The 144,179-nt window shown below is 40.5% G+C and overlaps 4 protein-coding genes and 2 long non-coding RNA genes across 7 annotated transcripts; 3 read left to right on the top strand and 3 right to left on the bottom strand.

Moving 5' to 3' along the window:
• Positions 1 to 24,849: 24,849 nt before the first annotated feature.
• On the bottom strand, positions 24,850 to 28,108 carry LOC115849170 (thymosin beta-15A). The gene is made up of 3 exons (XM_030850166.2): positions 27,991 to 28,108; positions 26,211 to 26,323; positions 24,850 to 25,285 (listed from the first exon to the last, which is right to left on the bottom strand). The coding sequence occupies exons 2-3, from the start codon at positions 26,308 to 26,310 to the stop codon at positions 25,248 to 25,250; spliced, it is 138 nt and encodes a 45-aa protein (XP_030706026.1). The 5' UTR covers positions 26,311 to 26,323; positions 27,991 to 28,108; the 3' UTR covers positions 24,850 to 25,247.
• A 17,461-nt stretch (positions 28,109 to 45,569) lies between these two features.
• Positions 45,570 to 55,346, bottom strand: SLC25A53 (solute carrier family 25 member 53). Its single transcript, XM_030850164.2, has 2 exons — positions 55,206 to 55,346; positions 45,570 to 48,131 (listed from the first exon to the last, which is right to left on the bottom strand). The coding sequence occupies exon 2, from the start codon at positions 48,098 to 48,100 to the stop codon at positions 47,180 to 47,182; it is 921 nt and encodes a 306-aa protein (XP_030706024.1). The 5' UTR covers positions 48,101 to 48,131; positions 55,206 to 55,346; the 3' UTR covers positions 45,570 to 47,179.
• ZCCHC18 (zinc finger CCHC-type containing 18) lies at positions 55,141 to 58,597 on the top strand. The gene is made up of 3 exons (XM_060292885.1): positions 55,141 to 55,207; positions 55,592 to 55,807; positions 56,010 to 58,597. Exon 3 carries the CDS (start codon positions 56,913 to 56,915, stop codon positions 58,119 to 58,121), a length of 1,209 nt encoding a protein of 402 aa, XP_060148868.1. The 5' UTR covers positions 55,141 to 55,207; positions 55,592 to 55,807; positions 56,010 to 56,912; the 3' UTR covers positions 58,122 to 58,597.
• A 6,203-nt stretch (positions 58,598 to 64,800) lies between these two features.
• Positions 64,801 to 85,040, bottom strand: LOC132594556 (uncharacterized). Its single transcript, XR_009560769.1, has 4 exons — positions 84,882 to 85,040; positions 70,562 to 70,789; positions 66,879 to 66,928; positions 64,801 to 65,104 (listed from the first exon to the last, which is right to left on the bottom strand). It is a non-coding gene; the product is annotated as an uncharacterized lncRNA (long non-coding RNA).
• LOC132594557 (uncharacterized) lies at positions 84,987 to 92,555 on the top strand. The gene is made up of 3 exons (XR_009560770.1): positions 84,987 to 85,259; positions 85,737 to 85,800; positions 85,913 to 92,555. It is a non-coding gene; the product is annotated as an uncharacterized lncRNA (long non-coding RNA).
• A 5,631-nt stretch (positions 92,556 to 98,186) lies between these two features.
• Positions 98,187 to 126,692, top strand: FAM199X (family with sequence similarity 199, X-linked). 2 transcript variants are annotated; one of them, XM_060292524.2, is made up of 6 exons: positions 98,187 to 98,803; positions 106,596 to 106,815; positions 116,689 to 116,838; positions 117,225 to 117,386; positions 118,476 to 118,613; positions 120,026 to 126,692. In XM_060292524.2, exons 1-6 carry the CDS (start codon positions 98,607 to 98,609, stop codon positions 120,194 to 120,196), a joined length of 1,038 nt encoding a protein of 345 aa, XP_060148507.1. In that variant the 5' UTR covers positions 98,187 to 98,606; the 3' UTR covers positions 120,197 to 126,692. The 2 variants fall into 2 exon arrangements, with proteins under 2 accessions (XP_060148507.1, XP_030706020.1); XM_030850160.3 differs by having other exon boundaries at positions 98,190 to 98,803; positions 118,476 to 118,742.
• Positions 126,693 to 144,179: the final 17,487 nt, after the last annotated feature.

Below are 144,179 nucleotides of genomic sequence, written 5' to 3'. Positions count from 1 at the left end.
TCATGTATCTATGGGCCAGCTGAATGCTTCTGCTGTTATGGGTGGTACTTGTCAGGATTTTCGTGTAGCCCTCCTTTCTTTTCTCATCATCCCGGGTACGGTTCATCTCCCATTGCTTCAAATTTAATAGTGTATCGAAAGGACTTTTCTCTGTGTGCTAAAATTGATGTTTGATTGTAAGCAGTGTTTTGTCGATACTCCTATAACCATAATAATAAAAAGGAGAACACTGCGTATGGGAAAATCAGGTGACACATTCCACGTAATTTTCCTCAAGAATTTGAAGAGTGAATGGTTTTTAATCACCTTTTCAAAGTTTCTGACTTTCCACCACTGTGAAGAGGGAAGATATTCTATCATTTCAGTCCTTGTAAGTGCTTAAAAATGTGAATTGTGATTTGTTTTAGACACCAGTGTTTCTTCAGTTATGTTTGGCCTTCGTTTTATACTCTGAAAATAATTTGTAAAATTCCCTGTTGATTAGCATGTGAAAGCATGAGAAGTACGTCACGCACCCAGCGAGACATAGTATGGACAACCTACCGAAATCAGGCCCTGAGAAAAGGGACAGCACCGTCGTGGGAGACAAAACAGAAAATGTGTTTTTAATGTTTTCAGAAACCCACAAACTCAGGAGAAAGAATTGGGCAAGGCAGGATACTAGAGGGAGCGTGACCACTCTGAGGTGTGTGGCTATGCAGGGGGCCAGTGCCTGATCGAGGAGAGCTCTAAAACTCTTTTTTCTCTGGTCCAGTGGAGGAGAACTCTGTCGGGCCATTAGCCCTGAGAAACTGTCCTTGGGGCCATCAGACGAAGGATTTATGATAAATGAGCAACCGGTATGAGAATCTTATTTCTTTGCATTCTTGTATATGATAAGAATCGTAGGAAAATATTTCAAAGAACCAAAAGGATTAGACTCCCAAGGAGACCAGGACAAACTACCACCAAAGGACCTGCAGGTAAATCCCTCTCTGTGGTACCTCCGGATGATCTCACACACCGGAAACAAAATTTTGGATGAGAAGAGCTCTAGGAAAAGCACGAGGACGACTGACACACAGGAAATGTAAGAAAGAGAGGAATACAGGGGTATGATGTTCAAGAGGATAAGACCAAAGAAGTACATGTGTGATTACTGATTTCCAAAGGTGATTAAGGAGAAAGGGCACCCCGTGAGTAAACATGATCTAACAGTGTGGTTTACTGCAATGATAAACTAAGGGAAAGAGCTTTACTGCTTAAACAACTAATGATAAGCGTCAACTCTGAGAAAATAGTATTATAAGGACAAACATAACCCATTCAACCTTTTTCAACGTGACTAGTGTCAGGGAAGTCATTTAAAAGCAGAATCGAGGACCCAAACACAGCAGGGAAATAATGAAAGCAAAATGTCCAAGAAAAACTACGTATCCAAGTGGAAGAACCTGAAGTTACTAATCTGACTGGTTCAGATGGATGGTACTTGGTATTTTTCCCCCAAGAGTGCCTTCTCCTGTTCTTGGAAACGGAAACCTTTTTGACATGCACCGCAGCACCCTGGGGAGGATGCTGGAAGCATCCAATCAGAGCGGCCCAAGCACCACTCTGGATCGGCTCAGCCAATGTAAAGCCAATGAAAAGCAGGGAACTCACGGTAGGCCTATACCAGGCACTGCACCTGTCATGCTACGTCTATTCTCTCATTCAGTCCTAATCACAGCCCTTCTGAAATGGCGTTGTAAATAGTACACCCATTTCAAAGTTGAAGGTCCTGAGGCTCAAGGAGAGAGAAGTCACTGTAGGCTGGGATGGTCAAGTCATCTTCACAGAGAAGGTAGGATTTGAGCCAAGACTGGGAATGTGAATAGGATTAGGAAAGGGAGAGGGTGAGGGGCCGCGGCTTCACGGGAGTGAGGAGGAACAGCTGGCCCACAAAGCGCTGAGTCGGCCATTCCCAAAGCCAGCGAAGTAACGAGGCACTTTCCACCTGCTCCCTAGCAACTTCCCATCACAACTCGGAGCTGCGTTCTCTCTGCCACTTCACTAACGTGAGGCTCTGGAGGGAAAAGTCATCCAGCCTTATCTCGCTGTCAGCCCTAAGCAAACTGATGGGGCCAAGGCAGCCAGGAGAGCGTGTCCATACAGCTGTCTGGCAGCAAGTCTCACCCCCACCCCTCCGGTTGCCTGAGGGCTTGAATCTCAGGCCTGAGAATAAGTATAACCTCCATTCGCTGGGCACTCCATCGGCATTGTCTCACTGAGTCCTCACAACAGTCTTGTAGACCCTATTCAACAGAGGAGGAAACTGAGGTCCAGAGAGGCCAAGTCAGTTACCCAAAGCACCACATCTAGTAAGAGGGACAGCTCGAGTTTCAACCCAGGTCTAATCTGACTCCAAAACCTGTGTCCTTAATCACTCTTGCTGTGGAGCCTGGTGCTACTAGCTCACAGCAGTTCCAGGACCCAAACAGACACCGTCACCATGTTGTGTGCCTTTTCCTTGTTAACGCAGCTTCGCAACTCTATTTGTCTCCAGAAAACAAAGGCACCAGAATTCTGAGGAGAACAAATCAAGAAAAGGTGATGCATTCTCATTTTCCCACTCACCGTTGTGCTCTCCAAATCCCCAAGCCCCAAGAGATGTTCTTACTCTTTCCCCAGGTCTTTTCCCTTAAAGGGTGTCCACACACCCTGATTTTCCCTGTTGTCCCAGCACAATTATTTGTAGTGGGCCTTTTATTCTCAAAAGTGTCTGCATTAATTGGACAAGAAATTACAAGGCCACTGTCCCTATGAAGAGGCGAAGCAGCCTCACACATCATGTCCTTTTGTAACCCTGACACACCTGCCAGGCAGTGATCTGCAGCTCCCCTGAGTGAGTGTGGAGTCTGACCTTGGGGGAGTAGCCAGCCTCTCCATGAGGATGGAATAAGGAATAAACAAATTATAAATGTGCCTTTTGAGGGCTTTCTGAGTACATTCCAGCTTGCTGGTCCTAGAGTGGTCAAGAAACAGGGGTAGAAGACTGCCTGGAATGCAGAAATTGCCCTAGTTGGGGGCCAGTGGGGTTGAGCACAGTGGCCCTCTCAGCACAGCTGTGCAGCAAACATGTGGAGCATAGAGAGTTGAGGACTCAAACAAAAACACGTGAAGGAAGGACTAATTAAGGGGTCAAGCCCACTCTCCTAGCCCACTCTGCTTTGCCTTAAAGCAGAGTCCAGCTAAGCCCTGGGTGTGGGTGGCTACAGGGAAACTGAAGCCCCCAGGACACAATCGGACTTCGGGGCGCCTTGAAGAAGCACATGGCCAAGGGTGCAGAAGTCATGAGAAATCAGAGCTCTGACATGCTGGTGACCGTGCTCGTGAGACCGCATGGGAAAGGACCTATTTCCTTCCCAGAATGCTAACGTGATTTAATAGTGGAAAATTTATTAACGTGATTTAATAATGGAAAATTTATTAATGTGATTTATATGAATAAGCAGAAAGATAAAAGACATGTTAAGCTCAAAAGTTGCTACATTGCTTTGAGTGAATGTTTGATAACTGCTAGATACCTAACATGCTCAGAAACCAAAGAAAGATGGTACTGTGAGAACATGGACCTCAAATGAAAACCCAATACGATGTTTGCTGATGAAATGCTACTGTCATTCCTATTGAGAGTTAGTAAGGTGACAAGATAATTTCCTGACAGCACTATGATTTGGAAGTTTTGATGAACAATAGGCATTGAAATTTTACAACTCTGGATGATACTGCTGTACTAGGTGGCAGAATGAGACTAAAACAAGTAAATGAAGTTATTAGGAAAATAATTTTGACAATAAAGACCCCTAAAAAGGCTGACCTAGAGATATAACTAATAGAAACGACCATTTAGAAGATTGGTGAAATAAAATATGGTTAAGTAAAATCCATGATCTTCCTTGGAAAAAACTGCTCTAGAGACATATATTCATGTAGATTTGATAATGCTTGATAGTGTTTCCTTCACCATAAAAGGGTTTTTAAAAGAGGAAGAATGGCACAGGTCCAAAAACTAGAGCACATCCCACTTTTGTGAGCTACAAGTCTTTTCCCGCCAAGTGAGTGGCTCTGAAAAGGGCCTTTGGTGTGCGATGCTCAGGTGGTCCGGAGGCAGCTCATTTGCTGGTGGTGTATCTGCTGACTGCCTTGGTGGCCTCAGACACGGCGTGCTTGCCCATCTCCCCAGGCAGCAGCAGGTGCATGGACGTCTGGATCTCTCTGGAGCTGAGGGTGGAGCACTTGGTAGAGTGGGCCAGTAGGGAAGCATAGCCTCAAATGCACTTAATGATATCTTTAAAAATAATTCACGATGAACATAACGTTCAATTAAATTCCAAAATTAGTGAGAAAGTGCTTCACAACCTGGTAGACACAGGTGGACATGGGAGTGCAAAGTCTGCTCCTCGTAGACATAGGGGTGCTCCTGGAAATCAAGGGAATAATTGGCCAACCATTGTCTCCAGGTATGAGCAAAACCCTCAGGGCATCAGAAAATGAAAAATGGCAAAATCACAGCCTCCACAGAGAGAATACAAATGGAAATATATTACTCACAAAATTATTTAACATCTACCAAATTTAAAAATTGGTTTTTTTTAACATTAATTATGCTCTGAAAATACCCCACATGCTGAATATATATAATACCTGTTGGTTGAAAAACAAAACAAAACAAAACATTACCCTATTCTTTAAGAAACCAACATAGGGAGAAAAAATGGAATCAGTAAATGGGAAATATTTAAAAATGAAAATCAAATTACTTTCAAGAGTCTAGGTTAATACAATCAAAGGCATACTTAAATGTATTTATGTAGAAATAAATTACAGAAGTTGAACCAAAATGGGACTTTAGAAAAATTGAAGAAATGGGGGTCATGCACAGTGACTAGGCATCTAATCATGTTTCCTCTTGGACATTTAAGGGAGAGCTAATTCTACTGCCAATAAAATGGTTTCAGTCATGAATGAGGAAAAGCTAATTTTTATTATTAGAAAATGTAATGGAATGATACAAGCAGTGAAGAAAGCTTACTATTCCAATTTCTGAAGAGCTCCATTTACAAATGAAGATATAAAAATCTTACTTGAAATATTAGTAATCAACCTCTTGCCATATTTGATGCAAGGGACAAAAGACATGTCCAGCGCAGTCTCTGAATTCATATCATTAAATCACCATGATTAAACACCAGCCAGCAAACAAACCACAGGGAATGAAACGTTCCACTATACTCCATAATCTCTAAAGGCCAAATCTCCCAGGAAGGCTGTTACTGGATTACACTGTGTCACATTGTAACATTTGGCCCAATGGCAAAGAATCATATCCCTTTCCCCTCTCAATCTCAAAGGCTGCATGTGCCGGGAAGACTCCTATTACTTCAGCCCAGGACACCTCCTCACACTTTTGAGTCAATGGCTGTACCTCAGGAGCTGCAGGCTTTTCATTGGCTGAGCCGGTCCAGAGTGGTGCTTGGGCTACTCTGATTGGACACTTCCAGCATCCCCATGATGCCGAGGTGCAAGACATGAAGGTTTCCGTTTTCCAAAAACAGGACAATGTACTCTTGAGGGGGAAAAAAAAAACCAAGTAAGATTAATCTGAACCAGTCAGAAGTGTAACTTCAGTTTCTTCCACCTTGGTTAGTTACTGTTTCTTGAACATTTTGCTTTAATTATTTCCGTGCTGTGTTTGGGTCCTTAATTCTGCTTTTAAATGATTTCCCTGACGCAAGTCATGTTGAAAAAGTTTGAATGGGGTATGTTTGTCCTGCTAATAGTATTTTCTCAGAGTTGATGTTTATCTTTTATTATTTAAGCAGTAAAGCTCTTTCCCTTAGTTTATCATTTCAGTAAACCACAGTTAGATCATGATTGCTCACTAGGTGGCCTTTCTCCTTAATTACCTTCTGAAGTCAATAATCACATGTACTTATTTGCCCTTAGCCTCTTCAACATTAAACCCCATTATTCCTCTTTCTTAGATTTCCTTGAGCTTTACCTAGAGCTCTCTTGTCATCTGAAATTTTGTTCCACGTGTGGAAGATCATCCTGAGGTACCTGCGGGATTTACCTGCAGATACTTTGGTGGTAGTTTTCCTTGGTCTCCTTGAGAGTCAAATTCTTTATCTGAAATATTTTCATAAGATTCATATCATGTTCAAGAATATAAATAAATAATATTCCCATTCCGGTGGCTCATTTAACATAAATCCTTAGTCTGATGGCCCCAAGGACAGTTCTTGGGGGGTACTGGACAATCGAGTTCTATCAATACACTGAACCAAAGGAAAAAAGGCCTTTACAGTCCTCCTCGATCAGGCAATGGCCCCCTTCATAGCCACACAACTCAGAGTGGTTAAGCTCTCTCTAGTTTTCTGCCTTGCCCAGTTCTTAATCCTGAGTTTGTGGGTTTCTGAAAAGAAACACTTTCTGTTTTGTCTTTCCAGGATGGTGCAGTACCTTTTTTCAGGTCCTGAAGAAAAGTTCTCATTTCTGTAGGTTGTCCATATTTTGTCTCACTGTTTAGCTGAGTGACATCCTTTTCAGGTTTTAGCATCCGAATCAATAGGGAAATCTACATTTTTTTTCAAAAGCAAAAAAGGAATACCAAACAAAACTCAACAAACGTTGTTCATCAAATCACAATGCATTTATAGGGACTACGATGAAAGAGTTTCTTCCCCCTTCACCGAGGTGGAAAGTCAGAAACATTTTTAAAATAAATAAAACTATTCACTGTTCAAATAGTTGACGAAAATTACATGAAAGGGTTCACCTTATTTTCTCTTAAGCAGTCACGAGTGTTCTCTTTCTATTTTTAATCTAAGTATCTACAAAACGTTGCTTAAAATGAAACATCAATTTTAACACACAGAGAAAAGTCCTATCTATGCATTGCTAATTTTGAAGTGATGTGATATGAACTCTACCAGGGACGATGAATAAAGAGAGAAGGGCTACACGAAAATCCTGAGAAATACCACCCAGGTCAGCAGAAGCATTCAGCTGACCTGTAGATACATGAGAAACAATAAATAATTGCTGCTTTAATCCACTAAGTATTGAAGTAATTTGTAATGCAGCAATCACTAAATGATACACAATTATGAAAACATTACATTTTTTCCAGATTGCTCAGGGTTTTGAATGCACTTATTCATCAAAATTATCTGTTTAAGTAAGACTTTCCATCAATAATCTATGCTTACATGTGTTGGAAGAATTCAAAAACTGTAACTATAACACCTCGTAAACATCAAACCAGTATTTATAGGAGAAGAGAACCAGTGTTCTCTTAGTATAATGGAAGAGTCAGGAGATATGCCCACCTATAACTCAAAACTCATGTCTTCTGTGGGTTGAATACTCTCTCCCTAAAATTCCTATGTTGATGTGCTAAACCCAAATACCTGATATGTGATTGTATACAGAGATAGGATCTCTACTGGGAAATCAAGTTAAACTGCCTCCATTAGGATGATCCTTAATACAATATGACCTGTATCCATATAAAAGGGGAAGTATGGACACAGAGACTGTCATATAGGGAGAAAACTGTGAACAGAGAGAGGAGTTTCTCTGCCATCTCCACAAGCCAAGGAGAGAGGCCTGGAACAGAGGCTTCCTTCTCAGCAGTCTGAAGGAACCAAACCAGCTGACATCTTGATTTGGACTTCCGGCCTCCAGAAGTGTGAGACATTATGTACGTGTCCTTCAAGTAAAGGGACCTCTGGCATTTTGTATATCAGCACCAGGTAACCACCACCATTAGAAACATACAACCAAACAAGCAAAGAAGCAAAGAGCGGGCAAATAATCAAATCCAATACCGTTTTTTTTTTTTTTTTTTTTTTTTTTTTTTTTTTTAACCAAGGCTGAGCATCCAGGAAAGAACTGACTTCTTCAGCCCAGAAAACCAGCTTGAATTCCGGACCAGTGGCTGTAGCTCACCACTGCTGGTCTCTCATTGGCTGACTCAGAGGCGAGTGGTGCTTGAGCTTCTCTGATTGGACCTCCCATCATCAGAGGCCTATATCACCAAGGTTTTCAAAAATAGTAAAGCATGGAAAAGAATAGACACAGATTACCTGAAGAAGTTAGAGTAGACCCTTCAGTTCCAAGATTAAATATTTTCCGGGTAGATTAGAATCTGGGATAGATTTTTTTCCCTTGAACTTTTTGGTTTACTTATTCGTTTGCTGTGTTTGGATCCACACTTCAAATGAATTCCATAACATGGGTAGTGGAGAAAAGAGTTTGAATGGGATATTTTTGCCCTAGCAATACTATTTTCCACGCGTTGATGGTTCTAATTTGTGGATTAAACATTACACTCTTTTCCTCAGGCTGTCTTTACAGTAAACCACACACACAATTAGATCGCAATTACTCACTAGGTACCCTTCTTTCTGCAAGAACCCACGGAAGTGTGTAATCACAATCTCTCACTCCCCCTTCCCATCTTCAACAACGAAAATCACAAAATTCCCTTTATCTTCTTATCTTTCTAAATTTCGTATGTGTTGTTCACCCTTGCATGCCCAGCCTTCACTCTCCAGACCTATTATGCATATTAGGTAAACATATTACCTATTATATAATATGTATCAATAATGATCCTATTTCATTTCTGGTTTCACAAGTGCAAAACACCCAAAGCACAATAGCAGTGTCCTGGTCTATTAGAGCTCTTATACTTTTTACAGAGACCATAGCCTTGAGACCAGCATGCAAAAATAACCTTGGTAATGAATCTCTGTTTCATATGGAGAGAAACTGGCATTTTGAAGCAGGAACCATTAGCATGATAGACATTAAGTGATTTTCTGAGGTCAACTCTTTTCAAAGTGGTCCACGCTTGTTTCTCAGAAAAGGCACTTGGCTCTACCAAGAGTTTGGAGTTCTGAAATTTTTTTCCCAGTGTATACAACAATTACTACTTCTTACACAGAGGAAGGTATGTACCTGATTTCATGGTAGATTTTAATGCCAAGTTGTGCAGCAAGCGCTCCTTTTTTTCCAAACCCTTTTAAGTTTCATCTTTCCCGAATAATAGTAAGTAATGAACTTCATGAGGGGGCTTATTGGCCAAAATCCTAATTCTACTGATCTCAAAGAGAGCGCTGGAGGTAATATTGGCCCCTTTCATACTTGCAATTTTCTGTGAACTCTCTCTTCTGTCTTGTCCTGTCCCCCAGTTTGCTCTTCAGCAAGTGGTGCTGTGTCCAAGGTAGAATACTTTGTTTTTTGTCTCTCCACAGAATGAGCCCAGAAATTTTTGAACTTTGCAACTTATATAGCTTTGTCTCATTGTTTTCCTGAGAGAGACATCCTTTACTACCTTGTACATCCCAGTCAAAAGGATTATTTACAACTTATTTTACATGTTCAAATGAAACACTTCACAATCATGAGGAAGTACTGTGCTTTAAAGCAAATCTGAATATATTGCACAAGACCGAACTCCCACAAAACATCCTCTCTCTGCAGTCGTAGGAAGCTAGAAATCTGTTTTAAACAAGAAATAGAAAATCAGCAACTTCTTTGAAATTTGGCAATACACTTATACAAAAATTACACAAATAAAAATCTTCATGGGACATGAAGAAAACACAATGGAAAAGAATAGAAATGAACCTTAACATTCAAACCACTTGAGGTAAAAGGAGACATATTAGGTTTTCTATTGCTGATAAACCTCCTCTAAACTGATGCCAGGGGCTGAAGAAATGACTTCCTCTCGATTTTAGTCCTTAAATCCCCATGATTAAATATAAGTAAGGAATCAAAAAAAAAAAAAAAAAGCAAAGTTCCACAGTTCCTTTCCCCTTAATTTCCAGTTTGATTATCATACAAAGGCTATTATCTGTTCAGCCCTGGTCACTGGACAACATTTGGGGCCAATGGCTGTAGCTCACAGGCTGCCAGACCCCAGTGGAGACCGGAGCATGAGCTGCTCTCACTGGACATTCTCCAAAGGATGAAAAATTGCAGGTCATGAAAGTTTTCCTTTTAAAGATGGAAAGAGTCTCTGCTAGGGAAGAACTGATTAGATGCATCTGTGGGAATTCTTTAAATAGTTTCAAAAACCAGGTAATCAGAAAAGTGAAATGTTTGTGAACATTTTGTTTTGCCACTTCTGTAAGCTATCATCAGTCCCCATTTATATATTTAGATGTGTAATTAAACTGGGATATGTTGAAAATGTGTAATAGGAGTAGTTGATGTATATAACTGCTCCTCCACGTTTTCTATTGCATGTCACACATAACATACTTGTGAAAAATTCCATCATACGCTCACGGGAGGATGAGAATAAACTGGGAGATGACATTCATAGGAAAATGAGTTTGGCCTCACAAACCTCTATAAAGCCCGACATAGAGAAAGCACTAAAACTGGGCTCAAGAAAAGGTTGGAATATTGTAGTTTACCTAGCTTTTCTCTCTTTGTGTGGCTGAGAGTGACATCCTTCACAGGTTGGTACATCCTACTCCAGGGGTACTGAGAATTTCCTTTTAATTTTTCCATGTTTTCTCAAAGTGTAGGCGAGTTACACTATTCTATCAGTTCAGGTTCATAACACGTGATTCAAAAGTTTTACATATTATACTCTTTTTGAAGCGATTATTAAAGAACTGCTATATTTCCCTCTGCTGTACAGCATATCCTTGTGGCTTCTTTTCAAATGCCAAATGAATACTTTTAAATATGTGAAATATTAATCTCTAATGAAAACCATAGTAAATTACAAAGGACTGCAATCATGGAGTGCCTTCTCTCTCTCCAGCGATGTGGGAAGGCAGAAATACAGGTTTTGAAAAAAGGAATAAGGAAAGTCAACAAATCCTTTGAAATTCAGGAACATATTTATAGAAAAAGAAAAGAAAAAAAACCTCAATGCACCAAGAAGAAAAGACAATGGATATTAACTTCAATAAATATTATTAGAAGCATTAACATTCAAATTACTTGAGGTAGAGGAAGGAGTCATCTTAGTTATCTTAATTGCTGAACACCCTCCTCTTATTTTCATGCAGGGAGATAGAGACATGTCCCACTACCAGATCTGGATGACTGTACTTAGATCACCATGGTTAACAGCAGCTAGCTGAAGGGAAAAACAACAAGTGAACTATCATACCTCTTTCCAACTTGATCTCCGGGCTGAGTGTCACGGGAAGGCTGTTATTTGTTCAGCTCTGGACGCCCCACCGCACTCTGGGCCAACTGCTTTGGCTCAAGGGCTGCCAGTCCCTCGTGGGCTGCTGCTCTGGAGATGCTGGTTACAGCTGCTGCCAGTGGATGATCCCTTCATCCATGCACAACTGCAGTTCAGTCAAGATTTTTGGACGAAAAGTGAAAAGGTAAAGACTGCAAAAAGTAAAGCTAAAAAAAAAAAAGGATTCCGAGAAATCTGAAGTAGGTACAAAGAAATTTCACAAGTTATTGTCACAAGCTTGACTCTAGAAATTTAGTTTTCTCTCAGTTTACACTGCTTTGGGGTCCTCTTTTATGTATTTAACTGAATTAGGATTTGAGATACGTTGAAGGAGGAAAAATGGGTAGGTGTGTTTTTTATATCTGTTACTGCATTTTATCGGCTACTTTATGCCACAGAAGAATCTCTGGATGATACTGCTATACACAGGTGGAAAAAATGGCAATATCACAGTCCTCACACCGAGAACACAAATGAAAAATGGTTACTCATAAAATGATAAAAAATTAATCGTTGACAAATTTATAATTCTTTTATTTTAACATTATTTGGTTTCCTGAAATACCTTGCATGGAGGATAAATATAAGAGAGGCTGGTTGGAAAAAAAAAAAAAACACTCAGCAATGTCCCTATTCTTTAAGAAACCACCAGAGGAGAGAAAAGGAATCAATAAATGGGAAATACTTAACCATTAAGATCAAATTAATTTCAAGAGCCTAAGAGAATACAATCAAAGGCATATTTAAATGTATTCATGGGGAAATAAGTTACAGAAATTGAACCAAAAAGGGACTTTAGAAGAACTGAAGAAATGTGGGTCATCTGTGTGGTTTCAGTCCCAAATGACTAGGCTTCCAATAGTGCCTCCCCTTGGACTTTTAAGGGACAGATAACCCTACCGCTAAGAAAATGGTTTCAATCATGAAGGGGAAAAAGACAATTTTTATTACTAGAAAATGGAATGATACACCAGTGAAAATAGCTTACTACTCCAAATTTCGGAAGAGTGCTTTTTACAGATGAGTGTATAAAAAACCTTCCTTGAAATACTCGTAATCAACTTCCTGCCATATTGTTGTTTTGTTTGTTTTTTTCTTTTTAAATTTGGGCCCGCTGCCGGCCAAGCTTCTGCTGCCTCAGGTTGCTGCCCGCCTCATCTAAGACACTGTAGGGTATCCAGTGGGAATGCGGCTTGAAAGTCACGTCTCCAGGGAGCCGGGCGGCAGCTGTGGCTCCGGAGGCCGGGGCCCGGGGGGTTGGGGCTGGGGGTGGGGGCGGGGGCGCGGGGGCCCTGCTCAGCTCCCGGGCCGCCCAGGGCCGCATCCTCCCAGGAGGTGGCGCTGGGCCCCGCTGAGGCCCGCGCTACACGCCGGGGCCCCGGCCACGGGCTCGGCGAGCAACTGCCTGCGCGGCGCGGTGGGCGAAGCGCCCGAGTGCGCGGGGTCGCCGCGGGCCGGCGCGCGCGCGCGTGCGCGGAGGCGGGAGAGGCCGTGCGCCGAGGCGGGAGAGGCCGTCCGCACCACCTGGCGCCGCCTGAGGGCCCTCTTGCCATATTTTGATTCATGGGACAAAAGACATGTCCGGTACAGTCTCTGAATTCATATCATTAAATCACCGTGATTAACAACCAGCCGGCAAAGTAAACCGGGGTGAATGAAACGTTCCAGTATACTCCATCATCTCTAAAGGCCGAATCTCCCAAGAAGGCTCTTCTCGGTTTACACTGTGTCACAGTCTAATATTCTGGCCCAATGGCAAGGAATCACATCTCTTTCTCCCCTCAATCTCAAAAGCTGCACGTGCCCGGAACACTCTTTTTTGCTTCAAGCCCAGGACAACTCTTCACACTTGGAGTCCATGGCTAGGCCTCAGGAGCTGCAGGCTTTTCATTGGCTGAGCCGATGCAGAGTGGTGCTTGGGCCGCTCTGACTGGATGCTTCCAGCATCCTCCCCAGAGTGCTGCGGTGCATGTCAAAAAGGTTTCCGTTTCCAAGAACAGGAGAAGGCACTCTTGGGGGAAAAATACCAAGTACCATCCATCTGAACCAGTCAGATTAGTAACTTCAGGTTCTTCCACTTGGATACGTAGTTTTTCTTGGACATTTTGCTTTCATTATTTCCCTGCTGTGTTTGGGTCCTCGATTCTGCTTTTAAATGACTTCCCTGACACTAGTCACGTTGAAAAAGGTTGAATGGGTTATGTTTGTCCTTATAATACTATTTTCTCAGAGTTGACGCTTATCATTAGTTGTTTAAGCAGTAAAGCTCTTTCCCTTAGTTTATCATTGCAGTAAACCACACTGTTAGATCATGTTTACTCACGGGGTGCCCTTTCTCCTTAATCACCTTTGGAAATCAGTAATCACACATGTACTTCTTTGGTCTTATCCTCTTGAACATCATACCCCTGTATTCCTCTCTTTCTTACATTTCCTGTGTGTCAGTCGTCCTCGTGCTTTTCCTAGAGCTCTTCTCATCCAAAATTTTGTTTCCGGTGTGTGAGATCATCCGGAGGTACCACAGAGAGGGATTTACCTGCAGGTCCTTTGGTGGTAGTTTGTCCTGGTCTCCTTGGGAGTCTAATCCTTTTGGTTCTTTGAAATATTTTCCTACGATTCTTATCATATACAAGAATGCAAAGAAATAAGATTCTCATACCGGTTGCTCATTTATCATAAATCCTTCGTCTGATGGCCCCAAGGACAGTTTCTCAGGGCTAATGGCCCGACAGAGTTCTCCTCCACTGGACCAGAGAAAAAAGAGTTTTAGAGCTCTCCTCGATCAGGCACTGGCCCCCTGCATAGCCACACACCTCAGAGTGGTCACGCTCCCTCTAGTATCCTGCCTTGCCCAATTCTTTCTCCTGAGTTTGTGGGTTTCTGAAAACATTAAAAACACATTTTCTGTTTTGTCTCCCACGACGGTGCTGTCCCTTTTCTCAGGGCCTGATTTCGGTAGGTTGTCCATACTATGTCTCGCTGGGTGCGTGACGTACTTCTCATGCTTTCACATGCTAATCAACAGGGAATTTTACAAATTATTTTCAGAGTATAAAACGAAGGCCAAACATAACTGAAGAAACACTGGTGTCTAAAACAAATCACAATTCACATTTTTAAGCACTTACAAGGACTGAAATGATAGAATATCTTCCCTCTTCACAGTGGTGGAAAGTCAGAAACTTTGAAAAGGTGATTAAAAACCATTCACTCTTCAAATTCTTGAGGAAAATTACGTGGAATGTGTCACCTGATTTTCCCATACGCAGTGTTCTCCTTTTTATTATTATGGTTATAGGAGTATCGACAAAACACTGCTTACAATCAAACATCAATTTTAGCACACAGAGAAAAGTCCTTTCGATACACTATTAAATTTGAAGCAATGGGAGATGAACCGTACCCGGGATGATGAGAAAAGAAAGGAGAAAGCCCTCTGGTCTGAGTGAGTGAGGCCTCTGGAAGATCTGGCAGGACCAATGAGACTCATAAACCCCTAAAGAGCTCATAAACCCCTAAAGCACTCACCTGTAGAAGACCCACCTCTACCGGACCCAGGCAAAGCCTCACTGAGCACAGTCCCACCTGCCTGATTTGCTCAGGCCCAGGGCCAGTGGTTTGGGCACTGTGTTTTGCCGAGGACCACCAGCCTTCTAGCCTGTGACGTCATTATCATGGGTTCCCAAGCCATTGTCAAGCCATAGGGGCTTTGGAATCTGCTGAATTAAATGTCAAATCCCCTCTGCTCTCCCCATCGCCATACCTGGGGCAAGCACATAGCACAGTTTATCCCCACAAGTAATCATACATTGCAGGCTTGATATTCTCGTGATTTTCACCAAGGACATACTGGAGTGAAATGCCCCACCTTGACTCCAAGGGAATTCAAACCTTTCTGGGTTAACAATCCTCTTCAAAGGAGGTTTGTTTAACCTGTGCTTATTCTACAATTCACCTTGAGAATGGACATTGGGTGGGTTCTCCACAGCTGATTTTTGGAATCTTGGAGCCACCATGGAATTCCCTAGGACAATTTCCCTGGGGTTCAGCTTGGCTCATCACCCCCCCTCTCTTTTTTTCCTGTCCAAGTGGCACTGTATCCCCTTAACTAAGCTTGGGGACCCACTGAATTCAAATACCTAGAGGTTTTTGTCAAGCAGGACTCCCTCTACAAAGTCCAAGGAACGGTACAGGCACTCCTACTCTGGGTTCTACTTCTGTCCATCCTCCCACCCACCCATTCAGAGCTATTCACTGCACACTTAATCTAGCGTACAAATCAAACTCAGATCTGATTCTAAGCTAGGCCGCTTACTTAGTTGTGGGAGCTTGGGTGGTAGTTAACCCAACCTCTCTGAGCCTCACACTTCTTGACAGGGAGAATTACACTTACCTGTCCAAGAGGAAAATATAAGGGCAAAGGGTAAGTACTAGACATATGTGTATAACATATGCAGCCGAGTGCCTGCCACATAGAATCATATAGTGCTCAATTTAAAAAAAAATGTTTACTATGGCGATTTCTATAGAGCTGGCTACTGAAAGGTGAGGAGGGATAAAATGTGGCCCCCAAACTCTGTGACATTACAATTGAATGGAGAGCTAGCACAAGCATACTCCTGAAGGGTTGGCAGTAGAAGGCTGCATCTGATCCCAAGCATGATGCATGCATCATGGCGTTTCAGAGAATAGGAAGAGGAAGAGGCAGGGAACTCACGGTAGGCCTATACCAGGCACTGCACCTGTCATGCTACGTCTATTCTCTCATTCAGTCCTAATCACAGCCCTTCTGAAATGGCGTTGTAAATAGTACACCCATTTCAAAGTTGAAGGTCCTGAGGCTCAAGGAGAGAGAAGTCACTGTAGGCTGGGATGGTCAAGTCATCTTCACAGAGAAGGTAGGATTTGAGCCAAGACTGGGAATGTGAATAGGATTAGGAAAGGGAGAGGGTGAGGGGCCGCGGCTTCACGGGAGTGAGGAGGAACAGCTGGCCCACAAAGCGCTGAGTCGGCCATTCCCAAAGCCAGCGAAGTAACGAGGCACTTTCCACCTGCTCCCTAGCAACTTCCCATCACAACTCGGAGCTGCGTTCTCTCTGCCACTTCACTAACGTGAGGCTCTGGAGGGAAAAGTCATCCAGCCTTATCTCGCTGTCAGCCCTAAGCAAACTGATGGGGCCAAGGCAGCCAGGAGAGCGTGTCCATACAGCTGTCTGGCAGCAAGTCTCAACCCCACCCCTCCGGTTGCCTGAGGGCTTGAATCTCAGGCCTGAGAATAAGTATAACCTCCATTCGCTGGGCACTCCATCGGCATTGTCTCACTGAGTCCTCACAACAGTCTTGTAGACCCTATTCAACAGAGGAGGAAACTGAGGTCCAGAGAGGCCAAGTCAGTTACCCAAAGCACCACATCTAGTAAGAGGGACAGCTCGAGTTTCAACCCAGGTCTAATCTGACTCCAAAACCTGTGTCCTTAATCACTCTTGCTGTGGAGCCTGGTGCTACTAGCTCACAGCAGTTCCAGGACCCAAACAGACACCGTCACCATGTTGTGTGCCTTTTCCTTGTTAACGCAGCTTCGCAACTCTATTTGTCTCCAGAAAACAAAGGCACCAGAATTCTGAGGAGAACAAATCAAGAAAAGGTGATGCATTCTCATTTTCCCACTCACCGTTGTGCTCTCCAAATCCCCAAGCCCCAAGAGATGTTCTTACTCTTTCCCCAGGTCTTTTCCCTTAAAGGGTGTCCACACACCCTGATTTTCCCTGTTGTTCCAGCACATATATACAATGGAATATATATATAAAGAAACGAAATTGAGTTATTTGTAGTGAGGTTGACGGACCTAGAGCCTGTCATACAGAGAGAAGTAAGTCAGAAAGAGAAAGACAAATACCATATGCTAACACATATATATGGAATTTAAGAAAAAAATGTTGTGAAGAACCTAGGGGTAAGACAGGAATAAAGACACACACCTACTGGAGAACGGACTTGAGGATATGGGGAGGGGGAAGGGTGAGCTGTGACGAACCGAGAGAGAGGCATGGACATATATACAGTAACAAACGCAAGGTAGATAGCTAGTGGGAAGCAGCGGCATGGCACAGGGATATCAGCTCGGTGCTTTGTGACCGCCTGGAGGGGTGGGATAGGGAGGGTGGGAGGGAGGGAGACGCAAGAGGGAAGAGATATGGGAACATATGTATATGTATAACTGATTCACTTTGTTATAAAGCAGAAACTAATACACCATTGTAAAGCAATTATACTCCAATAAAGATGTAAAAAAAGAGAGACAAAGGAGAATTTTCAACCAATTTAACAATAGAATTAGAAAACTTATCACAGTTAACCAAAAATTGAGTTTTAAAGCAAATCATAATAAATTTCCAAGGTTGACATGACAGAACATGTTCTTTCTCCACAGAAATTAGAGACTACAAATCAATTAAAAATAAAAGTAACAGGAAAATCACCAACTACTTCTGAATTAAATAATAACTCACAGAAACACAAACAAAAAGCCATTGGGCTAAGAGGAAAATTCAATGGAAATTAGATTATATTAACAATATAATTAATATTGGAACACTGCAAGGACACGGAGAAAGTCATCTTAGTTCTTTTACTGCTCACCATCTTTCTCTTAACTTAATGCAAAGGTCAAGAGAGATGTTCCTCTTCCAGCTCTGGATTCATATTACTAAATAACCATGTTTGAAAAGAAGTTTCAAGGAAGCACACCCAGGTTCATCCCAGCTCACCTCCCCACACACTTTGGGACAATGCTTGTGGCTCATGGGCTGTAGGACCTTATTGGCTGCTCCAGTAGACACTGGTGCTTAAGCTACTCTCATTGAACACTGCTGTCATCCTATGATACATAATTGTGGGTCATAAAGTTTTGTCTTTTAAATGTCATAAGAAGTAGAATGTAAAAATTTAGAATTGGATAAGTCTGAACATATAGAAATAGTAACTTCAGAATTCAGGGATATGGAGAAGTAAATTGGGTCAAGAAATTTTAATTGAGATATTTGTGTACTATTTTTGGTTCCTCATTTATGTATATTAAATAATTCTGAATATGGGGTATGTTGAAAGAAGTTTGATTGTAGTACCTTTGATTTTTCTTATCAGTTTCTTCACTTTACCTTTAAAAACTTCTGGATTATTGTACCCTATCTCTTAGGGAGTTAAGGAATGAAAGAGGTAAATAAAATGTTTACAAAAATAATAATGACCTTAGAGATTACCAGAAAGGCTGGAACAGGAATTGTTTTTTGAACTTTCAAATTCAGTTATTTCCACAATGTGTTTCCATTTTTGCTTATGTTTTACAGTGTATTCTGTGATACAGATAATGTTGAAAAAAGTTTGAATGAGGTATGGTTGTCCTATTAATACTATTTTCTTAGGGTTGGAACTTATAGTTTGTTATTTAAGCAGTAAAGTCCTTGCTCTAATTTGTATTTTCAGTAGCCAGCACCATTAGATCATGATTGCCCTTTAGGCATCCATCTTCCTCAATCACCCTCTGAAGTGAATAACTGCATATGCTCATTTCTCCTCCAGGTCTTCAACATCAAACCCCATTTTCCCTCTCTCCTTCCTAGATGTCATGTATGTCACTCACCCTTGCACTTCTGCCTTCACAACCTATATGCTGCAGTTGTAACATTGGTTTACTAATGCCTGTGTTTGATTATTGGATTTACTAAATGTAACACACACCTAGCACAATAAAAACATCCTAGTTTCCTCACAGGAATTCACACATAATTGTATATGATCAGTGTGCAAGAAAAGTTCTGAAAAACATTTGTATATCATATGGGCAGACACTGGGATATTGAAGAAGCAACAATGAACACAATAGAAATTATGTAATTTTATAAAATATTGTTTTTATTATGGGTCCACAGTTCTGTTTTGAAACTGTGATGGTTCTGCAGTGAGTTTTTCACTTCCAAAACTATGTTCTGGTTGTATAAGACCATCTCGAGGTCCCATCCAGAGAAATTTAACTGCGGTTGATTTGGTGGAAGTTTTTCCTGGTATCCTTGGGAACCATATCCTTTTTTCACATTCTTTCTTAAGATTTTTCTAATATTCCACAAAAATAATAAATTATAATACTGATAAGGGGATTCATTTATCCTAAATCTGTACTCCAATGATCCTGAGGAGATCTGGAATGGGTGGTTGCAGGCCTGGGAGTCCCAGATCTAATGTCCACTTGCTGGTGGGAGGGGCCATGTTCCAGAGGTGTCCTGAACCTGATGTTAGCCCATTGGTGGGTGGGACCAAATTCCAGGGCCACTGGCTGAGCAGCCCAAGGTGTCCTGAGCTGGTGTCTAGGGACAGGACCCTTGGGGTCCTGGGGCAGGTGCCAGCCTGCTTTGGTGTGGGATGGGTCCTGATATGGCAGGATGAAGGGCTGTGATGGTCCTGGGGCTGGTGTCTCCTCACTGGTGGGTGGTGGCTAGTGCCAGCCTGGTAGGCAGAGCTGGGTCCTGGGGTGTCTGGCTGCAGGGCCCAGGGGTCCCAGAGCTTGTGTCTTGGCCTACTTGTGGGCAGGGGTGAGGCCCAGGGATTCCCAGGACTAGTGTAGGTTCACTGGTGTGTGGAGCCGGGTCCTGGGAATGTGGGCTGCATGGCCCTGAGGGTCCTGGAGTTGGTGTTTCAGCTTACTGGTAGGCTGGACTGGGGTCTAGAGTATCATGGGATGGTGCCTACCCATTGATGGATGAGGTTGGTGCTGGGGCTAGTTCCAGCCCAGTGAAGCTGGGCCAGGTCCTGGGGTGGACTGGACTGTGTTCCAGGGTAGGTGTGGGCTTCAGGGGTCTCAAGGCAGCAGGCCTGCTGGTGGATAGGGCTGTGTCTCTGCCTGGGCTTTTGCTTGGCCTGAGATGTCACAGTACTGGTGCTGATAGGCTGCTGGTCAGAGCTGGGTTCCAGCACTAACAGTCTAGAAGGAGGATTCCAAAATAGCACTTGCCAGTACCAGTGTCATGTGGTAGAACCAGCTCCCCCAAATGGCTGCCGCCTCTGTTTATATCCCCATGGTGAGCTCCAGTTGCCTTCTGCCTCTCCAGGAGGCTCTCCAAGATCAGCAGATTGGTCTAACACAGGCTCCTTTCAAATTACTGCTTCTGCCCTAGATCCCCAAGCTTGTTAGATTTTGTGTGTGCCTTTTAAGAGTGAAGTCTCTATTTCCCACAGCCCTCTGGCTCTCCTGAAAGTAAGCTTCACTGGCCTTCAAAGCCAAGCGTTCTGGGGGCTCATCTTCCTGGTGCAGGACCCCCAGTCTGGGGAGCCTAATGTGGGGCTTGGATCACTTATTCCTTGAGGAGAACCTCTGCAATTGCAATTATCCTCCCATTAGTAGGTTGCCCACCTTGAAGGTATGGGTCTTGACCATGTCTCCACCTCCTTAACCGTGTACCAAGTTTAAAATTATTTTCTTCACAATACTTAGATTCTAAAAGTATTCCAAAGGCTAAAATTGGTGAAGATCTATTGGGTGAAAAATATATACTCACCTAATTCTCTAAGAAACCTCCTTAGGGAGAGAAAATATATCAATAAAGTGGGAAATATTTTAAAATTAAAAGCACAATGCTTTCAAGAATCTTTGATAATACATGCAAAGTTATTTATACATGTATGAATGTAAAATAGTATAGAAATTGAACCAAATTATAGAAATTGATCCAAACAAGGATTTAAGGATAAACAAGAACTGAAGAGATGGAGATCATCAATGAGCCAAATGGCCAAGCTTCCAGGGGTGTATATGGTCAGACTTTCAAGGAGGAGTTAATTCTGATGCTAATTAAATAGTTCGAGATTATGAATGAAAAGACTATTTTATTTCAACAAATACAATATGATGATAAAACTTATTGAAGAAAGCATGCTAAACAAATTTCTGAGCAGTCTCATTTATATATGAGGATACAAAAGTCCTACTTGAAATATTATCAAATAAATCTGGTTTCACATTACAAAAAAGACTAATAAGGGAAATAGCGTTACTGCTGTAAATAAGAAATTACAAACAAACAAACAAGCAAAATGGTTATGAAGAACCTAGGGGCAGGACAGGAATAAAGACGCAGATGTAGAGCATTTGAGGACACGGGGAGGGGGAAGGGTAAGCTGGGACGAAGTGAGAGAGTGGCATGGACTAATATACACTACCAAATGTAAAATAGATAGCTAGTGGGAAGCAGCCGCATAGCACAGGGAGATCAGCTCGGTGCTTTGTGATCACCTAGAGGGGTGGGATAGGGAGGGTGGGAAGGAGATGCAAGAGGGAGAAGATATGGGGATATATGTACACATATAGCTGATTCACTTTGTTATACAGCAGAAACTAACACACCATTATAAAGCAATTATACTCCAATAAAGATGTTAAGGAAAAAAAAAAGAAATTACAAGCACCAAATCAGGGGATCATCATTCATAAAACAGAATATGCCATACAAACTTTTTTCAGCATGACCCTTATTGTGGAATTTATTAAAATAAATAATACATAATATTAGAGTCCAGAATTTTAAAAGTTCATGTAAAGGTACCTTTTTCAAGCTTCCTAGGAACTGAAAGTAACTAGGATAACTCATTCAGATTTATCTGATTCTATTATTTTCTGGTCTATACTTTTGCTTTTTAAAATGCAAAGCTTCATGACCTGCAAATATGCTTCACTAGATGATGAGAACATCTAGTCAGAGCAACCCAAGCTCCACCCTTCACTGGCTCAGCCAATGAAGGACCTGAAGACCCTCAGCCACAGCCGTTGGCTCAAAGTAGGAGCAGGTGACCTGAGTTGAGCAAATAAGTGCCTTCCTGGGTGTTTTCTTGGAGACTGAGGAGAATATTGGTGTGGTATTTTTTTTGACTGTGGTTTGCTCAGGGCCCTAAATCTCAATCCCTGCTAATGGCTATTGGAGAAAAAGTATTTCTCGGGTTAGACAGGCTAGAAAAGTAACCCCACATATATTTAAGAAATGCTGAGTAAAACTACTCTAGGTGAGCAATTGTTTTCCCTATCTCATGTATGTATGAGTACTCACTTACCAGCTACTGTCTTTCACCTGCCACCATGTACGTCTCATATGTTCCCACTAAGTTTAATACTTAACACTGCTCAGGATGGAATCAATATGTCAATGAATAGGATGATTACCAGATGCAACTGAACAGTGGGAGTTATTATCCAACCCCAGCTCACCTGACAACATTCATTCTTTCCTTTAGGCCCACTAAAATCCAATCTTGTGGTGGATTACTGTACAAATACAGAGGTTGCTGAATCTATCATGGATGTATAGTATCTTTCTCAAGTTTGCAAATGGCAATGTTGAAAGGAGAGCAAATGTGTGGGATGACAGAATCAGGATACAAAGATATCTGATCATGAGCAAATTTGAGCGTGTCAGCAACCAGGATGTTTCCTCATCATGTAATTTGGATCCAAAGGATCCGGGAGGTATCATCAGGAGAAGACAGGGGCATAGAGGCAGGCACACAACTGCTGATTTCAACTATAGGAGCAGGGATTAACTATGTGGTGTGGGACTCTAGTACAGTCCTAGGACTATTGGATAGAAATTACATGGAGGCAGGTTTGGGCACAGTGTAAGCAGCCTGTTGCAGCAAGGGGCTGAGTAACTCTATTGGATAATTATTTCAGGCAAGAGGTAAGGTATTGGTGACCAACATGGTTACTTCCAACTCTCAAATCCTCTGGCTACTCTAAGCCCTGTGATGGTGTCACCTCACTGACATTTGAGCAGAGGTGACCCCCCACCCCCGGTTTTGCTTAGGGAAGTTTATGCTATTGCAGAGACCATAGTTTTCACCTCCTTTAAACCCAGTGATTATTCAAGAATGTCAGCTCTTAGAAGGGAGTGGTAAGATAATACTTGAGATTGCAAATAGGTATGGACAGCATAATCCCTTTTAGTCAGAAAATATATGAATATTAATAGACCACAATCAGGATGGTTATACACTCAAAGGTTAACGTGTAATTGGTGGGATTACAGGTGATTGGTTTTTATAAATTTCAAGTGAAAAATGTATTGTTTTAAGGCAGTGATCTGTACTCGTCTATTTATATGTATTCCTTATTATATTAGCCAGCTAGGCTTGCCATAACAAAATACTGTAGACCAGGTGGATTAAACAACAGAAATTAATTTTCTCACAGTTCTGGAGGATAGAAGTCCCAAAATCAAGATCCAGCAGGGTCATTTTCTGGTGAAAACTCTCTTCCTGGCTTGCAAGTAGACACCTTCTTGTTGGGTCCTCACATGTTGGGGAGAGTGATGTGGTGTCTCTTCCTCTTCTTTTATGGCCACAGTACTATCAGATTATGGCCCCACCCTTATGGTCTCAATTAACCTTAATTACCTAAATACACTATCTCCAGATCCAGTCACATTTGGGGTTAGGGCTTCAGCATATGAAATTTTTTGAAGGGGAGACAATTCAGTCCAGAGCACTTATGCTCACCACAAACACCAAAAATACTTGGTTCATAAGACAGTGAATTCTGTTCAGAACAAGAATGAAACCAGAGGTTCAGTACTGTAGGTCATTAGAGGTTATCAGACGTCTGAGTTTATGCTCGATAGAAGATGTGATGTGCTTAGCACAGTATGGGTTAGCAAGTGTCTCTTGCCCCCTTCCCCATTCAACCCCAACCTTGGGTGACCCCTAACTTTAGTTGAAAAGCACTTTCCAAAAAGCAAGAAGAGTCCAGCTAAAATTCCAGCCCTTATACACCTTAGAAGATTAAATCAGACCCTGTGTTTTAATTTCCTCATTTCTAAGATAACGTAGTTAGTCCACGTGACTTCTTCTCCCAAGTTTCTCTATCTCTATGATTCCAACTCTAAGGAAAAAGCACTTAGCATCCCTGTTGGGAGGCAGACATACTGAATAATATCCTGCAAACTGAGAAGGAACTTTGAGACGGAAAAATGAAGCGAGCAGCTCCATAAAGTGCAATTATGAAGTTTCCTGTGGGTAACTTACATACAGGCATGGTAGATAGGGCAGACAGATAATCCAGAGGCATTCACAGCTGCACTGCACTGCCAAAAAGTGTACAGGGGAATTTAAAGGGGCCAAAACTAAAGTAGAATCTGACTACCAAGAGAGAAGCACGTCTGCACCAACTAGAATAGGAGTTTTTTCCTCTCCCCAGGGGCCTCATGACCATTAACCATCTATGTCAGCAAAAGGCACTCTTCCAGGTTTCATATCAGATGAAGGCAAGGGTAAAAGTTGATAGGGAACTCATCTGGCTTGGACTCACTCCTTGTAAATTAGGCTAAAGCTCAGTCACGTGGAAAGAGGAGGAGTTAGGACTGTGTGGACTAAGATGGAGCTGACAAAATGGAGTCAGTATGGTTCAGCCACACAATCCCCAAAGGCCCTCCTCTGTCCAGATGAGACAGAGGAGGGCCTTTCCCATGTGCCAAATCTGCTGAAGCAGCTTTCCTGCACCCATTTTTTTGGCTGAAAAGTACCCTTGTGCACTTTCATTCCTTAGAAGACCGCCAGGAATGAACCACAGGAGCCTATTATAAACATACTGATTATATTTATTATTTTATTGCTCCATTACAAATGAAAATAAACTGTGAGAAGATGCAAAAGCATGCAACTTCATGAAGATTATAAAGCAATAGAGGGAACCATTGTAGAAAGTTAAAAGTGGCTTATCCGGTAGGGGGTGCAAAGACTACAAGCACAAAGGTCATCAACGGTTAGATTATTGACAGCATCTGCCAACTGGAATTTATGCACCAATAGAAGTTTTAAAATGAATGTCAGGGAATGTAGGCTACCCCTGACCTCTTAGCCAGGGATTATGGGTGAGAAGACATCAGAAGATGCCTAAAATCTCTACAAAGTTTTACCAAAAACAAGACACTCAAGCAATGTCGAAATTTGCTCTTGCAAGGAGATCCCCATTTTACGATGTTTGACCACACTCTTTCTCCTGCTGGATAGCTGGGGAAAAAATAAACACAAAGAAATCATTAAGAGGGTATTTACCTAAGATTAAGTTCAGTTTCTTCCAAAAGAATTCCTTGCCAAGTAATTGGAGGCTGCCATACCTTCTTTAAGTTTAGAATGCCAAGGCACTACCCACAAATCCTTAGTCAGGTATGTGTGTGTGCAAATTAATGAGCTGAACGTTTGTTAGACTCAACTGTGTGTTTCTTTTTCCCCATTTGAGAGGTAGATTTATGCCGTTGCCATTTTTACCATGGATCACTCTGAGACTGGGGGGCATGTGAAGCACTTTCTTCAGATTTATCTATCACTATACAATTAGGAAGTTATGCCATTTCAGACAATTTTGACTAACTTTGGAACTTTCAAATAATGCTACATGACAAAACGTTTCCCTTGGCTTGGGGTTTCTCCTGCAGGCTGTAAGCGGGGAGGGCAAAATTGATCCCTTGAACCCTGGGAGACTTGAGTATACCCTATAACTAAACTGATTAGCTCACCTCATCTTGTCATCAGGTAGAGAAGGCCAAAACCACAGTTTGCATGGCTCATTAGGGATGAGATCAAAGACCCAAATAGCTAGATGCAAAAAAATGCCAAATAACAAAAATCGGACAAAACTAAGATGTTTCTAATGCTATGTCCAATATTCCAAGATTGGTTTCAATGTGGGTTTTAGTATTTTTCCACCAAAAACCAGCTTTTTAAAATTCCCCCATTACTACTGGGGCCTATTTTGTGAGAACTACTTATATAAGCAAAGTAAAAAAGGCAATTATTTGATATTTTTTAATGTTATACATTAAATAATTCATACTCTGGTTATTGCTTCCTTTGTGGTAAAATTTACTAGAAGAGTTTATTTACTGAACCTATTAGTTTTCACCATTGTTTGTCTCAGAAAGTCCCCATGACTTACTTTCCTTTGAGGGAAGAGTGTTTTTTTCTTTAGTGTTAGTTTTCTTCAGTTTTGACTTGTCAAACTTCTCCACTTCAGACAAGTCTGGCTTATCACTCATCTTGACTAAAAGACTAAAAAAAAAAAAAAACCATAAAAAAAACTTATCTGGTAGAACTATTATCACACTAAGGAGTAACAGCCAAAATTCTCACATTTAATATCAATGTGTATTTTACCTGCTGATTTTCAACAGGAAAACAGCAACAGATCTTAGAAAAGTCATATTTTTATTAGAATACTTTTATTACCCCACATCATTACCCCATTTTTTTTTTTTTTTTTTGCGGTATGCGGGCCTCTCACTGTTGTGGCCTCTCCCGTTGCGGAGCACAGGCTCCAGACACGCAGGCTCAGCGGCCATGGCTCACGGGCCCAGCCACTCCGCGGCATGTGGGATCCTCCCGGACTGGGGCACGAACCCGTGTCCCCTGCATCGGCAGGCGGACTCTCAACCACTGCGCCACCAGGGAAGCCCATTACCCCATTTTTGATAGACAGCAAATGCCATTGGATCAGGATGCACTAGAAACCAAGATGTTCTAGAAACCGGGAGCCAATATGTCTGACTTTTAAAATCACAGCAAAAGTAAAATGGAGGTGATAGAAACACATGAGCAGATAGGGATAGAAGAAAAAATAAGGACTGGGTTTAACCAGCTAATGAATTTGTAAGGAGACAGCACTATTTGAGCACGTTCACTTTGTATTCAATTACTATGAGAGGGCGGCATTTTTCTTGGGGATTAGGGAGCAGCACACAAAAAGGGGTAGCACAAATTGGACTAGTTTCTTTCCATTTTATCTGCCCAAAGACAGTAGATTAAGGGGCTACAATAAGAGGAGGGATTAAATCCAGTCATAACTAATTACATGTCTCACAATAACTCCTTATGGCACTAGTTTGTAAACGCTGTAAGACGGCACAGCTAATTATGATCAAACCAAGAACTTCAGCAGAATGGGATAAACTAGAGCTCATTTCTATTTCACCATATTTTCCCCTCAAGAGGAGAGGGTAGTAGATGAGGCTAGGAGATGAGGTGCCATGTGATCATTCCGGGTTTGTCCAGAAGAGACAATAGGAGACCCCTGAGCCCGGAAAGCAGAGCTCTCCTGCGCGTGCCTGGCCCCACCCTGGTGGGGTAAGACACGTCTAGTGCCCAAACTAGCACTGAGAGGCCCCCAAGCAGCCAGACGTCCCCAGAATGCCTCCCTTCCATCGAGGTCACCCTAAGACCTTCCTTTGACAAGCGATCAGCCGCCAATCTCCAGAGGGGGGAAACAGGGACTTCAGATACTAATGACAGGGCTGGGTGCATAGACCAGTTTGTTAGCAGCAATCTGCTTACATTTCAAAATAAATATCATCATCGTCGGGAGCCCAGTCCAACCTAACAGCCACGGGAGGGGAGAGAGCGAAGGGCCAGCCCCAGAGAGCCCATTCCGAGCCCCACATTCCTCATCCCCTCAGCCTCGGACTTGCAGCCACAGCGGACTGGCCGCTCTGGGGGCTCCCCCCTCGGACCTTCCAGGGACAGACCCAGGGAGGATTCCGCAGCGCGCGCAGAAGGCGGCGCTGCGAAAACAAAGGCGCGGACTCGCCAGGAGGCGCAGATACTAATCGCCCATCCCAACCCCCGCCCCTCCAATACCAGCAGGCCCAAGACGCCAGCCCCGCGGCCGCCACGCCCTCCTGTCCCCACAGTCCTCTGGCTCTGGCGGGGCCGCACGTCCTCACCCGAAGGCTTGAAGACCAGCGAAAGGTAGACCGCTGAACTGAGACCGCTTGGTACACAGGACGAGGTTAGCCTTCCCATGCGGAACCCCGCAGTTATAAGCTGCGTGACAGACTCCGCCCCCAGACCCCTCCCCAGTCCTCTCCGATTGACCAAGGGATCCTAGACCCGCCTCCTCGCCCCTCCCACCTATTTAGACTTGCTGACCTCAGTCTACTGTCTCCTCTCCACTCAGGACCTCACCCTCGCAACTGGGTGTTGATAACGTCATGCCAGATCCGCCTATCCAGACCCCATCCAAGCCCACTGATTGCCCAAGGGATCAGTGGCTGGCCTACCTGCCCTGCTTCTCCCACTACTTTCATCCTGAGAGTCCACTTCCCTTCCTCCCAAGTATACTCACTCCTCCACAATAATAGGGGCCTCTACAATAAGCAGACATATTTTACCCAGTTAGCTTTGAACGTCCAAAACTCCGAGATCCAAGCTGAAGGAGCCATAATCAGGTACTCTTGGCTTTTTATATTCAAAGGACCCTAAGTATGCGGTGACAACGAGTGATGCTCAATGTCTGTTCTGATCCTTGGCCGGGTGTTGGAGGAGGGGTGCTCATGGAAAGGGTGGGTAGTTCAGGATCATTCACTCCCACAACGGGGCATTTCTGTGACAGTGCTACGCTCCTATGTAAAAGTCACATTTTCTAATTTTTCAGCCACTGAACATGGTAGCAGTGTAATCAGAGGAGAATCTGCTGAGGCTATTCATCTATATATCTCTAATCCCGAGCACCTTGCTTGGTCTACAGTAGACACTTAGATAAATACCCGTCTTTAGATTGAAGTAATAAATCCAGGATAGAGCAGAATTTTTGGACAGCAGCACCACCCAGTGTCTATGTTGGGAGACAAAAAGGAGACTCCAGTAGTTACTTGAAAGAACTAAATATTCAAGGTCATTTTCTGGATACTCACCCAGAACCTTAGAGCATTAAGGTAAAATGGAGATAGGGCTATGTCTTTAGCTTGCACGCCATATTTTCCATAAGGCTCATGTATGGTGGTAGAGATCTGCATAGATCAGCAATTACTCTCTCCTCAAGCATTTCTTAGGCCTTCCCCACTTCTCTCCATTTTCTTTTCTATGCTCTTGTAGCACGATGTGCTAACTTGAGAGTTTTGTATGTTCATTGGAGGAACTGTTAATACAGAAAGGCACACTCATTCAACAAATAACATTCACTGAGTAGCTACAACGTCCCAGGCATTAAATATAACAAACACCAGTGTTTCCACCACTCAGATTTGGATGCTGTTATATTTAGGTATATTTACTTTGTCTTTTTTTAAGGAATAAAAACATTACAGAAAAATTGAGGTTTCCTTGACCTTCACCCCATTTCCATTCCCCTCCCACTTCCCCAGGGTTACTCCTATCCTGAATATGATATGTAGTTTCTAGCCCATTTTTCTTTCACTACAGATTTATGTGATCTGTTTCCAGGAGCAACATGGACCATTCTGTGGACCAGTGCTCCAGGTGTAAGACTGAATTTCCATATCTCTTGGGGTTGACAGCAAGCCTCAGACACTCACCTCCCCACACCTAGCTGAAACTTCAAAGTCTATCTTGAATCTATCTGCCTCAAATCCATCAGAACTCATCTCATCAATGTCCAACCCCACTTGTGTCAGTCACCACAAGAACCCCCATATCCCCGTGATACCCCTCAACTCCCACATTCTAACTTCCATAAGGCTGTGACCACATTCTCTCTTTAGCTCACTTCTCACACCCCTTCCTTACTCCTAAAACACAATGCAACCTCAATAATTCCTCCATATCGCCACCCTCTTCTCTGAATGTGCCTTTCATTGTCTTGCCCTAACAGAAACCAGGCTCTTCCCTGAGGACTCTGTGTCCCCTGAAGCCCACTCAAGAAAAGTAGATGATTTTTCTCTCCCATCACCATTGTACCACAGAGCCTGAAGCTCTGGTAAATGTCTTCCTTGCTTCTCACTGCTGCCTTTAGAGCATTCCTCTCCCACATCCCTGAAAACCTCCAGCTTTTGACAGCTGTGTCACCAACTAGACTTCATTGTCATCATCTACCAAACCTCAGTGCTCCTCTCCCTTATTTCTCAAAGATTTTAGCTCCTGGAAATGTGTCATTCCCAACGGTAGTAGTCCTGTCTTAATTCCTGGTGAGCTCAAGAATGATCATTCTGATACACTGGCTCCTTCATTTCTCCTTCACGACATCGACCTTGACCCCAACTCAGCTACTCATTTGCATGGCCATACCCTAGGCCTTGTCACAGCAATTACAGCAATCCCTGCATAATCTCAATTTCAAACATCCCTCTTTATGACCATCACCTCTTTTTCCAACTCATTCCCTTTGGTACCCAGACCCCACTATCATTTTTTTTTTTTTTTTTTGCGGTACGCGGGCCTCTCACTGTTGTGGCCTCTCCCGTTGCGGAGCACAGGCTCCGGACGCGCAGGCTCAGCGGCCATGGCTCATGGGCCCAGCCGCTCTGCGGCATGTGGAATCTTCCCGGACCGGGGCACGAACCCGTGTCCCCTGCATTGGCAGGCGGACTCTCAACCACTGCACCACCAGGGAAGCCCAGACCCCACTATCCTTTAACCTCACAAAAATCTCCAGTCCATTGGTTTTGCCAGATTTCACCATCTCTCGGTCCCTTATTGTTTTCTCTCCCCTCCTTCCCTAGCTCAAATGTCATGCTCAGTCTTTATAATCACTCATTGGCATATACCCTCCAGTCTCCTGCCCCTCTCTCACTTTGTTTGCTTCCCTGGCAAAATCATAACTCTAGCTAAGTCCAAATACACCTCAAGGAGCCTGAACTCACACAGCTAAACCTGGCTAGAGGAAAATACACAACCACAAACTTTTGAACTTTCCCCGAGCTATCAATATGTGGTATGATACTCTCTTGTGATGCTGGGCAGCAGCAGAGAGCTGCAGCTCCCAGTCAGCCCCATGATTATGGGGTAAACAACTCATACTGATATACTTCCAATCATTCTGTACCCATTCAACCATTCTGTTTTTCACTTTCAGTACAATGTTCAGTAAATTACATGAGATATTCAACATTTTATTATAAAAGAGGTTTTGTGTTAGATGATTTTGCCCAAATGTAGGCTAATCAATGTAAGTGTTCTGAGCACGTTTCAGGCAGGTTAGGCTAAGCTATGATGTTGGGTAGGTTAGTTGTATTTAATGCATTTTTGACTTATGATATTTTCAATTTACAATGGGTTTATCCAGATGTAGCTCCATCATAAGTTGAGGAAGGTCTTTAGATCTCTTTCTCTCACACCAGTTCAACAATATCACTACCATCTCTCACCCCTTTATCACCACCATCAATGTTGCGCTCTCTACTAGGTTGTTTCTGTCAGGATACCATCATGCTGTTATTTCTTATCTTCACGTAAATACATTCTCATCATTATATATGGAATATATATATATATATATATATTCTCTTAACTCCACTTTTGCAACTGCTAGCAACCTATTTCTTTGCTGCCCTTTGAGGCACATTTTTCTTTACAGATGTATGTAATGTACACCTCCACATGCAATATTTGAACATGAATATTTGAAGGCATCGTTTGAACCAGTTCTTGGTCTAAGACCACATTCCCCTAGGCTTTCTACCTACATCAATCTGGTGTCAAGAGGGAGCCCCAGACAACTTTCCTTCCATAGCCCCCTACCCTCTCTCCCTGCTCTCCACCTCACTCACTCTGCCACAACCATGGTCTCTCTGCTGTTCCTCAAAAAAGTCACAGTCACTCTTGCCTAGGGCTTTTTCAATGTCCATTCCATCTGTCAGGAACATTCTTCCCTCAGATATCCACTTGGACTACTCCTTCACCCCTTTGTGATAGTTGTCTCTATTCAGTGTTTCCAATTTTTCTCCTCCTTCCTATTCTCATTTGAACACATTCCAATCAGGGGTCCACCTCCACCACTCCACTGAAATTGCCATCCTCAAGGTCACGACTAGTTTCTACATTGATCAATCCAATGGTCAATTCTTAATCCTTACTGGACCTATCAGCAGCACTGGCACAGCTGATGAGCCCCTCCTCCTCAGTTCACTGTCTTCAGTTGGCTTCCAGGACCCCACATTCTCCTGGTTTCCTCTGACCTCACTGGCTGCTTCTTCTCAGTGACCTTTACTGGTTCCTCTTCTCCTCCCAGACCTCTTAAAATGGGAGTGCCCCCAGGCTTGGTCCCTGTTCTTCTCATTTCTATCTACACTCCCTTGGTGATCTCTTCCAGTCCTATGCTGTAAAACACTTTCTATACTGATAACTCTTAAATTCAAGTCTGCAGACCAGATCTGTATTGCTGCCTACTCAGCACCTCCACTCAGATGTCTAATAGACATCTCAAACTCAAAATGTCCCAGATTAAATTCCTAATCATTTCCCCCCAAACCTGCTCCTCCTACAGCCAGCCCCATCTCAATTGATGGCAATTATATCAGTCCATATGCTCAGGCCAAAAGTCTTGACATTATCTTCAATTCCTCCCTTTCTCTTCCACTGTACATCCAACCCATCAGGAAATCATTTTGGTTCTAATTCAGAGTGTACCCAAAATCCAATCATTTCTCACCATCACCATTGCTACATATAAGGTCTAATACACCATCTTCTCTCATCTGAATAACTAAAATAGCCTTCTAAGAGATCTCTCTGTTTTCATTCTTGATCCTCTATGGTTTATTCCCTACACAAAAAAATTAAGTGATCATTTTTAAATATAAATGAAATCCTTGTACTTCTCTGCTCAAAATCCTGAAAAGATAGCCAGTTCCATTCAGAGTGAGAACCAAAGTCCCTACAAAAGCCCTACATTTTCTGCCTCTCCATTATATCTCTAACCTCCCCATCTGCTCTCTTCCTTACTCACTCTGTCCCATCTGTGGCCTCCTTACAGTTCCACTGAAAAGCCAAGCTCACTGTTGCCATAGGGCTTTTGGAGTGCTCTTTTCCAAGTTATCCATTTATTTAAATTCTCTCACCTCCTTCAAGGCTCAAATCTCACCATTTCAATGAAGACTATCTGAACTATCCTATTTAATACTGCAACCTGCCCATCCCTATTCTGTCTTACCCTGCTCTGCTTTCATCATTCTCTAACACACTATACAACTTATTTACTTGCTATGCTTATTGCTTTATTTCAGTCTTCCTGCATTGAAATGTAAAGTCCACGAGGGCAAGATCTCTGTTTTGTTCACTGATTCTAAGTACCTAGAATTGTGCACAAAATGAAGATTTGTTAAGTGAATTGTTTTCTCATGATTTTTGCTTCATGGTAAATTATATCACACTGTGTGTAATCATCTACAACTTGATTTTTTCACCCATTATGCTTTCTAGATTTATCCATGTTCATGCATGTTCATGTTCATATGTACATCCTTTTTAACTGGTATATAATATTCCATTGTATGAATAATTTCCTTATGCGTTTCCATTCTTGTGGACATTTAGGTTGCTTCCTTTTTTTCTATTACAAACAGTGCTTCAATTAATATTCTTGTTATAGCCTCCTATTACTCTATAAATGTGTTTCCTAGAAGTGGAATTGCTAAATGACAGAGTATGTTCATCTTCAACCTCACTGGACATTGGCAAATAGCTTGTCATAGTAATTGCACCAATTTACACACATATCAGCTATAGAAGAGTCCCCATTTCCCCCACATTCTTGCAGATAAGTATTTTAAAATTTCTTTTTACCAATCTAAGAGATGAAGATGAGCATCTCCCTAGTGTTTGAATCTGCCTTTCCCAGATTATTTCATGACATGAGCACTTTTTATAGGTTTTCTGGCCAAACTCATTTCTTCTTCTGTGAATTACCTTTTGATAACTTTTACCCATTTTTCTTTTGTTTGTCCTCTTAATATTGCTTCTTATGGATGCTTTATATATTCTATATTCTAATTATTTGTCTGTAACATGTTTTGCAAAATTTTTTCTGCAATCCTATTTTGTTGGTTTGGTTCACAAACCATTCCTATTTGGTTTACAACAAGTGTAACTGGAATAAACCTGTTTAAGGAAAGAACAACTTTTGGTGAGCATGCAACTCTACTGGTGGGAAAGTATCCTATTAGGCAGGTGTTGAAAAGGTTTTACTTAAGTATAAAATACATACAGAAAAGTGGACATATCTTAAGTGTGCATCTTGATGAATGTTCACAAAATGAAGACACCCATATAACCAACCCGCAGATCAAGACCATCCTTTATCCATCAATTATCCATCCTTTCTCCACTCTTTTGCAGTGCCACATCCTTCATAAATCAATTTCCTGTATATGCCATTTCCAATTTTGTAATCGATTGTCAAGTTCCACAAAAATAGGCCTGTTAATATTTTGATTGGAACGTTATTGGACTTATGGATTAATTTGAGATGAATTGCTAACTTATTGACATGAAGTCTTCCCATGCATAAATGCAGTATTGTTGGGAGACCCAATCCACCATGGGCCCTGAGCATCCCTGAGTTTTATTGCTGAGTATGCCAAAAATGCAAGTCCCTGAAGACTGTTTATCTGAGCCATTTCTCAGGGTCATGTTTGCAATAAAGGATGAAGAAGTATCTCCCCACAGACAAAGAGCAGGCTTGCTTCTACTTTCCATAAAATCAGTGGAGCTTCCAAACTCATTGTTCCTCTCCTGTAATGCAATCCACTATGTGTGCAGCCATCTATCATGAGTCCTTTACATCATCCTTGTGGGACTTGGGGGAGCATTAGGAACAGATGCAAACCAACATGAAGCTCTGGTTACTGCTTTTGTTGTCAATAATAAAGTTCTTTGTCTCTCACCCAAGAGTCTCATGTCTTATGCCAGAATCCATGAAACTAGGGCAGGCTAATGTCTTAACTTGTATATAGGCAAAATCCCAGACCCTGTGCAGGTCTTGACAAGTATATTTCTTCACTTTCAGATATATTTTAAATGTCCTTTAGTACAATTTTATACGTTTATGCGTAATGGCTTGTTCATATTTGTTAGCTATCTTTTTAGCTGCCTTATAGATTTGGGGGCTACTGTGAATGGGTTATTTTTTCTACTGAATCTTCTAATTGGTTGTTGAATTCTACATCCTTTTTAAACATCACTAGTGTAGCTATTCATATGGAATAATGTATTTTTCCCTCAACAGACTGTTGGCTTCTCTTGAGAGCAGAAACCATGTCTTATTCATGTCTGTATTTTTCCAATGAAATATTTAGTTAAGTTAACATTTATTGAACATCTACTATGTATCAGTTGCTAAATAAGGAGTGAGAGGCATTTAACCATCAATAAAACAGGGTACCTGCTCTCAAGGAGTTTATAAAATGTGAAGAAGACCAATACATCCACAGACTATTACCATTAAGAAAGTTATATTATGCATGATAGCAGAGATATAAACAAAGTACTATGGAAGTAGGGGCAATTCAATGTGATTTGGAGGATTATAGAAGTTCTCGTACCATATGGTGTATTTGAGTTGGGCCTCACAAGGTAATCAGCATCTGGACTGGTACAGATGGAAAGCAGAGGAAGGGAGATGACTTCTCATACCATGCCTGGCATTCAAAGTCATCCACAATTTAGCCCCAAGCTATTTTTCTGAACCCAGATGTTTAGTCTTCGAGGAGATAGGAACTAGCCTCTTATCTGTTAGCCCTTTCCCAAATTCATAATATTTGAGTTCCACCTGTTGCTTTACATTGTAACACACTGATTAAAAGCAGAAGATTTAGAATCAGATAAATTTGGATTCTGGCCCAGGCTCTATAACTTACTGACTATGAGATCTTGGGCAAATGAAAACTAGTAATGGTGCTTATCTCACAGGATTGTGTGATAGATTAGATAATTCTTGTAAAGCTTTGGTATAGTTCCTGGTACAGAGTATGCACTCAGTATACATTAACTGTTATGAATGGTAAATCTATTTTATCCATCCCTCTGGTATTAATTCTCAAGTCAATCAAAACACACTTATTGGGCTTCCCTGGTGGCGCAGTGGTTGAGAGTCCGCCTGCCGATGCAGGGGACACAGGTTCGTGCCTGGTCCGGGAAGATCCCACATGCCGCGGAGCGGCTGGGCCCGCGAGCCATGGCCACTGAGCCTGCGCGTCCAGAGCCTGTGCTCCGCAATGGGAGAGGCCACAACAGTGAGAGGCCCACATACAGAAAAAAAAAAAAAACACACACACTTATTGTATATCCACAATGTGTAATAGATTGTATTAGATATCATGGAGAACACAAAGATGAATAAGACCCTTCCTCTGCCTTCAGTGACCCGTCAAGTAAAGGATATAAAATGTGTACACAAATAATCATTAGGCAAGGCAAATTAAAAGACCTGGATTTTCTCTCTGGCCCTCCATAGCATGAGGAAGTTGGAACATGATCACCAAGATTACTTCCAAGTCTAACATGATTGTATGACTTCTATGACTGTAAGTGCTACATCAAGGTTACTAAGTACCAGGGGAAAGTGGAAAAGAGGTTAAACCTGATTCTACCTGGGAGAGTCGGGGATGCCTGCAGAGAGGAAATGACATTTGAATTGTGTTATAATACACGGGTATCATTTGGTGAGGGAAGAAATGGGAGGAATGGAATTCTGTGAAGAGAGAAAAATAAGAACAAAGGGAAGTGTAGGGCACACTCAGGGAATACCCAGTAGTCTTGTATGGTTGGAACATTGGGATTCATAATGTTTAAGTAGGGAAAAATATAGTGGAAGCAGTAAACTGGTGTCAGATCATGGAGAACCTTGAATGTCATGTTAAACCATTTGGATTTTATCTATAAGCTGTTCACATTGGAAGCTGTTAAAAAAGAGTTGTGGCAATTGTTCAGGTGTAAAATAAAAAGGGGCTGAACAAGGGCTGCGGGTCTAATAATAGAAAAGAAAGGACAGAAATCTTTCAGCATTTTCTTTTTTTTTTTGGCCGCACTCCGCGGCTTGTGGGATTTTAGTTCCCGGACCAGGGATCAAACCTGGGCTCTCAGCAGTGAGAGAACAGAATCATAACTACTGGACTGCCAGGGAATTCTCTCAGCTTTTTTCATATACTACTTTGTGTGTATTATTGAATAATTTTTAATCAAACATTTCTTCAGGGCAGGAACCATTCATTCAATCTAGAAATATTTATTGAGTACCCACTATATGCAAGCCACTCTTCTGGGCACTGGAAATACAGTGGTGAATGAAAGAGTCAAGGTTCCTATATGTTAAGACTCTTTCTGTTGAAAGTATCAAAAAATGATGATACCACTGGAAGTGAGAAGACTAGGTTCAGGTGGGTAGGGGAAAATAGAAAGTTCAATCTTTGACATATTAACTTTGGGATGCCTACAAAATATCTCAGTGGAAATGTCAAGTAAGCAGTTGGATATAGATACCTTGAGCTTTTTCTGTGCTCCATCCCACAGTTTTCTCCATTAACATAGTAATTTGTTTAAGGTGAAATGTTTACTTTTTGAAAACTTGATGAATGATTGGCATCTTTATAGATAATACTATATTATATTAATCAATATATATTATATTACAATGACTATGTCAATATGAGGGAGCAACACATATAAACTGATTTATTAACACAAGATATATATTCTTGCTTAAAACAAAACAGAAGAGCATTACCTATAAGAAACATATTAAAATCCCATTCCTGAGAATCCTCTTTACTGTTAGCAATTTTTTTTAATTCAGCAATTAGTAAAAATCCAACAAAAGATATGTTAGACACTATGAAAAATACTATGAAACTTTGAGAAACATTAAAATTAGAGTCTTAACCATTATTTTTGCTTACATTAAAACTCAACAGTTACTCAAATTAAAACAGTTTGCTCAAATTAAAATCTCAACAATAATTTTTGTAGAAAATAAAATCTCAGCAACTATTTTGGTAGATATTGATAAGAACAGTTAAGAAACTCTTGAAGAACAAAAATGAGGTGCGAAGACTTTCCCTATCAGATAGCAAGACTCATTACAACGTTACAGTAATTAAGGCAATGCCATATTGGCACAAGATTAGACAAATAGATAAGTGGAACAGAACAGAGAGGCCACAAATATTCTGAAGAATATATGAACACTTGATATTTGACAGACTTGGCATTATGAATGAGTGGGGAAAGGAGAGATTTTTCAACAAATGATATGGGGCAATTGGGTATTTGTAAGGAAAAATAATGAAATTGGACGTCAATTCTCACACTCCATACAAAAATTAATTTAAAGTATATTAAAGTCCTAAGTGTAAAAGGCAAAATTAGAGAAATTTCAAATGTTAATAAAGGAGAATATTCTCATGATGTTGGGATAGGGAAGGATTTCTTTGAAAAGACACAAAAAGCACTATGGATAAAGAAAAAAAGATTGATAACTTTGAATATAGTATAATTAAGGACTTCTGTTTGTTGAAAGAAACCATCAGGAAAATGACCAAAAAATAAGAGACAAAGTGGGAAAAGATATATGCAACACATATAAAGGACAAAGAAATAAAGTTAGAATATATAAATAACACCTACAAATTAATTTTTAAATGGCACACTACCCAATAGAAAAAAATTGGCAGATGTATTGAATAAATGCTTCAAAAAATAATAAATCCTAACGTCTGATAGGCTTATGAAAAGATGCTCAAGAGAAGAAAAAGAAATAAAAGGAATCCAAATCGGAAAAGAAAAAGCAAAACTGTCACTGTTTGCAGATGACATGACACTATATAGAGAGAATCCTAAAGATGCCACCAGAAAACTACTAGAGCTATTCAATGAATTTCGTAAAGTACCAGGATACAAAATTAACGCACAGAAATCTCTTGCATTCCTATTTCTAACAACAAAAAATCTGAAAGAGAAATTAAGGATACAATCCCATTTACCATTGCAACAAAAAGAATAAAATACCTAGGAATAAACCTACCTAAGGAGACAAAAGACCTGTATACAGAAAACTATAACACACTGATGAAAGAAATTAAAGATGATACACACAGATGGAGAGATGTACCATCTTCTTGGATTAGAAGTATCAACAACGTGAAAATGACTGTACTACGTAAAGCAATGTACCGATTAAATGCAATCCCTATCAAACTGCCAATGGCACTTTTCACAGAACTAGAACAAAAAAATTCACAATTTGTATGGAAACACAAAAGACCCCAAATAGCCAAAGCAGTCTTGAGAAAGAAAAACGGAGCTGGAGGAATCAGGCTCTCTGACGTCAGACTACACTACAAAGCTACAGTAATCAAGACAGTATGGTACTGGCACAAAAACAGAAATATAGATCAATGAAACAGGAGAGAAAGCCCAGAGGTAAACCCACACACATAGGGTCACCTTATCTTTGATAAAGGAGGCAAGAATATACAATGGAGAACAGACAGCCTGTTCAACAAATGGTGCTGGGAAAACTGGACAGCTACATGTAAAAGAATGAAATTAGAACACTTCCTAACACCATACACACAAATAAACTTAAAATGGAGTAAAGACCTAAATGTAAGGCAAGACACTATAAAACTCTTAGAGGAAAACATAGGCAGAACACTCTATGATATACATCACAGCAAGATCCTTTTTGACCCACCTCCTAGAGAAATGGAAGTAAAAACAAAAATAAACAAATGGGACCTAATGAAACTTAAAAGGTTTTGCACAGCAAAAGAAACCATAAACAAGATGAAAAGACAACTGTCAGAATGGGAGAAAATATTTGCAAATGAAGCACCTGACAAAGGATTAATCTCCAAAATATACAAGCAGCTCATGCACCTCAGTATCAATAAAACAAACAACCCAATCAAAAATGGGCAGAACACCTAAATAGACATTTCTCCAAAGAAGATATACAGATTGCCAACAAACACAGGAAAGAATGCTCAACATCACTAATCGTTAGAGAAATGCAAATCAAAACTACAATGAGATATCATCTCACACCAGTCAGAATGGCCATCATCAAAAAAATCTACAAACAATAAATGTTGGAGAGGGTGTGGAGAAAAGGGAACCCTCTTGCACTGTTGGTGAGAATGTAAATTGATACAGCCACTATGGAGAACAGTATGGAGTTTCCTTAAAAAACTAAAATTAGAACTACCATACAACCCAGCAATCCCACTACTGGGCATATACCCTGAGAAAACCATAATTTAAAAAGGGTCATGTACCACAATGTTCATTGCAGCTCTATTTACAATAGTCAGGACATGGAAGCAACTTAAGTGTCCATTGACAGATGAATGGATGAAGAAGATGAGGCACATATATATAATGGAATATTACTCAGCCATAAAAAGAAACAAAACGGAGTTATTTTTAGTGAGGTGGATGGACCTAGAGACTGTCATACAGAGTGAAGTAAGTCAGAAAGAGAAAAACAAATACCGTATGCTAACACATATATATGGAATCTTAAAAAAAAAACAGGTTATGAAGAACCTAGGGGCAGGACAGGAATAAAGATGCAGACATAAAAAATGGACTTGAGGACACGGGGAGGGGGAAGTGTAATCTGGGACGAAGTGAGAGAGTGGCATGTACTTATATATACTACCAAATGTAAAATAGATAGCTAGTGAGAAGCAGCCGCATAGCACAGGGAGATCAGCTTGGTGCTTTGTGACCACCTAGAGGGGTGGGATAGGGAGGGTGGGAGGAAGACGCAAAAGGGAGGAGATATGGGGATATATGTATATGTATAGCTGATTCATCTTGTTATAAAGCAGAAACTAACACGATTGTAAAGCAATTATACTCCAATAAAAATCTTAAAAAAAAAAAAAAGGAATCATGTACCACAATGTTCATTGCAGCACTGTTTACAATAGCCAGGACATGGAAGCAACCTAGGTGTCCATAGATAGATGAATGGATAAAGAAGATGTGGCACATCTATACAACGGAATATTATTCAGTCATAAAAAGAAACAAAATTGAGTTATTTGTAGTGAGGTGGATGGACCTAGTGTCTGTCATACAGAGTTAAGTAAGTCAGAAAGAGAAAAACAAATACTGTATGCTAACACATATATATGGAATCTAAAAAAAAATGGTTTTGAAGAACATACAGGCAGGACAGGAATAAAGACACAGATGTGGAGAATGGACTTGAGGACACACGGAGGGGGAAGGGTAAGCTGAGATGAAGTGAGAGAGTGGCATTGACATATATACACTACCAAATGTAAAATAGATAGCTAGTTGGAAGCAGCCGCATAGCACAGGGAGATCAGCTCAGTGCTTTGTGACCACCTAGAGGGGTGGGATAGGGAGGGTGGGAGGGAGATGCAAGAGGGAGGGGATAATGGGGATATATGTATATATATAGCTGATTCACTTTGTTATACAGCAGAAACTAACACAACATTGTAAAGCAGTTATACGCCAATAAAAATGTTAAAAAAAAGAACAAGAAAAATCATTAAAATCAAATGAGAGGCCATTTTACACCCACCAGGTTGGCAAAAATTTTAAAGTCTGATAATAACAAATGTTGCCAGCAGGTGGAGCAATGGGAACTGCTAGTAGGTGTAAATTGGTACACAGCATTAGGAAAAGTTAGTCATTAGGAAAATTTAGGCATTATCCAGTAACATTGAAAGTCCCCATACCCTATAAACCAACAATTCCACTCTTAGGTAAATATCGTAGAGATGTCTGTAGTTATATACACTACTAAGAATATTCATGGTAGCACTGTTTTGTAACAGTCAAAAACTGGAAACAAGCAGGATGTCCCTAAAAGTTTTCATGGATAAATTGTGGTATATTCACACAATAGTACATACAAAAATAAAAGTGAAATAACCAAACAACAGTGAGATACCACTATACACATACTTGAATGGCCAAAATTCATAACACTGACAGCATCAAATGCTGGCAAGGATGTGGAGCAGCAGGAATGCTCATTCATTGCTGATGGGAATGCAAAATGGTATAGCCACTTTGGAAGGCAGTTTGGCAGTTTCTTACAAAACTATACCATATGCTTACTATACAATCCAGCAATTGTGCTCCTTAACATTTATCCAGAGGAGTTTAAAACTTACGGCCACATAAAAACCTGCACACGGATGTTTATAACAGCTTTATTCATAACTGCCAAAGCTTAGAAGCAATCCAGATGTCCTTCGGTAGGTGAATGGATAAATAAACTGATAAATCCTGATGATGGAATTATTATTCAGTGCTAAAATGAAATGAGCCACAAAAAGCCATGGAGCAACCTTAAATGCACATTACTAAGTGAAGGAAGCCCATCTGAAAAGGCTACATACTGTATGATTCCAACTATATGACATTCTGGAAAAGGCAAACCTATGGAGATAGTAAAAGGTCAGTGGTTGCCAGAGGTTGGGCGGGGGTCAGAATAGGCAGAGCACAGAGGATTGGGGGGTGCAATGAAACTACTTTGTATGATACTATAATGGTGGATACCTGTCATTATACATTTGTCCAAACCCATACAATATACAGCCCTAAGAGTGAACCCTAAGGTAAACTGGACTTTGGGTGATAATGATGTATCAATATAGATTTGTCAGTTGTAACAAATGTACCACTCTGGTGTGGGAGGGTGATAATTGGTGAGGCTATGTACCTGTGGCAGCAGGGCGTATATGGGAATTCTCCCATACCTTCCTCTCAAATTTGCTGTGAACCTAAAACTTCTCTTTAAAAAATCTTTTTAAAGTAAATTTATCACAGTTTAGAAAAATGAAATAACTACAACTACCTGCAACAATATGGATGAATCTCACAAATAATATGAAAGAAGTAGTCACAATTCCAAGTATATAAAGTATATAGAGTTCAAATATCTGTAAAATAAAACTGTGCTGTTTAGGGATGCTTATACGGAATGTTAGGGAACCGTTGACTGAAACTGCCGTCCCTGGCCAGGCAGGATAATAACTGCTTGCATGAGTTATCTCACAACAGGAGGTCCTGATAAGGAACATAGAACTGACAAGCTACAGCCAGCCAGAAGAATTCAGGAGGGGCCAAAAGGAAGGAGGAAATGCCAGCCCATAATATGTTCTGCCAACCTCCCAGAAACCTTCACGGTGGAATCCATCTTGGCTGAGAGATGCACACGCCACCAGGAAGGACCCTGAGTCAGACTAAATATGGGCACAGACAAGATGACTGGCCAGAGACAACCCGGAAACTAACCCCACCACCATAAACCCTGAGACTGCGAGCCATGTGGCAGAGCAGTTCTCCTGTGTTTCCTTACCCTGCTGCCCAGGTGCTCCTCCCCAGTAAAGTCTTTTGCTTTGTCAGTATATGTGTCTCCTCGGACAATTCATTTCTGAGTGTTAGACAAGAGCCCACTCTCAGGCCCTTGAAGGTGTCCCCCTTCTGGTAACAAGAAGATAAATCTATAAAGAAAAGTAACGAAATGATATCATAATAGTCAGGATAGGAGTTATCTCTAGGATGGGTGGAGGAAGGTCATCAGTGAGGGGCCTGGAATGCAGGAGGACTAGGGGTGGGGGTTATCAAGATGTTGCATTTCTTGTCTTGGATGGTCATTACATGGGCAATAGCTTTATAAATGTTCTTTTAACTGGCAGTTCTCTTCTGAATGCTTCTCTTTTCCTAATGAAATAGAAAGTAAGGTCATGAACTGGGACTGAGGATGGGAGAGGAGGTGTTGAAGATTTGAGGAAAAGGAAGTTGGTATGAAAGAAACAGAGAAGTTGGAGAGTAAACAGAATAGGGAAATACAGTATTTTTTACCTTATTCTTTTAGGAAAACTTTTCACTTTTTTCCTGAGTTATCATGTTTTTTATCTCCTATACAACATTATTTTATTAACTTTAATATACTACACTATATGCAGTTATCCCAAACACATTGTTAAATTATAATGCTGTTTAATGTTTAAAACTAAATGTTAAAAGCAAAATTAAATCTTCATAAACCATATACTTATGATAATAGTTTTAATACATTAGTTACTCATTATTTCACCTTGAGCGTTAGGAAGCTGATGTAGTTTATATTTAGACAAAAATACACAGAGCTCAGACAGGGATTTTTATTCTTTTTCTTTCAACTTTCTGTACCAAGTAGCTTTAGTGTCAACTTCTATATTTTATAAGTTTTAAACAGACGTAGGTTTTTATTACCTCTTTATTTTATTGATCTCAAGTCCAAACGCCATTTTTTAAATGTCAGAAAATATAATATTAACACCACAAAACTAAATATTGATATTTAAAATTACTAGAAAACCATTACACTCTTAAATTTTACTTAGAAGATTTAAATGGGGAAAGTTGATTGGTCTATATAATTTTAGAATTTTACCTAGGTTTTTATATGAATCAATCTGTAAAAATAAACTATTTCAATTATAACATGATTTAGTTGTAAATTCATGTTTATAATTGCATAGCTTCAAGTATTAACACACATAATGTAAAGTATTTAAAAAGGCAAATATAGTAAATTTAAACAATCATCACTAATGTAGCTTTAAAATATGCCATGAGTTTTCATTTTCTAATATTCTGTAATAACTGTGCCAGTGTCATAGAGATAAAGCTCTTAGTCTTTTTAAAAGAATTTGAATCTACAAATACTGAATCTAGAAATATTAAAAATTACAACTCAGATAGTTCAGGAAAAACTACCATGTGTGTGTAGACAGAGAATGAGTTCTCAAATAATAAAGCAAATGGTTTATGGGTATTCTTTAAACTCTACTTATGCTGGCAACTTTTCTAGAAGTTCAAAATTATTTCTAAATAAGAATTTTAAATGAAGAACTGACACATGGACTGACACAGTGACATAAGTGGAAATGGACAGTGTACTTGGAAATAAATGCATCTCTTGAATAAGAAAAGTGGGGGAGTACGAGAGTTTATCCCCTTCTTTTCAGCTTAAAAACCAAAGCCATTAGCTAAGTAATGATTTTTGTAAATACTTTTTTTCATTCTGAAAGCTAGCCTTTAAATAGAAATAGCTGCTCTTCTACTTTTCCTTCCCTTGTACAAACTCTGTGTTCCCCATACTTGAATCTGCAAGCAGAGTACTGTCCCACCCCATCTAAGTCTGCACAGGGATCAGACATGGGAACTCATCTGCAGCGATTCTGGACCAGCCATTTTCTGTTGACCTTGCTGGCAAATGCTTTCTGATCTCATATTGCTTATAGCTGTGTCTTTAATTTCTTTGATATTCAGTGAGGAATCCTCACAGCTAGGATCTACAGTCAGATCATTATAAATGGCAATTTTGGTTTGGTAAGGAGGTGCAAGTGGAGATCATTACATGATATCATCTATAAGGGAAAAACTGCAACATATGTCATCTTGGAAATCCTCAAAATTCCAGAGTTAAAATGAATCGGACCATTAGGCAATGTCTCTGTGAAATTTCAGATCCTACAGTGCTGTCAACAACAAACATGTCACCAATAACACAAACTCATCAAATGTCCCAGTTGAAAGTCATCTTTAATTACTGTTGTTACTATTATCATCTGCAGCAGCATCATTATCATTAGCACAAAACTAAATCCACTAATAAAGCAAAAACCACACCCCAAAGGCAGGTCTTAATGACAGTGAATCAATAACATTATCTCCATGTACAAGGGACAGCACCCTGAGGATAAAGACCATATCACAGCTTGATAATCAATTCAATAATTCAGCCAACATTATTGAGCACCTAAGCACAATGGGAGATTTAAAAATGTGTACAAGAATCCCTGCTTTCAAGGAGTTTTACAGTCTAGTAGGAGGTATTGAAGAACATCAAGAACACAGCCCACATGAAATCAGTGACATAATGGAATCAGTGCCACATATGAATATTGGAGAGGGGCATCACACGAGACTAATGTCACATTCAGTTAGGGGCAATCACATTCAGTTAGGGATAATCAGAAAAGGCTCCTTAGAGAAGGTGGCATCTGAGCTGGGCTTTGAGAAACCAGAAGGATTTTGGCAGACTGGCATGTGGAGAATGGGTATTGCAGGTGGAGAAAATAGTGTGGGCCAAAGCATGGCCATGGGAAAGCTAGTGGCATGTTTGGGGAGGGAACAATAGTCCAGTTTGGCTAGGATATAGGATCTATGTAAGTGGGAATGGTGTGATAAAATGCTACAAGTTTTATGAGGACCATATTTTGAATGGCTCTGAATGACAGGCTATAATTTCAGATCTTTAACTTATGTCACAGTAACTATATTTATCCACAGCAATAAAATATGCAATTATTTATGAAGAGATATAGTCATTCCAGTTCCAGATTTCTTAGGGAACCTCAAGTGGTTTCTAGGCAATGTTATTGCCTTGCTATCAAAAATGTCCCAGCATTTAACACCAATCAACCTATAGTAGAATTATCTATTCTGCATGCAACTAAACCTATTCCCTCAAAGTCTATTCTTCCCATCCATCCAGGGACCACACTTCTTCCCACTGCCCTCAGTTCTTGTGGCACATGATCAGTTGAGGCAAGTCTAACTCAGGATTTCCAGCCATAACTGCTACCCTGAAACTAGTACCCATAGCCTTGAGAAGTGAGAGTGGTGGTGGCAGGAGTAGTGAACAATGTCATGAAAATGTAGCCATCTGAGAAAGTCTATGGAATCCCCATCCTAAGAGTCAAGCTTAGTTCTCTGAAATTGGAATTCCTGGTCCTCCACTCAGTTTGGTCCAGAGGACAACTGGAGGGGTCCCAGAACTCACAGTGCCTAATTAAGGTCACCTTTTAGAGTTTCCTCTTATTCATATCTTTTAGAGTCAGTGAATTCCTTAAAGGAATGACATTTCATGTGGATTACCAGTTACTTAAAGGCTTCCTGGGTCTGAGCCTGTTGAAGCTGTGGATAGACCGGGGTGAATTTCTTTTGCTAACCAAGGAACACTGTTGGCTTTGTCTTTGCCCAATAGGCTGGTAGTTGGGAACTTCTCGAGTGCAATGACAGTTGAAAGATGCTAAAGAATAGTTGTATTAGGTGACCAAGCTAAAGAAGTAAGCTATTTAAACCAACCCAGGAAAGCTTAGAATAACAAGTTGCCATGGCCACACTGCCTGCAGCTAGTCAGTCTTTCAGCTCTTTCCTGGAACGATACCTCCTCTGGAGGAAGTCATGGATAGCAGTAGTGATGCCCCATGTCACGCTGGACCTTAGGATGACCAGGGAACCTCCACGGTAGATCAGGAACACCTTTCGGCCCCGAGTGTCCCACACGTCCTGGGCAGAGGCCCACAGGCTTGGCATGCTCTGCCAGCCAATATGGGACTGCATATTGGCAACTAGCACAATCAGAGGATACAGAACTAGGCAGGTGATTGTTCCATTGACACTCCCAGACACCAAGGCAGGAACCCAATGGGGCAGGCCTTGCTCTGCCAAGCTATCCTGAATGGGATCCTTGAAGGAGAAATACAGAGCACTCCCCAGGCTGTTCCTGAGAAGGACAGGCCAGAAACCGCGATAGTAACCCAGCGACAGCCGCCCCCAAAGCCCATAAGAGTGGAATTCCTTGAGAATGCTGAAGGTGCTGGGAAAGCGAGCTTGCTTGCGACCATCCTGGAGCACATTTTGCACCCTTTCAAAGGGGCTGAGTGCCACAGCCTCCACTACACCAGACATGAGCCCTGCAGCCCACCGGTGTCCCAGGGAGTGTGGCCCAACAGGGGAGAGACAATACAGCAGGCTATCATAAGTCCCAAACAGCAGAGTCCCTTGCAACGTCTTGGAGAGAAGAGGCGGGTAGATTCCCCGGTAGAAATATTGAGGGCCTTCATGCCAAAGCTGCCGCACAGCCTCTGACACCGCCACAGCATGGATCTGTTGCCGGAACACAACCTTATAGATAGGAAAGGTCAGAAAAGTAGACATAAAGTTGGAAACGGCCCCAAGGGCGTAGGCCTGGGAGTGCCAGCTTCTCTTTCCCGGAGACTCTGTTCGTGTCCAGTGCTGAAGCTCCTTCCCAGGAGAGTGGTTCTGTTCCCCCATGCTGAAGATAACTGGGTGCAGAGGGAAGAGACTGGCAAGAGTGGAAAAAAAAGAGGTTAGACTGACCAATGAAATCTGTTAGTGAGCATTTTCACTGCTTAGTTAGAAACAGAGTTCCAAGAAACTCAGCTCTAAGGGAACAAGCAACTTGGGGGGCCAGTTTCTGAGAAACAAGGGCATTCTTAAGAAAGAATTCATCCACTTTAAATTAAAACAAAGGCAGTGAGTTTTGCTGAACAGAGACACCTCTACAGTGTTTTTCTGATCCAGCAAATACTCTCATATTCAAAGAAGGTTGAAGGTTGAAGAAAATAAAATTGGGAAAGGAGGGCTCCGAAACGTTACTGCATTCACCACATGAAATCTTGCATTTGATAAACTGTTAAAATAATAAGTTGCTATTCTCTTTCCAAAAAGTGGCACTATCTTGTAGAGACAGAAAGGCATTCAAAAGTTGTAGTCCAGTACTTTCTCTAAAAGTTGGTAGTAAATTGAGGGAGCGGGGAATCTCCTTGCCTCTCTTTCTGCAGATTCCTGACAATGTGGTAGCTGTTTCATGGCAACACCCCGCCCCCCTCTCCCAGTTGAGGAACAGACAGATTAGCTGTTCCTGGAAGTTTAGCATGAAAAGGCTCCGTATCTGACAGTTTCCAAGCTTAACCTTGTAGATCTGTAGCTATATAACAGTGCAGGGGTTCTCAGCGTACATGCTACTGACATTTGGGGCGAGATAATTCTTTGTCGTAGGTGCCTGCCCTGTGCATCGTGCAATGTTTATCAGCATCCTGGTCTCTACTCACTGGATGCCAGTAGCACAAGTTGTGACCTGCCCAGCTCTGACAGACAAAAATATCTGAAAACATTGCCATATGTCCCCGGTGGGTAGGGAGGAGGTAAAATTGCCCCTGGTTCAGAACCACTAGACTAGATGGAAGAGGCCATTCAAGGATTCCAGAATACTGCTCCTACCCTAGAATGGTCTGGGAGCAGATGGAGTTGTATGAAAGGTAACTGGGGAGCCAGGATCCATGAAGGAAATTTGGGATAAAGAAGAAATGAATGTTCAGTGCAGGTCTGAGAACCTGAGGGAGTTTGTCAGGAAGGAACTAGGGGTGAGAGGACAGGGTGTGATGTACGGGGGATGGTGTGTGGAGGAGAGGAACAGGAAGCTGTGTGGGTAGGGGAGGCGGGGAGTGGGGGACAGGCATGATGGTCGGGCAGGGGACTCACATCTAGATCGACAGGAAGCCTGGTAGGAACTGCAGACCCAGAAGTTTCACACAGAACCCTGGGCTGTGTGGTCCCAAGAGGAGAGGGGTGTTGAGGCTCTAATTACGCTAGCCTGTTCAATAGAAACAAAGGGGGGGTCCCCCAGGCTGAGGCACTGAGGGAGGGCTAGGAGCCACGCACTGCAAGAAGCCCACTGCAGGCTTCCCTGGGCTGCCGCACTCAGAACCTGCCTTGAAGCGCTTCTCCTTCCAGAATCGCCCCCCTTAAGCTCCTCCCTGGTTCTTCCTCCTGCTCTGTCCATGACTCCACAACTGACCTTACAATCCACCTCAGCCACAGTCTCTCTAGGTGGAGGGGGTGGAGCACAGTCTCCTGTGCTCTGCCTCCACCCCTCCCCCACCCCCAGCAGTTCAGATGTGCCTTAAGCCTCAGCTCCTTAACCCTCATGGCCAGAAGGAGGCTGGGAGAGTTCCTCTGCCTTGGACCCTTTAGCTGAGAACTGGCCAGGAGCAAAGGCTCAAGAGGCCCACTCCTTGCACCCCTCTGGGGCACTTCTGGGCCCCTGGCAGCCACCTCCATCTCTCTGGAGCCAAACGGGACCCCTCCCGCCTGCCTGGGCAGGAGGTAGCTCCAGTCAGGCCCTCAAAGCCACAGGGGCGCCTGATATTACCCAGCATTCCTACCAAGGATTTCTTCCCCAAGTTTTACCTGCACCTACGTAAGGTCAGGCGGTGAGGGAAACGTTTGTCCCCTCTTCTATCTCAGAGTGCAGTAATGTTCCACTTCCTCCCCACATTTTCCTGAGTAACCTGTAAATATGTGTTGATTGACTGTATAGGGAGCGCTGACTTAGCAGAAAGAAAACTGGGCTAGAATTTGGCAGACCAGAATTCTCAGTGCCAGTTCTCTTATCAACTTCTTGTGTGACCTTTAGAAATATATTGACATCTTGGAGTGTAATGCATCTTGGAGTGTAAAATCAGCAGACAGGGAGGAATGCTCTCTAGGCATCCTCGTACTGTGCATGTGGCAGGCGGCTGATGTGGGGGAAATCAGGCCAGTATTTGATAGAGGAATTGTGCTTTTTCCATCACTGGTTCCTTCTGCCATTTTTGCCAGTCATTTTCAGGGATTAAAGCTGAACAATAATTTAGAAACAATTTACCTTAAATATCTGTCATCATTTTATAAATCTAATTCTTCCTGTTTTATGGGGGAGGGGGAGTCTACTCCCATGTGTTTTTCCGTTAAAATGCCAGCCTTCGGGGGCAGACAGACCTGAGCCTGAATTCTCCCTCCACCACTTGCTTAGTTGTGTGACCTTAGGCAAGACACTTCCTCAGTCTCAGTTTCTTCAGCTACAAACTAAGGACAACAGACCTCCCTCAGAAGGTTGTTGCAAAGATCAACAAAATAAAATGAGATAAAGTGGTTGACCATCCATGGCATGGTGGCCTCAGTAAACAATATTTTTTTTACAAAAGATGCTTCCCGACCTCATCGTCTGTGAGGATGCTGCAGACACTCCTGCAGGATACTCAGAACAAGATGAAGTGGTATCTTGTGTTCACATGAGAGGCAAGGAAGACCTTTCTTCTGTGAATGCAAAGGTGTTATATAAACCATCCAGGACAGCCTGGTCCCTTAAACAAGAATTTCTAAATAGAGGCCACAGAATGAGTCTGGAGTCAGCCTATAGCAGTTACCCCCTGGACCCCATAATGTGTCTCCTATGTTTACAGCCTAGTAAAGTGAGCCAAGGGGATTCTAGACTCCCCTGGCCAGTCTAGCCCAGATGCACAGCTTGCATGACTGCGCCAAGATCCAGCCCTACATTTCTCTGTTCATTCCGGCATCCTTCAGCCATTCCTTTGGCCAGCTCACAAACACATATTGATCATCTACGAAATCACTGTAGGTAAGTCACTGTGGAGCCAGAGGTGAACAGGACTTGGTACCTGCCCTCGAGGGCTTGGGAATCTAGTGGGGGAGACAGGTCAACCATGAGCTAAACTATACTGGGAGGTAAAATAAAGCGTACACTAATCAAGGTCAGAGCAAAACGTAAGAGCAATTTATTTCACCTAGGATAGGAAGCAGCCGAAAATTTCTCTGAGGAGGGGCAGCTGACTTGATCCTTAACCAGTGAGCAGGCACTTGTTAGGTGGAGGAGTGACAGCAGGAGTTCTAGGCTGAGGAAGAGGCCTAAGGCACAGATGCCTAAAACATGAGTGGTACCTGGCTCTGGATACAGGCTGTGGGAAGAAGAGAGATCTGTGGGTGACAGAGACAAGCTGATGTAAAATGAGGGCCTTGTTTTCCCCACTGCAGTGCATTATAGCATAAGGATACAGCCTCTGGAGTCAGACAGCCCCGGGTTTGAATTTCTCTGTGCCACTTCCTAGCTTTATGACCCTTGCCAAATCTCTTCCACTCTCTGAGCCTCAGTATCCTTATCTGTAAAATGACTGTCATGAAGGTTTCATGTTATGAAGTATATAAAATGCTTAGTGCATTACCCGGTATACAAGTTGGTCCATAAATTATATTAGTAGCTTGATTTTTAAAAATGAGATCCCAGGGTTTCCCTGGTGGCACAGTGGTTGAGAGTCCGCCTGCCAATGCAGGGGACAAGGGTTCGTGCCCCAGTCCGGGAAGATCCCACATGCCGCGGAGCGGCTGGGCCCGTGAGCCATGGCCGCTGAGCCTGCGCGTCCGGAGCCTCCGCAACGGGAGAGGCCACAACAGTGAGAGGTCCGCGTACCGCAAAAAAAAAAAAAAAAAATGAGATCCCAGTAATATAAGTAAGATTACAACAACATTGTTTTAAAGGCTGAAATCAGTCTAATGCACTGGGTCATCTGCAGAGTACATTCTGAATTGTTTGTTTGAAATGAACCTATCTGTGAAACTGAAACAGAATTACGGACATAGAGAACAGATTGGTGGTTGTCAAGGGGGTGGGGATTGGGAGAGGGATGGCGTGGGAGGTTGGGGTGAGCAGATGTGAGCTTTTATATATAGAATGGATACACAACAAGGTGCTACTGTACAGCACAGAGAACTATATTCAATATCCTATGATAAACCATCATGGAAAAGAATATATAAAAAAGAATGCATATATATGTATAACTGAATTACTTTGCTGTACAGCAGAAATTAACACACCATGGTAAATCAACTATACTTCAATTAAAAAATATTGATAAAAAATAAAATGAAGGAAGATTTTTTTTTTCATTTCTTGTTTGTAAGACAACAGAGAAGCGTCCTTCATGGGCTTTGCAAAATGGGATAACAATGCCTGTCTCAACAGTGTTGCTGAGAAACTTAAATAAGATAACAGATGGAAAGTTCCTGGCACAGAGGAGCCAGGCAGCCAAGGGCAGCTATTGTTGCTTCAACTAATAGCTTTACCTCTCTAACCTTCAGGCTTTTTAGGTTTCTTTGTCGAAATTGGAAAATGTGGTCTCATTAGAGCCATGAATTAGAACACACTCCCACACACGAGGCCAGAGATCAGGGATGCCCTATATCTAATAGGAGCTAGCTTAGCAAATCCTCCTCCCAGTCTTGCAGGAAGAGACCCTCACTTTGTTCTAATGGCCCAATCCAGGCACCTGTACACAATCTGTTTCCTTCCACTATTTTTTGTCAGAGCTATAAGATCTATTCTTTGTCCTGTTTGATCCCACACCCACCAGGTCCAACTGCAGATCACCTACTTTGGCGATGAAGCCAATTTAAACACAGAACAAGAATCTGCAAGAGACCCAGGGTCAGATGTCATGATATTGGGGAGCAGAAGCAAGCGTCTGAAGGAAACCCTAGAGCTGCTGCTAGCATCACCCCTGATTGTGTGAAGCGAGTCTTCTCTTTACTTCCTACACCCTCCACCCTCCAACTCCCCACACTCTTCCATCCACGAACAAGCCCACAGTCCTCAGATGGAAGGTGCTTCATCTCCAAATGTTCATTGTTTACTCCAAGGAACTCTAGGTATTGAGGTAGTCAATAAGAAAGCAGAAAGGAGAAGGTGAAGTATGCAGGTTGAAGACAACCCAACAGCAGTCGAAGGGTATCAGATTGTTCACTTGCTTCAATGCATCAGGAGTCAAGAACAAGCCCTGAAAGGGGCCTCCTAACCACAATCTACCTAAGGGAAGTAAGACCTGCTCTTCAAGAACCAGAAATCATGGAAAATGGTACAGATTTCTCTGCCACTGATTTCACAGCCCATTCACTCTGGACAGCCCTGCATGCCGTTTCCATGGAGTTGCTCCTTCTCTGGGGCCAGTGATGCCAAATCCAGCAAAGGAGAGGTCCTCTCAAGAGCTCACAGAAGGGCAACCTAGCAACGTGTCCTCAAGCCAAGAAATGAAAGAGCTATTATCAGCGGCAGAGAGCTGTAGTTCGGGGGTTAGGTCAAATTGTGTTTCATTTCTCACACTTCTTCCTCAAGTACAAGTTGAGAGAGAAAATGTTAGGAAGAAAGATTGTAGGGGAGTGGTCCTTAACCATTTCTGGGCCACAGACTCATTTGAAAATCTACAAAGCTAAGACTCAGAAGAATATACAGAGTCTAACTTCTACTCTTTGCAAACAATTTCAGGAAGGACCCTAGATAGGAAACTCTGCTCTGGAGTTACATTTCACGACAGATATGGTATAGACAGATACATTGGCCACAGCCCCATTTACTTATTACCACCAGCATAACGTGGTGTCTCCAGCAGTTGTTCACAAACCTCTCTACACCTCAGAATTAACTACAGCACTGGTTAAAAATATAAATCATCCTCCCCAGCCCTAGTCCTAGTAAATCCGAATCCCCCAGAGGTAGAGCTTAGGAATCTACATTTCTAACAAGCTTTTCAAAATGATTCTGAGGCAGCCAGCCTTGTACCCATACTTTGGTTAACAGCATGGATTCTGGTGTCAGGGAGACGGGATACAAGCTTTGGCTTCACCTTGTAATTTCAGGCAAGTCATTTCACCTCTCTGAGTCTTATCTCCTTTGGGGGTCATAAGATGTAAAAATAACTGTTTACTTAAAGAAAAAGCAGGCAGCTTGTTGTAGTGTAAAAATGAGAAAGAAAAGTGCTTCAGTTTCCTCTTCTGTACAATAGGTACCATAAAAGTTCCCTACCTCTTCCCCACTGCCCTCTTCCCACTGCCTCCCCAAGCCCTCTCTCAGCACTACCAGCACACCAAGACTGCTGTTGAGCTGGTTTAAGACCACCCGCTTAAAAATGCCCCCAAGGCAGCTAAGCGGGGCAAATCGTTGGCATCTGGAGAACAGACTTGGGTGTAAAACCGGATGCTGATACTTACTTGCTGTATGATGTCGGGCAAGACGCCTAACCTTTCTATGACTGTTTCCTCATCTGCAAAATGGAGATGATAGTCCTTGCTCACCAGTTCTATATAGTAGTTCCAAGTGGGCCTTCCCATCTCCACTTTGGCTTTGGCTTTTCTCAACTAACCCTCAATCTGAGAGTAGAGAGGAGTGTTTACAAGGGGCAGCCTTTGAAATCAGTCAAGTCGACTTGGGTGTGAGCTCGTAGCTCTGCATTTCCTAACCATAGTGACTGGATGTTTAAGTCCCCTCTCTGTTAAATGGGCATACTGCTACTCCTTCACAAGGCTGCTGAGACGAATAAATGAGATGTCCGTGCAAGCGCGTTTGCACGCAGAAAGCGCTCAGTAAATGATTTTCATCCCTTCCCCCTATACAAAGGTGAGGAACTCTTATTGTTCACTTGATTTCTGTCCCACCTCGTGTTGAAGGCATCCGGTCTCAAAGCGCGGAGGACCACAGAGGTGTAAGGGGAGAAGGAGAAAGGAAACGAGGGGGAAGCAGCAAACTCACGGGTAAAATGCAAATCGGCCCAGTCCGAGAGTCCGAGCTGGACTTGACACCGCACCGGCTCCCGCGCCTGTGTGCCGCAGCCCCAGCCGGCCGTCTCCCCCCCTTTTGCTAGCAATGGCCTCGGGCAGGAGGCTGCGCGGGGAGGCCGCCCCCTCGCCCCGTTGATTGGCCGCGCCGCCCGACTCATCTTGCTCTTTTGTCTCAATGGGCAGAGGCTAAAAGAAGCGGCGGCTGCTGGGAGGGCTCAGCGGGTGGGCGGGGGCGGCCGCTGCTGCCTTGGGAACCGCGCTGCCTCGACTCGACTACCCTTAGCTGGGCGAAGCGGCTCCGTCTGGCGGCTCCGGGTCGCTTAGCTGCTTAGGAGGCGTCATCTTTTTCCCCTGCAGGGCCACGGTGACCGGCAGGCGGCATCCACAGCTGTCCACGCCGGAGCATGGGCTGTCCACCAGCCCAACACAGGTAAAGAAAAGGGGCGCGATTGCCAGGCCCGGAGAGAGGAGAGTAAAGCCCCATCAGGACTGGGCGGCTCCCCGTTTGTGGAATCGGGGACTGCGAGGCAGGGGAAGGAGCACTGCCGCGGCCCCGCTGCGCTGAGGAAGGAGGTGGGTTCCACTGGATGCTGCCGAATGGGTAGGATTTGCCGGGATTGGCGGGAGGGCGTTTTCAGGGGGTAGTAATGGGGCGGGAAGGGTGGGGGGAATCGCAAGCTGTCTGCCTTGAACCCTCTTTGCATCTCCTGGTCCCTTCCTGGTGAAGGATATGTGGGTGTGTGTGTCCAACTCCCATTCCCTTTCTCCGTGGCAGGCCATCAAAGCCGAATCCGAACTTGAATTCTGTGCGGCTGATTGCGGAGCTGGTAGGCCAACGATTTCCCGGAATGGGGTGTGGGGAAGTCGCTTTGGCTTGTATTCACAAGGTGGGAGAGGGAATTTTCCGTCTGGCTACAGCGGAGGAGGGGTCGAGGGAGCAGGATGAGGGGTGAGACTGCTTCTTCCCTTCCCTTCCCTGCCCTCCGTGATGGTCCTGAGGACTGGGATCTGCAACCTCATATGGACAGAGGTAGACCTACCTCGGAATCGAGCTTTCTCACGGAGGCACCTGTTGCAGAGACTGAACGTGAAATGAAGGCGCGCACTTGTTTCTGAGCTCATATAAGAATCTTGATAAATAACAGGGCAAACTTTGAGAAGGGAATGTGGTTGAGACGTGAGACCATGAATTTAATGGAGATCTTACTTGCTACCACAAATCTGTGAGACTTAGACCATTGCACTCTATTTTGAGAGCCCAATATCGGCTCCACAAACTGACTATTTCACCTAGAATTCTAAGCAACAGTTGCTCTCCCACCTGGAGGCCTGGCAGGAGGGGATGGTTGTAGCTCTGAAAAGCACTCTGCTAGCACGGGGACACCCATTAGCTCCTGAAGGTTGTAATTGCCGGTTTCCTGCAGGATATTTTCCAGGCAGTGGACAAATGGAAAATGTACCTCAGGGCGTTCAGGAAGGTAAAGAAAGCGACCGCAGACTGCTTTCCTGCAGTCTACTACCTTACTGACCTTTCCCACCCCCTTTTCTTTACAGTTCCTACTGAGATAGAAGGAAGGCAGAGCCCAGAAACTTTGCTTTGGGGATTTCTCCTGCAGATTAGGCTTTTCTAAAAAGCCTGAGCATTTTGTTATATTCAGATAGACGATCATCGTCCATCATGGCTAGCATCATTGCACGTGTGGGTAATAGCCGGCGGCAGAACACACCCTTGCCACCTTGGGCCCATTCCATATTGAAGTCCCTAGGGAGGAGTCTTGGTCCTTTAAGGGTCAATATGGCAGAAAGAAACATGAAGTTGTTCTCGGGGAGGGTGGTGCCAGCCCAAGGGGAAGAAACCTTTGAAAACTGGCTGATCCAAGTCAATGGGGCCCTGCCAGATTGGAATATGTCTGAGGAGGAAAAACTCAAGCGCTTGATGAAAACCCTTAGGGGCCCCACGCGGGAGGTCATGCGTTTGCTGCAGGCGGCCAACCCCAACCTAAGTGTGGCAGATTTCTTGCGCACCATGAAATTGGTGTTTGGGGATTCTGAAAGCAGTGTCACTGCCCATGGTAAATTTTTTAACACTTTGCAGGCACAAGGGGAGAAAACCTGCCTTTATGTGATCCATTTAGAGATGCAGCTCCAGAATGCTATTCAGGCAGGGATCATAGCTGAGAAAGATACAAACCAGACTCGCCTGCATCAGCTCCTTTTAGGGGCTGAGTTGAATGGGGACCTGCGCTTCAGGCTGAAGCATCTTCTCAGGATGTATGCAAATGATCTGGAGCGGCTTCCCAATTTCCTGGAGTTAATCAAGATGATAAGGGAGGAAGAGGATTGGGATGACACTTTTATGAAACGGAAGCGGCCCAAAAGATCTGAGCTAATCATGGAGAGGGCAGCAAGCCCTGTGGCACTTCAGGGCTCCCAGCCAATAGCCATCAGCACTGCTGATTGCGACGTGATAGAGGTAGATGATACCCTCAATGACTCAGATGAGTATGTGATCCTGGTGGAGTCTCAGAACCCTCCACTTACATCCATAGGTGCCCCTCCCCTCAGAGTCAGGGCCAGACTTCAGACTCAAATACTGGTCATCAATTCCCTAAACAGTTCTCAGGCTCAATCTCCTTCTACCAGTGGTGGTTCTGCATATAAGAATGATGGTCCTGGAGATATACGTAGAGGCAGGAAGAGAAAATATACAGTCCGCTGTTCATACTGTGGTGAAGAGGGCCACTCAAAGGAAACCTGTGACAATGAGAGCAACAAGGTCCAGCTGTTTGAGAATGTGATCATCACCCTGCAGGATCTGACACATACAGAGGAGAAGAAGTCGAAAGAGGTCCCTGGTGAACACAGTGACCTCTCTGAGCCACAATAAGGAGCTAGATCCTGCCCTAAGTGAACCCTTAACTGTATTCAGAGACTGGTGATGGGGAAAACAGGGGAGGGGGTGGGGGAGGATTCTAGGTGCATGAATTAATCCACAAAGTGACTTTCATTGGGGAAGAAGAGGTTGTGAATACCAGCAAAATGGAGAGGACAGCCTGACCTCTGTCCCTGCTCCCCCCTCCATCTGCCTAAGGATCTATTCTGTGTGTGTGTCTATTTCCTTGATGACTTTATTCTTTTTGTGAAAGGAGTATAAGTCATTGTTAAACCTTCAAAAAATGAATGAAAATACAAAACTAAAGTAAAAATTACCTGAAACTCTCCATCCTTGTATAACCATTGTCAGTCCTTGGATAAATGTCCTTCTCGATATTTCCCTATTCCTGTGTACCAAGATAGATAATAGATAAAAGTGATCAAATGTAAGTGCTTTTCTATTCTGTGTATTTTTTCACCAAACTATGTTGTGGATTTTTATGTCAATTAATATATATAATCATCAAGTTTACTGTCTCTATGTGTGATATTACTTTTAGGAACATAGAAGGAAAATAATAAGAAAACTACATATAGAAACTATAAATGGGGGAAGCTCATACTGTGAAGTGGTGGTTTATCAACCTCATTTCAAGATGAGGAAAAGAGAAGCTGAAAGGAGCTATCTCGCAAAGAGTCCCTTATCACAACTGACCTTTCCCCTATATCACAGAGTCAAATTTGCACCCACTAGTTAATAATGCCCCAATGCTTTCTTAGCTAATGCATCTTGAGAAATCTGATGACAGGACAGGGGTGGGAGCAAAAATGAGAAATGGGTATTTCAGGGGCTCCATTCCTGTTCACTTTGGAAAGGGGTGGCTCTCCCTTCCCTGTGCAGATTCCCTAGATTGCTGCTACTACTGCTTCTGGACACCACCTGGTAGCAACAAGACTGTCCTTTGGGTTGACACTACCCTCTGGCTCCTCTCCAATTACAGAGAAAGCAGCTACTTATGAGAGTTCAGTACCAGGAGGCTTGGCACGGCCCAAGCCTTACCCTAGCTACATGCTAGGGGACACCAGAAGCCCAAGGACTCCCAGCTAACCTCCCTCTGACCTAAGAAATGGGAATCACCAGGGAAAGATGAAAAGCAATCTGGATGCCAGGGCATGTGAAAACAGGGGAATTAGAAAGCCAGAAAGCCCACATAGCCTTTCAGAACTGAGGGCATTAATAGGGGAGACACCTTCCTGGACACCTGATCCTGCCCCATCTCATGGCTTCAGATTGGAGATGATTTTTAAAAATGACTGAAATGACCTCAGTCCTTGAGGGTCCCATGTTCTTTGTAGATATATCATTAGTTCCTATCCTTGTGAACAGGACAAGTTGGTAGGGGGATGATTTCATTTAAGTCAGGGTGTGGAGTGAAATGAATGCAGACCTGAGGGAGTTTGTTAGGAAGGAACTAGGGGTGAGAGGACAGGGTGTGCTGTGCGGGGGATGGTGTGTGGAAGGGAGGAACAGGAAGCTGTGTGGGTAGGGGAGGCGGGGAGAGGGGGACAGGGCATGATGGTTGGGACTCACATCTAGATCGACAGGAAGCCTGGTAGGAACTGCAGACCCAGAAGTTTCACACAGAACCCTGGGCTGTGTGGTCCCAAGAGGAGAGGGGTGTTGAGGCTCTAATTACACTAGCCTGTTCAATAGAAACAAAGGGGGGGTCCCCCAGGCTGAGGCACTGAGGGAGGGCTAGGAGCCACGCACTGCAAGAAGCCCACTGCAGGCTTCCCTGGGCTGCCGCACTCAGAACCTGCCTTGAAGCACTTCTCCTTCCAGAATTGCCCCCCTTAAGCTCCTCCCTGGTTCTTCCTCCTGCTCTGTCCATGACTCCACAACTGACCTTACAATCCACCTCAGCCACAGTCTCTCTAGGTGGAGCACAGTCTCCTGTGCTCTGCCTCCACCCCTCCCCCACCCCCAGCAGTCCAGGTGTGCCTTAAGCCTCAGCTCCTTAACCCTCATGGCCAGAAGGAGGCTGGGAGAGTTCCTCTGCCTTGGACCCTTTAGCTGAGAACTGGCCAGGAGCAAAGGCTCAAGAGGCCCACTCCTTGCATCCCTCTGGGGCACTTCTGGGCGCCTGGCAGCCACCTCCATCTCTCTGGAGCCAAAGGGGACCCCTCCCGCCTGCCTGGGCAGGAAGTAGCTCCAGTCAGGCCCCCAAAGCCACAGGGGCGCCCAACATTCTCTGACTCTTGCAGGTTTGTAGCCTCCTTTGTAACCTTCTCTAAATCTACCCTTGGAGGGAATCTGCCCACTCATTTATCCTAGATTAAAATATTACTCTTTCCACTCACCTTTTCTCAATTTTACCCTATAAACACTTGTTGAATGATTTACCCAAATAAAGTTTATGCTGTCTTAATTTCTTTCTGGGACCAGGTAGAGTAAAAAGAAAAATAAATAAATGCTACACTTACCAGGGCCTTCCTTTTCACTGGAGTTAGCTCGGGGGTTCAGTATAGACCACTGCTTTGAAATCCTCTAATTCATTCCTTTTTCTTCCCGCCCCAGTCCTTCTCTATGTCATATAAACTTGAAGTTGTCTAAATTTTTATTTCACAAAATGATGCATACCCGATATTTTATTTCACTTTGTGTGACATTGGCTTTTCCTTATTTGGGAAGTATGTATTTTCCCTATTTGGAAGAGATGGGAGACCTGGGCATTCAGATCAGTCTGAGGGCTATAGCCAAAAGAAAGCTTTTAAATAATTTTGTGTCTGATAGCCTTCATTTAAGATTATGGGTTTTCTCCCTTCCTTTTTCCCTTCTGTCTCATTAGACGCTAAGAGATGAAATGAGTCTTTTGTCAGGAGAAACTAGCCATTGAATGACCTTCTTTTGCATTATCTCCCTCCTTCTAGATACTATCTTTCCTTGGTTTCCATGACACCTGTCTCACAGCTCCCCCCCAAGATCTTTTTTTTTTTTTTTTTTTTTGTGGTACGCGGGCCTCTCACTGTTGTGGCCTCTCCCGTTGTGGAGCACAGGCTTTGGACGCGCAGGCTCAGCGGGCATGGCTCACGGGCCCAGCCGCTCTGCGGCATGTGGGATCCTCCCGGACCGCGACACGAACCCGTGCCCCCTGCATCTGCAGGCGGACTCGCAACCACTGCGCCACCAGGGAAGCCCTGAACAGTTTTATGTCTTGACTGTGGTGGTTGTTACACAAATCTATACATGGGGTAAAACTGTATAGAGCTACATGCAGTCATGAAAATGAATGCGTGTAAAAAGTGATGACAACTGAATATGGTCTGTAGTCCAGTTAACAATACTGTACCAATATCAATTTCCTGGACTTGATATTTTATGGTAATTACATAAGATACTGTCATTGGGGGAAGCTTGGTGACAGGCACTTGAGCCTCTCAGCACTGCTTCTGCAACTTCCTGTGAGGCCATAATTATTTGAAAACAAAAAGGGACACTTCGCTGGTGGTCCAGTGGTTAAGACTCCAGGCTTCCAATGCAGGGGGCGTGGGTTCAATCCTTGGTCAGGGAACTAAGATCCCACATGCCTCGTGGCCAGGAAATAATAATAATAAATAAAAGTATATAAAATGTAGCATTAAAATGTTTTTAAAAAATAAATAAAAACAAAAAGGTTTCTTTAAAAAGCTACTGTGGGATTTCCAGAGTTTCAAAAAGTAGCCTTGGTGACTTTAATTACTAGAATCATTCTGTGCTAGTTCCTTTTCATGCATAGCTGGAGTAGTTTAAAAATTCCTTTTCCTTTTGGCAAGTTTTGCAAACATGTGCTCAAAGGAAGTGCACTAGTGCTTCTTTTTAAAATTCTGACAGCTTTTTTATAATACAGTTTAAAATAAAATTACATGCACATGGTAAAAAAAGATCCTACTAAAAAAAAAAAGATCACTACTATGTTTTTAGACCCTAAAGACTTTTGCTTATATAGGTTATAGATCTACCAATGTTTACTATATTCAAAATCAAAACTGAAAATATCTAAAAACATTTAGTAATTCATTAAATAATAATAAACCCACATGTTAACATAAACAACATATTTTATTAAAATAACTATTTTCCAAAACAAAAACTAATTTAGAAATATTTTATATTTTTGAAAATCCCTGTAATGTCTGCCATAATACAAGACAGCTAGACTCTCGTATTTGCTTCATCATTGTGTTATGATTGTGGTTATTTTGGTTGATGTGTATGAAGAAAATCCAACCTTATGGAGATATGTAGTGGGAAAAAGGAGGATTTCCCAGAACTTTGAATGCGTCTCAGGTGTCAGGTGTCTTCAGGGTCCCTAGACCACATCACACTTGGAGAACCACTGTGCTGGAGATACATACTGAAATATTTACAAAGGAAATGTTAGGATGTCTGAAATTTGCATTAAAATACTCCAACACACACACATACACATATACACGTCAATTCTTGTTATACATGGTAGTCATGTTTAATAAAATTACCTTGAGCAGTGAACTAGCAAATGCTGAGTCACTGCTCCTAGCAGACAGGGTAAGTTTCCTGCAAGCCCCTGGTCACATTCTCATCAACCAATCAACATATAACCTTGTTTCACTTGTGTTTCTGTTTAAAGACACCTTATTTTATATTTCTTAAAATAGTTATATGCACTGTTTTTTAAAAAAATTTATTTATTTATTTATTTATTTATTTATCACTGCATTGGATCTTCATTGCTGCACGTGGGCTTTCTCTAGTTGCGACAAGTGGGGGCTACTCTTCATTGCAGTGCACGGTCTTCTCATTGCAGTGGCTTCTCTTGTGGTGGAGCACGGGCTCTAGGCACATGGGCTTTGGTAGTTGTGGCACACGGGCTCAGTATTTGTGGCTCACAGGCTCTAGAGCACAGGCTCAGTAGTTGGGGCACAGGAGCTTAGCTGCTCCACAGCATGTGGGATCTTCCCGGACCAGGTCTCGAGCCCGTGTACCCTGCATTGGCAGGTGGGTTCCTAACCACTGTGTCACCAGGGAAGTCCCTGCACTGTTTCTTTATAATACCAAGAAGGGTCTAACATTTTCCTGACCCAGGTAACATGACCTTAAATTTCTTTGGCTCTCATCCTCACAAAAATGTCGTTTACTATGCTTTGTAAAGTTTGGCTGTCATCTTATGAACCTACAAATTTAGCTGCTTTTCCATCTTTGCCATAGCTTCATCGCACACAAATGGTATTTTAGTGATTTCTGGAGTGGCGTCACATATAGGTCAGCAAATTTCCTCTTCCCTTTTCTGGATGTACCGTATTGTTAAATCAATAAATTGAACTCACAGTCAACATCACTAACTCATGCCTGAATGAAGCTTATCCAATGCATGCATTTTCTCTGTAAGGTACATCACAGCCTTCTTGCTGTGTCAGCTTCTGAACTCTGTTCACTCCCTTATATTCATTGAGGGTTATGGCATCCCAATTAATTTCTTCTTTTCCACCCCTAAGTTTTTCCATTACCTAAAGTAATTTCAAGTTCCATGTTTTTACTCATCCAACACCCTGGCCTGTCACTCCCTTGATCATCTTGTCTCCAATGACCTTCTTTCATGGTCATACCCTGAACTTTGTGATCACCTAGAATTCTTTAAACAGTGAACTTTAGTTTACTCCTGTCTCTCCAGCTCATTCTCTCTCTTATCCCCACTGCACTAACTCTTCAACCTTATCAAGACTTCCTTGATCCATCCATTTCCTCCCAGCATGGCTTCCCATTTCCTTGTTTTTTACTCTATATCTCACAATCAATCGCTTCTACCTCTCTGACCAATATTCTCATCAAATCTTGCCCCCCAAGATATCAGCTCTGAATCCACACAAGGATTGTCTTTTCTATCTTATGCCATGTATTCTAAGAACTGATAATGAAAATATCATGGGTATAATGATCAGTACACTCTCATTTTGGTGGTTTTTCAATCCAATACCACCTGGAAATCCTCCCACAAAACTTCAGTCAGTTCCTGCTCTCACTTCTCACAATAGCTCTTCCAAATCTTCATCACTATCCTCAAGCCCAATACCTATTCCTGCTCCCAACAGTCTCAGTACACAGAATAAACTCTTTGTTAACAGGAAAAATAGAACTAAGGATATGAATTCTAGTCACTTCCTGGTCTAGGTAAAGTGAGTAAGCAAAAGAAAGTACCACAGTCAACCAATTCTTGCGAGATCCATTACTGTCCAACCAACCTTCATATACTCTCTTATGTCCAGTACATGGGAAAGCCTGAGATTTTTAAAGATCCAGAGGAGGGAATACATCTCCTGTTTTAGAGATTGAAGTGCCCCACTACCCTTATGTCTAACATCAGCTCCTCTATTGGAGTTTTGGATCTCATCCCTTCCTTTCTCAGAAATCTCATGCCTCAGTCATCACCTCTCTCTTCTGTATCTTCAACCTTCTCTGTCTCCTAGCTCCTGCCCCATTAGCTGTAAACATTCTCAAGTCCCTACTATCTTTGAAAAAATCCTACCACAATCTTATGAGACCTTCCAGCTGCCATCTGATCTTTCCCTTTCCAAGCTTATTGGAAGTATAACATGCATTTACAATCTCTATTACTTCAATGCCCAACGTTCCAGTTATACATTGCTGTGTAATAAACCACCCGCAAACTTGGGACTGAAAACAATAATCATTTTATTATTGCAATGAATGGGTGGGTGAGAAATTTGGGCAAGGCTTACTGGACAGATTTTCTGCCCCACGTGGCATCTACTGGAGCCACTCAGTGGCATCCAGCTGGTGGCTAGGTTGACCTGGTGGAGCCAAGATGGTTCTGGTTTCCTTCATGCTTGGCGTCTTGGTGGGGATTTCTGGAACCCTGGGTGCAGCTGGACTTCTCTCTCTCTCTCCATGTCGTCTCACAATTTTTCCATGTGGTCTCTCTAGTAGGGTGATCAGACTTCTTAAATGATTGCTCGGAGCTCCAAAAGACCAAGGCAAAAGTTACAAGGCTTCTTATGACCTACTCTCATAAGTCAAGCACCATCACTTCCCTGCATTCTATCAGTTAAACTTATTTAGAGACTTTACCAGATTCAAGACTAGGGGACTATACAGGAGTATGATTACTGGAAGGAATGGTTAACAGAAAACACATGTTAAAGTCTACCACACCCGTGCATTCCTCAAACTGCAATCTGGCAACACTCCTTGCCACTCCACCGAAATTGCAATTTCTGAGGTAAAGACCTCTTAGTTGTTAAATCCAATGCCTGTTTTTCAGTACTTGCTTTTTCTGCTGAACTGGACCCTACTGACCACTAACTCCTTCATGAAATTCTCCTCCCCTGACTTTTGTATACCACCTTTCCTTGTTTGTCTTTAATTTTTCTGTTTCTCAGTTTCCTAAAGTGACTCATTTCTTATGCTCTCCCCTTAACTACTGGGCTTCGTTATCAGTTCTCTTCTCACCCTGTACATGCTATTTGATTACATTATCTAGACCTATGGCCTCATCTATCACTTATCCACTGGAGATTCTCCATCATATATCTCCATCCCAGATCTCTCTCCAATCCTCAGACTCAGATGTACTCTGACTGGATGTCCCACAGGTACCTCAAACATGGCCAAAGCTGAATTCATCTTCCCCCTTAAACTTGCTCTCTTTCTTACATCCTCTATTTTGTATTGACCATCCTTCCAGATGCCCAAGGCAGAAATCTGGAAGTCATCCTTAACTCTACCCTCTAATTCCACCTCATATACTTTGTCACCGATCCCCAACTATTCAACCTGCTAAAAAGTTTTGCAATTTATCCACTCTTCTCCATCCCAGATACTAGATCTGGCAGAGGACTGGGTAGGGGCCTTGGCCTCTCATTCTGATCTATGAATTATATAGAAGTTACATTTATTACAATAAACTCAGATAATTTTTTTAAAGATGAGGTGACTAAGAGATATCAGGACAGGGGATATTTAAAAAGTGAATCTCCTTATGGAAACAGGCACTCAGGTTTGTGGCAGCAGGACCCTGCCTGTCCAGAGTGAACACATTTTAGCTCATGGGAAAGACCAGGTGGGGGCTTATCAAGCTTCTCATACCTCCAAACCTGTCATCCTGAAACTTCATCACATTTAGCTTATCTGGTTACAAAATTGCCTTTTTCAAGTCACATCATTGAGAGCTAAAATCTGGTTATAATCTGGGTATAATTTCTTATTACCTGACTAGAAGAGTCTTGCTACATTGGCCACAGGTTATACAATAACCTGTGACCAGGCAGGTTCTGGCTTCCAGTAAATGACCGAGTAGCTTCTATCAAGCCGCCTTTCCTTCAGATATAACAATATACTCTGGACAAAATATTTAAAAACAACTACCTGAAAGTACTGACAAACAACCTGAAGCATGCAGAAACTGGAAAAGAAACTACAGTTAAAGGATAGGATTAGAACTAGGTGAGATTCCCAATTTTTAAGGCTTTTAGCCACAGAGCAGGCCCCAATCAGTCACCGGATAGGTGGTAAAACTGAGTCTTTACCGGAAGACAGAATTCAGGATTTCAGCAGCTGGAGCCTATGGAGGCAAAATACTGGAATGGAGAGATCTTGACAGGTGGAGCCCTAAATTCTGTGTATAAACTCTGGCCAACTCTCTGGCCAACCTCTGAACCATGCACGCACAGGGCAGTCTCCAAATAGCTCAGATAAAACTAAAAGAACTAAATAGAAATTTCAGCTGGTACTTACTGCAGGGGAAATTGAGTATGGAGTTTGAGTTCTGTCAAGTTGACCACCTGCTAAAACAAAAAAATCAATACTCTTCAGAGGGACACAATGGAATCCAGATTCTCTACAACATGTCCTCTGACAAATCCAAATGACTGGGCATATCGGAAACAGAAAAATGTGACCCATACCGAAGAAAAAAGGTAATCAATGAAGAATAGCCCCCAAGATGACGTAGATGTTGGAATTAACAGAGAGGAGTTTTTAAGCAGCTATTATACCTATGTCCAAGGATACAGAGGAAAACATGCTCAAAATGAACAGCAACCTGTTGCATTCCATCCAGGTAGAGATGATCAATATGTAGATATGGGCAACTGATTCAAGGTGTAGAAGAGACATGGCAAGACTGGCCAGGAGCTACAGTACCCACTGACATCCCCTTAGTTCAGATTCTCATTGTTTCTCATGTAGACTATTAAAACAGTCTCATAAATTATCTTTCTGCTTCTGGTTACTATTTACTATGACCCCCCCCCCACAAACCCTAAGCACATCTACATTGATTCCAGAATTAACTTTTAGAATACAGCTTTAATCAGGACTTTATTGGTTGCAAGTGACAGAAACACAACTTTGACTTGAACACAAGAAGGAATTTATTGGAAGTCTCACATAATCATACAAAGGACAAGGATGTGGATGGGCCTCAAGGACAAGACCAGAGACTTGAACACTAATAGGAATTTACAGCTTATCCTGCATGCTGACTGCATTTTCTCAGACAAGCTTCCTCCCTGGAGTTGTAAAAGGGCCACCAATAGGTCCTGGCCACACATCTCCAAGCTGTGCCACAAAAGTGGGACACAATACTTTCCCCCATTTAAGTTGGTTTAAAAAAAATTGAAGCGAAGGATTCTGATTGTTCTGATCTAGATCACATGCCCATATGCCAACCAATCAAATCAACTGAGACTGGGGAGATGATAGGGTACTTGGAATGGAAACACCAACTAGAACTCCATGGCTGGACAGGAGAGGAGCAGCACTCCCCCTGAAAAAATAGGGTTTTGTTTCCAAGGGAAGGGAAAGACCTGGGTAAACAAACAAAAATAATAAAGGTCCAACAGGTTTCCTGTACTCTCTACCTCAACTCCTGGTAACCCCATCCTCCTTGCAATCACCCATGGCAGAGTTCTGGAACTTCTCTTATAGCAGAGACTACCAGTTGTCCCAAGTATCTGTTCTTTCCTTCTCTCTACCCAGCATTTTGCTGCTTAGAACATGAACGTGATGACTAAAGCTCTATCTTGTACCATGGGGACAAGTGTCACACTGTGGAGATGACAGGCCATTAAGCCTTCTAGGGTTTAATGAATTTCTTTCTTTAATGAAAGAGAAATGAATTTCTATCCTGTTTAATCCACTGTTATTTTGGATGTCTGATAGCTCACAGCTGAACCTAATCCTAACACCCTCACTCCCCACATCTAATCAAGGCAAAACAATCTAGAAGTTAAGAGTGGCATTCAGAGAAACAGGTTAGAGTGGGTTAGAACCAACCACCTGGACTTAAATCTAGGCTCTGTGGTTTACCCGCTCCATGATCCTCCACAAGTTGCTTTATCTCTCTGTATCTCAGTTTCCTCAGGCATAAAATGAGGTCAATAATGTTATCTACCCCATAGATTGGTTGTGAGAATTACGTGAGATAATTCACATAAGCACTGAGAGTAGCGCCTGGCACATAATAAAAGCTCAGTGAGTGTTAGCTACCGTTTTCAATGCCTGCCAATTTTACCTACTAAAAGTCCTGGAAGACAGTCCATACCTCCACTGCCTAAGTGCCACTTTATTCCACTCCAAGGAGCCCTGCCTCCAGTCCTATTCCTCCACAGCATCCTCCACACTGCCTCAGCCTGATTTTTCTAGAGCACCCCGATCTGACCAGGTCACTCCTTTTTGAAACCTCTTGATGACTCCCCATTAGCTACAGAATGAAGTCTTAACTCCACAGCTGGGTGACCAAGGCCTTTTTGGATGAGGGACCAACTGGCCTTTCTAGGCTCACCACCTGCCACTCTTCCACCACCGACCACACCCTGGCTGTAGCACTGAGCTATCCTCTACCACTACTTCCTTACCTGCCTCAAGAGTGTCAACCACTCCCTCTCCCTCTCTCCTGAACTCTTTCCTCTCTTGGCTTCTGTGGCACCACACTGTCCTGATTTTTTTCCAGTCTCCCCAGCTGTTCCTTTTTCATCTCTCTCATGGGCTTCTCATTTTCCACTCCCTTGGTAAGTGTCAGGGTTCCCTCCTTAGTCCACTCCCTGTTTCACTGCATGTCCTCTCCCGAGTGATGACATCTACCGTCAGGCTTTCAAGCTCCACCTACACGCTGTGATCCCCTGATCTTCACTCCTGACCGCCGACCTGGGCTCTGGTCTCACACATCCTCCTGATCACATGGACACAACCTTAGCATGTCCAAAGTGGAGCTCATCTTCCACCCCAAACTCGCTTCTCCTCTTTGCACTGAATCTACTGGTGGCACCACCATTACCCAAGCCAGAAACGTTCATTCTCTACATCTAAGAAATTACCAAATACTGCCAAATTCACATCCTCAGTAACTCTCTAGTCTGTCTTCTCCTCTCCATACTCACCGCCATTGCTTTAGTCTGGCACTCCTCCTCTGTAGCATGAACTCAGCAATAGCCCCTTCTCTGCCTCCAATCCAAATGATGACGTGTGTCACCTACCTACAGTGATAACCTTATCATGTCACTGCCCTGCCTGAAACTCTTCACTGGTTCCCACTGCCCAGTCAGACAAAATTATTCCTTTCCCCATAGTTGTTAAATATCTACTATGTACCAGGGACTACGTTAAGTATTGGGTTGGCCAAAAAGTTCATTCGGGTTTTTCCGTAAGATGTTACAGATTACAATGTTGACTATGAACTGGCCCCTGCCTTCTAAGGAATTTGCCACCTATCTGGGAAGACAGATACACAACCACATACTAATAACATAGTGTATTAAGTCTTGTGATAGATATATTCACAGAGCATTACAGGAGCATAAGACTGAGTTCCTTGAAGCAGAGACTTGGGTCTTCCTAATCTTTGTATCCCCAACATCTGGTACCAGGTCTGATTCAATAGAGAATTGTTTTTGAATACTGAACTGATGATCCTCTCTGATCCTCAGTTTCCCTCTATGTAAAATGGCTCACAGCTCATATATCAAATGAATTAAATCTATGAACTTTGATTGAATCCAGATTTGAATGAAACAAATACAGTTTTAAAAATGAGACAACTAGGTAAATTTGAATACTTGGTATATATTTGATAATGTTAGGATATTATTGCTTGGGTTTTTTTAAAGTGTTATAATGATACTGTGGTGTGTTTAAAAGTCCTTACCTTTTAGAGGAATGTAAGAAAGTATTTAAAAACGAAATTATGCAGTGAAAAATTATCTGGGATTTGCCTGAAAATAATCCAGTGGTGTTGGATGGGGGGGTATAGCTGAAACAAGCCTGGCCACGCCTATGTTAATAATTGCTGAAGCAAGATGATGGACAAAATAAATTACAAAATTAATCTCTCAGGGTTCTGTGGCAATTCAACAACATAATTATATTAAGTTTCTGATACAGTGCCTGCTGTCTCAAAAAATGTTAGTTTTGCTTCTCACCTCACTCTTTTAATTCCATCCAGGGCATAGCAGGAGAAACAAGTTGGTGGTGTGGGAGTTAGAAGCCCAACATGCAAAGAACTGGAAATATACTCAGCATGGTTTCTCTCCTCTGCCTGGTAAAGACAGAGCGGCTTGAGCGCCAGATGACTCCCAAGCAGCCTTGGGTAGGAATAGCAGTGCTCCAAAACCAGCAGAACAAAGGGGAAGAAATCATGGCTTGAATTTCTGTGGAGAGGAGAGAAAAACAGCGTCAGACATAAACATGAACTCTTGGCTGGAAAGGGCTCCTCTTTTCCTCTTCTACCTGAATCCCTGTGCAGTACTGCCACCTGGTGACTCTCTAGCATCACTTTACCTAGTTCCTGGATGCTGTTGGCTCTCATAGATCTGACTGCACTGAAAATTCTAGAAGGGAACAGCCCCTCTCAACCAAATGTTCCCTGAATTGCTCAAAGTTGAGCATAACATATCATATCCCTCATGTCCTGCAAAGTGCCTTGTACTCAAGCTCTGTTATAGTACCTCTCACTACATTAGGATTGTTTACCAGTGAACATGCATTCACCTAACAAAATTACTAGGCATGGGAGATACAGAGTGAACAGTTGAATTCTGTTTAATTGAGCATATAAACAGAGTTAAACATGTAAACAGAAAATTAAAATAATCACCTTCCCACCCACTATAAAATTAGTTACATTTAACATTTGTTGAACATTTACTATATGCCAGGAACTTGTCTAAGTCCTTTATGTACACATGTATTAACTCATTTAACTCTTACAGTAATTCTATGAGACAGATATTATCCTGCAGAGGCACAGAAAGGTTAGGCAAATTGCCCAAGGTCACAGAGCTAGGAAATGTTAGGGCTCAGATTCAAGCCTGACCTGGGTCCAGAGCCCCTGCTCTAGTTAAAAAAAACTACCACTGTGCCTCCACCCTCCCCAGTGCCTGTTTGATGAGTGAATAAATAAAAATCTTGGACCTCTGAAACCCAAAGAGAGAAAAGCTCAGGTAGTAGAATCTACTCCCAGGAGGTTAAGCTGATCAAGGACTTGATTCCATCCCTCTGAATCTCACCTAGGCCCTGGGGGTTCTCTCTGTGGGATTCCTGCCTCTATTGCAGTGCCCTGTTTAACGTTCTGTCTCTCAAACATAAAACAAAAAACACTCCATACAATTCTTCCTAACATATGGAAACATGCTGGCATTTTCAATAATATGTTACCAAATTCTAAAGGTGAACTGAACAGAAATAAACAAAGCAATTGCAGGAAGCATTTAAAAACAATTTCAATTCTGACCATACCGACATGGTTTCCAGCTTTGTACATTTGGTATCTGGATTCGTGGCTGGACTCAGATTAAAAATCTGGCTGCCTTAGGGATATAATGTACAACATGATAAATACATTTAACACTGCTGTATGTTATATATGAAAGTTGTCAAAGAGAGTAAATCCTAAGCCTTCTCATCACAAAGAAAACTGCTTTTTTCCTATTTCTTTAATTCTGTACCTATATGAGATGACAGATGTTCACTAAACTTATTGTGATAATCACTTCATGATATACGTATATCAAATCATTATACTGTGTACCTTAAACTTATACAGCAGTATATGTCAATTATACCTCAAAACTGGAAGAAAAAATTATATGGATGTCTTTTGGTGAGCACTTACTCTGTGCAAGGCATTGTATTTTGCACTATTGATGCATTATCCCATTTAATCTTCTCACCAAACCTGTGAGGCAGGAAAAAGGGGGACCCTATTTCACAGATAAATAGGGTCAGAGAGGTTAAATTGCCCAGGATCATACAGCTAATAAGCATATAAGCAGAAAGTCTGGGATTTGAACTTAAGCAGTCTGACATCAGAACCTGAATTCTTGACCATTATGATATACTGCCTCCCCCATTTTTTTGATCATTGCCTAGTCTCTGGCTTTCTCCCAGGGATAAGCCTGGGATATATTCTTACAGTGGCTCAGTGAGGGGAATTAATTACAGATATCTCAATTGGTTGCATTAAATTTAACTGCTTTCCTACTCACCACACATTTTCTTCAACTAACCAACATGCACCCATTCTTGCAGGATCAGATCAAACCCGTGCCTCCTTCAGGAAGCCTTCCCTGATCTCTCCAGCCCACTACTCATTGGTTCATTCAGTAAGTGTTTGTTTCCCCCTTTTTAATATTATTCTCTCCCAAATTCCTTCTCAAGGAAAGGTCCAAGTCCAATAAACTTTCTGGGGAATGTGGTGAACAGTAAAGGGGAATTGGTGGCCCATCTCTGCAGAAGTTTGGCTCAAACATATCTCCAGGTTTTCAGATGCCTATGAGCACAGAAAGAAACAACCTAGTTGGGGAAAAAACAACATTATCTCACTGGCTGCCCATAGTTTTCACCCACTGTCCTACTCATGGTCGTAGCCCAGCCTCAGTCCAGGACAGTCTTTTAGAGTCCTGAAGACACAGGAAGAGGCCATCTTCAGCATTTTCATTGTTAGTCCAAATCCTGCCCACTGCTAAGAAGTTCTGACCCAAATATCCATACAAGATTGTTATTTTAGATGGAGATCTGATTGTACCCTAAACAGAATAAAAATCTGTGAGGAAGAGCTTTCAGAATGGCACAGTAGGAACCTCTGAAGATCCATTCTTGCAAAACAGCAATGAGAACACTGGCAAAAAGTGTTAAAATCAACTTTTTCAGAACTATGGACATGATTCAAAAGTTTGCAGACAATCTGAGGAGCATTTATTCAAGAAAACTACTTAGTCTTGCTAAGAACACTGATCTTTGGGGCCTTTTAACTTGCCCTATTTCAACCCCCTCTCTCCTGTTCAGTGGTAGCCTTGAAAACCAGCAGCCTCACACCCATGGTAAAAGGCCATGAAAGCCAGCTGCCTAACAGTCACTGGTGGGGGCAGAACAGCCTGGAGCTCCTCAAAAACTCCCATCCTCAGAGCACTATGACTATTTGATCTGTCAGCTCCCTGAAAAAGCCTCTTTCCCATGGCTTGTAGTTATTTGACATGACTCAGCAGGGCGTGAGAGAGTGGGAAAAGCCCTATTTACAGGGCATTTGCCAAACATTATCAGTGGCAATTGTTTAACATCACAGCTGCCTAGGCCATGATACCTGTTGGGAAAAACGAAAGACTGACCATAAAACTTAAAAGGAAGATCTGGAGAATGAGATGTCCAAAAAGGTCTTTGAAAAGCTACAATACATTCCTGAGGATCTAAAAGTACACACACATTAAGGGCTGTGCACATGCCCAGGAAAGACATTAGAAGGCTCCCATGTCTCACCTCTGGCTAACCTTGAGAGTCTGTGAAAACAGGAAGTGAAGGCTAAGGCATAATTGTGAACCGCTTACCAGAGCACTGACGGTGTACCACAATACACGCAGAGCCTTTCTGCAAAAAGTGGGAGGGTTACTGGTTCAAGACACTTTAGAAAACCTCTGACCAATTATTAGCTGACAACTAAGCCACAGTGATATAACCGGGCAAGACTTCAGTGGCTACACACAACAGGAAATACAGACTTTACAGAATTAGTCCAAGAAAGACACTAAACAAAGAGCAACAACAAAAAACAGCAACAACAACAAACCCTTGCAGTGTGAATGTGATTTCCAGAGTTGCCACAGTATTCAAAATGTCCACTTTTTTTTTTTTTTTTTGCAGTACGCGGGCCTCTCACTGTTGTGGCCTTTCCCATTGCGGAGCACAGGCTCCGGACGCGCAGGCTCAGCAGCCATGGCTCACGGGCCTAGCCGCTCCGCGGCATCTGGGATCTTCCTGGACCGGGGCATGAACCCGTGTCCCCTGCATCAGCAGGCGGACTCTCAACCACTGCGCCACCAGGGAAGCCCCCAAAATGTGCACTTTTAAACAAAAAAATATGAGACACACGAAAGAAAGAAAGAAAGAAAAGAAAGAAAAAGAAAGAAAGAGAGAGAGAGAGAGAGAGAGAAAGGGAGGGAGGGAGGGAGGGAGGAAGGAAGGCCCAAATACAGGAAAAAAATCAGTCAATAGAAACTCCCTGAGGAAGCTGAGACATTAGACTTACTAGACAAATGCTTCATATAACCTATTATAAGTATGTTGAAAGAACTAATTAAATCAAACCATGTACAGAGACTTAAAGTATGATAAGGATGTTTCACCATACAGAGAATATCAATAAAGAGACAGAAATTATTAAAAAGAGCCAAACAGAAATTCTGGAGGTGAAAAGTACAATAAATAAAATATTCACTGGAGGGGCTCAACAGCAGACTTGAGCTGGCAGAAAAAGGAATCATCAAAATTGAGGACAAGTCAATTGAGATTGGCCAGACTGAGGAACAGGAAGAAAAAAGAATGAAGAAAAATGCACAGAGCTTCAGAGACCTTTGAGCATACCAACACACATATAATGAGCCCCAGAAGGAGAGGAAAAAGAGAAAGGGACAGAAAGTATTTTTGAAGAAAATATGCTTGAAATTCTCCAAATTTGATGAAAAACATTAATCTATACATCCGTGAAGCTCAACAAATTCCAAGATAAACTCAAATGAATTCACACCTAGACACATCATAAGACCAGAAACAAGACAAGGATTTCCATTCTTGCCACTTCTATTCCACATTGTGCTGGAGGTTCTAGCCAGGGCAATGAAGGGAGAAAAAGATATAAAAAGCATCCATGTTGGAAAGAAGTATTTGTAGGTGGCATGATCTTTTACATATAAAATCCAAAGGATTCACAAAAATACTATTATAATTAATAAAATCAGCAAGGTTGCAGGTCAACATACAAAAATCCAATACATTTATATACAGTAGCGATGAACACTCCAAACAGGAAATTAATAAAACAATTCCGTTTATAATAGCATAAAAATTACTTAGGAACTAATTTAACAAAAGAAGTGCAAGACTTGTATACTGAAAACTACAAAACAATTTTTAAATAAATACAAACAATCCCGTGCCCATGGATCAGAAGACTTAATATTGTTAATATGGCAATACTCCATAAATTGTTCTACAGATTCAATGCAATCCCTATCAAACTCCTTGCTGTCTTGCAGAAATGGATGAGATGATCCTAAAATCACATGAAAATTCAAAGGGTCCAAACAGCCAAAACAATCTTGAAAAAAAAAAGGAAGAAGTAAGTAATAGGACTCAGAATTCATGCTTTCAAAAATTACCCCAAAGCTATAGTAATTAAGACTGGTACTGGCGGAGGATTAACATACAGATCAGTGGAATAGAATTGAGAGTCCAGAAATAAACTCAGACCTTTATTTTCAACAAGGGTGCCAAGATCATTCAATAAGAAAGAATAGTCTTTTCAACAGATGGTGCTGGAACAACTAGGTATTAACAGGCAAAAGAATGAAGTTGGACTCCTACTTCACGTTATATGCAAAAAGTAACTCAAAATTGATCAAAGACCTAAATGTAAGAGACTAAAATATAAAACTAGAGGAAAACATAGGTGTCAATCTTCCCAATCTTAGATTAGGCAGTTGTGTCTTAGACATGATTCCAAAAGCACAAGCGATGGCTTGTAACTGAGATTTGTTTTTAGTAAAAGATTAAAACAACCAAAATAAAACTCCTGAAAACACTCTCTTAGATATAGCTCCTTAATTCTTTGGGTCTGTTCAGCATGTTTGGCTTCTCTAACACCTATTTATTACATATGTGGGGTGCCACTAACGTCTCCCCTTAGGCTTCTGATGGTACATACATACAAGGGTCTGTTTTAATAATTTTAATAATAATAATAATGACAGATATAACACTTAACATTTAAACAGCACTTACTGTTTAAACATGGATGAATCTAGACATTATCATACTAAGTGAAGTCAGAGAAAGACAAATATCATATATCACTTATATGTGGAATCTAAAAAAAAATGATACAAATGAACTTATTTACAAAACAGAAACAGGGAATTCCCTGGTGGTCCAGTGGTTAGGACTCTGTGCTTCCACTGCAGGGGGCACAGGTTCGATTCCTGGTTGGGGAACTAAGATCCTGCATGCCGCGCTGCACAGCCAAAACCAAACAAACAAACAACCCAAAACAAAACAGAAACAGACTCACAGACTTCGAAAACAAACTTATAGTTACCAAAGGGGAAAGGTGGGGGAGGGATATATTAGGAGTTTGGGATTAACATATACACACTACTATATATAAAGTACATAATCAACAAGGACCTACTGTATAGCACAGGGAGCTCTACTCAATATACTGTAATAACCTATATGGGAAAAGAACCTGAAAAAGAATGGATATATGTATATGTATAACTGAATCACTTTTCTGTATACCTGAAACTAACACAACATTGTAAATCAACTATACTCTAATACAAAAAAATAATAAAATAAACAGCACTTACTGTTTGCCAGGCACCATCCTAAGTGCTTCACCTATATTAACTCTACAAATCCCCCTAACAACTCTCTATTTTACAGATAAGAAAACTACAACACAGAGAGGTTTAATACCTTGCCCAGAGTCATCAAAGCCTATGGGGTGTGGAGCCCAAACTGCAACACAGGCAATCTTCCTCCGGAGTCTGTGCTCTTCATCTGGGCAAGCTCCCTTAACTCCTCAGATGGAGAGTTTTTTATAAACCATGTGGCTTAGGACTAGACTGAGGCCAAAGTGCATTTCCTACTCCCACTGCCCCAGATTTTAAATCTTACAAACTGTACCTTCAGGTACCACAGATAAGGAGATACTTTTCCTATATAAATTTAGTCAAAATCACTTTGGCCCTGGGTGTGGGAATCAGGAAGAAGAAAGATTGGAGTAGAGCTAAGGAAAAGATACCTTTTTCAGAACCGAATAAGCAAAGGCAAGGAAACAAAAGATCACTATGCCAAAGGAGGAAGAATTCAGATTGGGAAGGGAAAGCATATGGGATTTTCCTTAGTGAGATTTGAGGTAGGAGTTATCGGGATGATGACCACAGGCCAGTAAGTACAGGGGCTAAAATGTATATGGTTTTATCCATCCTATTTCCTGTTTTTCAGCCACACCTATGGCCTCCATCACCTGGGGTCAGCTCTACTGAGAGAGCAGGACCTCTTGGGCAACCATAGACTCCAGCCACATTGTCCCACTGTGATGCCCCCAGCAAGGCCAATAAAAGGCAGCCATTAGTAATGAGCTCTGCTTTTTTTTTGCTTTTAAAGAAATACTAACTTTCCCAAGGTTTTTACATAAAATGACATTTTGTGCCCAGTGCATCATATTTTTCTTTTATCAGAACATTAATGCAAGAGTTCAGTGGGAGCTGTCTCAGATTCCTCAGAATTGCTACCAGGGAAAGATAAGTGGTGCAAGAGAGCAGTGGAAAAATACAAGCGCAGGAAAAGCTGGGGTTTTCTGGCTTTGTGTTTCTCCTTTCATGCATCAAAGCAATGCATGAGATAAGAACTTGTGATAAGTAAAAAATACCCATGCCCCCTAAGGTCATTGTTATCATCCTTGTACATGAATGCTTATTTACCCCAATTGCTTATTATTTCAGTAAATATTTACTGAGTGCCTACTATGTGCCAGGCACTGCTCTAGGCACTGGGGAATGCATTAGTGAATGAAACAGATACCAAAGGTTTGCGCTCATGAAGCATACTACTTCCTCCTGCTTTTCCTCTCCCCCGCTTCCTCTTCTTCTCCTTCATCTAGTGGAAAACATCAAGCTGTGAATTAGGAGACCCGGGTTCTGGCCCTAGCTCTGCCACTGATTGGATATATGATGTTCATTAGCATCTCCAGGCTCAGGTGTCCTCTCTGCAGATCCTAAAGATGAACAAAACATCCCTCTTGGAGCTGTGAGGAACCCCCAAATCAATCTAATATAGATTCTGTTTTCCAGGGGCTCACAGACTGGTAGGAGGGCCAGACACATGCCCAGATAACTATAATGCAAACTGAAGGTGGCAGAAAAGAGAAACAAGGAAAGGTTATGAAGAGGAGAACATGAGATCTAGGTTTCCAAACAAGTGGCGCTCACTGACTTTGGGCCTTGAGTGTGTGAACAGACAGGAATACTTTTCGAGGAAGAATGTAGAGGGAATAAGAAGAACCAGCAGTAGGAGAGGGGTGATCAAGGTTCAAATAGGGGAGTTCAGTGTGGCTGGAACACATTGAAAGAGCCAAACACCAAATTCACAGGAATTTTTACAAGGAAACAAGAGACTGAGACATTCTGTACTTGGCCAATAACCATGAGGTCAGTTGGTGGTTGTACTCAACATTTATAACCAATACCTTTTGAGTGCTCACCGATTACACAATTCCAATAATAGTACTAGGACTTCTATTCTAACTTACAGATTGAATGTCTTACCCAGCAAGAGCTATTCGTGTGTGTAAAATATAGACACATATGGAGGCTTTAAAAGTGAACCATATTCTGCCAGATTAAAATAATAAAACTTCTATACATGTCATTGGAAATAACACTGTGATTTTCTCCAACCTCGTACAATGATATAGAGGAGAGTATCGTCCCTCACCCTCTGGTTATTAAATACTGTTAATTAGGGTCACTACTTGTTTCCTTATGGAAAAAAAACCCCACATACTTCTGTTAATCAAGATGTTCAATTAAAGAAATAACTAAATAGTTCCAGATCTTATTTTAAAAGGAGGTGCAATTATCTACAGAAGTTTCATTTAGTGTACTGGATAACTTCCCTTTCCATTCTTCCCTCTTCTGTCCACTCTGGAATCAAAGAGCTCAGCAGCAGCAGGAGCAACAGCAAAGCGAAATGCTTTGTCCCTAGCCTGTTTTCCCTCTTACAATTACTTGCCTTCCTTGCTCCTTTCACTCCATTTCTTCTGTGTTAACCAACATTTCTACCTCTGTTTGGGTTACTATTGCTTTGTGCTAAACCAATCCAAAACTCAGTGGTGCAAAACAATCATTTTATTTTGTTCTCGGAATCTGTTCAGGAACTCAGTATACAGCAGGGATGTCTTGCTTCTACTCCGTGATGTCTGGAGCCTCAGCTGGGAAGACTCAACAGCTGGGGGCCTTAATCATCTAGATGTGTCTTCATTAACAGGTCTCCTGGTTGATGTTTGCTATCAGCTGGGACTGCTGACCAGAGGACCTGTAGGTGGCCTCACCATGAACTTGGGCTTTCTCAAAGCATGGCAGTCTCAGGGTAGTCAGACTTCTTACATGGCAGCTCAGGACTCTAAAGGTCAATGTCCCTGCAGATAAGGCACAAGCCACACTGCCTCTTACGGCCTAGCCTCAGAAGTCACAGAGTCTCATTTCTCCCTATTCTATTGATTTAGACAATCAAAGTCTGCCTAGATTCAAAGCAGAGGGGATGTCAACCCGACTTCTCAATGGAAGGGTGGCAAGGTCACATTATAGAAGAGAGCATGGGATGAGAGGTACTGTTATGGCCATCTTTGAAAAATATAATCTGCTATATTCTCCCATCCACTTACCTTGCTTAAGTATACTCTTATGATTTTTTTAAAGGGAAACAATCTCAGGAGACTGCTATTTCTCACTGAGGCTCCTAAGTTCTGTTAGAGGGTAACCAGATGCTTTAATCCACACCCAGCCCTCAGTCTTTCCTGTTCAACACATCTAACCATTTCTCTGCTACATATGGCTCCTGGCAGAAAGGGAATTTGGTCTCCTACAGGCTGCTGGACCTGGCACTGATCACTCTGAGGAGAAAAGCAGCCACTGACATATGGGAGCTGTCCTGGCCCTCACAGCGAGGCCTTGTTGTTCTCCTGATGAGCGTAACCAATTTCACAGACCATCAACATCAGACAAGGCCACTCTGTGACAAAAGCAAGACTACTGCATAGTCATGTCTGAAAAGAGACAAAACATGAACTTTGACCAAACCACAAAATAAGCAGACGTCCTCCTATTCTGGCTAATAGCTGCTACTTTACAAATTGGCCTCCTTCTAGTCTATCCTCCTAGATAAGATTCATTAAGATACCCAGTCATGGGGCTTCCCTAGTGGCGCAGTGGTTGAGAGACCGCCTGCCGATGCAGGGGACACGGGTTCGTGCCCCAGTCCGGGAAGATCCCACATGCTGCGGAGCGGCTGGGCCCGTGAGCCATGGCCACTGGGCCTGTGCGTCCGGAGCCTGTGCTCCACAACGGGCGAGGCCACAACAGCGAGAGGTCTGCGTACCGCAAAAAAAAAAAAAAAAAAAAGATACCCAATCATGGAATTACCCCTATGTACAGTCTGTTACTTCCTAACAGAATCCAATCCAGAGCAAAGCCTCGCTTCTTTAAATCCTCCCCCAAATCACCTAACACAAGTCCAAATCCTATAATAAGTCCTTTCTAACACCCTCTGAGACGTTTCATCAGTTCCCCGTGGTGTGCATTCTCCCTCAACTCACTAACTAATCAACCCAACTTGTTAAACCAGAGATATGTTCCTGGTGGACTTTGGCTGCAGGGCACTGGAACTCCTCTAAGGACCTTGAAATTAGAAAACACATTTCTGGCAAGGCCATTTCTGATCTCCTGAACTCCAGCTTTCAGTAAGACTTTGGATTTGGCTCTTTTACATGCAGTTTTGGAAGACAATTATATGAATTCCTTGGATCTCCAGAGGCTATTAAAATGCTTCCATAGTTTTAAAAAATACATATTTATACGAGATTAGGTTATCAGGGTTTCTTCATCGCCTTATCAAGTGCAGAAAAGTTATGATAAATAGCGGCAATAGCTACCCTGTCCCCAACAGATCACAGGACCTAAGGGGAACCTGGCTGCAGGCACATGGGTGTTTAGGCCTCTATTGTGGGAAAAGCAATAAGTTATACACCCAGCAACTGGCTCATCAGTTGCAGATTCCAGATTCTAGAATATACTTCTGCCTCTTCTTCCTCCTAGTGAGTTCTTCACTTTTATCTAATCTTATTTTGCAAAGAAACGTGATATTAATTATGATAATTACCCTTCTCCCCTCTACTTTATAGTTCTCACTCACTTGATGTAAGAACTCTCATCCTCAGAAGAACCATTCCAAACAAAACAATGACATCCATAGCCTTGTGGTTAAGTGCCAGACCTAAAACCCCACTCCACTCCAAGTGAGAGATACACACTGATTTAAAGTTGTTTAGGGAATCAGCTGTAACAAGCAAGAAGTCTGAATCTGCTGAAACAGATTCAGGACTGCAAACAATCCTGTCTGAATCTGAATTCTGGAGTAATCATGTGTTTGCTGCTCTGACACAGATGGCCCCAAATTCTCTTCAGCATCCATCTGTCTGCTCACAGGGTCCATAAGCTATTGAGTGTTCAAGCAACAAAATTAAATCATTCCTACTTAGGAATCACTTAGGACACAGTGATACATAGTTCAAAATCATAGGTTTATTTTATTCCTTTTTATCTCCTCATATTTCATAGAAAATTATACTGTCTGTAAGACTAAGTGCGAATTAGGCAGAGATGAGGACTGGTGAGGAGGGGAGGAGTCAGTGCACAAGTATAACTGAAAGGCTCACCAACCATAAGTGAAATTTAATTGATATTCAAGAGTCGTGTGTGTGACTGCCGACAAGGTTCAGAACACGCTACCCCAAAATATGGCACCGTAGCACACTGAATATTTTAAAGCTGAAGGAATTTGAGTAAATGGCAGAAACAAGGACACTTGACCTCTTGCCCCTCTTCTCCCCTGAGACAGGTCATAAAACCCTCATGTGAGAGGTTCCCTCCCTATATCCAGAGGAAAGGAGAATCTTTATCTCCAAAAATACAAAGGGATGTAGAGAAAAATCCTAACAAACAGGACTTGTTAAGTCTCCCCCAGTTTACTACACTTCCCTCATACTCCTTAATTTGTCATATTTCTCCATGACTTCCCAATCTTCGTCAAACCTAGCATAAAATACTCAGCTCTGTTTCTCTGGGTCTTCATTTCCCTATGCCGGCTCCTGTGTCATGGAAAACTTACATTAAATACATTTGTATGCTTCTCTCTTGTTAATCTGTCTTTGTCAGTTTAATTTTCAGACCCAGCCAGGGACCCTAAAAGAGCCAAGGAAAACTTTTTCTTCCCCTACAGTGTCCTGCTGACTCCCTTGCAATGTGGATATGACAGACCCTTAGATTTCTGAAACATCCAGGGTACTGGTCATCCTAGCATCTTGCTGGCCCCTGAAAAGGCTCACAATAGACCAAGGCCAGTTTATTTGGACTTTTTTGTGTGTTTTATGTGGGTCTGCATGTTTGGTTTTGGGGCTTGGTTTGGTTTTGTAACTGGCCTGTGGGGAAATTTGGGATCCAACACTGACAGGTCTAGAATGAGTGACATTTCTAAAAATCTGTCCTGGCCTTTTTCAGGCTCATGGGAGGGTATGGAGGGTAGGCAGAACTGAGGACTGCCACCCTCCAGTAGGCTGTTTAGGTCAGTCCCTCAAGGAAGGTTTCAAGTTAATCTCTGGCACAGTAAGAATTCTGGTCCCTTCTGTGCTTTACAGTGAATAAACTGATTATTTCTTCTGAAGAGGAAGGGGTTTCACTGAGGGTGGAAAAATAAATAAAACTACTTATCACACCATCTCAATTCTGGCTGCTTATACAAATCTTTGTGTTGAGTAGATTGTCCCAACTGTCTTTTCATGTTTTAACTTCAAACATAATTTATTACCAGACGTTAGAACACCTCATTTGGGGGGGGGGTGATGACACAAGCAGGGGTGTGAGTTCTGTAAATAACTAGCTACTTGAATATAACTCAGAAAGGGATCTGAAAAGGAAATAACTACTTTGTTTTTTAAACAATTTAAGGAACTCTGAACCCCATGAGTGAAGAAAAAGCTGATGCAAACCTTACTTTGTTTAGTTCAGGAAGATTCATCTTTGCTCTTCCATTCAAAACATACAAATGAACAACAAAAACACATCCGTTTTATTTCATATCTACCATGACTTATTTCAGACTTGTCTAACCTTTAGAACTGTGCCCAGTCTTCCCTAGAGATGTCCTTTCTGGTTTACTAATCTCAGTTCTGTTGAGACCAGTACTTCTCCAAGTGTGGTCCTGGAACCAGCAGTATCAGCATCTCCTGGGAACTTGCTAGAAATGTAAATTTGGGGGCCTACCCCAGACCCACTGAATCAGCAACTCTGTGGTGGAATCCAGTAATCTGTGTTTTAACAAGCCTCCCAGCTGATTCTGATGCACAGGAAAGTTTGAGAACCATTGACTTGGACTGTCTGCTATACTGTTTTTTCTCTGGTAAACAAAGCAGCAGGTTTGATGATTCAAACTTTTAAAAAGATTGCTTAGGATTCCAGGTAAATTCACAATTCCCTGCTATGAACTGAGTATGCTAGAAAACCAAAGAGCTGGCACAGAAGTGTTTCATATGGTTAAGGCAGAGAGCCCTTGAGTTCTGCACTCTGGTCCTACCCAGAGCTTGCAGGCTATGCGTGCAAGGGGAGGCCTTGATCTCAAGTTAAGAGTGACTCTCCAGCAGGGGTCCTGGAAGTGCCACTGTGATGGACAAATGCTCTCACCAGGAATAAACGAGTTTGGGCCTTAAGTGCTACTCAGTCCTCCAGGTAGCTGCACCTGAGCTAAACAGGGAGGGAACACGCTTGGAGAAATTGCACATAGTTTTTCCCTGCTTATTTTATCTTTAAAATGTATGTCAAATCACCACATCAAAGATCATCCCAGATGGCAACCTCAGGAGAGTCTGTGGCACCCAGTAGGTTATCAAAACACTTGGGGTATCTCTATCTCCTTGTATTGTAATTGCCTGTCTCCAAATGCATATAGTAACTGACAGGCTGTAAGTGTCGAGGATAAAGGCTAATTCCTTTCCTCATACAGAACTTCTAGTACAGTACCCAGCACAGAGCAAGTACTTGGTAATTTGTTAAAGGGAATCAAGCCATCAAAAGTAGAATCTGAAACCAGGAGCCCAATAAAATCACTCCAAAGTCATCCCATATAGGTACGATTCATATGTGCTGGTGTCCCGCCAACAACACGTTTTCACCCTGCTGATTTTACCCTCCATTCGTCTATCCGCCACCTCTCCCATCCCAAAAGATTCACACAACTCATCACCTACGTAACATATTTACACGCCCCCTTCCGACACCCACGCCCTCAATTTTCGCCGCCGGGTCCGTCACTCTGTCAGTTCCCCCGTCTCCTCACCCCCTCTCACTTCCGTTCCCCTGTCCCAGCGCGGCTGGAGGCAGGACATGCCTACGCCTTCAGCCCAAAACAAGTGCTACAAACCTCCGCCTCGTCCGCCCTCCCGGTGGCGGCCGACGGCCCATGCCTTCCGGCCTCTGAGAGCAGCTGCGCCGGCAGTGGCCAGACCCAGCCTGCCGATGGCCCTTACTTAGGGTCGGTCATAATAGAAACGCGCACTGGATATTTCCCAGGCGCCCTGGGGCGACGTATAACGGAGCTCCCAAAATCCTCTTCGCCTCCGCTCGGTCCACCCCCAAACTCCGGTATTAACCCCTTCACGTCTATGTTCATTGGCCCATCGACGCCCCTGGCACGCAGATTGCTTCGTGGAGATTTCGGACATTTAATTGGTAAAATACATAAAAGACCGGGCCTGTCCCTTAGTTATAGTTATCTATTGAAGATTTTCTCAACTTGCTTGTAAGTTGACTTGTAAACTTACTAACTCATTTTTAAATAGGAGCTTAACTTGTTGACGACATGAACGGTTTATAATGATGCGTTTAAGCTTCCGGACCTACCGAAACTCTCAATTTCCTGTTTCTAACTGTTCACCTTGAACCTGTGCCTTTTCTACCCTCCATTCCCCATCTCTTTTTGGTTCTTGACTGATTATTTAACTGCATACCTCAATGGTTAAGGGAACAGGCTTTGTAAACCTGACTTTCTGGGTTTGAATCTCCATTCTACCACTATGCAACCGTGGAATCTTGGGCAAGGGATTTAAGCACGCTATTCCTTGGCTTCCTCATCTGTAGAATGGTTATGATAGTAGGTTGTAGTGAGAATTTTAAAAGTCACATGCAAGCAGCACCTAAAACATTGCCTAGCACAGAGTTAAGCGGTATATTGAAATAGAAATTATAATTATTGACGCTAATGGATATGTCTTCTCAGCTAAGACCTCGCTGATAAATAATAAACAGCAATCATGGTTAACGTTTGAGCGTCTGTGGACCAGGTACTATGTTAAGTGCTTTACACCCATTTTTGTTGTTGTTGTTTAATCCTCATGATCATTGGCGGTAGTTGTAAGTACTGTCCTTCTCTCTCCTCTTTGTTTTTCTAAGCAGCTAAGAAAATTCAGGCCAGGAGCTTCCCTGGTGACGCAGTGGTTAAGAATCCACCTGCCAATGCAGGGGACACGGTTTCGAGCCCTGGTCCGGGAAGATCCCACATAACGCGGAATAACTAAGCCCGTGCGCCACAACTACAGAGCCTGCGTGCCACACCTACTGAGCCCGTGTGCCACAACTACTGAAGCCCGTGCACCTAGAGCCCGTGCTCCACAACAAGAGAAGCCACTGCAATGAGAAGCCAGTGCACTGCAATGAAGAGTAGCCCCTGCTTGCTGCAGCTAAAGAAAGCCCACGTGCAGCAACAAGGACTCAACACAGCCAAAAATTAATTAATTTTTTAAAAAGGAACATAAGGGTTCATATATCTTAAAAAAAAAGAGAGAGAGAAAATTCAGGCCAGTGAGATAGCAGATAACTCAATAACTTGCCCAAGGTCACAGAGCTAATAACAAATAGAGCCGAGACTTAAACTCAGAGATGTCTTGGCCCTTCTCAAATATCACTGAGAAAATGGCCATAAATTCTTTTGGAGTGTTCTTCTTTTCCCTAAGAGTTGCCTCAATATCCATGCAGGTCAGGAAGGCTAGGTTCTCTTCAGAGACAGAAGGGACAGCAGGCGATAAAGCAAGGATCTCTCCTTTGAAGGCTGACAGCAAAGATGACTAAAATAGCAAGTCAGAGTGAGCTCAATTATTGTGCCCTATTGTGCCCCACAGGCCCCATTACTGCCCAAGGCCACCGGAGATAAAATGTGCAGGATCCGCAACTCACCCCATCAGTCTCTAAAACTTGGGTATTATAAAAGATTTTGCTTGTTTTAAGACATCACCAAGAGACTCTTTAATATACTATTCTGACTCCAGATAAAGTGGTAGTAATTTCCACATTAGCAGCAGGTAGAATAAGGTATTTCTACCTCAGCCCAAGAGCACAGGGAAATCTCCTCTTTCCCAGATAAAAGCAAAAAAGGAATACCCTCCTTTCCCTCAGAGCCTACAGTACCCAGGGTCTTGTTACTCTTTCTCCACATTTTTCAGGAGAAATACTGGTGATGATAAAGGGACTGGTGAAGGAGAAGAAGGTAAGTCCCTAAATTTGCTGAAGGTAAACCAAGTACTGCTTTGTCCCCACTCCTGTACCACTTTTGTAGCTCCCTGACCTTCTTTACTCCTTTATGGCACTTCAGAACACATTACCCTGCACACCCAGGAAAGCCTCTGGGCTTGAATTGCAGAAGAATCAACTTGCCTTTCTCTCTTCACAACACCCAACGATAGCACACGTGTCTGGGCTTGGTTTTCTACTTAAAGTGGGTCAACTGTACTCCAATAAATTTTTTTTAAGTGGCTAAGTTTAAAAAGAAAAAGGAGAGATAGCATGAGAAAGCTTTTAACTTAATTTCCTCCATTATTTATAGTGTCAAACTATTAGAAAATGTCAGCATAAGGGTAAGGCTGAGAGAAGTCCAGTTCCAGAGGCCTGGTGCAAAGCAAAAGTGTTGACAGAGGGAAAACAAACAGACAAGGGTGTCTCTAGGGCCAGTAGAAATAAACAAAGCAGAGAGGTTGGGTGCAGATCTCAGACACAAACAAGAGACCCTACCCTTACAGCTCCTTTCACCCTAAACCACATATCCCCATTCCAGAGACTTCATCTGCTTTAAATTCTCCCAACCAACTCTGTTCTTTCACTGCTGGGCATCTTGCCCTGATCACAGAAGCCACCACCAGCTGCTATTGCTTAGCAAAGAGAGTAGGTAAGGGGAGAGGATATTCCTAAATCGAATGTTAGAAAGGGAGATGTGTTCCCATCATCTCATCCCAGTTTTTCTCATAACATAATTTTAGAAAGTGTCATACATAGTTTGTGTTCAAGTTCTGCAGTACTTTCTGTGATTTTTTTCAGTTACATGTTTCTTAAGGGCTGATCTGGGGTCCTGATACACATATGACAGTGTTTCTATAGTGTACACACACTGCTGGTGCCCAGTTCAGGCCCCCTTTGCAAGGCAGATGGACGCACCCCCAGAAGCTGTGGGTGTTAGCAGCTAACTACACCCGCTTCCTTTTCTGGATAATTGTACTCTGCAGAATAAGAGCTTCAGTACTCTACAAGACTCCTACTCCCCACACACCCCTGCATCCTGCAGTCAATGACTGATGATGAGAGTACATAATGCCAGACTTTGCCTCAAGGTAGACCAATTTTGTGGTGCAAAATCTATCCCAGCACTCCTTGTGGGGTCAGGTTGAAGCTGGTTTCCAGCTGGCTTAAGTTTTTTCTCCCTGCTGTATCCTGCTTCCTTCACTCCCCTGCACTTGAGAGCACTCCCCTGATAAATCACATGAAGAACCCCCCTCCCCGCACCTCAGTCTCAGGCTTTGCTTCAGGCAACCCTCCCTAAGACTTTTTTTTTTTTTTAACTGAAATATAGTTGATTCACAATGTTGTGTTAGTTTGGTATACAGCAAAGTGATTCAGATATATATAGATGTATATTCATTTTCATATTATTTTCCATTATGGCTTATTACAGGATATTGAATATAGTTCCCTGTGCTATACAGTAGGACCTTGTTGTTTATCCGTTTTATATCTAATAGTTTGTATCTGCTAATCCCAAATTCCTAATTTATCCCTCCCCCACCCCCTGTCCCTTTGGTAACCGTAAGTTTGTTTTCTGTGTCTTTGAGTCTCTCTCTGTTTTGTAAGTTCATTTGTATCATTTTTTTAGATTCCACATACAGCTCATATCATATATTTGTCTTTCTCTGTCTGACTTACTTCACTTAGTATGATAATCTCTAGTTCCATCCATGTTGCTGCAAATGGCATTATTTCATTCTTTTTTATGGCTGAGTAGTATTCCATTGTGTATATATACACCACATCTTTATCCATTCATCTGTCAATGGACATTTAGGTTGCTTGCATGTCTTGGCTATTGTTAAGTAGTGCTGCTGTGAACATTGGGGTGCATGTATCTTTTCATATTAGAGTTTTCTCTGCATATGTGCCCAGGAGTGGGATTGCTGGATCATATGGCAACTCTATTTTTAGTTTTTTGAGCAACCTCTATATATACTATTTTCCATAGTGGCTGTACCAATTTACATTCCTACCAACAGTGTAGGAGGGTTTCCTTTCCTAAGACTTTATTTTATCTCATGTTTATCAGAGGACTAAGCAGGCAAGGCCCTCTGTAGGCCCCCCATTGTAGGCAGAACAGTCGTAACCATCTCTGGGGAAGCCAGGGGTGAGTTAAGGTGCAACTAGATAGGGACCCTCAAATTAAACTTGGATACATGACCTAACAAATGAAAATGAGGCTCAGCCTATTCATAACATCTCTTGTCTTGCTGACATTAACAGACTACATTCACTGAAATTAGAAATAAAAGTAAATTCTTTAATGCTTCATTGTAGTTCTTTTTCAATACAGAATCTGAAAAAAATCTTATAATTGTTAGAAAAAGCTATGTGACACTCCTTAAAAATTTGGTTAGATTGTAATTATTTTGTGATAGATATTATTGCTCTAATAACACGCATCTTAAATTTATCAGTTGTTGGTTGTTTCATTTCTGTTAACTGTAAACCGTTACTGAAGATGGCCAAAGAACAAGCCCAAGGTTGGATACCCGATAAGGATGCTCTTATTAATCTAGAAGTGTTAAAAAAAAACAGGCCAGATTACCAGTTTGCAAATAATAAAAATATATCCTAATTTAATAATTCTGCTATGACTCAGAAGACATATTGGGGTCATTATTATAAACCTTGATCATAATATTGTAGAAGTATATAGGTATTGGTTGAGTAGGGTTCAGGTTGAAAAAGCGTTTAGGTTGAAAATGACCAGATTTTTAAAATTACATTTGCAGACATACAAAGTCCTTAACTTCTGGCATCACATTCAGTTTTTTTCCTCCAACACATAAATCCTATTATATATCCTTTGTAAAGCCACCCATACCAAAACAGTTAACTAAATATCACTCTTCTGGCTTAAAATAAAAGAGCCAAGGCAATTCTTTTCACTGGGATTATCCTCTCAATTAACTTCCATCTAAATTAAGACCTAAACATATCTGAAAACTTATTTCTGTATATTTGAATATATTCCTTTTAGTGTGACCTCTCATCATTAATTCCCTTTTTTATTTATTATTTTTATTTATTTACATGTATTTATTTGTATGTTATGTTATTATTTATTTCAATTCCTTTTTATTTGTTATTTAGCGAAATATATTGATTGTATCCTCCCTTGAAAAAAGTCAGGTTATGGAGAGTCTTTTAAGTGGTTGTTTTTGATTTGGTAACTGAAATAAGCATTTCCTATTTCATAAGAATAAAATATCATTATTAAAAAATTTATACTAATCTGAGAAATATTGGTTGTTTCTGAAAAGCCCTTTCTACATTAGTCAAATAAATCTCAATGTTTATAGGTCTTATGTATTATTTTAGTTCTGTACAAGATTTTCAGTATAGCATAGGAAAGAATACTATTTTAACTTGCATAACACAGGTATACTGAAGAGGAGAGATGACTTTCCTAACTTGTAATAATGGTTAAATGAAGTCTTGGTAAGAGCAATTGAAGAATGGAGAATTACTCATTAAAAATTTTAAAGTGCTAAAACATTGGAATGGATAGAATTATACAGGGGAATAATATATCTTATTTCCTTTTCAGAAATAATAAGAAAATTATATGAGGGCAGATATGTACATTTTATTACAATAGTACCCTCTGTTGGTATTTCTCAAACATTTTCTGGCCACCAACCCTTAAGGGTTTCCATGATTGTATATGATTAATATCACATCATCCATTTCTAATAAAAAACATTTGCTAAGTCCTTCATCTTTCAACATTCACCAGTTTCACCACAAAAATTATATGAAATTTCAGTGTCACTGTTTGATCCAAAATGCCCATCTTTCCTGGCCTAGTTGACAGATACTCATATTCTAAAATCCCAGGCCAAGTGTCACTCCCTCTGTGAAGACCTTCCCAGTCTCCTTTTTCCTATGCAGAATTCATCCTTTCCTTAAATGTGCACTCATAGGTCTTTATACATACCTCTTTTAAACCTTACATCTTACTATATTATAATTATATGTTGTATCAATTAGCAATTGTGTTTGCCTGTCATTAAGAAACCCATTATTTTTCTATCACATAAAAGAAATCTGAAGGTAGGCAGTTCAATATTGTTACAGCAGCTCCTTTGATCTTTTTGCTGTGTTTTCCAAGCTCAAGCTCTGCCTTCCTAACTCAAAGTTTCCTCAGTGTAACAATATGGTTGCTGTAGTTCCAGCCATCACACCCGTGTCCTAGGCAAGAATGAGTAAAAAGGTAATGCCTCCCAGCTTAGCAACTTCATAAGCATCATCACTCCTCCTCCCCTACCCCAGTGCATGTATGTGCACACACACATACACATGGACAAAATTATGAAGCTTTCTAGGAAGCCCCACCCAACAACTTCCACCTATGTACCATTGACCTATATTTAGTCACATGGGCACCCCTATCTGAATGGAAGGCTGAGAAATTACATTATTTCCCATTTGGGTACATAGCCACCCCCCAACAAAACCACATTTTATCACTTAGAAAGAATGGGGAGAAAGGTATGTGATAGACAACTAGCAATCTCTGTCACATTTTTTTCACTTTTTAAAAAATCATATATGTTTCCTTACCTAGATTGTAAAATCTTGGATGGTTTAGAGTATGTCATATTTATTTTGTATTTCCAGGGCCTAGCATAGTGCAAGACACTGTTCACTGTTTATTTCCTTCACCTACAATATGAAGGGTTATTCTATGTAATCTGCCTAGATAAAAAAGATTTCATGTTTTACCAGAATAATTTTCCGTGCTTTGTATTGACTTTATCATGTCCTTGATTATTTAAGAAAACAAAGTTTCCTCACTTATGAAAGAGCTAATGTTCTTGATAGTCATATTACTTCTGTTTATTTTTAAGTGCTTTATTGTTCCTTTCACATGAATAGCTAAATATTGTTTCTTTTCACCAACTCTCCTATTTTAAGTATCCAAATCTCCTGACTTTTGATTCTGTTTCCTTCCTAAGATTGACTCCTAAATGTAAAATGAAATAAAATAACTTTCAGGATATATTTTCTACCAGGCCCCTGGACAATCAAAAACTTGTTCTTTCACCTTAGAAAAAGATGCTAGAAACTATTATGTTTATTCAATATTACTATTGATGAGATGCATGGGAAGAGTTTTCTAATCAGAAGAGATGCTCAGCCTTCTCCAGGTTAAATTTGTATGGGCAAAATGTTATTAACATAAAAATTTCAAAATTGTATGCTAAATGGGAAGCACCTAGAGATTTCTCAAGGCCCTTGGTCTCCATGATGTTTCTATTTGTCAGAGTCCTGGTGATTCTTTGCCTGAGAATATTAGGCAATAGCAGTATAGCATGATCAGTTATAATTTCAGTTACTATTTTAAACTGCTTCTTGGCCACAACCTTCTTATTAATTTGAATCTAGCATCTTCAAGGCCAGTGGTTTTTAAATGAGGATGTGCATCAGACTAACCTGTGGATTTCCATTAAAATAAAGTTTTTTTGGTAACTACTCCAGATTTACTGAATCTCTTTAGTTGGTATTCTTGATATCCTGTCAATATATATTCTTCCTGTATGTTTGGTATGTTCATGGTATAGAATGTACATTATATCTCTATTATTACTTTTCTTACAGTTTTTTCCTCTAAAAAAACTATGTTCATCTCTTTTTGTAAATCATATGTAACATTTACTGTCTGATGAAAATAAGCTCAATCATTATCCTTATAGATATTTTGTCTAAAACTTTGGGAATTGGCTTTATTATTGGGATTGTCTCTTATATCATACATTTTGGCCCATTGGTTTGTCTTCTAGGAAAAAGGATAAGCAGATAATTTAATTCAAGAAAGAAAAAAAGGGAGGGGGACTCTGACTAGAGAACTGAAGCCCTAACTACTTTTGGGGAATTCTGGATTTCTTTTTCCTCTCCTCAGACCTCTTAATTTCATGCTTTATAAGAGGCCCAGAAAGTAGAGGAAATCTTACATGCTGTGGTTCAGGGAATATCAAGCGATTTAGACAATGCCACTGCAGTGGGCTGAATGGTAACCCCCTGAAACATATTTCCACTTCCTAATCCATGAAATCTTTGAATATTACAATATATGGTAAGCAAAAAAAAAATGATAAATTTAAGGATTTTGAGAGGAGACCTCGTCCTAGATTATCCAGGTGGGCCCTACATCCAAAGACAAGTGTCATTATAAAAGTGAGGCAGAGGAAGATTTGACAGACACACAAAGAAGGCAGTGTGATGAAGGCAGATGTTGAAGAAATGAAGCTACAAGCGCATTAATGCCAGGGCAGCTACAAGAAGCTGAAAGAAGCAGGGAACCACTTCTCCCCTAGGGCCTCCAGAGTGAGTGTGGTCCTGCCAGATTTCAGATTTCTAGCCTTCACAACTGTGCAAGAATAAATTTCTGTTGTTTTAAGCCACCAAGTTTGTGGCAATTTGTTATAACAGCTTTAAGAAACTAATACAGCCACTAAGATGATAGAACTTCTTGCCTCAGAAGTTCATAAAATTGAGCAGGCCATGGTTCAGAATTGAACTGTCTTAGATATGATTGGCTTCTTGAGGGAGAATGTGAGCTACTTTAACAGTAGAATGTTGTGCTTACATCCCTGCAGACTTCTTTGAGATCTGTGATACTACTAAAAATCCAGGAAGTAAACCAAGAAATCAGAATTTGGGTAATCTGGAGAATGACCTCATAGCTGGTTCAGCAGACTCTTCAGATCAGGGATGGGATATATTCCCTTGGTTTAATATAGGCACTCTTGGCTCCTGACTGAGAAGTGTACCACAAACTCTGATCATAATCAAACATACAAAATCTGATCATAATCCTTCTTTTAGTATTTAGTATTGTTTGTTTTGCAGTTTCAGATTGATGATCTCCGTCACAGATGTTGTTCCATCAAACAATTGAGCAAATGATTATATAGCAGAAAGAGCAGAAAAACCTGATACAGAGATATAAACCACTGTGGGAAACTTGGAGACTGGAACAGCCATAGACAGAAACTTGACATATGATTGTGACACCTCAAGCAACAGTGAAAATCCAGAATGATCACACCTTAGACATTAATGATGTATTTAAGGAAAAACTGAGAGCCCAAACTAGCCCCACACTCAGCCTGGACTCAGAATCAAAACTATGCTTTACTGTCTATATTAATATAACTTTGCTGTTCCTCTGTCTTCATGAGCATCTCTTTATTTTCAGGACTGTCCTGCCCAGGCAAATGGTTTGATTGCTCATCCCAAGAACTTCCCCAGGATACAAGGTTAATATACAAAAGTGTCACTTTCCTGTATACCAGCAATGAACAAGTGGAATTTGAAATTAAAAACACAGTACTGGGGCTTCCCTGGTGGCGCGGTGGTTGGGAGTCCGCCTGCCGATGCAGGGGACACGGGTTCGTGCCCCGGTCCGGGAGGATCCCACATGCCACGGAGCGGCTGGGCCCGTGGGCCATGGCCGCTGGGCCTGCGCGTCCAGAGCCTGTGCTCCGCAGCAGGAGAGGCCACGGCAGTGAGAGGTCCGTGTACCGCAAAAAAAAACCCAAAACAAAAACAAAAACAAACCCCCCCCACAGTACTATTTACATTAGCACCCCCAAAATGAAATACTTAGGTGTAAATCTAACAAGATATATATAATATCTATATAAGGAAAACTAAAATTCTAATGAAAGAAATCAAACATGAACTAAATAAATGGAGAGATGTTTCACATTCATGGACAGGAAGACTCAATATTGTCAAGATGTCAGTTCTTTCCAAATTGATCTATAGATTCAATGCAATCCCAATCAAAATCCCAACAAATTATTTTGTGGATATCGACAAACTGATTCTAAAGTTTATATGGAAAAGCAAAAGACCCAGAATAGCCAACGCAATGTTGAAGAAGAACAAAGTCAGAGAACTGACACTACCTGACCTGAAAACCTACTATAAAAGCTACAGTAATCAAAACAGTGTGGTATTGGCAAAAGACTAGACAAATAGATCAGTGGAACAGCACAAAGAGTCCCAGTTTAGACCCACATAAAATAATCTTTAACAAAGGTGTAAAGGCAGTACAATGGAGAAAAGATACCCTTTTCAGCAAATAGTGCTGGAACAACTGGACATCCACATGCAAAAAAATTAGTCTAGACACAGACTGTATACCCTTCATAAGAATTTCCCAAAAGACTCACCAATTCTTCACTGGAAAGCATCAACAAAGTTTGCACCCTAAGTTTCTCTGAATTTCTTACCTCAATTCTTGCCTCGCTGCTTCCACCACTCTTGGACTGTTGTATCATGATTCTGAATCCTAATTGAGTCTCCACACTGAAATCTCTACTTTAAACCAAACTTCCAATTTTAATGAATTCTATCCTTACCTCTTCCCTCTGAGACACTGCCAAATCTTTGTGGAATAGATGTGCTCCCTTGCTGTGATAAATAATATCCTCAAGCTTTGTTTTTCAGGTTGTGTTGGTGATATTTGGGGAGCTGATTTTATATATATATATATATATAAAATATATTATTATTTAATATATATAGATGTAGACATAGATGTAAGTACATACTCATACGTTGCATCCATCAATCACATGAAAAAATTATAAGGGTTAGATCATAGATCATTGGGTCAAGTTCAATATTTTTCTATCCAATAGTAACTACAGCGATAAAGATTGGTTGGCAATTCTCAATCCTGTTCAGTCTCTCACAACTCTCTTGCAGTTCATCAACTATCTGGGTACTAAGTTATGCATCTGAGGAAGGTAGATCACTCCAGAGTTTCCTTCCAGGCCCAGACCCTCAAAGAAGGTAGGGAACTAATACATACATATTAGAATTATTCCATTCCATTATAATGGAAGGGAGGGACGAATTGGGTAAATGCATTCAGACTAGGTACACCCAAGGGACAAACCAAACAAATTGAAGTGGGGCAAGAAGGGAGGATGCACAACAGTTATCAACTCCTAGTGGCTAAGAGCATAGTAAAGATGTATTAGTACGTAATTACCACGTATTTAAGTAAACATTACACACAGTGCACATACTCTATGTACTGTCATTATATCACTGTTTCTCAGCTGAAAATTATATTCAAGGGAACTCTTAAAAGAAAAACATTCTCTCAGACCCAATCATTTATGTAAATTCTTTTTATACTACTATTTCTTAAATATAAACAAACAAAACTAAATATGAACTCTGCTGTTCATAAAGCTATTATACAAATTCAACACCAAAGTAAATTTACAAACTATGCACAAATAAAAAATAATGTTCATTTAATGTGATACATGATGTTTGCTGAGACAAAACTGCCCTTAGAAACCTGAACATACTACTGACTGGCCAGTGTGTGCTCTTGACCTTCAGCATGCTTGTATGTCTTGTGAGGACTCTCCTTTCCCATCACTTTCCTCTCGCAAACTACTGGAAAATCTTCATTTGTACAGTAAGCCATGAAGTAGGAGGTTCACCTCACTTATTTTCTCACTAGCTTATGACAAAGTAGTATTACCTTGTGCCAACTTGATTTTAAAAACAGACCCAAATACATGTCCAAATTATGTGGCAGCTGTTATCATTCAGTCATCCAGGTACTCCAGAATATGCTTGAAACTGGATGTAAAAGTAAGACATACTTGTAGAAAAACTCAGACTGTCATTGGATTCCAGTTTGAAAAACACTGTCCTATTAAAGTATGTGTACAAAATATATGTTTAAATTAGGCTATTTTGTTAGCTTCTTATTAAGACTTTCTGGTGCTATTACCTGAGTACCTACATTATAATGCAGCACTTGACTCTTGCTTCATTTGGACAATCAAGTCTCTTGTTTGTGGAGACTAAGCTATGGGCCATTCTATCTCACTAGTCCCAGGCCCCTGAGAATGGGTGCATTGGGACCGCAGTTCAAACCATCATCACTCTCACTTCTACAATCTCTAAATTAAGTTAAAGAAGACACACATACTCAACAGTTGGGTAAACAAATAACTGAAGCAAGACGTAAATTTTAAGGAGTGGTTGAGGAGTTGTTTTCATTATAAGTTGCATTGGTAGGACAAGGCACCGAGTTTAAGACTGTTTGGGGCTCGGGTGAAAACTCCCCACTTCTCCAACCCCCTTTCTCCTTCCCTTCCTCCTGCATTCTTTCACTGTTCCTCTTCTTTCCACCTACTTTAGTTCTATGCTTCCCTCAAAGTTCATTGTGATGTTTTCCCGTGAAGCTAAATATATTTTTATTGAGAGATTATGTCCTTATCATTTTATATTAAAATGTTCTTCCTTTTATGAAATAGCAGTAGGTAGTTTTAAAAATTGTCTTTGTTTGGCAAAATAAGTAATTGGCAATGTTGTGTTTTCCTCTGACTATTTTTAAAAATTTTACACGTCCAAGATCTGGAACCACTGTCTAGAAAACAGAGAAAAGGGAAACAGGTAGGAAGAAAGAAAAGCATGTAAGTTGATTTAAGTTGAACAAGTTTAGCGCCATAATATATCTTCTACGGGAGCATTGGCAGAAATACCTAAGTCTCATTTGGGAGTCAGGGAAGGCTTCACAGAGGAGGTAACGTTTGAGCTGGGCTTCAAGGATTAGCAGTGGAGAAACGGCAGGGCATTCCAAGCAGAATGCATAATGCGTGCAAGAGCACAGAGCACAAAAGAACACTACGTGTCCAGCAACTCTAAGTAGCCTGGTGGCTGTTGCGCAGTTCTGGGGTTAGGTGATCAAGGGTGAAGCAGGGACTATTTCTTCCTACTTGGCCCACTTCCCCTGCAGGTCATTGCACAGTGTTGGGCACACACACTTCAGGAGCTCAATAATTACTTGTTGAATTGGGACAGGGTGATCGAGTGTGCTGGGAACCAGAGCCTCCGGATTCTTTCTCACGCACCGCAGTGTGACCTTGGCCAAGTCCCTTTTCTCAGGACTGCGGCTTGCTGCTTAGTAATCAGCCGAGGGTCAGAAAGCGGAGGAGGAGGTTGGCCTGAAGCGCCTGGCCTTTCCGGCGTCTGGAATCCCTGATTCGACGCGTGAAGGGCAGGGCGGGGCGGGGCGGAGCCGGAGGCGCGGGCTGCGGCGGGCGGAGATTCAGTTCCTCCTCCGCGCCAGCAGGGGGCAAAGGGAGCGGCTTCCCGCCGCCTTTCCCCTCCCTGCGGGTGTCGGGCAGACTGCTGCAGTTGCGAGCGGCGAGCGCAGTGGGCGGGCCGGGTGGCGGCGGCGGCGGCGGCGCTGCACTGACTGGGTTGGGCCGGGCAGCAGCGGCAGCGGCAGCGGCAGCGACGGCTGAGGTGGTTGCAGAGGCCACTGAGGCGCTGAGTGGCCGGCAGGCGCCTGTACCTTCGAGCAGCCCCTTCGTGCCGCCCGGCAGTCCCCGGGCAGCGGTGGGCCGCGGTGCGCAGCCTGCCAGGGAGCTGCGGCGGGCACACCCCGGCGGCGGCGACAGCGGACAGGTTAGAGTGGGGGCAGGGACGGTCGCGGGAGCAGCTGGGGGCCGGAGAGGGAGCCCGAGCCAGGCCATCTCCAACCATGTCCGACGAAGCGTCAGCCACCACTTCGTACGAGAAGTTTCTAACCCCTGAGGAGCCCTTCCCGCTTCTGGGACCCCCTCGCGGGGTGGGCACCTGCCCGAGCGAGGAGCCGGGCTGCCTGGACATCAGCGACTTCGGCTGCCAGCTCTCGTCTTGCCATCGCACGGATCCGCTCCACCGCTTCCACACCAACAGGTACAAACCTCCGCTGAGGGCAGGGGCAGACTGCCCACACCCCTGCTTCCAGCCGGAGAACGCCGGGTTCCCCCCATTCTGGCCCTCCGCCTCGGGTCTGCGTTTCCAGTCGCCCCCTCCCCCACCTTCCTCCGCCCAGCGCTCATTCCCGGGCTCCTTCCCTCTTCCCCTCCCCATTTCACCCCTGTCCTCCGATTTTCCTTTTGGCCGGCATTTTACTCTCTCTCTTTTCCCCCATTCATCTTCTGACCCAGCGACTCCTCCCTTCCCCCTCCCGCCCCATCTGTACCCTGCGAATCCCAAACCCCAACCCTTGATTCTTAGATGCTTCTCTGTTTTCATTCACTCTCAAAAGTTTAACCCCTTCCATTTCCGGTACAATCCAATCCTCCATAGAGAGGATTTCGGATGGATCAAAATCAAAAGTCGATCTTTTTGAAAGGTGGCACTTTAAAAGCTAGAATCTTCCTTTTCCCAATTTTTAACCTGTCTCATAGCCCTATTTTCACCCCCCAACCCCCCATTTTTTAGTGAAGCTCTAGGAAACCAGGCGATTCTTTTTTTTTTTTTCTTTGCTCTATGAACTCTTTGCCCTAGCGCTTTAGGCCCTGCCAAAATGTATAAGCTTAAATCTGGAAGATTCCTTCCTGAAGCACATCCTTTGGTTTGCTCCCCCAGTGGAAGGATGCAGCGAAGCTTAGGATGGGCTTGCTTATACAAATTTATTCAGAGAGTGCATCCCCTAACTGGATTTATTGGAAGGTAGAATGTTCTGGAGAATTCTCTCATGCAGGCATTTGTGTTATATCAAATGTGGGGGATTTGAAGATGTTTTACACATACCCCAACCTATAACATAGGTGCATATTATATGTATATGTGTGTATACACACACACACACACACACACACACACACACAGAGGCCTGGGGGGGGTGGAGAACAAGGGAGGAGGGAGAGAGAGAGGGATTCAGCTATGGAAAATACTGGAGTTGAATTAAGGAGTCTAGTTCTGATTTCTGGTCCACTTTACAATATGAACACGAACAAATCCTTCCACATTTTAATGACTTTTGCATGCTCCCCCCCAACCCCTTAAATCAATCTACAGAGTTACTAACCTTCTACCAAGTACAAGGAATATATAAAATATGATTCTTACCTAAAAGAAAGTTATAGTCTGGAAACAAGGTGTTACGATTAAATAATCATACAGAACATCGCTATAACACGTGTGAAAAGAAAACGGTAGTAAACTTGTTACAACTGTTCCAGGTCCTCATTGCAAAAATGAGGAAACTGAGGCCCAGAGAGAAAAGACTGTGCCCAAGTTAATAAAACCGAGTCAGGCAAAGCCAGGATTACTCCTTCGGAGCCAGTGATGAAACTTGGAACAGAACTAATGGCTCTAGTGTTATAAATGGTTGTTATGGTTTCTTAGACTAACTCACAGAAACCCATGATGTGACTATAGCATGAATGTAACATATTTATGAAATCAAGTGTGCTTAGAATTGTTTGCATTGGAAAATAAGGTAAAAGAATACTTATGCACATATTTGATGTTTTAAGTTTTGCAGCACTGGAATAAATCATATACACAGGAAAGTTAAATGATCTCAGAATTAGCCTGCTCTGATCATGAGGGCAAGGGAGTGGGGACAGAGGCTGAGGGTAAGTGCTGCCAAAATGTGTGGGGGTGATGGGGAGTGAAGCATGGTGAATAATACATTTCTTACAGCTTGTTCTGTTCTTTCTCCTCCTCCCAATTTTATCCTTGTGTTTTTCTACCCCTTGTCTTACAGACCTTGGTAGGGTCAACGTTGTTTTCCAGCATGAGGTGGTGAAGATAGAGGGGGAGGTTCTTGTTCAGCCCCAGTTTTCCCAAGTCAGGCATTTTTTCTAGTTACTGCCTGCTTTTCTAAACCCCCCTCTCCTACCCTACTTTTCACAAGGCTTGGAATGGTAGCAGGTCTAGTGTATCTTGCTCTGTACCCTCCTCAGCGGAGATAAGGGGAAGCAGAATTAGCAATTCTTACAGCAGGTGATGTTTCTGCCCTGAGCTACCTTGCTTTTTAAATCTTTTCTCCTTCTGGAACGTTCTGCCTTCTTACCCGCTCCTCAGGATGGCGTTTGAGAGGACCATATGCTTCCAGTCATTTCTTTTCAGGGAGAAGAAAACAGCTAAATCATGTATGTGGGCAAAGTTTAGTTTAGGGAGTTCTTTTTTTTGGAGTTGTATGGGTCACAGCACATTCACCAATTCAAGCAACAATCCAAAACAGAAATCAGTTCTGAATAGTTGAGTTCTGATATCGTGCCTTGGGTTTAATCATTATAAAACAAGTTTCATTGAAAATAGAAAGCTTGTCAATGGGTAGGTACTTGATTTACCTTTATTTTGCTTCTTCCTTGTTACCTGATAACAAAACTATGGAGATTGTTTAAATAATGCTGTTGATAAGGGCCTTATGATGATGATGATTTTGTGTCTGCTCATTTACTGGACTCTGGGGTATCTATGCAGTCGTCGTTAATCAAGAGAGTCAAGGCACTATTACTTATGATTCCTAAGTTTGAATGTTCGTTGCGTTTAGAGTCACCTGTGACTTAGATTGGTGTGTCACTGGTCTAGGTTCAGTGGAAAATAAATTACATGAACATAGCCAGCTTCCTGAGAATTCACTTTTCTAGGAGTATCTTTTAGGATTTTATGACCAAGTTGGGTTTGTCTAGAATTGGGGGGGAATAAAATAAACGTCAGTAAGCCAAAAAAACTTAAAACTTATTTCATTTTTAATTGAAATATCAATATGGAATATATATATAGTTTTAAGGCTTTTTTTTAGTTTGGGGGACAGGATTTTTCTGGTGTAATTGTGGGTTTTCTCTTAGCATTTGTCCACGGTAACTTCCACTGTCATCAAAAAAGGATATCATTTAGCAAATTGAAAAAAATATAATGATATTGGTAGGTCCTATAATTAAGTTGCGAGATGAAGGAGGTTAGTATGAACTAATCAGTGTGTTATTCTCTTCCTCTTTCAGGAGTGCATCAGTACTTTGACATTGAACAATTGTGAAAAGCATGTGGGAGGACAGTGCCTCACTTTTGTATACCCTATTGGCAGGATACAAAATGAACTACGTATTGTATAAAGCAGTTACTCAGTTCTGTGATTTCAGAGCCCCATTTTCAATCACCATTAACTAGAAAAAGCCCAAGACTACCGTGTGCCTTTTGTTCTACCCACAGTTTTCCTGTCTTGTTAGAGAATTAGAGGTGCAGAAGAGTTGTGAGTACAGGTGGGAGAATCACGTTTCATGAAGTGAGATATATTACAGAGGCAGGAGGAATTTGGTTTGGGGGCTTGTTGTGACAAATTGAGAATGGGGATCAGGCTTTGGAGAACTATTTAGGCTAGAAATGTCGATTTCTAGAACAGAGATTCCAGTAGTGTGATAGGAGTGGAACTGTGGGGTTACAGAGGCTGAGAGAATAGAAGACACTTTTCAATAAATTCAGCAGGGAAAGGAAGGAGAGATGTGGTAATTTGAAAAAAAAAAGTGAAGGTTTCTTCATTTGTTTTTTGCCTTGCTTATTTATTTATTTTCCGAGAACAGATGTTTTAGCTCCTTAGAAGCAGCCCACAGGAAAGAGAGAAATTGAAAATACAAGATCAGGTGGGATGACAGGAGATGGATGGGATTAACTCAGAAGGCCAAATGGAAAAATTAGCCTTAGAAATGACATGGAATTTTGTTTACTTCCCAGACTGTAGAGGGGGTAGGAGGGATGGGTAAGGATCCCAAGACAATGGAGGTCGCTGGGAGGAGAGTTGGAAATTTGAATGAGTAAGTAGGGGGGTTGTGTCATCTGCTCTAACTTGGGACCTTGATGGCCTGTTGGGCTCCAGAGGAGTAGCAGAAGTCAGGGTGGCTGTATGGGGATTCTGGCAGGGAGTCAGTGATGAATACAAAGAGGACTGTTAACTGAGAATAAATGGCATGGATTTGGAATGGCTTTCATCAACTTGACAGTAGGACTGTATTCCACAGTGCTCATTGCCTGGATTCTTATCCTGAGAGGTAATAGGTCTACCTGAGAGAGAAAGGGCTGCAGAAGAATGTATGTGGTGCACATGCTTTTCTTAATTTTAGAAAAATACCACTGAAAGCCCTTCATCTGTGTATTCTTGCTGAAAAGCCTTGCAGATAAATGTTCTTGGCTTTTTATTTTTAATTAAAATTTGGGCAGCAAGCCTAGTTATTGAGTTAAACCCCATTTCATGGATTCTTTTCAACATTTCTTTTAAAATATGGAGAAAGTCTCCTTTGTGAATAATTGCATGGTTATAGCTAGGATCTTAGTGTTAGGTAGTTTTCTCTTAGTGGAATAAGATGTAAGGGCTTTGTAAATTTGAAGAGTTCAGTGCTGAGCACATGTACACAGTGCTCTTCCATTACACATTTGAAACCAACAGAACAGTCTAAAAGCATCTCTTAAATTTCTATTATAAAAGTTCATTATAGAAAATTGTCGGCATATACGAAACTATAAAGACCACTTATGATCCTTTTCACTAAAGATAACAGCTGTCAACATTTTGATGTTGTTAACCGTTTTTGTTTTTGTTTTTTGGCTGTGCCACATCGCTAGCAGGATCTTAGTTCCCTGACCAGGGATTAAACCCCCCCCCAGAGTGGAAGCACCGAGTCCTAACCACTGGACCGCCAGGGAATTCCCTGTTGTTACTTTTAATGTTATTTCTTTGTACATACATAATTTTAAAAATCAGGATCTGGCTATATATATAATTTGTGACTAGGTTATTTGCAGTTACATTTTATTTTCTTTTTCAATAAATAGCCTGAAAATATGATTTTTAATGATTTTTAAAACACCATTATTCAGATATAGAGATATCATTTAATTATTCCCAGTGTTTTGGGGGCATTTGTTTTTCCTTTTTTTGCTATTGTAATATTGTTTGGACATGTTTGTATATACATCTTTTTTCCAAAATTCTATTTGGGGAAAGGAATAGATTCTTAGCAAGGCAATTACTGAGTCCAAAGGAATGAACCTTTTTAAAGCTCTTTGTATATACACTACCAAATTGCTTTTCAGAAAGATTATGCCAGTGCCAATTTAACATTCCCACCAGCAGTGGATGAAAGTACTTCCTACTTGGTTTTTATCTACCTTGTCTTAAAATAATATTTGCATATTAGAAGATAATAGAATTTTTAAAAAACTCAAAGTACTAGTTTTCTATTTTGTAAATGATTGTTTCAAGTATGAGACCAATTTCCTTGCCACTGTTAATTAAAAAAAAAAAAAGAAAAGAACAAGGAGCTAAGGCTTCTAAGAATACCCAGAACCTTGCAATATCTGTTATAAAGTTATAGATCTGGAAAACTGAGGAACATCCTGATTTTGCCCTAAGGTAAGAGCACAAAACCAAGCAAATTCCTGACTCCCTTGTCAGTGATGTAATGATTAGGTTATTAAATATGGCTTAGTTTTTAAAAAAGAGTCATTATTACTCATGAAGGGAAACACATTTCTACTAAGTTTTCGAAGCTAAAAAGAAATTCTTATTAAAAACAATTATCTAACAGCTTTTCCTAGTACACATGACACAGTGCTTTGGCACATTGAAGATGCTGACTAAATGTTTGTTGAGTGTGTGAAAGGACAGAACTTTCACTGTAATTGTCATTCACAGCTTTCTATTGCCTTATTGCATGACTGAGGCAATTTGGTTAATTCTACCAGGTTTGTTGATTTTTAAAAAATGAGGATACTGCTTACCTAGCAATCACGTGATGAAACTAGGTAATGTTACAAGGTATTCTAGGATTCTTAGGTGAGTTTTAGGTTTTTGCCTATTTATAAAAGTTTGTTGACTTCTGCTTTTATATTACTGAACTATAATAGTTTAGAGTGTGTGTGTGTTTCAGTACTTTAAAATACTTTACCTTTAGTACAAAGGAAAAGGTGCCATAAAATTGTCAGGATGCCCAAATTTTGTAAATCAAGAACTTTGGAATTAAGATTAGCTATATAAAATAAGAGGGGAAGTTTAAAAAATGAACACACGATTCAGGAAAAAACTGGATTTAATGAAAGGTGAGAAACAACCTAATGATAGGTAATAACAAGCTTTTATTCAGGAAGTCATTATTTTAGTACCTTATTAGTATCAGATATACTAAATCATGTCTTAAGGGTTAATTTCCCTAGGCTACTGCCAAAGCAATGAAGATTATCTCATTAATAATATAAAGCTAGTGGAAATTTATAAGAGAAAACAGATTTGTAGATTTCAAGATAAAAAAATTTAAAAAAAATATAACCCTGCAACAAATAATACAGACAAAATGTTAATATCCTTAACATATAAAGAACTCTAACAAAATCAACAAGGAAAATATTAACACCTAGTAAAATGCTGTAGCAAAATAGCTAATAATTATTTTTAATTTTGCTCTTGCCAGTAATCAAAGAAATAAAAATTGATATAAAAATGTTTTTCTCCTAACAGCTAGGTAAAATTTTTAAAAATGAAAATTTCGGTGGTGTTAAGGTTGTGGTGAAATGAGCACTTTTATGGACTGCTTTGGGGAGGGCAAATTAGTGCAGCCTTTTCGGAAAAGGCACTTGGCTAAGTATACTGTCACCCTTAGAAGTGTTCATATTCTTTGACTCAGTAATTTCCTTTCAAATAATCTATGTTGAGAGATTATATATATTTATATAAATAATTATAAACAAAACGGTTTCATCTCAGTATTATTTGTAATACCAAAAAAAGAATTGGAAACAGCCTGAGTACCTATTATTGAAGGAATAATGTTAAATAAATTATGATACATTGAATCAGTGGAATATTATATAGGCATTAAAATGTTTTCAAGTAATATAGTTGGGTAAATGTTCAGTATATAATGTTAAGTGAATAAAAGTAGGATACTAATATCTATCTACACACACGCACACACACACAATGCTGATTCTGTAAAAATGTACATATTCTTGTAGAAAAAAGTGCCAAAACATTATGGATCATTTATTGTTAGTTAGTGGAATTATTGGTCATTTTAGTCTTATTCATCACTCCTTTCTTGTTCCAGCATCTTTGCAATGATCCTGTATATCATTGATATGTAAAAGTTATTTAAATATAAGAAACACTTTGAGCTTCTACCTGTGTACTTTGTTGGTGCTTTTCTCTGCCCTGCACTGGCTACTCTCTTCCTTTAATAATAATAGCTGCCATGTATTGAGCACATTTTATGTCTGCTGAGTGCTCTGTATGCATTCTCATATAATGTAAATAGTAACCGCGTTTTAAAGATGATGACCCAGACTTGGGGAGGATTTGTTTCGCTTCAGATCAAACAGCAGGCAAGTGACAGAGCAAGAATTTGAACTCAGTCCGGCTCCAGTCAGACCGATAGGAAAGTAGAGAATGGTGTATTGAACCCCATATACCCATCATGCAGCTTCAACAATTACATATGGCAGTGTGCTTTATCTATACCCCGACTCATTCCTCAACCCCTTCCTTATAATTTTGAGACAAATATCAGACATATTCATTCATAAATATTTTAGTATGTATCTTTAAAAGATAAGAGCTCTTTTGAAAATAATCACAATATCATTATCGTATCTAAAAATATGCTCATATTCCTCATAAATGTAATAATCGTATCCTATTTGTATCTTAAAATTGTGTGGGTTCTGTAGTTTCTGTTGTGATTTCTTTTGTGTTGTTTTTAAGGTGGAACTTAACTTCCTGTGGAACAAGTGTGGCCAGCTCAGAATGCAGTGAGGAGCTGTTTTCATCAGTTTCTGTTGGAGATCAGGATGATTGCTATTCCCTATTAGATGATCAGGACTTCACGTCTTTTGATTTATTCCCTGAGGGGAGTGTCTGCAGTGATGTCTCTTCTTCTATTAGCACATACTGGGATTGGTCAGATAGCGAATTTGAATGGCAGGTAGGATTTTTTTTCTTATATTGCCATCATTACTCCATAAGTAGAAGTATGAATTTCTGTTTTGGTATTTTCATCTCTACCTCAAAGTAAATTTCTCCAATGTTTATTCAGTCCTGGAGATTCTCTGACAGCATTAAGAATTAGAAGAAATATGTATCCTTTATTTTTGCTAACGTACCTTTTAGGCGTCTCACGCTACAGATACCTTTTGTACATTTTCATGTAATTTAATTGTATAATGTTCCTATTATTATATATCATTAGTACCTTTGTGTGCATTAATCCAAGCAAATTTTCTCTTTACTGATAAATGGCCTTCATGTCCTTATAGGCACAATACCTTTACATCAAGGTCACGTTATATATCTAAGATCACAAACCACTGCATAATACATAATTTTTCATTGTTATTAGGAATATAATTTCTCATTTTGTATTCTCTTCATATGTAGAGTTGTTTTTCACCTAACAATGTTTTTTCTTCTGTGGCACATATACCACATAAAATGGCTTTGTGGCAAATTGCACTCATCATAAGGCAGCATTTCCAAACAGTCTTTCAGAAAATGTAGATCATGTTATGGCAACATCCGTTTTCTGATTGTAAAACACAATAACGTTTGAAGAAGCGTTCCTTGCATACAGCAACTGTTATATTCAACAAATACTTGAATATCTACTATGTTTGAAAGCCATCTAAATACTTGAAGTTGTTTTCCAAAGGATGAATCAAACATTTTATTTCAAAAAATTTTTTTTTTATTTTTTATTTATTTATTTATTTGCGGTACGCGGGCCTCTCACTGTTGTGGCCTCTCCACAACAGTTGCGGAGCACAGGCTCAGCGGCTATGGCTCATGGGCCCAGCCGCTCCTCGGCACGTGGGATCTTCCCGGACCGGGGCACAAACGCGTGTCCCCTGCATCGGCAGGCGGACTCTCAACCACTGCGCCACCAGGGAAGCCCTATTTCAAACAATTTTTATTAAAATATCAAATAATACCAAATAGCATAAAATTAAAAATAAGTCTCCAAGTCCCACTCTTCTGTGGTTACCACTGATAAGAGCTTGTGCAGATACAAGTGTGCTTGCACAGCGTTAAAAACACACAGAGGGACTTCCCTGGTGGTCCAGAGGTTAAGACTCTGCGCTTCCACTGCAGGGGCCACAGGTTCGATCCCTGTTCGGGGAAATAAGATCCCGCATACTGCTTGGTGAGGGCACCCCCCCACCAAAAAAAAAAAAAAAAGACACACAAAAATGGGATCACACTTCAGCCACTGTTTGGCCCTCTGCTTTTTTCAACTACCTGTACTATGTCTCATTCTTTTTGATAACTGCATCATAATTTAATCAGTTCCCTAATGATGAATGTTTAGGTTGGTTTCAGTTTTTTCTTGTTATAAACAATGCTATACTGAAAATTAAGAGGTTTTTAAAGAGGAAAATATAATCCACAGCCCCTCTGTTTTTAAATTTTATTTTATTTCAAATGCTTCTATTTCATATACAGTTGTAAATATGATTTGGATAAAAATTTTTAAAAATTAAGATAAAATATACCATTTTAATAATTCTAACATGTATAATTCAGAGATTTTTAATATATTCACAGTGTTGTGCAGCCATCACCACTATCTAATTCCAGGACATTTCTATCACTCCAAAAGAAACCAATGCCTGTTAGTAGATAGTCCCAATTTCCCCCTGCCCCCATCACCTGGCAACCACTAATCTACTTTCTCTATGAATTTACCTATCTGGATATTTAATATAAATGTACTCATATAATATGTGGACTTTTGTGTCTGGGGTCTTTCACTTAGCATAATGTTTTCAAGGTTCATCCATGTTATAGCATATAGTATTTCATTCCTGTCTTAAGTCAGCTCGAGCTGCTGTAACAAATACCATAGACTGGGTGGCTTAAACAACAAACACTTATTTCTCACAGTTCTGGAGCCTGAAAGTCCAAGATCAGAATGCCGTCATGGACAGGTTCTGGTGAGCACCCTTTTCCTGGTTTGCAGATGATTGCCTTTTGCTGTATCCTCACATAGACGTGGAAGAGAGAGATAGCTCTGGTCTCTTGGTCCTCTTATAAGGTCACCAATCCCATCACACAGGCTCCACCCTCATGACCTCGTATAAACCTAATTACCTCCCAAAGCCCCACCTCCAAATATCATCATGTTGGGGATTAGGACTTCAAGATATGGATTTGGGGGGTGACAAACATTTAGTCCATAACAGTTCCTTTTTATGGCTGAATATTCCATTTTATGGATACATAACATTTTGTTTATTCATTCATCAACTGATGGATTGTTTCCACTTTGGGGCTGTTATAAATAATACTGCTATGATCATTCAGGTACAAGTTTTTATATGGATGTATATTTTTAATTCTCTTGGATATACACTGGAAGTTGCTGGGTCATGTGATAACTTTATGTTTAACTTTTTGGGGAACTGCCAAAATGTTTTCCAAAGTGGCTGTACCGTTGTACATTTTCACTAGCAATACATGAAAGTTCCAGTTTCTCCACATCCTTTCTAACACTTGGTATCGTCTGTCTTTTTTATTATAGTCATCCTACTGTGTGTAAAGTGGTATCTCATTGTGGTTTTGATTTGCATTTCCCTAATGGCTAATGATGAAGAGCATCTTTTCATGTCTTATTGGCCATTCGTATATCTTCTTCAGGGAAAATGTCTATTCAGATCCTTGGCCCATTTTTAAATTGCATTGTCTTTTATTGTTGAATTGTAAGAATACTTTATATGTGATGGCTACTAGGCTCTTATATACATGATTTGAAAAAATATTTCCCATTCTGTAGGTTGTCTTTTCATTTGATATAGTGTCCTTTAATACACAAAAGTTTAAATTTTATAGAAGTCTAATTTATTTTTTCTTAGAGTTCTGTTCTTCTGATGTCATATTTTAAAAACCATTGCTTATTCCAAGGTCATGCAGATTTTTCATCTTTTTCCTTCTTAGAATTTTAGAGCTTTAGTTCCTACATTTAGATCTTTGATCCTTTTGAGTTACTTTTTATATATGGCATAAGGTAGGACTTCCAAGTTCATTCTTTTGCATGTAGATATCCAGTTGTCTCAGCACCAGTTGTTGAAAAGACTAATTTTTTCCTTATCTAATGGTCTTGGTACCCTTGTGGAAATGAATTGGTCATAGATGTTTATAGGTTTAGTTCTGGACTCTCGATTCTATTCCATTGATACATATATCTATCCTTATGCCAGGATATCCTTATCCTTATGTTTTGATTACTCTAGCTTTGTAATAAGGTTTGAAATCAAGAAGTGTGAGTTCTCCCACTTTGTTCTTCTTTATCAAAGTTTAGGATCAGGTTGTCCATTTCTGCAAAAAGGGAAGTTGGAATTTTGATAGGGATTTCATTGAACCTGTAGATCAATTTGGGGAATGTTACTGTCTTAACAGTATTATTAAATATTTCAGTCCATGAACATGGGCTGGAATGTATTTAAGCCTTCTTTAATTTCTTTCAATGATGTTTTATAGTTTTCTGTGTTTAAGTTTTATAGTTCCTTGGTTCAGTTTATTCCTAAACATTTTATTCTTTTGATACAGTTGTAAATGAAATTGTTTTCTTAATTTCATTGTTTGGATTATTCATTGCTAGTGTATAGGAATACAGTTGAGTTTCGTATATTGATTTTGTACCTGCAACTTTGCTGTACTTATGTATTAGTTTTAATAGTTCTCTTTTTCTGTGTGGATTCTCTAGGGTTTTCTATATTTAAATCATGTCATCTGTGAATAGAGATGGTTTTCCTTCTTCATTTCCAATCTGGATAGTTTTTTTTTTTTCTTGCTTAATTGCCCTGGCTAGATCTCCAGTACAGTGTTGAATAGAAGTGGCAAAAGCAGGCATCCTTGTTTTTTTTCCTGATCTTAGGGGAGAAGCTTTCAGTCTTTCACCTTTGAGTATGTTAGCTGTAGGTTTTTCACAAATGTCCTTTATTACCATATTGAAGCATTTCCCTTTTATTCCTAGTTTGTTCAGTGTTTTTATCTGAAAGGGTGTTAGATTTTTTGGTTTGTTTTTTGTTTTGTTTTGTTTTTGTTTTGCTGTACGCGGGCCTCTCACTGCTGTGGCCTCTCCCATTGTGGAGCACAGGCTCCGGATGCGCAGGCTCAGCGGCCATGGCTCACGGGCCCAGCCGCTCCGCGGCATGTGGGATCCTCCCAGACCGGGGCACGAACCCACGTCCCCTGCACTGGCAGGACTGTCAACCACTGCACCACCAGGGAGGCCCCTACATTGATTTTTGTATGATGACTCACCCTTGCATTCCTAGAAGTAATCCTAATTGGTCATGGTATATAATCCTTTTAATTTGCTGCTGGATTTGGTTTGCTAGTATTTTGTTGAGGACTTCTGCATCGGTTTTCATAAAGGTTATTGGTCTGTAGTTTTCCTTTCTTGTGATGTCTTTGTATCACTTTGGCCTCATAGAATGAGTTGGGCAGTGTTCCCTTCTGGATAAGATACTATAATAAAATTCTCATTTAACATATAAACTTCTTCATGATCTGCAAATTATTCACTTAATGACTACATAATAGTCCTGGTACTCTAGTATGTCAGAACTTATGAAACCATTCCACTATTTACCTCTGTTTCAGTTTTTTTTTCTATTATAGATAACACAGCAGTGAGCATCTTTGTGTGGGTACTTTTTTTATTTTTCAGTGCCTCGTTTTTAAAAAAATTTATTGAAGTATAGTTGATTTACAATGTTGTATTAATGTCTTATGTACAGCAAAGTGACTTGGTTATACATATATATATATATATATATTCTTTTTCATCTTCTTTTCCATTATGGTTTATTACAGGATATTGAATATAGTTCCCTGTGCTATACAGTAGGACCTTGTTGTTTATCCATCCTATATATAATAGTTTGCATCTGCTAATCCCAAGCTCCCATTCCTTCCCTTCCCTACTTCCCAGTGCCTCATTTTTTTAAAGTGCACACTTTGTATTGAAAATAAGACCACAAGGATTCTTAACACAGTATAAGCAAATGGAGTTCTGATAATTCTGATAAATATTTTTTCTGCTTATTTCATGTGACTTAATTTAGAGTTATCATCCATAATGTTGCAAAATGGCAGGCGCTTTTTAATTTTAATTGCTGACTTCTTCACTCATTTTATGAGTAGAGTGGAAAACTATCCCCGACCACTCACTGTTAATGCACATGACTGACAACACTGAAACAAAAATAAGGCCTGCCTTAGTAATGTGTTTTCCACTTCTGAAATTGGAGTGTAGGTACTCTGTTACCATGGATATTTGCTGTTTAAATATGCTGAAAGGTTTAAAATGCTCTCTTGTCTTTGTGGGATCTCATAATCATGAACAGTAAATTACCCCAGCAGATAATTACAAATTATGTATTAGGATTAATGTAGGCTAAAAATCATTGACTGTAGTTTAAAAATTCGTATTACCTCTGTTGTGATTAAAATCTGCATCTGTTTAAATCTTTCTTTTAGACAGATGTTTCAGTTACTACTAAAGTAAATATAAATGATTCATAGATTCTCTGGGAAGAGAAATGCTAACTGCTTGGCAAGGCAGGATTTTAACCTTAGAATGAAGTAGCATTTTAGCATTTGAAGTAGCACGAAAACATCTTGCCTTGTTGATAGTTTTCTTTGCTTGCAGTCCTTTTACTATTAAAGATATATTTGACTAGTCTTAGAACTTGAGAAATTATTTTATTGTTGAGCAGGAAAGCATAGAAAATTTAAAGAGTGAGTAATTCAGCTGTCATGCTTGAAACCTAGAGGTACAGTTTGAAATTGCACATCAGCTGTTAAAGAAATGAGCTTACTCATAAAATTTTGCTGCATACTGCAGAAAATATGGCAGAGGTTTGATTTAATTCTCCTTACTTGTCACAATTACTGATTCTAATATAGATATACCAAATATTGTTGTCCATGAAAAATACGAGATGAGAATTATTAAGCATTTTTATCCTGAAATATATTATCAGTTATAAAATGGAAAATTGCTGGTCTAATAAATACACAGGAGCACATACAGTTAATTCTCCTGTATATCTGCAGCTCTAATCCCCTATCTCCAATTGACTACTTGACATTTCCAGTTGAATGACCTTATTATTTAATGCTAGCCCATTATCTGATGCTGAGTCCTTGATCAGTGATGCAACTTCCAATTACAGTGTTTCCATGTGGGGAAAAAAAAGACTCTGCTTTGTGACATGTCTTACAGTGTATTGTAAAATGATTATTGTCATTTCAAAGGACACTTGTACTTGCTTTTCTCATTATCACTGCAAACTCTCCATATCCCAAATTGCATTCTTCTCTCATTCCAAACTACCTGCAGGGCAGGACAGCCTGACATAGTCGAAAGCACTGGACTTGTGTCCTTCTTTGGATGGTGCCACTAACCGTATGACCCTCCCTGGATATCATTTTTCCCTTATTTGTACAATGCGGTGTAGGACTAGAAGATCCATATAACATTACTTCAGGTCTCTTGCCATAAAAAATGAGGTCTTTAAGGGTTGTATGTTAACCAGGGTGGGTTGTATGACCATGAAATGTTGCCAGTTTTCTTCTGGTCTCACATATGGCCATTTGACTATTATCCTTATCCATTCAGTTATCAAATAGTCTTATAAATTGTATTTCATTTGAAAATTTCCCTGTCTGCTCCCATTTTTCTTTCCATTTTTGCTTATCTTAGTCCAGGCCCAGATCACAAGAGCTTCCTAATTCCAGTCTTTCCTCTATTTTGTCCCCATACTGCTTTTTAACTCATCTTCCCTCAAGACAAATTTCATCATTACTACTTCTACTTAGAAATGGTATTGGTCTACTTCTTCATATCATATAACAGCTCTAGTTCGTTTGTTAAACTTTCAAATCCCTAGCACTGATTTTCTGTTTTAATTATATTGGTCTCCTTAACCTCATCCTGTGTTTTTTTCTTCCACCTATGGTTTTATTAACTTATTCTCCTTACCTGAATACCTTTTCCTTTTCCCCATGCTGTCATTCCAAGAGACTACCTTGTGAAATTTAACCCAGCCACTTTAGCAACATGAGATATTCTCTGAGGGTTTATGCTCCTTTTTAAAAAGGGTTTAAAACCATGGCAAGGTATAGAAAAAGGGGCATACTGCGATTTATTGAGTATCACCCATGTGCCAGACATGTTACCTTTTGTAAATCTCTCAACAGTCCTTTGAGATGGATGACAGTAACCATAACTTACTGAAGACCCTGAAGCTCAAAGAAGGGAACTAACCTACACAAGATCACATGACTAGTGAGCAGTGGGGCTGGGATTTGATTTGAACTCTGTTTGGGGTCTTTTAACCTCTCCCCAGAAAAAAATGGCCAAAGAACCATTAATTGCCTATATTTTTCCACCCACCCCCCCAACAAACATGTAAACATAATTAAAGGCACAAATTAGGGGGCTTCCCTGGTGGCGCAGTGGTTGAGAGTCCGCCTGCTGATGCAGGGGACACGGGTTCGTGCCCCGGTCCGGGAGGATCCCACATGCCGTGGAGCGGCTGGGCCCGTGAGCCATGGCCGCTGAGCCTGCGCGTCCGGAGCCTGTGCTCCGCAACGGAAGAGGCTGCAACAGTGAGAGGCCCGTGTACCGCAAAAAAAAAAAAAAAAAAAAATAGGCACAAATTAAAATGCTTAACATACAGTCTGGCACTTAGCAGATATAGGCTACAGGTGAATTCTTTTCTTAAGTTTTGAGAGTATAGATACTTTGAGAGTTCCTTTCTCTACCTAATTTATCAAAGGAGCTTGAAGTAGGGGAGGCCTTTCATCTGACAAGGAGCATCTCATTTTGTTTTAGGAACCCCAGGGAGATCTTTAACATAGTAATGTTGTGATTTGAAGTTTTTCAAAGGGAAAAGAGCAAAATGTTTTACTGACGTTAAAGGCTGAAAAAGAGATGGCCTTCATGTGTGCATTCAGCAATCATTCTTTCATTACACTGACTAGATAACATTTGAGCTAAGGGTGAACAAGAAGTGTTAGTTAGTGAGATTTTAAAGGAAGTCATACAGATTGTTGGCTGTCACTTATATGCTTAGATTCATCAATGACAGTCAAAGTGAAAATGTGGTTTTTAAGAGTAATAGCTAACTTGGATAACTTCATTCTAAACATCATGGTCACCTTGCGTAGTGATCAACTCCCTTTTTGTGGCTTCACTCATCTCTTCTATGCAATTGACTCCCCAGTGCCTGCCCCCTTGTAGTTCTCTAAGCTTTAATCTTGTAGCTTCAACTCACGCTAGGTATTTCCATTGATGACTTGTCATCTCAGACATGCGTTTGTTATTTGCTATATTTATATTATAGCACAAAAATTATATGTTTGTGCTATTGTATTATCTTTCCAATTAGAATATAAAGTTCTTATGTAAGGACCATGACTTAGGCTCCTTTGGATTCCCTGTACCTGTTACAGTGCTGTGGGTACAATAGGAGGCCAAACACATGTGATTGCAGTAATCTGCATGGATAAAGTGGCTTTTCTTTTTGGTAACTTCAAAAGCCTAGTAATCACCTAGAGTTCAGATATAATTGCAAAGTCTGTAGAACCAAAACAACAAAAAGGTGCTGTTTTGTACATTGTAAAAATGAAAACATTATTTTTTTTTAATTTTTATTTTTTTGTGGTACGTGGGCCTCTCACTGTTGTGGCCTCTCCCGTTGCGGAGCACAGGCTCCGGACACGCAGGCTCAGCAGCCACGGCTCACGGGCCTAGCGGCTCCGCGGCATGTGGGATCTTCCCGGACTGGGGCACGAACCCGTGTCCCCTGCATCGGCAGGCGGACTCTCAACCACTGCGCCACCGGGGAAGCCCGAAAACATCATTTTTGAAGATTGTTATGTACTCATTGTAGAAGAAAATATTTTATCTTTCTGAAAAATGACTTAAACACATTTATTTAAAATTAAATCCATTCTGACTTTTGGGGGTGATGGATATGTTTATTACCTTGATTGTGATGATGCTTTCATGGGTGTATGCATATGTCCAAAGTCATCAAATTGTATATATGAAATATGTACAGTTCTTTGTATATCAGTTATAGCTCAACAAAGCTGTTAAAAGATTAAATCCATTCTAACTGATTTTTAATAGGCAGTATAAAATTATAGCACATATTTTTGCTGATTTGATTTTCTATGTGTTAGGCTTCTTGCTTTCTCCTTTGTCTACACGTTGTCTCTTGCCATTTTTTTTCCAATTTTTCTTTTATAATACTTCTGGTCTTTAAAGTATTTTTCTTTATATTAACAACATATTTTAAATTAGTTTAATTGTCTCGAGGTTATGAATACAGACATGAGGACAAGGGCCATGATTTGTCTTTATATTGGCAGTATGTCTAGCACAGTGTCTGGCAAAGAGCCAGGTGGTGGCAGATCACTCAGGTCTCTTGAGATGGAGTCTACTGCTCCTTATTCATTATGCTGTGTGGGTCCTAGCCTACATTCACATTATGAATTAAAAACCTTAATGATGATTGACTCTCAAGTTAGCATTTTAACAAGCCTTGATTGTGACTTTAAGCTTTTGGAAAATATCTCTCATTGAATAAGTGACTGTATATACAAAGAGTATGTTGATGTTGCTGCTTTGTCTAAAATAGGAGTGGATCAGAGTTAATGTCTTCTGATTCTGTATTTGTCATTAGTCTTTTATTAAAGTCATTTTTAATCAATACAAAACATGTGGCATTTACATTTTTTTAAATTTTTCTTTCCCTGCCCCCTTCTCCTTATTTTTATAAAGTTACCAGGCAGTGACATTGCCAGTGGGAGTGATGTACTTTCTGATGTCATACCCAGTATTCCAAGTTCACCTTGCCTGCTTCCTAAAAAGAAAAACAAGCACCTGAATTTAGATGAACTTCCTTGGAGTGCAATGACAAATGATGAACAGGTAGCGATCTCAACATTCTTAATTAAAAGCATATATGTGGGGGACTTCCCTGGTGGTCCAGTGGTTAAGATTCCGTGCTTCCAATGCAGGGTATGTGGGTTTGATCCCTGGTCGGGGAACTAAGATCCCACATGCTGCCTGGTATGGCCAAAAAACAAACAAACAAACAAAAAACACATACATGTGAAGCTTGATTTATTGCCTATTTAAAGCTACTGGATAAATGTGGATTGCTTAGTAAATATGAATTTGAGTTCTAACTAATTGCTTTGCAGGGAACAAATATAATATTAAGTGCTTCTGATATTTAAAACATTAAAAATTACACACTAAAAGATCAGAGGTTTTGGCATTGATCTTGTTTATTGTAATTTTTCATCATTTAGGTGGAATATATTGAGTATCTGAGTCGTAAAGTCAGTACTGAGATGGGTCTTCGGGAGCAACTTGATATTATTAAAATAATTGATCCTTCTGCTCAAATATCCCCTACAGACAGTGAGTTTATTATTGAACTTAACTGTCTCACAGATGAAAAACTGAAGCAGGTATGTAAAGAAAATACAGATTGTACAGCTATTGAAAATACCATTGTTTTATAACATGTATACTTGAATAGTCATATGTAAATACATAAATAATTAAGGTCAAAATCACTGCTATGAAATGTGATATTAGAACATGTGGTTTTAAGAGGTTTCATGTACATCTTACCTGGCTGTACCTTTCTGGGACCATGTGGATCTAGAACCTGCTTTTTAGTTATGCAGGTTTTGAAACCTAATTTCACAATTTTAGGGGTGGTTAGGCTAAATTATAGATTTATTCTAACTCAGTTTACAGAAGACCAATTGACAGAATCAAAATATTGATTATTGAGAGCTGTACTTGAGTGAACACCTGAGCTGGGGGATTTGAATAGTCTTATGCAGTAATTGAGCCTGGCTAGGGTAAAACAATGAATTTTCCTTCTCCTATTCTGAGGTACACATTTCTGGTATCTTCTAAATATAGGCTTTACTTCTCTTTCTCTGATACATAGCTGAATGAGTACTTACGTTCTACTTTTTATTTTTTTGCATTTATCATGATTTATGAAAAATTTCTCTCAGTATTTCTCTCAACAGACATACTATAATTTTCTACATTCCAGCCCATTTTTCATTAGTATGGTAAATTGATGCCTTGCATTTGAAGACAGGTACTGTGGGCCCCTAGCTAAGATCTAGGAAACACTCTAATCTTAGATATAATCAGCAGCTTACTTAAATCATCTTAAGGTGCAACCTTTAAAAAATGCCTACTCTTATGCATTTTATTTTATTGTTAGTTTCTATTTCTGAGTGTTATTTTCTTATAATCCTAAATTCTATAGGCTAGTAGCCTTCCATTTACTGATTATATTTTATATGCTTTTAAAAATCTAACTCCATAATATCTATTCTAGAATTTTAAACATTGTCAATTTTTCTGGTACTTGTTTCTGCATTTAGAGATTTCTTTTGTCTTTATATTCTACCTGTGTGCATCTGTAGCACATTTGACAATTTTAAGTACAATATTCTTCTTTTCTCCATTATTCTGAAGGCAGAATGTCGAGGAACAGCAGTAACCAATTATTGTCTGTCTGTTCCAAGGTCAGAAACTATATCAAGGAGCATAGCCCTCGCCTACGGCCTGCAAGAGAGGCCTGGAAGAGAAGCAACTTTAGTTGCGCAAGCACCAGTGGAGTGAGCGGTGCCAGTGCCAGTGCCAGCAGCAGCAGTGCCAGCATGGTCAGTTCTGCAAGCAGCAGTGGGTCCAGTGTTGGAAACTCTGCTTCAAACTCCAGTGCCAACATGAGTCGAGCACACAGTGACAGCAACTTGTCTGCAAGTGCAGCAGAGCGGATTCGGGATTCAAAAGTAAAACGTCTAATCAATACAAAACTTTACCTTTCAATATTAACATTAGTATTCCTTCATATAAATTTCTTGAAGAGTTATAATTATCCTGCTGTATAGATGCCTGTGGGTTTTGGTTTTAATTGAACAAGCAGGATTCTCTCCTATTGATCAAAGCCCTCTAGGCTGAGTGCTTTGAAATGCTGTTTTAACCCACAGCCATATTACCTTCAATTTTATCTGATTTTTATGTCTGTTTTAAGTAAGATAAATTGATGGAAATAATGAGTGAGTCTCAAGATTGCAATACTGACTGCAGCTTACTACTAAGCGGATCTTACTATGTTGCTGATGTTGCTGTCTATTAGCTCCTAAAAATGTTCTGTATGTTTTTTGTGTGTGTTAAATGTTTTCTTAATGTTTTAATCTTGAATGTTTCTTCTTAGCTCTTTTTAAAATGTAATCATGCTTTCTCTAATTTCTGTCTACTCTTCTGACAGTTGAAAAAATTCTGTATAATATTATTGGGCACATAAATAAGAAGTTTAAATGTGTACAGAATGGTTCTGTGATGCTTAGCAGGGGAGTTCGGTTCCTTGCAGTGGCGACAGTGTGGAGCCAACTTATGGATGATAAGGGTTTCTCTATAACTCTGGGAACCCAGAGGTGACAAGGATACACAGTGATTTCTTCCCTGATTCTTACCAAAGTAGCAGAAACATAGCCAGCTTTGTTGGTTGCCACGTGTTTTCTTTGGATATGTGGTCATTCCTTTTTGGCATCAGTTTGCCAGTGACAAGGAATAGAGTACCCACTGGGTTTCTAATGGACTTTTAAGATGGTATTTGCTTAATATGAAAAAGACATGGTTCTTTCCCAGCCATTGTAAAATTGCTAGTGCTTTTGGATGAAAGGCACCTTAAAAGCATAAGCATTAGAGATTTTGACAATGTTCTCTATATTTGTATTCAGTATTGTTCACTACATGTTTCCTCTGCACTGACACCAGTGTGCCTTAATTTGATATAAAAAAGTCTTAGAAATGATTGGTTGTCCTTAACTAGTCAAATGATAAGTTTCAACCCTTCCTTATAAGAAGATTCACTAGTCAAATACCATTGAAATAGAATCTTGAAGAATCGTTTTCATGTCTAAGCTAATGGCTCACTTACTGGAACCAGGATTGTACTGCAGAGGAATTTGAACATCTCTAATCAGAAAATATAGAATTTGATCCATAAAATACTCTGGGGTAGATAGGCCAGAACTGAACCTTACTGATTTAGAAATTTTTATTTTGACAGAAGCGATCCAAGCAGCGGAAGTTACAGCAGAAGGCCTTACGCAAGAGGCAGCTGAAAGAGCAGAGGCAGGCTCGGAAGGAGAGGCTCAGTGGGCTATTCCTTAATGAAGAAGTGCTGTCCTTGAAAGTGACTGAGGAAGACCACGAAGCAGATGTAGATGTTTTGATGTAATAAGGGTGAATTTATCAGCATTCTTTCTAAGCATTATTCTATCTTTATTTGTTTACATGCATCTTGACCAAACTTTTGTTGGTTAGGGCTGTGCTGATGTACTACTCATAATTTAGGTCTGTGCTTCTCAGCAGGTGGTCCTCAGACCAGCAGCTTCAGCATCAGCTGAGAAGTTATTAGAAATGCATACTCTTGGGCCCCACCCCAGACTTAGTGAATCAGAAATTCTGTGGGAGGGGCCTAGCATTGTGTTTTAACAGGCACCAGGTTATTCTGCCACACCCTCTAGTTTTAAGAACCACTGATTTAGTAAATGTTTTAACTATTTAAACTTCAGGGTGGTTAAGTGGGCTTTTTCAAAGACTAGTACTTTTACAGTTTAGAAGACTTTAAGGTACTGCTGACAAATAGTTTATTATGTCAGTATACATATGTAGAGATCATAATTCAGTTTCCTTCTTAATGTTATGATTTCTTAGTTTAGTTTTTCTAAAGGGCCATAGCATAATTCTCATTTCCTAGTGGACATCTTTTTTCCAGGTTGGGGTAGGGTGTGGATTGCTGTTTACAATAGTGCCTTCATTAGGTTTAGTTCTATCTGTTTTCATTAATTATTAACTCAAAGGTGTAAAAACAGGCCCTGATACCTTTCGTTAGGTTTGTTTTTGTTTTTCACTTTATGTAAATTCAGAATCCTTTCTGCAAGTGATGACTACTGAGAAAATAATGTTACTAGTGGCGAATTTTAGACATGATGCTATGTTGATTAATATTCAAAAGGAGAAATCAATTAAGCAAAACAACCAATTCTACTTTTCCACTGCTTTTTGAAATTTTAGGCTGTGAAACTGCCTTAAAGGCAGAAAATATCTCTATCAAGTTCTTTTGTAGGTCTTTTTATTTTCAGCACAGCTCTAATTTTTAAATATTTGGTGTAACAGCTTCTGGCATGTGAACAGGTTAATGTTCAAAATTAACTAAAGAAAACCCTTACAGTTCTGCTAAACTCTATAAATCGCTAGAAATACACTGAGCAGTGAGATATAAAAAAAACTTAGCTTCTTGGCTACTCATAGAACTCTAATTTTAAATGTGAAATCATGGAGTCCCTTTAAATGTTTTCATGGAGAGTTTGTTATGAACATTAGAAGTAGTGTGATTCCTTTTATTTTTCCACACATCTTTAAACATTCACATGGGTTAAAAAAAAAGGAAACTGATACTACTGACAATCAAGCTGCTTTCTGACTTTCATAATTTTCTTTTTGTTGTGGAAACTTGGGAGGTAATCATAATTTTGTAGGAGGAGTTGTAATCAATACTTTTTTTTTTTTTGCGGTACGCAGGCCTCTCACTGTTGTGGCCTCTCCCGTCGCGGAGCACAGGCTCCGGATGCGCAGGCTCAGCGGCCATGGGCCACGGGCCCAGCCGCTCCGCGGCATGCGGGATCCTCCCAGACCGGGGCACGAACCCGTGTCCCCTGCATCGGCAGGGGGACTCTCAACCACTGCGCCACCAGGGAATCCCTAATCAATACTTTTTTAAACTCTAGAGTCAGCGGTTGATAGATTCCTACTTTTTTTTTTTTTACATTGTATCATATCAAGTAACCTGTTAAAAAGATTAACAACTTAGATTCTTAATTCTCAGTTGATAGAAAGGCTTAACCTTTTCTTACAGTCATGTGTTTTGAAATTTTGATTTTATTTTGGTTCCTCAAAGGTTAAAGAATTGAAACTGAGGGAAAAAATTGATATATTGCAGCTTTGCTGAGGACTGTGGTATGGTTGTAACATTTCGAAGACTACTAAATTCATACTTTAAATTTTTACTAAAATAAAAGTATATACAGTTATCAGTTGGAGTAGTCCTTCTGACTTTCCTCCTACCCCCTCTTTGTGCTTCTAACTAGCTTAGAGGGCCCAAAGAGAGCTTGGGGATAGATCCCAGAATATTCTGAGGAAGACAGAAAGGGTCCACCTCGTTGTTTTCCCTTCCAAATATATGAAGAGTAAATGGAGAGAAGAGCAAATACAGATGAATTCTCTACCTGCTCTTAGCAAAAGCAAAATTCCAGGGAAGGATTGCCTGTTTTCTTTACCTACTCTTCAAGGAAAACAGGCTACTTTTGGAAATCATAGAGCAGCATTTATCTATTAAATACTTAGAAACAGTTTACTTGACAGTGACCAGTAAAAGAAATTCCTAATAAGACCAATTCCTCTACTCTCCCAACAGTCACATAGTCTTATTACCCTAGATTTAACTTAAGTCACTATTAAACAAGTTTACCAAAGCACCACAGAGCCAATTTTTAAAGTTTATAAAGGTTTGAGTGTTTATAGTAAAGTGCGCCATGAAATTTTGTGTAAACTGGATGCGCTGTTTTTACGGTACCATAAATTAGAGATAGCTCGTTAAGTTGGCTTGGAAGAGATTGAAAGAATGAAAAGAAAAGAAATTAAGCAACTTGGATTTGCTTATGATCGAAGAGGGAGATTACAAAGTTTTTCTCTACCTAACCCCCCCTCAAATAAACAGCAGAAAAAGACAAAAAATTCTCGTCTTTGTTAATGTGCTTTCCTTTTTTTTCGGTTTTATTGCCTCTTGTAGGTAATTCAAGTTTGAATTATTTCTTTCTTGGAATAAGTAATAAATTGAGTCTGGTCTCTTTCTGAGTTCAATTTAAAACAAATCCAACTCAATATTTATTTCTTTTTAAATATAAACCCCAACTAACCAATTAATAAAAATGTGAGATTTATTTGCTCCAGTGTCAGTTCTCATCTGTAGAGAGTTGATGTTGGAGCAAATAAGTCTTTCCTTTTAAAAATAAGCCTTCTTAACTGAGGGCATGATAAAAAATTAGCCTTGTTAACTAAGGGCATGATAAAGTCACATCAGATTTATCCAGAAACATTTTATTAGAGATCTTGTATGTATGTCAGTTATATCTCAACAAAACTGGAAAAGAAAAAGATTTCATAGAAGCCTGTCAGTCCCTACCACAGCTTTTAAAAGTGTGAACCTTGAATTTAAACAAAATGGCATGTCTTTTTCCACAGTTTTGCAACGGAGTTAAAGTAAGACAATGTAGTATAATGTGTAGTGGAGTATAAAGGGCTAATTCATTCTATCCCAAGAAGAACTTAGAGTAAAATAACTTTTTTTTCTTGAGACTTGTCTCATTTTTAGTTAGGTGTGTTGGCAGTTTTGTCCATTTCGTCAGTCCTTTGGGTTAACTAGATATTGCTGAATTAATCCCAGAAACTGACTTGTAATTTGATGACTCCATGAATTGGGTGGACATTTCATTTTATTTAGCTCTTAAAAGTGCTAAAACCCCTCATGAAGGAAAAATTTTAAGAAACTATTGTTATAAAGGTATCCAGATTCTGATGAGCTTTAAAAATTGTGAAATTGATCAAATGTCTTCATATTTAAGCCAAAAATATTAGTACATGACAAATATAGAAGTCTTGTTCCCAGGATTCTCTAGCAAAATTTTTTGTTTGTGGCTTACTCTATATAGCCTCATGTGCCTTAAAGGTGAACTCTGTACTTTTCGTCAATATCAGGCTTTTCCAAACTCAAAAGTAATCTAAATGTTTTAATTCGTTTTATAAAATGCCCATGCTGTTGGATATCAGTAAGCAAAAGCATTAAGTCGAGCTACGTAATCAATGATAAGAGTGTATAACAAAACAAAAACCTTCAGATCTCAAGTTTCATTTGCATAACTTGATTTTTGGCCCAGCTAGATCATGGAAGAACATTGAAGTCAACTAAAGTATAGCTTAATGTATTCTTTTATCTTTTCCCCTGAAAAAAGTCATAAACCAGAATACTTTTTTTTTTTTTTTGGCTACGCTGTGTGGCTTGCGGGATCTTAGTTTCCCGACCAGGGATTGAACCCGGGCCCTCGGCAGTGAAAGCACAGAGTCCTAACCACCAGACTGCCAGGGGATTCCCGACAATACTTTTTAAAACCAGATAACTCTGGAAAGATAATTTTCAAGGCAAAAATACTTTCAAGAACAGAGATTATATGGCGAGTTGATTCTCTTGTTAACTTTAGGGATTCTTTGTATTCATTCATGTAATAGCTGAACATTCCTTTTCCCTTTAACAAATTACCTTTTAGCACTTCTATCTAGAAGAAAAAACGTTTGCTTCAAATTGGGAGGGGGTTACTTAAAGTCAGTATATAGTATGAGATGGTTGATAGGAAAATTTCCAGTTACATTCAAATAATAGTAGTGATGTTGATTACACTGACATTCAACATGTCTAAACTTAGAGGTAAATTTAATCCTTAAAAGGACTATTAGGTAGAAAATAAGTATTTGTATACACATGTACTGTGGTAATTTTGGATTCATTTTAAGTCTGACAAAGTAAGATAAGTTTTATCTTTACAATGAAATTATGCTAAGTAGCAGGAAGTATCTGAGAGATATTTAGACCTAGGCATCCCTGTCAGTATCTGGAACGTAGCTCCTTAGAAATGCTTAATTCTTATTTCTTTGGAAAATAACTTATTTACTTATTCCAAAAGGCTTAGAAGGAACTATGAAAATTCCTCTAGGTTAACTGGCTATTAGGAGTAAGAAGTCAACTATACTTTGATAAAATTTTTTTTAAGGATAAAAAAGAGTAAGGAGGTTGCATGGTATAGCTGAGTTGACTCACTAAAATTTTATTTTCATATTTTTTCTAATATTAAAATTAATTTGTTTTCAGCCCCCTTCACAATTATATTTTAAATTAAGGTTATTAATGTTGTAACCTAGATCACATAATGGTAAATTAATTTTTAATTAGATATTCATACTGAACTTGGAGGAACTGATTTGGTCTTCTCTGATTTCAATATGTAATACTTTTTATTGTTAAATTTCTTTGTTACATCTTTGTGGTCAATGGAACCTGTGGAAATATGTGTTATTTTTTTGTGGTGAGGGATGGGGGTAGAAAAGAGGAGAGTTGTTCTAATTATACATATGCATTTTGATTATATAAAGGTAGATGTAGAATTAATATGTATAAATGACAAGTTAACACTTACTTATTCTGAATTGTTCTAAGGAACAGTGGCCTGAAGCCATGGCTTGTTTTGTGGAGCTGCTTGCTCTTTAATAGTAGCTGACCAATTGGATTTAAGTTGAGACTTTGGGGTTAGGTTATCAAGCTGAGGCTTTTAGGAATGGAGCAGACCATGTCTGTTCCTATAGTGGATCAATTTCATTTCTCCTTTGAGTACTCTAATTTAGATATAGGTATTATCCATTCTAAATCTTTGTGTTGGGAGTTTTATAGAACTGTTTTCAAAAGCTATTAAGGATAAACACAAGTATATGTAAAACATTTCACAGACGGTTAAAATTTTCAATTTTTTGTTTTAGTTTCAAAGGTTAGTTATGTAGCATCAATATCATAACCAAAGCAAGTAGGAAGTTGACTGGTTTGGAGAATCTTCAAGTAGTCTTAAATACTGTAATGTATCAGGTTGTTAACCAGGATTTTTGTCCTGTATTTCTGCTAAATGTATTACTATATTAATGCACTTTTGTATATATAACTGTCTTCTGTACATTCTGTACTTACTACAATGTATATAAAAGCTGTTTTTCCTGAAGCTGTGAGGGAAAAGCAATAGCTGTAATACAAGTCATTTCTATTTTGAGTTTCTTCTTGTACTTGAAAGTAGTTGTTCAGTAGTTAAATCTAAATGAGTATATATGGTTGTAATTAAAATGGCAATGTGGCAGAGCTGTCTTTTGAAACTGATTATCAGAATGAAAAGTGTTTTGGTTATTAAGAACTCTTGTAATATTTTAAACTGTCTCTTTTGATGTACCATGAATTCTTACAAACCCACTGCTGCTTACTACTTTATACTTCTGGTTCTACTCCTTTTCATGTCTCATCCCAGAACATTTATCAACAGAGAAGAATTCCTCTCTTTTCTTTTGCTCATGGTTTGGTTAAGGCTCCATAAACTTGTGTTTTGTGAAAGCTCCAATTTCTTAAATGTCATTGGCAAATCATTTTTTTTCCTGGAAAGATCAGATTTCTAGAGAGATTAGCATTCATAGTAAGTGAAAATTAGGTCTAACAGTGTTTACAAAAAACCAGGTCTATTTTCCTTATGTATTGTTCTAGAGTCTTTTTAAGTTATAATTATATAAATGTCTGTGAGCAGTTTTATGTATAGGTACAGAAGCAGTTCAGCTTTTCAGCAGCAACTTTATCTCCTGCCACTAGAGGGGGGTCTGTGGTTGCTCTCTCCTTCGGAAAATGTCTTAACTGCTTTGCTTTTGTTTTTAATTTCAGAGGTTGGAATCGACCTCATGCTCAAAATTTCTTTTGTGATATTAAATGCTTTGATTTGTTAGTCAAAGGTAAGTTAACTGAGCTTCTTTAATAAAGCCAATATTATTCATGCTTTTCTGTAATCTTCAATTTTTAATAAATGAGTTAGATATTAAGTGAAGTGTCTGTGTCTGTGTGTTTCTTAGGTAGTCTAGAGCTGTATATGCTGTTCATTATGGTAGCCCCAGCCACGTGTAGCTATTTAAATGAATTAAAATTAAAGTTAAAATTTAGTTCCTTCGTCCCATTAGCACCACTTCAAGTGCGCAGTAGCCGCAGACGGTGAGAGGCTACTATATTGGAAAAAATACAGAACATTTCCATCATCACAGAAAGTTCTGTTGGGTAGTACTGATCTAGATATTTGATGTTTTATGCAGCGACCACTATCATCATTTTACCAATAAACAGTAATCAGTGACTCAGAACTGCTGCCCACTAATCATTTATTAGTGATTGGTGTGAGAGGAAGAGTGAGCTGTATTTCATTTTCTACTTCATTAAAGCCACTATCTATGTTGGGAACTTGGTGGTTTAATGGAGAAATTTCTCAAATATTGACTATTTCATTTGACTATGAATACAATTTAATGTTTGAATAATGTGGAAATTGGGTGCCAGTTTCTGTTTTGATTGTTGCAAAGAGTGATACCATGGAGCTTTCTATGAGTTTATCCTTCTCTGATGCAAAATCAATTTTAAGTGACAATACTGGGACATAAATTTTTAAAGAATCCATTTTTTAAAAACTGTGCTTACAGATACGTAGAAGTATAAATTTCAGAATCATCCCTCAGAGTGCTTCTTTATTCTTGTGATGTGAGAACCTTAATAGAATCACTGTTACTTAGGTCTGACAATCTCTACCTTCTCCCTCACTATCAGTTTGAATCTCTTGGTAAGTGGGATGTTTATATTACATTATCTGTGTTTGTTAGTAATAGCTTGATAGATACTAGATTTAGGTAAAATGTTACTTCCCTTTGTAATGGGTGAATAACATTAATATTTTTAACATTCCAGTTTATTCATTTGGTTGCCAGGATACCATTATATGCTTTTTTTTCCCTTAAGAACAGCAGATAATTGAATTGGTACATTTTCTGCTTTGTCTTATAGAAATTTTGAAGTAGGACAGTAAAATGAATCCCCACATACCCATATTTCAGCTCTTCTCTCATGGCCAATCTAGTTTTCTTTTTCCTCTCTACCCACTCACCTTAACACTGATGATACTAAAGCTCACAGGTAGTATACTTCATATATCATCATATCTCATTAAAAATAATTAATATCAAATATCTGGTTTACTTGTTTGAAATCAAAACCATAACCATTAGTCTTAATTTCAAAATCATTCTGCTTTTGTTAGCACTAAGGTTGAATAATAATTTTTATTATTGCTTGATAAGTCCTGATGGTGTGTCTTGAGCACATTTTCAGTGAAAACGAGATACGTGTTGCTTTTAGATAAAAACAAAGTCCAGTTTTTTTCCATACTTCTTTGTTAATAAAGCCATGGAATAATTTGGATAGCAGGCAATAGGGAGGGAAATAACTGTTCAAGATAAGCTGAACCAGGTATTTTCTGTCTCACCTACCTCTGTGTTAAAAAATTTTCTTTTTCAGCCAAATTGGACCACATGGTAAAGATATGAATGTCTAGTATTTGTAAAGAGTTATGCATGGGTACTATAGGGGACATAAGGTAAAAATAGAGATTCTTATGCTTTTATCCCTTAGAAATTAATTTTAGAAAATCTTTTTCAACAGATGTGACCGGGACTATTGGTTCTGGTTTTCTATTTTAACTTACTGAAGTTTATACTTTCCAAATAAATTGTAGAATTTGAGAGCTTGAAAAGACTTTAGAGATCATTTAGCTTGGTGGTTCTCAAACTTGAGTGTACATCAGAATCCCGTGGAGGGCTTGTTAAAACACAGATGGCCAGGCCCCACTCCCGGAGTTTTGATTCAGTAGGCATTTTTAATGAGTTCCTAGGTGATGCTCATGCTGGTCCAATGAACACATGGAGAACCACTGATGTAGTTCAATCCCTTTTCCTCTTCCACTTTGCAAATGAGGAAATTGACACTCAGAGGAAAGTGACTTCTTTGCTCCAAACTGGTTAATGACACAGCCAAATCATCCAAATCCTGAGGTGCCTTGTTCACACCCCAAGCCCAATGCTTTTCGTATTGTGCATTTGTTTCCTTCAGAGAAGGTGCCTCCAAAGGATTCCTTCTGAGTCTTTTCAGAACATTTAGATTTTCTTAGTAGTGGTACATCTTTATTTCCCCAGACTGGGAGTTTCTGAGTTAGAGTCTAGGGATTAAAATTGTCAGCAAAAATGTTTTGCATGCTGATGTACTTTTCTGGGGAGGGCTGTATATCTTTCATCAAGTTCTCAAACGAGTTTTCTTTCCCCTAATGGCTAAGACTCTGTTCTTTTAGGGCAATTTTGGCTTTTAGAAATAACCAAGGTTCATTTGGAGGGCTGTCTGGTGGTTACGTGCCGGTGAGAAAGCTGGCTACGTTTGGTCAATGAGGTGTGATTTTAAAAGACTGTCTTTCTTGTATGGCCTAAAAACTGGCTTTGATGTATATTTAAAAAAGAGTTCCAAAAGTATTTTGGGCAATGACAACATCATTGGACTAGGTGTTTGGTGATGACATGAAATGTGGATCTTATTAATTTGAATATATTAGCTCTGGCTTATTGATTAAAATAGCCTTCATTACTTCATAATCATAGCATGTATTCTAGAGAAAAATCTTCCACTAATGTTTTAGAAATATTGGGTTAGATTTCATGGAATTGTTTATCAAGTCTGAGATAACAGAACTAGATGGTAATCTGAAAAGTTGAAAGAGGTATAGATTTTTTGATTTAATGGTCATTAAACCAGTCTGTTTTGTAGATGAGAAGCTTGAGGCTAAGAGAGATGAAGTGCTTCATCCACGTCCTATAGCTGAATGATGACAAATTAAGGACTAGAATCCAAGTCTCTTGAGCTATAGACTAGTGCTCTTTGCACTGTATAACACTGCTTTGTATCATGCTGTTACTTTTCACACTGTTTTGAGAGAAATCACTATAAGATTTTGGTATAGAGCAGTAGTTAAAGTGTGGACCCCACACCAGCAAAATCAGCATTACCTGAGAACTTTTAAGAGGTGCAAATTCTCAGGCTCCACCCCAGACCTATCAAATCACAAACTCAGGGGATGAGGGCCTAGCAATCTGTGTTTTAACATGCTCCACCCCCACCCAGCTGAGAATTCTGACGCATACCTGAGTTTGAGAACCACTAATATAGAGTAGTAATTCTCTACTCTGGCTGAAGACCAGAATCCTCTGGGGAATTTTTAAAAAATAATCGTGCTTAACCACCCACCCCCCTCACTCACCCAGGCAAATTAAACCAGAATCTCAGGAAATGAGGCCTGGACATCTATTGTTTTGTAATGAGCATTTTATTTTGGAATAATTTTAGGTTTACTGAAAAGTTATAAAGATAGCACAGAGAATTCCTGTATATCTGTTACCCAGTGCCCTAATGTTAACATCTTATAACTATGGTACATTTGTCAAAACTAAGAAATCAACATTGGTACATTACTATTAACTAAACTACAGATTTATTCAGAGTTATTTCTTCATTCATGATTTGATTTCACTAGTTTTCCCACTAATATCCTTTTTCTATTCCAGAATCCAATCCAGGATCCCTCATTGCATTTAATCATCACATCTCCTTAGCTTCCCCCAGTCCGTGACAGTTTCTGTCTTCACTTGTTTTTCATGATCTTGACAAATATAAGGTGAATTGGTCAGGTAATTTGTGGAGTGTCATCCTCAGTTTGGGTTTGTCTGAAGTTTTCCTCATGGTTAAACTGGGGTTTTGAGATTTGGGGAGGTGAAGTACCATTCTCATCACATCATCCTGAAGGGTGCATCCTATCAACGTGACTTTAACACTAGTCATGCTAACTTTGGTCACCTGGCCATTGCAAAGCTATGTTTTCCTTTTCATAGTCTGTTCTTCAGAAGCAAGTCTCTTCTCAGTCCAGCCCATACTCAGTGGTGAGAGGAAATACATTCTACCTCCTGGAGATTTGCCTCTCCATTTATTTATTTATTCAGTCATTTATGTCAGTATGGATTCATGGATATTTATTTTATACTTTGGGTTATAACCTAATACTATGTTATTTATTTTGTTGCTTAAATTTTTCCAACTTTGGATGTCGGGAACTCTTTTTTATTGGAGTATAATTGCTTTACAATGTTGTGTTAGTTTCTGCTGTACAATGAAGTGAATCGGCTATATGTATACCTATATCCCCTCCCATTTGGACCTCCCTCCCCCCCCATCTTAAAGGTTGGCTCCAGTGTCCCTTTGACCTACCCCTATTCTTTTGTATTTTTAGTACTTTATTTTTGGCACTACATGATGCTCCAGCCCTAGAATCAGAATTTCTCCAAGGAGCTTTTGAAAAGCTCCTCAGATGATTCTAGTACAGAATTAAGTATGGGAACCACTGATATTGAGAGTCAACCATATTCTTCTGTAAATCTCCTAATGCCATGATCAGACCAAATCTGATGTTGTATTTTCAAAAAACATAGTCATCTTTGATTCATTTCTCCTCCTTTTCTTTCCATGTTCAATCTTTTCACAGAAGCTGTTTTCTCCTTCTCAGCAACAGGAGCGGCATTTTAGAGACTTTAATGTTCATAGGATCTTGTTAAAATGGCAGACTGATTAAATGGGTCTGTGGTAGGAGCCCAAGATTCTGTCTTTCTAGCAAGTATTTAGGTGATATGAGTGCTGCTGATCCATGAACTGCATTTTGAGTAGCAAGCATCAGAACAACGTTCAGACAGCTTAGGACATCTCAAGAGCCTCCACAGTCGGCCTGACTCCAGTCTACTTTCCAGCTTCATTATCTATGCATTTCTTCATTTACCCTACACTCAAATCAATCAGTCTACTCAGCATTTATAGTATTCACCTTCTGATGTGGCCCCCAAAGTTCATATAATTCACTCCTTTGTGTAATCCCCTTCCCTTAGGTGTGGGCTGGACCTAGTGACTTGCTTCTAACCGACAGAATACAGCAAAATGGATGGGATGTCACTTCTGTGATTAGGTTACAAAAGACTGTGACTTCTGTTTTGCTTATACTCTCTCTTGTCCCCTTGGTTGCTCACTCTGATGAAGCAAGCTGCCATGCTGTGACATGCTCAGTGAAGAGGCCCTCATGACAAGAAACCAAGGGACTGAGGCCTTGGTAGTTCTACCAAGGCCTGTTCAGCCCATGAGGAACTGAATCCTGCCAACAATCGTGAGGTGAGCTAGGAAGCAGATCCTTCCCAGTGGAGCCTTGGAATGACTGCAGCCTTGTGAGAGATCCTAAGCTCAAGCACCCATCTAAGTCATGTCCAGATTCCTGACCCACAGAAACTGTGAGATAATAAATGTGTGTTGTTTTAAGCTGTTAAATTTTGGGGTAATTGGTTATGCAGCAATAGATAACTAATACATTATTTACTAAATATACAATGAAATGACTTCCTGTTGCATCCTTGTTATCCTGCAAAGGAAAACTCAGCTGTGGCTTCCTCATCTATGTATTCAGCAATAGGATGCTTATTATGTAGTAGGCACTGTGGTAAACACTAGGAGATAAGTGGTAAATAAGCAGACACAGTCTCTGCCCTCACACAGCTTACATTATTTTGCTTTGGTTTTCAGAGTTTCACAAAAGATGGAACCAAGATGCATTTCATTAAAGGAAAGCTATTTTTTAATGCCGAGAAAGTAGGAAGGAAGTAATCTAAAGGCGCTTTAGCCTGTATGCCATTCTTTCTTACAATTAGCAGGGTTTATTTGTCTTCCCCACTAGTCCTCATTTTCATTTTTACATCCCCATGGTTCCTTCCTTGCACATGTGCAAATAACTTTGCTAATTTAATATTAATAATAGCTTTGTTAATCTGAGATTAATGAAGATTTAAAATCAAATAGAGTTCTTTACAAAATCCAAGCAATGATGTTCTTCATTTTCTCCTGTTTTTGAAAGAGGATATTTATTGAAAGCACGAATACTGTTTGTCTCTTTGTAAAGCCCTTTTCCTTTCAACATGATTTAGGTCATGATAATGCTACTTATTAAGGTTACAAGTTCTAGTTATTGCAACATGAAGTACAGCCATTTATAGGCTGATGAAATGAAGATAATTTATGATTCTCTAATGTTGTAGTGACATGTATTGAAATTCTCTTATTTTAAAATTTTCTTCCATTAAAATAGTTCTCTTAGTATTCTATTATTCAAAATTTATCTGTAGGTATTTGATTTCATTTTATATATTTGTATAATACCATGTATGATAGAAATATGCCAAAATATATTTTAAGATAGTCATCATTTTAGGTTAATTGTGTACAAATTTCCTGAATACTCTGATGCTTGTGTCTGTTTATAGCTAGAATTAACTCATTAGCTTATAAATTTAGAGTTTCTAACTGCCTTGCAAGGGAAGGATAGTCACTCAGTGAGCCTAGCAACACTGATTTGTGATTAATCATTTTACTTAGTGACTCATCTATGATCACAGTACAACAAAAGTTTCATGTTTGCTTAATGGTATTAACTCCATTTATCTCATGTGCAGTCAGAAAATTGCCTTGTCACCAGAGGACTATATCTAAATAAGACAGTTATTAAAAGATTTATTTCCATTGAGAGTGTGACCATTTAAAACCTCCCCAAAGAATTCAGATTAAGTAAATACTTTATTATATAATTTAAACCACCATCATTTGTAGCAGAGGAGTTTGACACCTAGCTTTTCCTTGACTTTTTTTGTCTTAACTGTATATTTTTATTTATTTTTTTATTGGAGAATAGTTGCTTTATACTGCTGTGTCAGTTTCTGCTGTACAGCAAAGTAAATAGCCATATGTATACATATATCCCCTCTTCTTTGGATTTCCTTTCCAGTTAGGTCACCGCAGAGCACCACGTAGAGTTCCCTGTGCTATACAGTAGGTTCTCATTTTCCTTGATTTTTGAAAGAAATATGTTTTTAAGTTAAAAATTTCAAATTCTCCATCTACCTTTCCCCACGTTACCACATACATTTCTTCAAGTAGTTGATGTTTTCCTCACTTTTTAAATTAAATTGTCGACCAGTTCTATCTGATATCTGATCTTTTTGTTAAATTTTGTTAGTTGTTTTAAGTCACCATTTGGTATACATGTAAAACACTATAAAGGAATAGGAAGTAAACACGGAGGATGCCTGATTACCTAGCACTTCACATTGGATGGAAATGATGCCATCCTTGTTTGCATACCTCTGGAAGAAATTAAGTGTAAATTTTGATGGCCTGGTTTATATGTGTGTTCTTTGATTCAGGATTGTGCATAGCTAGTTGGTTTGAGTTCGAATGAACTAAAATGAAACCAAAAGGATACAATTTGCAAAATCCGTACTCTAGGAAACACAACAGAACAAACAACCGAATTTCCTGAACAAAAACTTGCAAGGAAAACAAGAAGATGGAGGGGGAATCCTAGCAATTAAAAGAGATATGAGAGGGACTTTCATGGTGGTGCAGTGGTTAAGAATCCGCCTGCCAATGCAGGGGACACGGGTTCGAGCCCTGGTCCGGGAAGATCCCACATGCTGCTGAGCAACTAAGCCCGTGCACCACAACTACTGAGCCTGCGCTCTAGAGCCCACGAGCCGCAACTACTGAAGCCTGCGTGCCTAGAGCCCGTGATTGACAACAAGAGAAGCCACCCCAATGAGAATCCCTCACACCGCAACGTAGAGTAGCCCCTGCTTGCTGCAACTAGAGAAAGCCTGCGTGCAGCAACAAAGACCCAACGCAGCCAAAAACACTGACTGGATATTCAATAATCTCAAATATTAAAGAATAATCATTAATTTTTCCTAGTGTGATAATGATTTTGTAGTTATCTTTAATTTTTAACAGTTTTTATTTTGGGGATCTATACTGGCATATTTATGGATGAATTCATATGATGTCTGGAATTTCCTTCAAAATAATTCAGGTGTGTGGGTAAAGTATGTGGGGTAAAGATGAAAGAACGTTGGTGTGATTGGATAATTGTTGAAGCTGGGCAGGAGGTACATGGAGGTTAATTATATCAATTTTTAAATATGTTTGAATATTTTAATAATTAAAAGTTCAAAAGTATGAGGGCAATATAAAGTCATTTTAAAAATCAAAAGCAGAGGTTATCGCCAACAGACTCTCTAAATATGTTTCTAAATATGTGATTCAGGAAAAAGAAAAAAATAATCTGAGAAGGAGGTCTGATATTCAAGAAGGAAGGATGATTACACTTAAGATCTGTGCATTTCCCTGTGTGTCAATTATACTAAAAAAGAGACATGTCTATGACATGAAGACCCATAACAGTGGGGAGACATATATCAGGCAAATATTAAAAGAAAGGTGGTTTAGCTGTATTAATATCAAACAAAATAGACCTGAGGGCAAATATCATTACTACAAAGAAGGTGATCACAAGTAATGATGTTTCAAGTTACCATAAGAATACAAAAATTCTAAACTTGAATGTGCCTAACAACCTAGATTCAAAATATACAAGGCAAAATTTACAGAACTACAGGAGATATTGACAAATCCATATCATAGTGGGAGTTTTGAACAATTTTCTCTCTGTATTTTTTAGACCAGGCAGATAAAAATTCAATAAAGATATAGATTTGAACAACACAATTACCAGGCTTAACCTAATGGAATATATAGAAGACTATGCCAAATTATTACAGAATTTTCAGCAAGCCGACACAGCATCTGAGCAAAGTTTTAAAAAATCTTCTTCAGACCACTTCCTCTGACCACAATGCAGATAAATTAGAAATTTTTAAAAGATGATTAGGAAAAACCCATATTTTTGGAAGTATGAAAATGCACTTCTAAGCAACTCGTGTCCATGAAGAAATTCTGAAATTAAAAAATACAACTGAATGGAGAAGAATATTATGCATCAAAACTCATGGTATGCAGCTAAATATTATTCGTGGGAAATTTATAGCCTTAAATGTTTATATTAAAAAAAGAAGAAAGGCTTAAAATTAATTCATTAAGTGTACAAGTTAAGAATTCAGAGACAGAACAACCAAGTAAAACTACAGAGAACAGAAGGCAAGTAATAATAAAAATAGCAGAAATGAACTAGAAAACAAAGCTGCACTCTACAGAATCATCTTTGACATCATCCTTGAATCCTTTCTTTAACTCACAATCTACACTCAATCTATCAGCAAAGCCTGTTGGCTCTGTCTGCAAAATTTGTCCAGAATTTGAACACTTCTCACCACTAGCATTGCTACCACTGAGGTCTAAGCTGTCGTCACATTACTTGCCTTTAGACTGTGATGCAAGTCTGACACATGTGAAAACAGAGAGAGAAGAAAGGAGAATTGGGGAAGACAAGCCTCAGATTGCAGCACAGCTCTAAAAAATCTCGGCCAGCTGAATGGGGTGCTCTGCAACGATTACTTGTGTGCAAAGATCATCCTGTGCTGGCCAGAAATGGCAAGGCTTTGTACCACTACCATGCTCAGTCATAGGCTGAGAGCTGCCTGAGAAGCACATGGTCTCAACTTAAAAACAGCAGGCCCTAAAGGAACCTGCATATAGAAGCTGTTGGATGATTGCATTCTTGGAGGCTGATTGTCTCTGACTGGGGCACCTTCATGGCTACCACAGTATTCATTTTTCTTTGATGTTGTCAAGATGAGACTCAGGACACGGTACAGGGCTCAGCAAAGTATGGCCTGTGGGCCAAATCCAGCCTGCTACCTGGTTTGTAAATAAAATTTTATTGGAACATAGCCACACCTATTCCTTTATTTCTTGTCCATGGCTGCTTTCATGTTACAGTGGCTGAGATAAGTAGTCAAAATATAGAGGCTATATTGCTTATGAAGTCTAAAAACTCACCCTTTACAGAAAAAGTTTGCAGACCCCTGACTTAGTATGTATTTAGAAATATGCAAGGCACTGTGGAGTCTATGAAGTTATATGTTAGCTTTCTTTTAGGAAGAGTTAGACATACGCACAAATACATATGATTCTAGGGCTATCTTACAAATTCTATTCTTCATACTACATGTAACCACTTTGGAAGAAGCAGGGATTTGAGAAGGGCAGTTCTATATTCTGATTTAGGCTTTTAAAGGTTTATTCTGGCTGCTCTGTGGAGACTATTATAGGAAGACAAAGATGAAAGCAGGAATATCTGTCAGGAAGCAATTGGTATAGTCTAGGCAAGAAATGATGGTAGTTTGGACTAGGATGATAGTGGCAGAAAGGGAAAGACGACATTTTCTGAGATGAGGAAAACTGGGAGAGGGATTGAGTAGTGTGAGAATCAACGTTTTGTTTTGACATGTTGAATTTGAGGTATCCAAGTAGAAATACCAAATAAAAAGTTAGAAAAACGAGGCTAAAGTTCAAAAATGGTCTGAATGATGATGTAAATTTGGGAGACAGCAGATAGGTAGTATTTCAACTTAAGCCTAGATGGAATCATGTATCAAGAGAATATAGATAGAGAGGTGTTTCTTATGACCAAGACTTGAGACAACAACATTAAGCTGTTAGGGAGAAGAAAAGTCAGAAGAGGAGCTCGTGTAGTGTTTCTGGAAAGAGGCAGTGAACAACTGTGTGGAATGCTACTGAGACTAAGATGAGGTAGGAAAATGGTCCATTGCATTTGGCAACATGGAGGTCATTGGTGACCTAAAAAGTAAGCAGGTTTTTTTTTTTAATGTTCAGGAGCAGAAGCTAGAATGAAGTGGGTATAAGAAAAAAATGGGAAGTAAGGAAACGAAGATAGCCAGTGTAGAGACAACTGTTTTGAAGCACTTTACTATGAAAGGGAAAAGGGAAATGAGGGGTAGTTGGAGGGAGGTGTGGCATCAAGGGAAATACTAGAGCTAGTTTGAAGGCTTTTAAGCAGGGTGGTGACCCTATTAGTGCCTTAGGAAGTCTGATCATCCTTATCTTCTTTTGCAGGATAGAACTTACAGAGAGAAAGCCAGGTGAGAGACGATTAGAGTCTCAACTAAGGCAATGGTAATGAGGATGGAAAGTGGGGACAAATGCATTCTTCATTTTGTAGAAGCCACTTGCCTCAACTTATTTTTTTCTGAGATTTATATATATATATATACATACATACACACATAAATATATATATTAGCCATTCTTATCTTGATATATTTCTTTCTTGAATGTATAACTCACTTAGATTTTTCCTTTTCCTATAATACTTGAATTAGCATTAAATGTTAGAGATGGAATGAAACTAATGAAACTAATTAGCCGGCTCTAATCATGTACCACGCAAGCTGCTACATTGCCCTTTGTTTTATTACTTATACTTTGGAATCAGAGAGACTAGCTTACCATTGCTGTGTCTCCCACTTTTTAGCTATGTGATGCTGAGAGAATAATTTGGATTATTGTGAGGCTTATGTGAGGTAATATTTTAAAATAAATGTTTCAAGCAGGATTTCCACTCTGGTAATGGTGGGCTAGGAATTTGCACAAAGCTCCCATTGAGGGATACCATGAAAAGTGTATGTGTATGTGTACGTGCATGCATTCACACACACACACACACACACACACACACGTGCACGCACACACACACATACACATACATTACTTCAAAGCAATAAAGGAATTTGGAGGCCAAGATCTAGAGGGCCAAGAAAAGGCAGAAACTCAGAGAGGTGAGTCTGACATTTGCGGCAACTTTTCCTATAAGGCCTCTGTTGATTCCAGAAGACACTGTTCTATGACTGAGAAGCCAAGCAGTACCTTGACAGCTTCAAGGGGCAAGGAGATAAAAAAGCTGCAGTCCAGAGCTCACCAAGGAGAAAAGGGCCTGACAACTCTGCCCAAAGCTTTTAGTTGGACTTCAAAAGGCTACATCCTAGGAATAATGGGAAACTAGAAATAGACCAATCCTTCCCTTCTGATCCATGGACAAGCCCTTTAAGACCTGGCTGAAGACTCCTATCTTCCAAGTGTCTCACTCATGTACTCAACAAATATTTTTTGAGTGGCTACTCACTGGGAATATTGAACTGAGAGACAGACAAGACATGCTTTCTTTCCTGGAGCTTACATTCTAGAGGTTGGGGGGGAAGAGAGGGGAAGAGAGAGAAACGGAGAAAGTGAGGGAAGGAGAGAGAAAGGGAGAGAGGGGAAAAGGAAATGATAATTTCAGGTACACAAAAGCACTATGAAGAAGATAAAATCAGGTGATGTGATGGAGAGTGACTGGCAAGTGAGTCACTTAAGACTTGGGAAGACTGAGGAGGATAAATTTAAGCTTTGTCTTAAAAGACAAGATTAGGAAGCAGTCATGCATTCTTGGCAAAGGGACCCACCAGGACAAAGAGACAGCACAGAGCACAGTACTGCATACCAAATAGGCAATTTGCAGATTCCTGTTGAACACATAAGGATGGCTGCCTATTACCATGGCTTTTCTAATTAAAATGTGATGACTCTTTCTTTAGGCAAAATGGTTCATGATTTTTAAAAAATTCATTCCCATACAAACACTGTAATTGATAACACTAGACCTAGCTCAATACCCACACAGACGAGAGAAGGGAGAACAACTAAGGTCACCAAATAGATCTGGCCAGCCACCATCCACTTCCATTGGATTTGCTAACCAAGCCTTGTGGTCTTGCCAAGGTCCAGCTGGACTCCTGGAGCCACCATCATATGCACAGTGCACTTTACAGGGGCATACACTTCCTAGGAACGAGATGCTTTTTAGGCCAGGGTTCAGGCTAAACAAGAATACTACCTGGCAGCACCCAGTGATTCCCTAAGAGGGTTGTTTCCAGGGAGCAACATAGAAAATGAGTCCCTTTATGGGTTAATTGCCAGCACAATATATCAGCAGAATTGCTACAATTCTCGGGGACTTCCCTGGTGGCCCAGTGGTTAAGAATCCCCCTTCCAATGCAGGGGATGCGGGATCCATCCGTGGTCAGGGAACTAAGATCCCACATGCTATGAGACAACTAAGCCCGTGTGCTCCACAGCAACTGAGCCCGAGTGCTCTGGAGCCCGCATGCCACAACTAGAGAGAAGCCCACAAGCCTCAGAACAGGGTCCACAAGCCGCAATGAAAGATCCCGCGTGCAGCAACTAAGACCTGATGCAGCCAAGTAAATAAATACATATTTTTAAAAAAAAGAATTGCTACAATTCTCCTTAATCTCCTCTCTCTGGGTCTCCACCTCTCAGTAGCTTCCTCTCTTTTCCACCAATCTGCTGCAGGGTTGAAATTCTATCATAGGTCATTTAAGATTTATTTCCTAGAATCCTGTTAAAAAGTTTACAGCCCTAGGAAGGGGAACATGCCATACCATTACTTCCTTTTAACATACTTCTATAACCTGATTAGGCAAATTGTCCTAAGTGTATATACAACCTGGACACAGGAGCAGGCTTCCCAGTAAGTTCTGGATGCAGAGTCAGAACAACCAGCAATAGTTCTGCCACTGCCTACGCTCTGCCCTTCATGGGTGAGGGGGAACAGAAGAGTAAAAAATGAAAAAGAGTGAGATGAGCAAAGTTTTTCTTTGACACTACCACCCTCTTTCTCTATACAATCCTCCATGCTCTCATTACCCTTCCTTCCATCATGTGGATTTGCAATTGAGAGTTGCTTAGAAAAAGAAAAAAAAAGTCGGATCCCCAGGCTCTATGCCTAGGGATTCTGATCCAGCAGATCTAGGTGGGACCTGGGAATCTATATTTTAACACTTTCTTCCAAGTGACTCTGATTCTTGTCTTCCCCATACCACACTGAGAATTACTGATTTAAGGTCATAGAGATGACTGGAGGGCAGTTGCGACTGAGGTTTTACACCTGAGTTTGTGCATTTGGGCTGATGTTGCTATAAAGCCTGGAATAAGGATAAGTCATTTATAACAAAATACACTACCTAGGCGCTTGCTGGTCAGAGCAATGATTTCTAACAACTTAGCAACCATGTTTGAGGAAGAGTTCAGAAAGTCATGCCAGGGCGGGGGACGGGGAGGAAAGTGAGACAAAACGGCTGCCACTGACCAACTGCACATGCGCAGTAAGGGGGAGATGTGGAGAGTGGAGATGGTTATCGATCTCAGAGGGGCTTTTCCTGTCCAGATATAAAGGAGCATAGGCACCTACCTGAGCAGGTATAGCTATTAAAGTGGTGTTACAGAGCAGAAAAGACAAGAGGGGTGCTCCACAAGAAGTGGAGTCAGGGATGGAGCTAAGAAGGGACAGGACTAGAGTTTGAACCTATGACCCTCTCACTCCAAAGCATTACTTTTTAATCCTTCCACTATTTGAGGAACTCAGCAGAATTCAGTTCAACTCAATAAGCCTTCATTGTTGGCAATATTGTTCTCATGGATGTTCTCTGGACCCTGCAGTAACTACAAAGATGATGATACTAAAGCACTCTACTCACATTCTGTCATTTATCTTCACTGCAGAGGTAGGTACTATTATTGTTCCCATTTTATAGATACTCACATTGAGGCACATAGGCGTTAAGCAATTAGTCCAGATCACACAGCTATAAGTTACAGAGCCAGGATTTGAACCGTGGCAGCAAGACTCCTGAGCTTCACTGTCCAATTTGATAGCCACTAGCCACAAGGGACTATTGAGCACTTGAAATATAACTAGTTCAAATTGAGACATGCTGTAAATTTAAAATATACACCTGGTAATTTAACCAAGGAGGTGAAAGACCTGTACACTGAAAACTATAAGACATTGTTGAAAGAAACTGAAGCAGACATAAATAAATGGGAAGATATTCCATGCTCCTGAATTGGAAGAATTAACATTGTTAAAATGTCCACATTACCCAAAAGCAACCTACAGATTCAATGCAATCCATTTCAAATTTCCAAGGACATTTTTTTCACAGAAATAGAACCAAAAATTCTAAAATTTATGTAGAATCACAAAAGACCCTGAGTAGCAAAAGCAATCCTGGGAAGAAAGAACAAAGCTGGAGGTATCTCATACCTTGATTTGAAACTATATTACAAAGCTGTACTAATCTAAACAGCATGGTACTGGCAGAAAAACAGTTACATAGGTTGAGAGATCAGAAATAAACCCTTAAGGGACTTCCCTGGTGGTCCAGTGGTTAAGACTCCATGCTCCTAATGCAGGGGGCCCAGGTTTGATCCCTGGTCAGGGAACTAAATCCCACATGCCACAACTGAAAGATCCTGCATGCTGCAACTACAGATCCTGCATGCCTCAACGAAGATCCCACATGTGGCAGCAAAGATCCTGCATGCTGCAACTAAGACCTGGTGCAACCAAGTAAATAAATGAATATTTTTTTAAAAAAAGAGAGAATATTTACATTTATTTAAAAAAAGAAATAAACCCTTACGTATATGGACAACTAATTTATGACAAAAAAGCAAAGAGCATACAATGGAGAAAAGACAGTCTCTTCAATTAAAGGTGTTGGGAAAACTGAACAGCCACATGCAAAAAAATGAAACTAGACAGCTGTGTTACACCATACACAAAAATCAACCCAAATGGATTAAAAACTTGAATGTAAAACTTGAAACCATAAAACTTCTAGAAGAAAACACAGGCAGCATACTCTTTGATATTGGTCTTAGCAATCTTTCTGGATATACCTCCTCAGACAAGAAAAGCAAAGCAAAAATCAACAAATAGGACTACATCAAACTAAAAAGCTTATGCACAACAAAGGAAACCATCAACAAACCAAAAAGACAATCTACTGAATGGGAGAAGATATTTGCAAATCATATATCTGATAAGGGGTTAATATCCATAATATATAAAGAACTCATATAACTACTCAACAACAACAAAAACAAACAACCCAATTAAAAAATGGGCAGAGGACCTGAATAGACATTTTTCCAAAGAAGATATATGGATGACCAATAGACACATAAAAAATGTTTAACATTACTTTTTAGGGAAATGCAAGTCAAAACCACAGTGAGATATCACCTCACACCTATCAGAGTGGCTATTATCAAAAAGGCAAGACATAACAAGTGTTGGTGAGGATGTGGAGAAAAGGGAAGCCTCATACACTGTTGGTGGGAATGCAAATTGGTGCAGCCACTATAGAAAATAGTAGGAGAATTCCTCAAAAAATTAAGAATAGAACTACCATGTGATCCAGCTATTCCATTTCTGGGTATTTATCTAAAGAATACAAAAACCCTAATTCAAAAAGATATATGCACCCCTATGTTCATTGCAGCATTATTTACAATAGCCAAGATAGGGAAACAAACTAAGTGCCCATTGATGGATGAATGGATAAAGATGTGGTATATATATATATGTCATATATATATATATATATATATATACACAATGGATACTACTCAGCCATAAAAAAGATGAAATCTTACCTTTTGTGACAACATGGATCAACCTTGAGGTATTATCTTAAGTGAAAAAAGTCAGACAGAGAAATACAAATACTGTATGATTTTACTCATATGTGTAATATAAAAGCAAACAAACAAAAACAAAATAAATGAAAAAGCAGAAACAAATATGTAGATACAGAGAACAGAGTAGTGGTTACCAGAGGGGAAGGGGTGGTGGTGGGGAGGGTGAAATGGGTATGGTGACAGATGGAAACTAAATTTTGGGGGGCCATAAGCATGCTGTAGTGTATACAGAAGTAGAAATATAATGTTGTACACATGAAACTTACATAATGTTATACACCAATATTACCTCAATAAAAATAAACTTTAAAATACACACCAGGTTTCAAAGATGTAGTATGAAAGAATATAAAATATCTCACTGATATTTTTATATTATTACATGTTGCAATGTTAATATTTTGATATGAATTTAAATATATGAGCACAATTAAATTTATCTATGTCTTTTAACTTTTTTAATATGGCTACTAGAGAATTTTAAATCACATGTGGCTCACATTATATTTTCATTGCACAGATCTGCTCCAGTGGCTGCATGCTAAAACCACAACTTTTGCTTGAATTAGAGATTAAGCAGATGGTTCACACTGTCAAGAAGCTTATAATTTGAGTAGGAAGGATAAAAGAATCAAAATTTTTCTTAAAATTGTATTATAATTAAGTGCTATGAAAGAGAAAGAAGAGAGACTTTCTAGCATGTCATGCGGCAGGGGGAACATTTAAATTGGTCCTTAGAAAGATTAATAGTGAAGGTGAGGATAAGAGGAAACATGGGTACATTTGGGAAAAGGCTAGTAGTCTAGTTTGGGACACATGGTACAGCAAGGAGAATAGAAGATGAGGCTGGATAAATGAGGATCAATTCTTAGCAGGACTCAAATATCAGGCCATGAAGTTGGGACTTTGTGTTGTCCATTACAGGGAGCCACAGACAGGTTTCAAGCAAAGTTGTCATAAGATGACTTGGTTTTAGGAATGTTAGCCTTCCAGCTGTATTGAGGGTGGCAGTGGAGATGAG

This window comes from Globicephala melas, chromosome X (genome assembly GCF_963455315.2).
Source record: "Globicephala melas chromosome X, mGloMel1.2, whole genome shotgun sequence".
Classification (NCBI taxonomy): Eukaryota; Metazoa; Chordata; class Mammalia; order Artiodactyla; family Delphinidae; genus Globicephala; species Globicephala melas.
The sequence above is the reverse complement of the archived record's forward strand: the minus strand, read 5'-3'. Positions and strand labels throughout refer to the sequence as shown.

Excerpts from the sequence above, each read along its gene's own strand:
- LOC115849170 (XM_030850166.2), bottom strand. The coding sequence starts at position 26,310 with ATGAGTGATAAGCCAGACTTGTCTGAAGTGGAGAAGTTTGACAAGTCA. Across the intron at positions 25,286-26,210 it reads CACTCTTCCCTCAAAGGAAA|CTATCCAGCAGGAGAAAGAG; the intron begins GTAAGTCATGGG and ends TTTTTTCCCCAG.
- SLC25A53 (XM_030850164.2), bottom strand. The coding sequence starts at position 48,100 with ATGGGGGAACAGAACCACTCTCCTGGGAAGGAGCTTCAGCACTGGACA.
- ZCCHC18 (XM_060292885.1), top strand. The coding sequence starts at position 56,913 with ATGGCTAGCATCATTGCACGTGTGGGTAATAGCCGGCGGCAGAACACA.
- FAM199X (XM_030850160.3), top strand. The coding sequence starts at position 98,607 with ATGTCCGACGAAGCGTCAGCCACCACTTCGTACGAGAAGTTTCTAACC. Across the intron at positions 98,804-106,595 it reads CACCGCTTCCACACCAACAG|GTGGAACTTAACTTCCTGTG; the intron begins GTACAAACCTCC and ends GTTGTTTTTAAG. Across the intron at positions 106,816-116,688 it reads ATAGCGAATTTGAATGGCAG|TTACCAGGCAGTGACATTGC; the intron begins GTAGGATTTTTT and ends ATTTTTATAAAG.